At 38.2% G+C, this 144,179-nt stretch overlaps 3 protein-coding genes across 3 annotated transcripts in view; 2 read left to right on the top strand and 1 right to left on the bottom strand.

Moving 5' to 3' along the window:
* Window positions 1-36,203, top strand: part of IFIH1 (interferon induced with helicase C domain 1) — a gene marked incomplete at its 5' end in the record, with an annotated part of 45,207 nt that extends 9,004 nt beyond the window's left edge. Inside the window, 14 exons of the mRNA XM_080927931.1 lie at window positions 359-505; window positions 12,220-12,324; window positions 18,094-18,317; window positions 22,596-22,806; window positions 24,057-24,274; window positions 25,365-25,481; window positions 27,494-27,617; window positions 28,068-28,343; window positions 28,823-29,082; window positions 30,959-31,108; window positions 32,694-32,883; window positions 34,388-34,571; window positions 35,087-35,177; window positions 35,267-36,203. Of these exons, the coding sequence (XP_080784057.1) occupies window positions 359-505; window positions 12,220-12,324; window positions 18,094-18,317; window positions 22,596-22,806; window positions 24,057-24,274; window positions 25,365-25,481; window positions 27,494-27,617; window positions 28,068-28,343; window positions 28,823-29,082; window positions 30,959-31,108; window positions 32,694-32,883; window positions 34,388-34,571; window positions 35,087-35,177; window positions 35,267-35,446 (2,477 nt within the window). The 3' untranslated portion in view covers window positions 35,447-36,203. The remainder of the gene's footprint in view (window positions 1-358; window positions 506-12,219; window positions 12,325-18,093; window positions 18,318-22,595; window positions 22,807-24,056; window positions 24,275-25,364; window positions 25,482-27,493; window positions 27,618-28,067; window positions 28,344-28,822; window positions 29,083-30,958; window positions 31,109-32,693; window positions 32,884-34,387; window positions 34,572-35,086; window positions 35,178-35,266) is intronic.
* Window positions 36,204-54,607: 18,404 nt separating this feature from the next.
* On the bottom strand, window positions 54,608-55,996 carry LOC308429386 (alpha-enolase-like). Its single transcript, XM_080928185.1, is given in 2 exon segments — window positions 54,608-54,965; window positions 54,967-55,996. Coding segments are annotated over 2 exon segments (1,251 nt in total). The 5' UTR covers window positions 55,959-55,996; the 3' UTR covers window positions 54,608-54,706.
* Window positions 55,997-62,981: 6,985 nt separating this feature from the next.
* Window positions 62,982-129,094, top strand: FAP (fibroblast activation protein alpha). The gene is made up of 26 exons (XM_080928183.1): window positions 62,982-63,103; window positions 63,426-63,510; window positions 76,287-76,385; window positions 77,229-77,323; window positions 78,153-78,227; window positions 79,578-79,630; window positions 83,275-83,347; window positions 84,066-84,186; window positions 85,262-85,416; window positions 87,552-87,655; window positions 89,702-89,837; window positions 94,155-94,199; window positions 97,216-97,320; window positions 97,419-97,489; window positions 99,667-99,720; window positions 101,397-101,521; window positions 105,251-105,298; window positions 110,484-110,582; window positions 111,024-111,093; window positions 111,855-112,049; window positions 117,196-117,250; window positions 124,813-124,912; window positions 126,109-126,173; window positions 126,674-126,746; window positions 127,031-127,104; window positions 128,482-129,094. The coding sequence occupies exons 1-26, from the start codon at window positions 63,098-63,100 to the stop codon at window positions 128,584-128,586; spliced, it is 2,286 nt and encodes a 761-aa protein (XP_080784309.1). The 5' UTR covers window positions 62,982-63,097; the 3' UTR covers window positions 128,587-129,094.
* Window positions 129,095-144,179: the final 15,085 nt, after the last annotated feature.

Genomic DNA, 144,179 nt, shown 5'->3' with positions numbered 1-144,179 from the left:
TCAGCCTTAAATAGAGCTCAGAGTCATGGAATCAGTGACTGACTTCCCAAAGGCGATGGTCAGAGAGGAAAGTCATCTCGCTTCCCCGTGGTTCGATGGGTGTGTGACTTGTTTGTCTTTCTCTGTAAAATGTGGTATGTGTTACACAAACACTCAACTGTAGTCACATTAAAAGTAAAAATACTCCTCTTTGTGTTACACCAAAATAACGAAGTCTTTGGAAATGTCAATGTTAAAAAGCATATACAGTGTATGAGAAACAGACCCGACTATATTTTCAGAGCTGCAGTGGCACTTGTACACATCGTGGGGAAATTTGTGTTACCCTGTTATTTCCATCAATTCTTGTGATTCACAGACTTGGATAATTCCTCTCACGAAGATGGGCCTGCAGCTAAGGAGCCCCTTCTGTTCGCTGTGGATGAGTCAAGTCTGGAGACAGAGGCCTGGGGCACAGAGGACCCTTCACCAGAGGTTTCTATTGCAGACTCTTCTGGGACCACAGGTACCTGTCACATGAAGATGCCTTGTGTATCATAATTGTGTTCTCCAGAGAGATTCATTCTGCATTCTTATGACACCAGACCCTATGAAACACACGGTGGATTGGGACACTGGTGTTACTGAGGGTGGTTATAATACTTGAGAGCAGAGTACATTAAAACTGCTACTCTTAGGTTTAAATATTGTAAGCAACATGCTAGGATGAATAGGAACCTATTTGCCTGTAATTTCACTTTCTAAAGATGTGTGGTCATTCTAATGTGATCATGGACCTGGGTGTGTGCTTATCTCTCATGATTGGCAAATTATTTTTCAATATGACAATGATGAAAAACTACAGACAATTAATGCCTGTAGAGAGAGAGGGAGAATTAATCACTCCTTGTGGGTGAGCCTCCAACTGGTTATTCAATACCAAGGGATCAGCCCTAAAAACAAAAGTACAAACATCACCAAGCAGAGTCTTGGGCTGTATTTATATAGTTGTGTGTGTGTGTGTGTGTGTGTGTGTGTGTGTGTGTGTGTGTGTGAAACAACAATTAAAGAGGCCCTAAACTGCAGAGGGTGTGTTTGGGGGGGGGGGCACAGTTGGAGAGAAGAGGAGAGAGGACATAATATAACTATATTTTAACTTTATTTTTTTTTAAAAAAGAGCATCATATAATCCAGGCAGAAGAACAATAAGCAATGAGCATTGAGTATTTACTCTCCTTACAACCTTGACAAATTGTGTATTTACAAAATTTGACTTTTAAAAATAGCTACGTCTAAAAATATTCCAGTTTGCCTTTGCGCTGTAGTTGAAAGTTGCCTAAGCCAGCCCTCCCATCCCTAAAGCATGGGGCTGCTACTTCAGAGGCTTCGGAATGCACAGGAACACTGTGAAGCCACCCGTGTTTCCGAAATCTCCTTTCCTGGTGACAGCTGCCTCCTGATCTCCTTCTGCATACCTGTGTGTGGAACTGTAATTTCTCCTGTGCTCATTTTAGGTGTTGCTCGAGGTTCTTACTGACGGAATAATAGTGTCATCATTTGGATGCAATTAAACAAGTGTTGACACTGAGTGTGTTCCCAAATGGCTGCGTCAGGAACAATGCCTTTAGAGCCCTCTGCACTTTTGTCACGTTAAACTCATTAGGAACCTACATAATTTGAGTTTCTGGGTCAAACGATTTATACAGTTTTAACACATTTGATACTTAGCGTCAACTCTCACTGTAGGAATTCATTCTGATTTGCATGCTCTTCTGAACTAAGAGTAACCTCTTCTCCCAACCTCTGTCTTAGGAATGCATGGCCTCATTTCCAGTCTCTGCCAGTTAAGTTACAATAAAAATAGATATTTTGGTAATTTGAATACAGATTAGAATTTTTCTGATTTGTACTATTTTTTTTTTTTCAAATTTCTCCTCTATGGGCTTTTTTAAAAAACTACCCGTCACCTTTCATATGAACACATTTGCATTTTTCTCCTGGCTTACCCGAAATATTTAAATATATACTTGCCTACAGTGCTTCTGGGGTGTTTGTGATCAATGAGCCACCAGGTGCAGGGTTGAGGGGTCTTGTTGAAATACAGAGCTGGACTCCAGACTCCGCTTCTGTCACAGGGTCACGGCACCTGCTGCCCATGTCTCCATCCACACATGCAACAGCGAGGGTTTAACCTGTAGACGAGTAAAGCATTTAAGCTTCAATGCTACAGGCTTTGTCTTCTCTGGTGAGTGCCTGAACCATGCAGACCATGATTCTATAGCAAAGCCGCCTCCAGATGAGGGGACTCGTGATCTACCAAACCATCTTTGTGTGCTGCCTGGCGTCGTTGGGGGTCACCGGACATCTTATAAACCCGCGCCAGTAAGAGCTGATGTCTGAGCTGAGGCTGGGAGATGGGCCTGCATCTCACACAGCATCCGGCATCCCATTAGCTTGCAGTTGTCTGGCCTGAGTTTGAACATGGGTGAAACTGAAGGCCAGATTTTAAAATTTCTTTCTTCTTTAATATAAGGATTTATTTTCTTAAGTTTAGCATGGACCCTGTAAGGATAATACGGCTCACCATAATGGCCGTAGTGGATAGAAATGGCAGGGGCTGGGTTTTTTGTTAGTTTCCTTTTGCTTTTACCTTTTGGTAGCATTACCTTCTGCCATATGTTTATGCTAATCTCTCTGCCTCCCTCCAGTTCCTTCACTCCTTTTGCTTAAAAAAACAAATGAAACAAAACCAACAAGCCTCAGAATCTTCCTCCATGTGCCAGAGCTCCTGTTTAATCCTGGACACACAATGAAGAACACAGCAGAACAGGCCACAACCCCTGTGGAGCTCCCCACTCTGAGGTTCACTGAGGGCTAAGCTCAGTGCAGAATATTCAAATACCTGTTAGTGAGAGAGCTTGCGTAGAAGCTAGACAGGCTTATAGAACCCCACCAAGCTCCCAGGAGTCCTCTGACCTGCAGAGTCTTCCGGTGCCTGCATCTGTGAATAGGTTAGCCCTACGCTGAGCCTTTATGAACCAGTGGTGGAGGGTTGCTTGCTTATGAGGACATGATGCCTTTGCCCCAGAGCGTTGCTTAGGCACAGCTACTCATCAATGGCTCAAGTTATTACTGGTTTCTGCTCGTTTCGATCTTACGATCATATGTTTATCTGGTCTTATGAACCAAGCATTGCCAAAGAACAAGCCAACAAACAAAACATCTTGTTGTTAGCCTGTTAGCTCTGAGAAGTCACTTGATGTTTGTTTTTTCATTTTGTGCTGATAACTGGATTTATGTCCTCTCTCATGCTGGGCAGGGGCTCCACCACTAACCTCTATATCCCACCCATGGAGATACTTGGCTCACAATACTAACTGCTAAATTTAACAGAGGTGTTTTGCCTAGCTAGTCATTCTTAGAATTAACAAGGAAAATATTTCTGAAGCCATGCCATAGGTTGATACATATTTGCATTATAGTAGGCAGAGCTTATCGATGAGGATAGTGTGTGTTTATTTTTGGGTCTAACAAGATGGGTTGATACCCCTAGTAGTTGCTAAAAGCAACAACAAACAACAACAACAACAAACCTTGTTTCTTAAGGTCGTGCCTTTTGTAAACTCAATTTTTTTTTTTTAATGTGCAGCAATAAAAAGTAAGGGAAGTTTGTAATTTTAGGTCAGGATATTTCTTATCATTCTGAACCAGTTTGTGTGTCTTTAGTTCATAGTAACTTGTTTAAGCCTATTAACCCGTAAGTAGCCTTTCCATGAAGATCCTCTGGGAGGCACTTTTACAACCTTCTACCTCTTTCACACCTCACCAACCAGCACAGTGGCTCACACTAAACCGATTTTAATGACATTTACTTTTTCTCCTAAGGGTGACAGACTAGAATTCTCCTGTGGAAGGTTCTAGATAATCGCTTCACCGTCTCATCCCATGTGGGGATTAGCATTTCTTCTTTTCTGCTTATTCACTATTCAGAATTGACTGCATGTCAGCACTGACTGGAATTGCACATACGTGCACACACACACACCTCACATGAAATAAGGTAGGAGACATATTGAGGGAAATATGGGGAGTTTAGGGGAAGCAGGAGGAGGAAACTAGGGAGGCAATGATGATGATATTTTATTGAAGACATGTATGAAATTCTCACAAATAAAAATGTCTAAGGGAGATGCTGTCTCCCCTCTTAAAGCACAGTTATTAATTAAAATAATTAGTTAATATTATTTAAAATTAATTGAAATAAACCAAGATTTTCTTCAAAGCATTGTCTTTCCCAAGTTAACCCAGTAACTTCTAATCAGCAACTGCACATTTTAGAACTCTCAGTACGATCTTACGATGAATATGGCTTTTCTGCCGTCTGAAGTCACTGGCAATTTTAGAACAAGAAAATGCCACAGAATTTTGATGTTTTTTTAGACCAGATTTACAGGAAAGACTTAAGGGACTTAACCCATTCTGTGGATTATTTTAATTCTATATATTTACAGAAAAATTAAAGAGTCATTTCTAAATATCTGTTATTGCTTTGTTAAAACAAATGAAAGTTTTATCATCATATTTTAGGAAATAAAGTACTACTGTGAAATAAAAGTATATTAAATGAGATTTCAAACAAGGGAAATGCTACTGAGCTTGAAAGAAACACTTTTATGTAGCACTGCTTAACAACAAATCCCGAAGCTTCTCTTATGTCTCCATTACAGCACCTTGTCTGGACTCTAGAAATGAGAGTAGCTCAGAATGATCAGCAGAGGGCGCTTTGACATTTAGAAAGAGAAAGGATCTCTCTGTTCCAGCGTGGAAAATGATAATGTAACTAGCATGGCATGTGTGAATACACAGTGCGCATGACCCAGAACGCATGTGTATATTTTGATTTATATATTCGTTCACGTGAAGATTTTAAAATTCCACCCCAGCTAATGAGCTCACCAACCTGCTTGTTTTCAGACTGTAATACCTTCTCCTTCATTCCCCCATATGTTCAGCTCCTTAGGTTTATCCGGTGACATTATGCTTTGGAATATATTGTGGATATATTTTGCATAGATCATGTTCTGTAGGAGGGGTTTAAAAATTGACCTTTATAAAACAGCCTCTTTCTCCCTGGTCCAATCTGTCACAGTACTTTTTGTTGTTTTGTTTTGTTTTTTATTTTTTGTTTTTTGGGTTTTTTTTTTTTTTTCCTTTTCATAGACCAAAGTCCAATCTTAGGCTTGGTCTATACTTGTTTCCCTGAAAGTATCACAAAATTTATCCTTGCACTTAGGGATCAGAATAGTGTTCCGTATCACTATCCTATAGAAAATTCTAGTGAATTTTTAGAAACCTAGAAATAAATGCCACACCATTTGAAGCTAAGGAAGATCACTGCTGTAACAGTGTATTACTGTTGCAGAATTGGCTCAAATTAAGTGAGCTATCCTTTATATGTTCTTACCATGCACTGCTGAGGATTTGCAGGACTATTGGGACCATTTAAGGGTAGATAGTAATTTGAAGAGGGAGGAAGGGAAAGAAAGGAGTGTGCCTATGTTGTGATAGATGCTTATAAAGGATTTTATGTTTCTTCTTTTCAAACTGAGCATGTTATGTGACTCACAACTGCACAGCTGTCCTAAAAGGGCTGTCAGCAGTCAGCGGTCATCCCGAGCTCAGGTGTAATGCCGTGTGTATTTATGTTTTATCAGTGTGAAAACTGAGTCATGCATTTCTACAACAAAATTAATATAGACAGGGTTTATTTTACGACTCCGAACACTGCTTCTTAGCACAGTCATAGTAAAGTGATGGTTTTACGTTTTAATTTGGTTGTCAGTACTTACCTTCTTTATCCTGAGCTGTGAAGAAGGAAGGAAAGCCAGACAAGGAACGAGAGAGAAGTGGGTTGGGCAGGTCATTCCAAACCGGTGTGTTCATATCTTAAAATGATATGATTTGGATAAGAACACATATATCACATGCTCTCAAAGAGAAACAGCAACCAACTCATGGAAAGTCAACAGAGAGGAAAGAGAAGCCTCAAATCTAGGTGTCAAAGAAAGGGTTTGGAAGCAGACATGAGAGGGAAGAAAGGTTATCCCCAAAGAACCTTAAGCTAGCAGGGAAGGACAGACATTCGCTGAGCCATAGAGAGCTGCCTGCTGGTGGGTTTGTGAACAGATGTGGCTGATAACAGTTTAGGCTAAGTGAACGTCTCCACAAAAGAAAGTTATAAGAAAGCTGGAAGTGTGTCACTGATGTAAGAGGGTGACAGGGGACACAAATTAGTTAAGACTCCTGAGACCAAAGAGAACTAATGTGTCTAAAAGATTTCTCCTGTTGTCCAAAGAGAACAAAAAACAAAACAAACAACCTTTGAAAACAATAATTAATAATTTACTGTCTGGATATTTATAAAATACCATTACAACGCATGTAAAAAATTACTCAGGAGCATCACACTGACAGATCAACATTGCTCACGATGAGAAGATTTCTACCTTGGGTGTTGACAATCATTTTAATCCCCTGCAAGAACCTGTGTTGAGCATTACCTGTGCACCCTTAATGAAATCTGTGTACTTTCCTCCTGTCTGGATAGGATGCTTAGATCCTTCAGCCTTTCCAACAGGCATCTGTGAATGTAAAGAGTTTCCAGTTCATCCCCTTCTATCTTACAGTTCATGGTCCCTGTTGATGTCAAGACTTCTAGTGTGGTGATCAAGGTCTAGAATTGTGAAGGACCACACTCTAGAACACTCTGCCTTCATCAAGAAGTTAAGGAACAAGCTCTTCTTTCTGTGTTTGGGCCCCAGAGCAAAGGAAATCAGGCTGTCATACTTCATCTCTTTCTCTCTCTCTCTCTCTCTCTCTCTCTCTCTCTCTCTCTCTATCTCTCTCTCTCTCTCTCTCTCTCTCTCTCTCTCTCTCTCTCCCTCCCTCCCTCCCTCCCTCCCTCCCTCCCTCCCTCTCTCTCTCTCTCTCTCTCTCTCTCTTTCTCACACACACACACACACACACACACACACACACACACACACACACACACACACAGAGGCATGTACAAACAGGAGTAGAGGAGCTCCACGAACGGCCATGTGGGCCTGTGGCTCTAAGAGATTTTCTTTTTCTCTTTGGGGAACTAATTTCCTAGAAGCTTGGATCCAGGATAGAATATGCAAGGTGGGTGGAGGTGGCTTCTCTCCATCCCGCAGGAACACATGTTCCCTGGCACACAGAGCGAACTATGACAGACCAAAATGTGAGCGTGTGTGTGTGTAGATCCATATACATAGAGCTGAAAATAAAAAAAAGTCATCTATTTCCTCTCAAAGAAAAGATTGTTACTTCTAAAGAAAAGGAAATATGTATTATTAGCTGTATGAAAGTAAGCACATTCCAGGGGTCCACGCAGCCTTGTGTCTGTGCCAACAGGAGGACCTGCTTGAACAAGAGGATTATGAAACTGGAGGAAAGGCAGGTATGATGTTCAAATACAACGCAAGGTCACAGTACGAGAAAAGTAAGACTACACTAGGAGATGAAATTCGGTGAGGTGTAGACCCTGTCCCCACCAGCTCCAAGGAGAAGAGAACAGGGAGTATTCTTCGCCAAGATACGTGGAAGTCCTTTTCCCTGCCTGTTTCCTGTTGCATTTGAGCCAGCTTTTCATCACCGAGAAGCTGTGTCGTATTTCTGCAAAAATGAAAAGATAGAGTTTCAGAGAGAAACGTTTCTAGGCTAGGAGAAAGTCTAACTGAGGGAAAAGAAGTTGTGTTTTACCTAAGGAGGCCCAGTTCCTTGAAGAAAACACATTATTTGTTCGTTGCATGCTATACTAGAATACGCCAGCAGAGGGCAGACGTTGCATTAAAATGAAACTAAACTCACCAACCCCCCCCCCCCATTTTTCCCCTTTCAATATTTTATTGTGAATTTTTTTGGTTTCTAAACGATTTAAAAAATGTTTTAAGCGTATTTAAGGTCTATAACACGTTAAAAATACGAAATTTCTTAGAACCCAGTAATATTTTATACTATTACCAAAATATTCAAAACATGTTTCCAAAATCAAGAGATATTTTGTCCCCCCCATATGATTTTACAGCCTCTCTTAGAGATTACTCTCATTGTAAGCAAAGCTGTTGTTTTTATCTTACTTGTGAAGTTATTATTCTTTATTTTTTCTTATTTTGAAAATCCATTCTATCTCTTAATTGAACAAGTATGCTTATCCTCTGGTTCCAGTTAATTCGATATAGAAAACTATATTAATAGACACAAGTGGCATTTTTCAAATTTATTTCATAGTTAGCTTTGATGATTCTCTTAGAATAAAGTGACATATGTAAAACCCATTTAACATGACGATTCCAGTATTTCATACAGCTCTGCAAGAGTTTGAATTTATTCTCCTTTAAAACTCTTGTCCTTGGTTTGACAGGATCATTATTACAATAACATTTAAAACTATGAAGGCGACTCTCTGTATTTGTGAATAAAAAGCAAGCCACCTGTGGGCAGCAGCTGAGTTCAGGTCTGGGAAGCTTCGGTGGTCTCCAAAGCATCTGCTCTCTTCCCTGCAAAGCCCTGTGGCCAGACTCTGTCCTGTGGACCTTCTTTAAGAGGACCCAAGGATTGCAGTGGCTATTAGAACCTTCCAGATTGACCTGCCTTGAAAAGTTCAAAGACAAAACCAAGAGAATCCTAAGTAAATCAGTTGCTGCAATTCAGTTTTGGGACATAAACTTACAATGTTGTTGTTGTATAGGAGAAATAACACATCAACAATTGCTTGATATTGTGTGTGCAAATGTGTGTGCATGTGCATTTTTTAAAATTGAATTCAAGCAGAAAACCTGCAGGGAAGGAAGTTTCAGTGTTGTTGGAGATACACTGTTTTCCTTATTGTTGAATTTGTTTTCTTTAATATGTCTGTTTCTAAGAAAGAACAAATAAAAATTCACAAAAAAAAAAAAAAAAAAAAAAACAAAAAGCAAAAAAACCTTGCTGCTTGGGAAGCTGTTGTCTTTTGTGAGGAGAAGCTGAGGTTTGTGTATACTTTAAAGAAAGCAATGGAGTTCACAGTCCTTCTGTTTCCTGTTAAAGTAATTTCTTCACAGAGTTGCTGCAACTGAGTTTGTGCTTTGAAGACAGAAGCATCTCTTTGTGATATGTGTGCGAATGTGAGCAAGGAGGAAAAAGTGGAAAGTCGAGGTCCATCCACACGTCAGAATGAATTAGCAAAGTGCAAACATCTCTCTGACTTGCTTCTTGGAAAGATAGGATGGTTTGGTTTTTATGGAAAATTTTGTCATTACAATGAAATTGATTTCTTAAAGCGAGCTTCATTTCCTTTAGCACCAAGGATGCAGAAGTATCGGGAGCCTCTGTACACAGATGATGAGCAGTACTCGCTGTGAGAAGCACTGAGATGCTGGCTGGCACAAATGAACCCTTTAACCTCTCTGAATGTTGCTTTCTCACCTGTAAAGTTGAGTTGTTAATGGGGGTACCTACTGCAGAAGATACTATCATAATTTGCATTATATCTGTGAAAGCTCTGAGCCCAGCGTTTTGACACCGTGCAAGATTTGATGGTGAAATCTGCATAACCAAGTAATGAACTTAATCCACCACACGCTGTATTTAGTAGCAAATACTAATTAATATCATCAATCACTAATTAAGAGTTATCAATAAATTATCTGTGCACTCTGTATAAAGCCTCCACTGCAAATTTAAATGTGCTAGAAGGAAGCTGGGAGGAATCTTGACTTCACATATGCCAAGAATGAGTTTAAAGATTATAATTTAATTGCTAATGATTGGGAAATATAGAAAAAGGTCAAACTGGATTTCCCTACCAATTACACTCACTGGGAAAATTTATCAGGAACAATATAATTTTTAGATTGTATTTATTTCAATTTTCCTGCCATTTTAATATACTCTACCTCTCAATTCCTTGTTTAAAATAACAAATGGAAAATATGTTGAAAATTACTTTTTTGCCACAGAAATCTTGGCCTGTATGTCTAGACGTGGAATTATCTTTGCAATGACATTTTCCCATCTCATTTTACACCTTGCCTTTCCCTTACAAATCATAGACTCTTTTCATCAGTACATCTGCCCAAAATGCTCTTCGACTTGACAGTTCTATCCCACACTCGCCTCTGAGCTTCTAACAAGACATACCTCTGGGAATTGCAAAGTGCCATATTTAAAACTCTCTCTGTGAGATATACAGGTTTTCCTGTGTAATCATGAGGGATTCCTCAAATCTGAGTTCTGGAGCTAATCTATGACAACTGATAAATACAGTATTTTCACATTAGTGTATTTGTGTTGTGCTAATATACTTAAACAGTATGTGTGTCCATTGAGAGTCTTTGCACAACGTCCTTCTCAGCTTCTAATTTTTGACGATGATGTCTCACGTTTCTGAGTAGCATGGGCTGAAATGCCATGGTATCTTTCCACCTAAATGGACTAAATCAAATTGGAGGGAGAAGCCTAATATGCCAAGAACATACTCCACAGGGACAAAGGTACACTACAAAAGGCAAGGAATTCCTAATAGACACAGAGCATGAATGACGCTCAAATATTGTATTCTAAGTTAAAAGAAGGTTGTATGCTGCATGACTCCACATACATGACATTCTGGAATCTGTGGAGCCAGAAACCAGACCAGTGATAGGCAAAGGACAGCAGGAAAGGATCAAGCGCAAAGCTCGAGGGGACTTGTAGGATGATAGAAATATCTTCAATGCGGAGCAAGAAAATATTTGGCAAAGCTCATTAAGGCTACACTCTAAACGAGTGGCCTTCATAAGGAAGCTATCTTAATCTGACTCAGAATGACGTAACTACGTAAAATAAAGAACATGCTGGTAACTTTGAACTCTGCACCTTCCCCCTCTCAAAGTGTGACGACAATATGCAGGATTTGTTCTCATCTGTTTCTGTTTCAGTGCTAAGAAATGTGGCACGGATAGGTTTTGGCCTATCTGTCTAGAAGGGGGATTGTAAGGTTAGTAATTTTAAATAACTAACAGGTATCCCGATGTAGCTCACTAGTGTTTGGAGATGACATGGCAATTGCCTAACAAGTTATAAATATAAACATTACAAGGGAAAATTAAGTACAAGAACATTATGAGATGGGATATGACATCCTTTTTATAGGATTAAATATACCTAGGATGTATAGGTAGGATGTATAGGTGGGATGCATAGGTAGGATAATAACATTTGATTTTCAGTTCATTCAGCTCCTCTGCCTGCAGGATAGATGCCGAGCCTATCACAGCACGGCAGTTATCAGTTTTAAAAAGGTAACTGATACCCCACCCGTCTTACATAAGAGAAGCCTGGGATCACAGCAACCGGAACAGCAAGTTTCCCAAGTCTGTCTGATTCCAAGTCCGCTTCAAGAACTCCTGTGCCCCGAGCTGTTTCAGTTGAATGTCAGGTTTGATCCTTGACAATGGGACAACATTCATTTTTGGAGATTAGCTAGAGAAGAAAGAAGGGTATCAGAAAGGAATGACCCTACCTGGGGAAGCAGCAATGGGATTCAGGGAAGGGCATACACTGCCATTCATATTTTTGGTTGATGGCAGCTTCCTATAATTATAGTAAAGAGAAACATTTCCAGACTCACAGACTGTAGCAAATGTAATGCCAAACGTCAGTCATATTCTCTTAGAGAAGATCCCTTCTGAGCTTTTAAAATTCATGTTTATTTGTCTCTGAAATGATAATCCCATAACTGGTCAGCAGGTCTGGATACTCTATTACATTTTACGCCTTCATCATTCCACCATCGTTTTCCGTGAAACAACCCAACGGCTTTTATACTAATTTTTGTTTAAAAGTTTCTTTTGAGCTTAGGCATTTTTTTTCAAAAGGCAGAATTTATGTGTACAGGTAAGATCCGTAATTCAAATCACACATGTGCAGGAATTCACATTTACTTTGCTGGTGGGTGTTAAGGACTGTGGGTAGGTAACGTGGATTTGAGTCATTCTGGGCAGCTGCTCATCCGTAGTGGAATGTTTACAGGGGAGCCTGTGAGACACACTTTACCTTTAATCCAGGCTTGCTTGGGTGCGCCTTCCCCACTTACACTGAACTGTCTGTACTGTGTGCTGTAGAGGTGTGCAGCTAAAATACGTTTATTCTCAGAAATATTTTTTAAATATTTTAAAATGTTTTCCTTTGCAGAATCAGACACAAGTTTGGCAGAAGGAAGTGTCAGCTGCTTCGATGAAAGTCTTGGACATAACAGCAACATGGGCAGGAATTCAGGCACCATGGGAAGTGATTCAGGTACTGCCTGACTGTTGTGTAAACCTGGGAAGAAGTGTGAAATAAGACACCATAGAGTGGAATGCACGGGGGCTGTGCGTAGCCTCCCTAATGGATTTATGCAATTAAAGCAATTTTTTTTCACCCAACAGCAAGTCATTTTGGAACTTTGCCACTTACTTTCTTTAACAGTGTAACTTGCTCAAGTCTTATAAGAAAACTATAATCTTGATGTAGTGTGTATCTTTTTGGTCAGGCACAAGCCACATCGCATAGCCTTATGTCTCCTGTTCTATTTGTGAGATCTGCTCGAGTTAACCTAACTGCGCTTAAATTCTTTGGGCCGTTGGGCATTTTTATCTTCTACAGGATTATTTTCATTGTCAAATGCACTAAGACAGAAAATTAATACTGCCGATCAGATCAGCGTGACTACAGACAATATATAGGGCCCCTCTTAAGATGAGAGTCTACCTAGAAATTACACATAAAGCTAAGTGACATCCCATTTGGATGCAAGGTCAGTAAATGAAAAACCCAAGTAGGTGTCTCCCGGCCTGCTCTCAATATTGGCGGTCTCTCACACCTGAAGGAAGTGAGAGCCCCTTCTTCCAGTCTCCTCCGCTTTTATCAATACTCCCTCTTATTAGACTTCATTGCTGGTCAGGTTGATCGATGCGAATTATCTCATTCTGTCTTTTGAGTGTGTGGTTCCTGAGAGCTGGAAGGATAGCATCCTTTCACTGTGGATGATGGGCTATTGATGTCCTGCTGTTCACCTTTCCATCCTGGCCTAAAGGACTGAAGAAAATGCTCTGCAAGGAATTAACAAACGGAACGAGTTGGCAGGGAGCCAGCTAGGGGCCAGAGGGAAACTGACAAATTAAGAAACAAGTTACCTTATTCTTCTTTGTGATTGGGTTGCTGCTACTTAGAAAGTGCCGCATGGCTCATTACGTTCTGCCTTGTCAGAATTACAGAACTATATATCAATAACAGGGGGGAACGATTTTGCATAGACATGGTCATTTGCCTATATGTGTGTGTGTGTGTGTGTGTGTGTGTGTGTGTGCATGTGTGTGTGCATGCACATGCACATGTGTGTATATATATATATATATATATATATATATATGTATATATATATATATATATATATATATATATATATATATATATATATATATATATTTCCCTCTGAGCTGCACTTCAGCATCCTTTACAAGTTAGTGTGAGTAAAGCCAGTTCACCAAATGTTTGCCATGACTTTGTCATTAAAAAAAAAAAATGAGGTGGGGCAGAAATTAGCTTATTTTCTGTTCAGTATGGTCAGGGTTAAGTTCTCCACAGGGATTGAATTTGATATTCTGTCTTTGTTTTGAAATAGTTAAATTTAATACCACTTCAGCTGTATGCCACTGAAGCTAAAACTCTAAATTTACTCCAGCTGATAGTTACAATCCATATGGGTTGTTTTGAGCTGCTTTGCCTCATCCTAATTTGTATTTGTCTAAGTGAGGGCTTTTCAACAATATTCATTCACTCAATAAATATCTAAAACACATCCTCTGTTTGCAGGGCATTTTGCCTACTTAGAGCTGTTAGCAAATGTATTTGCTGATTTCTAGTCTTCACTGTGGCATGAAAGACGTGATAAATCTGAACGCAACCTACTTTTGAAAAGCAAATACATTTTCAAAGGCAAATAACATTTTAAAAAGCAAATGTGTTTTCCAAGGGCGCCCTTCGAGATTTAGATGGATCAGTGCTTGGGAGCAAATAATGACTTTGCATAGTGGGCAGTAAGATTGGGAGGTGATGACATTTGTGAAATATTTGACCCTTACGTGCATACTGAATCCATGGAGAAGTCATTTAAGAAGAGCTTTTGGTAAGTTGCCCAAAGGTTAAATGTGCATTGGCTCACTGAATAAAGCTGAAGAGCTGAAATGGTTTTTTACTTTTTAGGCTGATGTCACAAGGGACCTTCATCTCCATATCAATAATCCCCTTCAAAGGTGACATAGCAGTCACATTATGATCTTTGTAGGCACATCAACTACAGCAGAATGTGATTGCTCGCACTTTCCGAGCTTCACTAGTCTAATTAGGTCACAGGATTTCTCCTTCCCCTAGTTTCAGAAAGATACATTGCTTCTCAAAGCAGTGACACTTTTTGTCAATCCATATTGACCTGATATAGAGAATGTGCCTCCTGCTATTTTGAGAAGATGTCTATTAATATGTGTCCAATAGGAATGTTTTCCCCTGTGGTTACACACTATAGGTAAAAGAATGCTTTGTCGATTTCAAACACATGCAGTGGCAGACCTTTCCTCTCCAAGAATAACTCAGCTGTCAAAAATCCATGTGAGAATGAAATTTGCCACATGGTGTAATTCCAATAGAATATTATTATTTAAACTCTATTTCATTCCATTTTTTGACCATTTACATGTTGTAATATAATTTAAAGATCTTCAACTGACTTTCATTTTAAAGGGAATGTGCAATGTGTTTCAGAGCCTGTCGCTATTTTAAATACTATTTTCATTATTGGTTTTAATTGAATATAATCTGGGTTATATTGGTGATATAGTTGGGTCATGTTGATTCCATGATTGGGTTATATTGATTATGTCAGAGCGAGGAAAGAGTAAATAAATACACCAAAATGAAACATTTAGGTTTTGCTTGATACTGGCTCATGGTTCATTGATTCCAGCCCAGTTCTCTCCTTCTGGTGATAGAGAAAATGAAAGTCTTTTTTTTTTTCATTGCTTATATGGATGATTTTTCCCCCATCTTTGTGTCAAAAGATGTGATAAGGCAAGAATCGGGCAGAATATTTAGCACTAACCCAGCATTTTTCTTTGGATGCTTTTCTCACATTGAATCCAACTTTATATTTCTTTTCCAAATCCACTCTAATTTTCTGTTTTAAATCTCTTGACTGTCCACTGGACCTCCTAGTCTTGATTCAGAAAAATATAGGATCATTTACTTACTTAGACTGATATATCAGGTAAATCACATATTACCTCAGTTCCGTATACTGAGGTCCTTTGGAAAACAAATTCACAAGCTGGACAAATGGTTCAGCTGTTAGAGGCCAGACTCCCAACCAAAAATATAAGAGAAGCAAATTTACTTTGGCAGGATAGCCTATAATAGACGGTGTTGGAATGAATTATTGGTACATACATGACCAGTAGCAGTGAACCTCAGAACTTTCGTTCTGGGGTCAAATCTTAAAAGCAATAGACATTTGACTCTTCTGATCTTTTTTTAGATCTAATAATATAATAAGAACCCACTATATTTTATTTGTCTTTTTTTTTTCCTCACCACTTAGCCACATACTTGACAAGAAGCAACTAAGGGGAAAAAAGAATTACTCTGTCCTGTGGTTTAGCAGGTAACAATCCACTGTGGTAGAGCCAGCGTGGGGGAGGGGGTGGGCTGTCACTCCTGGCTGTGGGAGCTGGAAGAGTGAATCCTCTAGCTTATTTCTCTGGCAGCCCAAGAGGAAGCACATTGTTCCGGTTGGAACGTTCAAAGAGTCCCCTCAGGTCAGCCCAGTCACCCAGTCCCTTCAGGGTGTCTTCCCAGAGCAGAGTTGTCTGGAACGACACAGGGACTGTGGTCACTTCACTTTCAGACTCTGACATGTGCACTGAGAGCTCATTCATTTTACTTGGGTTCTGGGTTTCTGGGAAAGAGTCATAGGAAATCCTTTTGCTACCAAATGCTGTAAAAGAAAACAATGGTCCAAGTGGGGAAATTATTACCAAGAAGTATATGCAATTACTATGAGGAATACAACATTTTATTGTTTTTAAATCTATACCAAAATTTTGATAGAAGTGAAATTAATGAAGAATTTATTGAAATGAACTTCCATGTCTGGATTTAGATGTTGCTTAAGATATATCTCTCATTATAAGCTTGTTGTCTGGAAAAAGCTGGGAAATTCATACTTTTAGCAGAGAAGAAATATTAAAAATGTGATTACCTACAAAAGCCACTTGGTGGGAATGAAATGTTATCATTAAGTAAACCTGAACCTTACGGAAACATAATGGGAAGTGAACCTAAAATGCTGATGATCTGTGTGATTTTTTTCTCATTAAAAAAAAAAAAAACCAAACAAACATGAAATGACTCGGGAGACGAACCAACCATAGCTTAAACAGATTGCATCTGTCCGTCTCCATGCGTAAAAGGCAGATGTCCTATGTACCCTGGTGATGGTTCTCATTAAGTGGTATTTGGTGTGAATTTTCCTACCTGTTCAGATAGTTCCATCTCAGCAAGTTAAAACCCACTTAAACAGAGGCAGCGGTGCAGGGAAATGGAGCTGTCAGCAAGTTTTTTAAAAAGGTAATGGGCTGGTGTTGGTTTAGTCTTATTGTGACCGTTGATAAGAGGACGAGCGCTCGCTTCCTGCGTGCTGACGAACTGATAAGCTCTGTGATTTCATCTGCTCCGAGGCTGGAAAGCACAGGTGGACATGTAAGTTCAGATAACACTTGTTTTCCTACATTCCATGTTGTGAGCCGAGCATTTTAGAGTCTTTCCTCTTGGCTAAGACGATTGGAAAACATGGTCCCTTCTGAACAAATTGTACCTTCACCAAGACACACCGCAATAAAATTATTCTAGCATTTATAAAATCACCATGTTAGCATTTACTTTGTCAGCCTTTTCTATTTAAAAAAAAAGTGTGTGTTATGGAAATACTTGTAATATATTTTGCTTTTGTTATCGGGAGAACACATGCATGAAGACTTGCGTATTAGGAAATAATAAAAGAAACTAAAACTACGTGGCAAAATTGATGACAGCTTAGCTTAAAACTATGCAACTATGTTTTATCATTTGATAGAAACATTACTAATTAAAGAAAGTGCTTTCCTACTGTTCTCTAAATGTGCATCATAGCCTAGTAGTCTCAAATGCAAATGAACTTTCCACTCTGTCTTTTTAATCCTCTGATTCTGTGTCTCTGTTCTCTCCTCCCCCCCAGAGCACGCCCCCTGCACCCACGCACGCACGATCGCTCGCACGCACGCACACTTGCACGCACAGAGGCAGCTCTTCATGGTCACAAGTGCCACGTGCACAGATTCTGTCAACCCTGTATCCCAACTGTATTTTAAAATTTATACTGAGCACACAAATATTTTGTCATGACTCCTTAAACAATAAAAACATCTCTTTTTATAAAGCATTTACACTGTATCAGATTTATAAGTAGAAAAAATTTGTATTAAGATATACATGCGCTCGGCTTGCAACTGATGTTCCAGTTTACATGCAGCCCCCGAGCTCCTCAAGCCCCACAGAAGAAGAAGAAACCGGATGTGATAGCAATGAGGACTAACCAGTCTTCCTTTCCTGCCGGCCTTGCTTTAACGGGAGGAGGGCTAAGAGAAACCCAGACAAGAGACTAAGCTAAGACCTGAGAAACTCTGCGTTAGCAATAGGAACCTACAAGCCACATAACATCCTTTCTGCTCTCTCTTTGAGAACTCCTCCCCATGTAGTTTCCTCCCAAGGACTCTGTACTGTTAATTCACCCCATCATAGGGAACCTGGATCAGTCCGGAAAGACAGAAAGACAGAGCTGGCAGTCCCTGGTACAACAAACAGAAAGGGAGGTGATTTGGAACACATAGGATAGGACCTTAAACCGCCAAACCCTGTTTGCAGTTTCAAGGGCTTCCAAGCCTTCCTGTCTTCGTTGTTCTTTCCCTTATGACACTTTTCCGTTTTTGCTTCCCGCAGATGAAAGTATCGTCGGGACAAAAAGAGCATCCCCGGAGCGAGAATTGCAGCTCAGGCCTTACCAAAGGGAAGTGGCCCAGCCAGCCCTGGACGGGAAAAATATTATCATCTGTCTCCCCACGGGGAGTGGGAAAACCAGAGTGGCTGTTTACATCACCAAAGATCACTTAGACAAGAAGAAGCAGGCATCTGAATCAGGGAAGGTTATCGTCCTTGTCAATAAGGTATATGCTCCTGGGCTCCCCTATGTGTCAACATGCTTCTGTGTCATTATTCTGAGGCTTTTAGATGATAACATCGGTAGCAACAAGTCACACACAGATTCATTTAATTAGGTGTAATGTCAGTAAAAAAATATTTCCACTTTTATCTTAAAGTTATATATTTAAAACATAAGAGATTAACTTTAAAATTGATTTTTTTCATGAAACTAAAGGATTAAGCCAGATATTTCTAACTTACATATAAAAATTAAATTAGCCAACACACACACACTTAAATCCAATGGATTTGAGCATGTGTGACCTGAAAATGAAAATTAGCTACCTTCTTTTAAAGTGTCTTTAGCTACTAATCCTTAATGAAACATACTATATACTCTTTATCCAGAACATACAGAGAAAAGTGTGACTGAAAGAAGAAAAATTAAGTGAATATTTTTACCCAATTGTACATAAATATGTACAATTAAATGATATTGAACTTTTCTTGGAAAATTTATATCCTGTCAAGGTCTGCCAAATCATCTTCATATTAACATTGTAATTAAAATTCATTTATTTCAATTTTATTTAGATGGATGAGACTTTATATACTGATAGACTGGGAAAATAAGTTTAAATTATATTTCTGACTTCCTATTAGTACTTTGACCACAGACAAATAGGAAAATTTTCTAACATTTTAGTTGTCTAATCTCTCTCTCTCTCTCTCTCTCTCTCTCTCTCTCTCTCTCTCTCTCTCTCTCTGTGTGTGTGTGTGTGTGTGTGAGCATGTATGTGTATGCTCAAAAAATTTAAAGTTTAATAATGGCTCATTACATTTTCATTTCTTCTTTTAACACTTGCAATTAAATGAAATCAAATATTCTACATATAGGACTGGATTGGATCCTTAATCCATAGGGAATAAATAATGTTATTAATGAATCCAAAGGCACTTAAACTGATGCCGTTGTTCCCCTAGGACAGTTCTGCCATTTTCTGAATCTTGTCCTCACCATCTTTCCTCTCAAAGATTCCCTTCCCTATTTATCTGTGTCTGCCATGTTTACTACCTCATCCAAACTACATAGCTTCAAAGCAAAATAATTATCTTTCATTAATTTCTTTCTCTATGTCCCCGATCTGGTCAGAAGACCATAGAACTTAAGAGCTGAGAAGACCTTTGTGATGTAGCTCTCTTCCTTTGCAGAAAGACATATCACCTCCATTGACTAATGCTTGCTACCAAGGATATCTCTCATCTTTCAAAACAACCACAGCCATTCTTTCCACATTTGCCACTCAAAGAAATCTATGCATGTGTTCACTCAAACTCGCCTGTTCCATGAATGAAACCCACAGTCATTCTTTCCTTTGTCATCCTGGAGCACAAACATAAGTCACTGCTCTGCAACAGCCCTTTACAAAGAAAGGGCAACGTCCCATGGATACTGAGTGACCCCGTGGTTTCTTTCCTTATGATTCCCAGGCCGCACAGGATCTGACATCCTCATAGTCTCCTAGACAGCTGCTGAGCGTTGGACAGAATGCTGTAGATGGTCTTAGGAATGTGGAGTGGAAGAGAGATGAAGTCTAGCTCAGTCCAGGACTGCGTACATTTGTACATCAGAATCTATACGGAGCTAACACCTTCTTAGTTTACTTTTGTACAACCAATTTTCAGTGTATGCACTCAATATTTTAATTATTTATGCTTCTGATCGTTTTAGACCTATTTTTATTATTTTATGTGTATGAGTGTTTTGCCTACATGTGTGTGTGTGCACCACATGTGTGACTGATGCCCATGGAAGCCATCAGAGAGTGTTGGATCTTCTGAAACGGGATTTACAGATAGTTGTGAGTTACCACGTGGTTGCTGCGAATTGAATCTGGGTCCTCTGCAAAAATAGCAAATATTCTGAACTACTCACTGGGCAACCTTTGCTGCCCTAGATCTAATTTTGTAATGGCTTACTGTACCTTTCTTTATATGAAGATTTTTTTTTTGGCTTGGTGACTTATTCTAATTAGAAATCTTTCAACCCATAGTGGTTCTTATTCATGCACATTTTTGGGCACATGAATGTTTATAATGTTTATAATGTTTATAATTTTCATTATCTGTATCTACCGTGTTGTATTCTTTTAATAATCAAAGCAGAATTTATTGGTTCTATGTGGCCTGTGGGGTACTGTACCCAATTTAGCATAGTCTGTGAGCTAGGTACTTTGAAATCCAAGTACTTATTGGCTGTTTTTAAAACCCAGGAGGCGAAACAAAGATATTCCAGTGTCTGTGGCTATGTGTGAATATTTAGTAGAGTAATAGAAAATTTCCCATTAGCTATCAAAGCTTTTGAGTTCCAAACATAAAATCTGAATTTTCAAATGGCATTTTTCCACTGAACAAGCCCTGAAAGCATCACTCAGTCCTTTTCCCCTTCCTGTTTTCTTTTATATTAGAAGAAAGACTTTCCACTAGCTCTCCATTTACATCATAACTGTTTACAGCATTTCCTTAAATACATTTAAAGAACATCTAGTTTTAATTATTGACATTTTTTTTTGTTAGGAATTCTCTGATTTAGGAGTGCAGCATATTCGTGTCTAGCCCACTTGCAATGTATTTTAGCTTTCAGTCTAGAATACAGAAATCTTGGTCTCTAATACCACTTACTTTCGTCTCCATCCTTTCCAAAGTTATAGCCTTCAAGTGCAGAGAGAAATGCAAACACCACCTGTGCTCCCAGACTTTCCATTTCCTATCTAGGGCTTCAACATCACGAGAAAGAAGTCCCAGGTTCCTTCAGATGCTGTAATGCAGCCCCATATGATTCAGCAGAAGTGGGGAGCAGTTGGGCTTGATTAGTCTTGGCAAGCACTCTGTCACATCTCAGGAAAAGGCTCCAAGAGGACCACACACCTCCCAATTAGCCATGTCAGAATTGCATCTGGCTTTCTCTGTGTCCTTCATTGGGAAGTCAGTGCCACCCAGAGTGAGTTTCAAGACTGTCCAACAGTGACCGAGTTATCAGTAATCACATTATGCAGGAAAGAGTCTGCATGTGCGGAAACTTGGCGTTCACGTTCTTCTTGTTAACTTTCTATTGATATACTACATGCTCTTGGAATTCCATTTTTACATCCTCCTAGAATGAAATTCTCAGGGTAGCTTGACTCAGGTGTTATAGTAATTTCAGGCTGGCAATATAGGCCAAGTGTTAGAACAATTGCTTAGCATACATGAAGCCAGGAGTTCTATCCTCAGCACTACAACCAAATCTTGCTTCGTGGAGCATGCTTGTAATTCCAGCACTAAAAGGTAGAGACAAACGGATCAGGAGTTCAAGAACATCCAAAGATACATAGGAAGTTCAAGGCCAGCCTGGACTAAGGGATAACACCCTTTCTCAAGCAAAACAAAATTTAGGAATAAGATAAGCCTACCCTGTCTCCTCAATCCAGGAGGTATTCTGGGTGACTAGCAATTATAGGTGTCACTAAGGTGTCAGCAGCTACTTTCAACAGATAGTGAGTTCGACACACAAAGTTGGTTAGAAAGGAAGTGAATTTCCACCTCTCCTACCCTTGCTTGCCATTTTGCTTTAACTCAAACACCAACGCCATTGTAGTTCATTCTCTCCTACCCCATACATTCTCATAATAAATGTGGTGGTGCTACTGTCCGGGTTCTCTGCTCTTTCCAGTTTCATAATCAGACAGCCTCTAGCAGGATCCCAGGCACTAAGAATAAAGTATCTTTAAATTCAACTCAGGAGTATCCTGAGAACTGTTATATAAAATTTAATATCCTATTTGATGTTCACAGCTGGCTCTACAAATTAAGAATCAACTTAGTATCAATCACACGTTCAGCTTAACTGTTGACTGACCCACAGCTTACCGGAGTCCCTCCGAGCCTTCCTTTGGGATGTTGGGTCTTCCTCTGTGCTGCCTCTCTCTGGGACAGTAGTCACATTGTATGTGATGGGTGGTTCTCTCAGTCATAGAATATGTAGTCGGCAATACTGAGTTACTCTTAAGTAAGCAGCCCTATCTTAAATTCCTTTATGTTCTAGATAAAATGTCTACATCTATACAAATACCATGGAAATTTACTGTCAGATGAGTAGAAGGAACAATAAATAGATGGTGATACCAAATTAACTGATCGAATGTAAACATTTCTCTTAATAGTGCGCATGCAGTCTTTTGACTGATACTCCTCTGTGCTTTTTGCTTTCCTTCTCTGTTTTTAGGAAGTTTTATAAATTCTGTATGTTCTCATTTTTTAAGGTAATGTTAGCAGAACAACTTTTCCGCAAAGAGTTCAACCCATTTTTGAAGAAATGGTATCGCATTATTGGATTAAGCGGTGATACCCAGCTGAAAATATCCTTTCCAGAAGTTGTCAAATCTTACGATGTTATTATCAGCACAGCTCAAATTCTTGAAAACTCCCTCCTAAATCTGGAGAGTGGAGAAGATGATGGTGTGCAGCTGTCAGGTTGGTTGGAGGAATTATTTTAGGAAAAGAAAAAGACTGAGAGAAATATTAAAGATAGTAACAGAGGATGCTTGTTAAATCATTTCTTTATGATGAAAAGTGACTTTAGTCTAAGTTACTTCTTACTTCACAAGGCTTTACTCTAGTACTCAGAGATATGGTTAACGTGATGGCTTTTGCAAAGGTATATCATTCCTAAATCAAGTACTGTGTTCTTCCATTACTTCTGATACACACACACACACACACACACACACACACACACACACACACACAAATGCACACATGCATGCACCCCCACACACACACTTTCAATTTATCTCTTGACTGACCCATACCTTATCAAAGTTCCTATAAGCTCTTCCTTTGAGAGGCCAATTTTTCTTCCATTGTGCAGTTACTCTGTGTATTTCTGGGACAATTACATTGTATAGTATACACACACATACACATATACATACATGTACATACATACACACACTCACATACAAATCTGATGGCAGGTTCTGTTAGAACTACTGTTTTTAACTATAGAGTAAAACTACAGTCCTGCCTACATTATTTGGAATGATTAAACACTTGGGAGAAAAACAGAGAAAAGTAAAAATAATCACAAGAATTAAATGCAAAGTTTAAAAAGCACAAAGTTATAACTCTCTAGACAATAGTTTTTTTTTCTAGGTGCTACAAAAAGAGACTTTATCAACCTAAAATTAAAAGTTTATTATAGAACCAAAGTGGGGCCTTGGGAAGATTTGGTGGTGGTGGTGGTGGTGGTGGTGGTGGTAATGATGATGGTGGTGATGGTGGTGGTGTTGGTGGTGGTGGTGGTGATGGTGGTGGTGTTGGTGGTGGTGGTGATGATGGTGGTGGAGGTGGTGGTGGTGGTGGTGGTAGTGAAGGTGGTGGTGGTAGTGGTGAAGGTGGTGGTGGTGGTGGTGGTGGTGGTGGTGGTGGTGCCTGTGGGTTTGCTTGGAAGAACGATGTGAATTTCACTAACACTTTCTGCATCCCATCTTGAGACAGGGAAAATAGCAGGGGCAGAGCCATAGTAAACACACATGAACTGTGTAGTCCTAAATTTGCTACTAGCCATGGTTAAAAATCACACCTACAGATTGACATAGGGCTGTGTCAATCTTCTGCCCAAGGAAAGCGACTTGGTGGCAGCTCATTCCTTTAGCTTCAAAGTTCCTGTGCTACTGTAACAGGCCAGTCTGGGTAAGCAGGCCTTCCATCTTTCTGTTTAGACTTTTCCCTCATTATCATTGATGAATGCCATCACACCAACAAGGAGGCGGTCTATAACAACATCATGAGACGATATTTGAGGCAGAAGCTGAAAAACAATGAACTCAAGAAACAAAACAAACCAACAATTCACCTGCCGCAGATACTAGGACTGACAGCTTCACCTGGTGTCGGAGCAGCCAAAAAGCAATCCGAGGCTGAAAAGCATATTTTAAATGTAAGTTGCTGAGATTATGTATAACCAAAAAAGATACTATGTCAAATGTAGAATGCCTATGGTTCATGGGATTTTAAATAGTATTGAGCTATTTGCTTTGCCTTTAGAGAATAACCCCAGTCTTCTACACCAAGGTGAGGATGATAGTTTTCATTCCCAATGTCGTCTTACTCCATGACTCTCAAAGGGGCATGCTTTCTGTGTCTCTTCCCATTATGTGCCAGTCTAGAACACAGGCTATTCAAGTTAAAATAGAAAAGAGGCAAATGCCATGGCTTCAGCCTTTAATCCTGGCACCAAGGAAGCAGAGCTAAGCAGATTACTATGAGTTTATGAGTTTACATAGTATGTTCTAGACCAACTAGTGGCTCAGCGGGAGATCATTTCAAAATAAGGGGTTGGGGGAGTGGAAATAGAGATGGGGGGAATCTTTGTAATAAAGGCATACTCACCAGCTTCCCCAGATGAGGTGCCATTTAAAGCCCTGCTTTGATCTCAAGTAGTAAGTAGGTCAGAGTAATTAAGCCTCTCACTGTAGGTTGAGTTCAATAGAAATTATTACGAGAAACAAGAGTCTGAAAAGGATTATCTCCAAGGTTCAACTCATCACTGGGATAAAGGCCTAACTTCTGCCTGTGATCTAGGCACAAAGACTAAGGCAGCCCATCCCTTTGTGCTGTCTTCTTTGTATATAGACAGTAATAGGGATATGGTCCATGAGCATTAACATGATCATGAAGATGGCTGCCTGATATAATCACACAGTAGTTACTCCATAATTAATTCCTGTTAATTTGCACAGTTTTTCCAGTTTTCTGTGTTTTATATTACAGCTACAAAATGCATATCAAAGGACTTTTTTTTAAGAGTTAAACTTCAGATATACCTTTGGAAGACATCAGAACAAATACTAGTTAATTGCATCCGTAGTAAGCAATGGTAAAATACTGCATTTAAATAAATGATACCACACATTACCTGAGTGAAATGCCACGGTACTTGTTCCTGCTAAAATGTGTATTATAATTTTCTTACACAAAAGTATGCATTCGGCTTTAAGAAAGAAATACTCAAAGCATGTCCTTTCCAGATATGTGCCAATCTCGACGCCTTCACCATTAAAACAGTGACAGAGAATCTTGCTCAACTCAAACAACAAATAAAGGAGCCATGTAAGAAGTTTGTGATTGCCGATGACACCAGAGAGGTAGGAAAAGCTTCTTCTATGTCTCTGTCTGACAACACCGTACTCAATGGCATATTGTACCTTCGCCATCTGAATATTTCCATCAGACATCAAACAAACCATGATTTTATACCTTTCAAATTTGATAGGAGGCAGCAAAGACTGCTGCTAATTGTTACCTCCATCCTCTTCCTTCTGGCTTATATGAGACACAGCTCTGTGTGTGCCGACTTCTGAACCTTGGAGGAGTGGAAGTGGTCCAGCGAGTCTTGGACAGGGAAACTAGAGGATTGGGGAGTTGGTACCCTTGTATGCGTCTCGGCATTTACAGGATTGGCTTTTCACCATTCGGGGGAACCATTTTGTTGCAGTTGGCAGTGACAATAGAAATCCTCATTCTCATTTTGCTTTTGGAACACGGACTATAAAAATTGAAGAATTAAACGTACTGGTGCTTTTCTTGTGAACGTTTCCACTGATTTTAAAAATAATCAACGTACAGTCAGTTTGGATGTTATGTTTAGTAGACTTCTGTAGAATTGAAAAAACTTGATAGGTTTTAGAAATATAAAATAAGTTTAATTCCACTGAAAATCTGCCATCTGCCTCATAAGGCTACAGGATTAATTGTTAAGAAACGTGTAGAGTAGGTAATACTCAGAATGCTGTGGGCACTGTACCAGTGCCAGTGGACAACCTTCACAATGCCCCCATCTTCATTCTAAAATTGAGTGGTCGACTCACTTTTACAATTTTCTCACTTGGATATACCTGAGGAGCTCAAAATTGTGCTTCTATTCTTGATAATCCAAAAAACAAACAAACCCAAAACAAACAAAAATTTCTCCTGATATGCCTTTGAAAATAATTTGCCGTTCTTTTTTGTCTAAACTTTTACAATTACTCTTCATTAAAGTATGATGCAGGAGAAAAGCACAAAATATACTTGTGGATTTTCATAAGATGACCAAACTTATGCAAAAAAAAAAAAATTAAATAAAGAGTCAGCATATTGCAAGACCTTCCGTCCTCTGTCAGTACCCACGCCACGGGAAACTTAGTTTTGACTCATTTTGAACTTCATCCAAGTTCAGTCACATACATTCTTTCATATCTGGATTTTTTTCCAAAGTACACCAATTGCATTTTATTTTGGAGGTCATAGTAGCGAAGCCTGTTTTGAGTAGTTTTGACTAAGCGCTTCATGCTCCCGGCAGGCTGCAGGGTAAACACATGCCCAGGAGCTATCTAGAATCTGCAGATTAAAGACACGTACAGCAGCTCATTTTTAAACTGCTTTATTGGCTCTGTGGTCGGTTCTTCTAGACCTTCTGTGACTAGCGTGCCCTTACCTTTACTCCTCAATCAACATCTCTAAATCTGCCCTCATTTTAGTTGCCTGGTTACCTAATGTGGAGCCTGTTGGTCTTGCTGCCCAAGACGCTTTTGGTCTGCCCTTCCGTGGGCCTCTTTCCATTTCTGCCTACATTTTGGAAGGTCTCCCCTGCAACTCTCTGTTCTGTGTCTCTCTCTTCCAAGTCTCTAGATTCTTCTTCCTGCCCTCTCCTCTAGCCTCCGGGAACCCGGAAGTCCCGCCTCTTTCATTGCATGCAGCCATTGGCCAGTGGCATCTTCATTGGCCAATGGCCCAATTGGGGGTAAGGACCTTCAGCGGCAGTAAACATAGATTATAACAACTCATTTACATAGGAATGCTACCTAAGTAAAATTAAAAACTTCCTAAATAATTGTGACGTTAACTCAGTGAGTAATTTTAATTCCCTTTAACTTTCAAGCTTTGTAACACTCAGTGATTTAAGTTTTGGTAGCAGTTTAGAGTCAAGTATGTCCTGAAGTAAAGGTAAAACTATAAAAACCACATGCAGTGAACCAGGAAGTGATCAGAGATTAATCTGTTTCATTGTCTAGTTAATGATTCTGAACCAATCACACTATATTATGCAAATAATTTTAACAAAGATAGCGAATGCCATTTTAATCAACGTTAATAATATTTATGTCATTGTTTTTAGAATCCATTTAAAGAGAAACTTCTAGAAATTATGGCAAGCATTCAAACTTACTGCCAAAAGAGCCCACTGTCAGATTTCGGAACCCAGCATTACGAGCAGTGGGCCATTCAAATGGAAAAAAAAGGTAATTTGGGTTTTTGACATAACAGCTTTTCCTTGTTTACATCAAAATTTTAGACAATCCTCTCAGACTCGGGAGCAGCCTGAGAGAAAATGGAACATGAAGCAGAATTTCTGTTTTGGGTACAGGGCAAGCTCACACATGTTCTAACCCCTCATCTAAGGAAAGAGGCGTCAATTCATACAGTTTTCACTTTGGTTTATTATATATAAAGCATTAATGCAGCTATCAACAGCTCTGTCTTCAAAGGCCATTTTACTGAGATGTTTCCGCTAAGGTCCACGTCCCTGTTCACACTGAAAGCCGCCCTCTTTATAACTCAGGGCACATACCCTGCTCATCCCAGCACCACCGTGAACTTAGTTCTGAGCCACAACCTCTTTAGGCTCACAATACAGTTGCAGGATAGTTTTTCTGCCCTTGGCCTCACTCACAGAGTTTATTCTTCCAAAGCTGCTAAAGACGGAAATCGCAAAGATCGTGTCTGCGCAGAACATTTGAGGAAGTACAACGAAGCCCTGCAAATCAACGACACAATCCGCATGATTGACGCCTACAGCCACCTGGAAACGTTCTACACTGATGAGAAAGAAAAGAAGTTCGCAGCCCTCAATGACAGCGATGACAGTGACGACGAGGCCAGCAGTCACGATGACCGACTTAAGGCCAGTGTAAAAAGACCTTTGAAACTGGATGAAACGGATGAATTTCTCATGAATTTGTTCTTTGGTAAGATTCAATATAGCACAAACCATGTGTTCCTGCACCGTCCTCTCAGACAGGAACTCACGGCTTTCTTTCAGTTTTCCAGAAGGCTCTCAAAATTCATCTTGAAAGAAAAAAATCCCATGAAGACTGGTTTATAATTTGATATGACAGGTTAACTTTTAGCTGCGTGACTGTAATTAGTTCTTTGATCACCCAGTTTTACTGCCAAGAATATTGCAATTAATTAATTAAATAGTCTAAGCACTAAATATATTACAATATTACCTGAGTCATGTCTTAGTGTATCATGTGAAATTTGTCAGTGTAATTTTTTTAATTTACTGATGCAAACTAATTTTATTTTTAATGTTTTTAAGTTACGTGTTTTTCTTTAATAAATCGACAGAAATTTGGTCTGTGTACAGCACATGACAAGGTGGCTGAGTGTGTTTAGCAGGGTAGCTAAACCAAGCTAATAACGTGAATAATTATTTTTAAAGATAACAAGAAAATGTTGAAAAAACTAGCCGAAAACCCAAAATACGAGAATGAGAAACTCGTTAAATTAAGAAACACGATCCTGGAACAATTCACAAGGTCTGAGGAGTCCTCCCGAGGAATTATTTTCACAAAGACGCGGCAAAGCACCTACGCACTTTCCCAGTGGATTATGGAAAATGAAAAGTTTGCGGAGGTTGGAGTCAAAGCCCATCACCTGATTGGAGCGGGACACAGCAGTGAAGTCAAGCCCATGACTCAGGTGCAGCCTCCTTTTGTAATCCATTGTTTAAACTTCAAGTAGTCTTCTCAATGCTTGTAATGGCTCTAAATTCTTCCACTGTCTAGCAGATAACGTTAGAAGAAGTTCTTGGCTTTGGTGTATAGTGGCCAATATTTACCATTATACCACAAGGCTGATAGTGGTCCATGATTGCTTATGGAAAGGGTTAGATTGGAGTCCCCTTTCCTTTTTATAAATGTATAGGAGCTTCTCGAGTTTGGCACCTCTTATAAAAATAAGTACCTTTTACCTTAACAACATCATAAAGAAATGTTTACAATATATGGTCCCGAAGAAATTCAGAACTGCTCAGGATGTGTAGATTATAACAAAAACTGTTCAACACATATTTATAAATTGAAGTCCTGACTCTGTTAGGGAGGAGGGTTTGAGAAGGTTTCTGCTGTTTTATTCCTTTTTAAAATTATATTATTTATTGTGTGTACAGTAAAAAAAAAATTCTGAGTGGGAAAAAAGACACTTGTAAGCCATATGAGCATTTTAATGTTCTTCTGGAAGCTAAGTTCCCCTTGGATCTTAATAGTGGAAAGGATGTTTCAGTTCTGTGACACTGCTCACACAAGGGAACCAACCAAAACCATTTACTGTTTGTGTAAGGAGAATTTTGAACTTGCCTACTCTGACATTCAATCTGTGCGCACTCCCTTGAGATAGCTCCTTATCGGGTTTACAGCCAGGGCTAGAATATCCAGCAATGTACTGTCACCTCATTGACATAGCAGACTCCTCGGTCCCGATAGGAGTTAGGCAGAACATTGCTCTGAAGGCCGAACACTGAAGCCTGCACTTTCTTATTCAAGTACTGTTTGAAATCAAGTCACGATTATATGTTAAAATCCGAGGCATCATTTTTAACATTGGATGTGAAGGAATAGGGCACAAGCTTGCCAGAGAGTTGTGAGGGATCTTGCTACAGTCTTCTCTTCATAGTGGTAAGCCAAATGAAGACTTGTGTTATCTTTTAGAAGAAAGGAAAGGGAATGGGAGAACATACACTTGCTCTGGATGATGACTTTGATGTAACATAGAAGGACAAAAGTGTGCACTGCATGTTACATCTTACATAGCAGCTTCAATGAGATTAAAGTGGAAATAAAGTCCCAAGGATAAAGTCATACTTCGATATATTTATATTGACTTTCAAAATTGACATTAAAAAATTCTTCCCATGATCAAGCTGGAGTCACATATTCATCCACTTTTAATTTATACTGTCTTAAGTTAAAGTTACACCTTCCTCAAAGTAAAATTAAAGAATAGCTCTGCTTTCTCCTCCTCCAGCTTCCTTTCCTGGACTTTCTGACTTCCTCCTGTGCCCTTTCTGAAATATTCCATAGGCTTCTTTTCTGGATGATTTCAGGTGACCGGCTTAAGACCAGCTGTAGTATGCACGAGGAATTTTCAGTGTCTCAAAAGTGAAAGAAATGTTGAGTGAGTTTTATTCCTTAAATATCTCACTCTGACGTTAATATATTAAAAGGTAAACCCCCATTTTAGCCTTGCCAAAGCCTTTTCTCAGCCAGCAACACCTCTCCCTTTCTTCCTTTCAAATCGTCCATCAATTTATTTCCTTGGCATAAAGAGTGTCCTTCCCACCTCCAGACTGCAGGATGGAAATATTTTTGTTATTGTGTGGTAATTCCAGATTGGAAATCAAATGTTGTCTCACTATCGTGTCTTTGTTCGTTGCCAAAAAACAGATGGCAGCAAATCCGTGCATGATCTAATCCTCCGGTTTACACTGACCAGTTGCAATTTATTATTTCTTCTACTAATTAGAAGATCTGAATGTGTTTAGCGTCACAAAATTTAATTTATTAAAATGTGTCCACAGACTGAACAAAAAGAAGTTATTAGTAAATTTCGCACTGGGGAAATAAATCTGCTTATTGCTACGACAGTGGCAGAGGAAGGTCTGGATATCAAAGAATGCAACATCATTATCCGCTACGGCCTTGTCACGAACGAGATTGCCATGGTCCAGGTATGTACATGGTCCAGACCTTGTATAACATGTTCCTTCTCATCCCTGTGCTCCTATATGGATTTTTTTTCTTTTTACTAAAACAACACAAAACCTCTTTAGTTGTGTTTTTTTACTAAAAGCAAACAAACAAACAAACAAAACAGTGTTAAAAGATCTGAACAATGGCTGTTTCTTGAACTCCTATAGCAACCTTCTGTAATTTAACTATCAATTCTATTTTGATTGCTATTTCTATCTCCTGGGCATCTCCTGGATGGTCCCTGATTGCCTGTCCTAACTGCCTTCTTTGCATGACTTCAGCAGAGTGTCTCCCAGACCCATCTGGGGTGGGCTAAGTGTTCTCCTGGATTCCAGTTAGGGGAGGGATCGTGAGGCAGAGCTGTCCAAAACATATGTTCATATTTTTAAGACCATGCATGATATTGGCCTCATTACAAGGGTTAGAAGAGGCCTCCTCAGTCTGAAGATGTCAGTGAGCTCCCAGAGGGATAAGGAATCTGAAATACACTGACCACAAATCCCGCTCAGACCTTAGGGAGCCCTGAAGTTCACTTTCTTCCTACAATCAACTTTTCTATATTTTTAATACTTCATAAAATATGGAGTGGGGTCACTTACAAGTACGAAAGAGAGAGGGAGAGGGAGAGGGAGAGGGAGAGAAGTATTCCGTTTAAACCTCTCTTACTCAACTATATTAACAAATTCATGAAAATATATGTCATTATTTTTAACATGTGAAAGATTTTTTTGTTGGTTTGCTACTTTTCATCCTTGGGTAGATGGCAATTTCTAGAAGCTCCTTGAGCAGCTATCTTGCTAGAGAGCAAGATTATTTCAGGGAGTGATCTGTACCGCAGAGGCTTATGACTACAGCATGTGTGTAGTTTGCCTCCAGAATAGGACTATAGTTGATACTTAAGCTCTAGAGCTAGGAAACCAAAACTTAAATGATTAAAAATGTTTTATACCACTTCCAGTGATTGATCCAGTCTAGTTTGTCCCACCCTGTCAGTGCGAGGTGTTCAGATGGGAAGTGGACATTAGCATATATTGTAATTTACATGGATGAAATTTTTAAAGAACAATAAACAAAATTGATGAGCCTAACGTTCACCTTAAGAGGCCTATAGAAATTTGACTCCTTGCTGTCTGTATTTTCTCAGAGAAGTGTGCTCAAAATCCAAAATAGGCTCCCAGGAAGAGTTCTGTTGCTCTCAGAATTCCTGGCGCCAAGGTCAGAAATGAGCCTGTCCTTATTCATCCTTCCAAATAGATGGCTTTGCCATCCAAACCACTCACTTCTCAGGTTTCTGTGGTTTAAGACAGTTGCTCAGGGTGCATTGGCGCTAAATGGGTAGGTGTGTCATTCTGGCCTCTGAGACTTGCCAAAATCGTTCTAAAACATTTGCACTGAAGAACATTTAAGTTTAAAATTTTATCTGCGAGCCATGGGTAATAGCTACCTTGACTAAGAATAGAGGATCATTTTAAGGGCAGGGATACTGAACAAAGACTGTCTTCCCCTGTCCAAACCAGGACAGCTCATAGGAAGACACAACACTTTCTCTCCTTACATTCGCAGGCCCGGGGTCGAGCCAGAGCTGATGAGAGCACCTATGTGCTGGTTACCAGCAGTGGCTCAGGAGTTACTGAACGGGAGATTGTTAACGATTTCCGAGAGAAGATGATGTATAAGGCTATTAACCGCGTTCAAAACATGAAACAGGAGGAGTATGCACATAAGGTATTGTTCTTGGCCACCACCGAGTTTCGTTTTCTTCTGAAAATGGCTACATTTGATTGCCACAGATGCCTTTGTGGCTACATCTTCAGACAGAAATTGTGCTGATTTACCAGCTTCTGTTGGAAGGTTTGTTCTTAGTCCAGATTCAATCACTAAACCCCAAAATCTGGGGCAGAGGATGTGTGTCAGGAAATGCTGAGGGAGTTTGGATTATTGCAGGGAAACTAAACATCAACTTTGGTAATACAAATTTCAGAGGCCCTTTTCCGGAGAGACTTGTGCAGCTTTCGTTCAGACCTACCTGGTAGTTTCCATTGGATCCACTCCATGTGTTCAAGCACAGGATCTTTATTATAGAAATATTTACAAAGCATCTATTGTCTGCCAGACAATATTTTAAAAGCAGAAAACACAGAGAAACACACCATAATACCCTTGTTAGGAGAAGTGGAGCTTCTAGTGTTTGCTTGCTGAGGATGGGGAGGGATGTATATTAACACAAACTTAACAGCGTTGTGTAAAGCACACACAAGGAAGCACAGGAATTAGAGGAGGACAGTGGAGCCAGGCTTGGTGGCTCATGTCTGTAATCCGTGCATTCAAAAAGCTGAGGCAAGAGCTTTATCCAATGAGCTTGAGGCTATTTTGGACTACATAGTGTGTTTAGTTAGTGCCAGCCTGGAGTGGGCTCTGGAGTGAATCCTATTTCAAAACTCCACAAAACAAAACAGAAACTTAAGTGTAGTAAAGTATAACTTAAAATACAACTATGCAGCTACTTTTGAGAAGCTCCACCTAGAGATTGACATCGAGGCTAATTCTGAATGATTATAATTACAACATATGTAATATCTCATATAGCTCTTTCTCAATTTACCAACAGAGCTATTTGAATTGGGAGAAGGAAATACAGTGGGGGGGGGGAATATATTTATACAATATTTCAGGAAACTTTCATACCACTGAAGTAAAGACTGTAACTCTTATAATAGCAAACAATCCATTTAGAAGAAAATTCACACCCTTGCATATGGGTGTGAATGTTAGTTTCTTAACATTAGAATTGGCTCTACCCTAAATAGAGTTTTAGGGAAGGGATGCTTTCAAATTGTTGTGCAAAGTATATAACCAACTCCAAGGTTTCCTGGCCAGGTTTTCATACAAACATATATTTTAAACCCCCTTAAATATAAAGCAAACCAAACATTTCCTACCAAATAATCCTACACAGATTTATTTCCTCATACTTATGACTAAAGGCATAATGAAAAGTCAGTGAGATTCTCGTAAAAGCTGGTGTGTTACTACTAAATTGTCTAGTTCAGCTATAGGATGTTCTATAGCTCGCAGGTCAGATTCTTTCGATATTTAGATTCAAACAGTGTACTAGTTAGTCTCTCAGTGTTTTAATGAAATACCCGATGTGGGCTGACTAATAATGTAAAGAGGTTCATTAGTTTTGTAATTTTCAGCTCATTTACTTCCATAAAACTATGAAAAACATTGAACCCTCTATTCTTTTCTCCACACAGGATTGCAGATGCAAAGTATCTTGGAAAAGAAAATGAAAGTCAGAAGAAGTATCGCAAAGCAACACGACAAGGACCCATGGTTAATAACACTTCTCTGCAAAAACTGTAGTGTGCTGGTCTGCTCAGGAGAAAACATCCACGTAATTGAAAAGATGCATCATGTCAATATGACACCGGAATTCAAGTGAGTACTGAATGATCTGTATTTAAATGTTTTTAGGAGAGGTGAGGACAATGGCATTGTACACATTGTGTCTGCAGAGAGAAACTGAGATTTTTTTTTCTTTCATCAAAGCTTCCCCTTTTGTAGTCTCTCAAATATAATCTGATTTCTTGTGCCTGATTTGAAACTTACTTATCTCTATTGAGATGGAGTAACAGTAAGACACAAAGCAGTTTTGCTATAAAGTATTTAATTTGTGGATGTACGTATTTGTTCTCATTGTTTGAATGACTGAAAAGTTAAAACCACAGCAGACATCAAAGGACACCCAAAGACAATGGGTCACTTGTGAAGTGTGTATGTAGGATGGGACACCCACTTGATTTTTCACAAAAATTCTGGGGAGCAGGAAATGAGAAAGAACAAGATATCAGCTAATCCAACCATGTGGGTCAACAAATCCGACATGAACCTATGGCTGCATAATGTCATTTGGTCATACGTCACTAGCAATACTTCTTCCTCAATAATTTTAGGAGACTATACATTGTAAGAGAAAACAAAGCACTGCAAAAGAAATTTGCTGATTATCAGACAAATGGAGAGATTATCTGCAAATGTGGCCAAGTGAGTAAACTCTAGTGGATTCAGTTTTCTTTTACCCAAAAGGAATGTTCCAATGAACATAAATTTCTTCTTTCTCTTTTGTTTTCTAGGCTTGGGGAACAATGATGGTGCATAAAGGTTTAGATATGCCTTGTCTTAAAATAAGAAATTTTGTAGTCAGTTTCAAAAATAACTCATCAAAGAAACAGTACAAGAAGTGGGTGGAATTGCCTATCAGATTTCCCGACCTTGACTGCTCAGAGTACTGCTTGTACAGTGATGAAGACTAGCTCTTGATTCAGGATTATTATAAAATGTTGCCAACTCAACATCGAATATGATTTTGATTGATGTTTTTGTTACACTGCTGAACTAACTCTAGAATATGTAAATGATGGTTTTGTTTTGCTTTTAGTGATGTAAAGGAACACCACATAATGTATATATTTCATTGTTGGTAAATGTAATTGTTAATCAAAACTTTCAATTTGATGAGTTCTAAAATCACCTGGGCTCAGGGAATAACCATAAGAGATTGTCTTAAATTAATTTAGGAAGACCTGTGCACTGTGGGTAGTCTCATTCTTCAGGCTTGGGTCCTGGATTGTATAAAATTGAGAAAACTAGCTGAGCCCACATTTGCTCTCATAACTCTGCTCTTGACTGTGCAATACAATGTGACAACTTACTCCAAGCTCCTGTCACTGTGACTTCAGTACAGTAATCCATTATAACCTCAAACTGCTAGCTACAATGAATGGTCAGGGTGCTTTAACACAGCAACAGAAAAGTAACTAAAACAGCAGGAATAGGAAACTACCAACAGCACTCAGCACTTCGGAGTGTTATGCAAAGCACTGGAATATAAATGAGAACCCAAGTTACTGATATCAGTCCTGTCCTTTTTTTTCCAGATTTACTTATTTTATGTGTATTTTTGCTTGGCCCACATGTATGTATGTGTGCCATAAGCACTCCTGGTGCCTCTGGAGGTCAGAGGAAGGCACCAGATCCCCTGAGGTTGGAATTATGGATGATTGTGAGCCACTACATGGGTGCTGGAAATCAAACAAGTACTTTTGACCACTGAACCACCCCCTAGCCTTTCTGTCACTAATTTTCACAAATTAGCCCCTCAGCTTCCCCTTCTTCTCTAGCCTTCCCATGGCGAAATGTTGATGACACTATCCGCTATGCTTTTGTTGAAACATTTTGTGGTTTTTAATACACCTACTCATCACAGCAGCTGTTTTGTATACTAAACATCTAGATGTAGTTTTCTCACAAAGCTGAAATCAAAGTTTCAGCCATACCGTTCTGATCCAGAGGCCTTAAAGGAGGGATTCAAGCTCAATGACAATCCATTTCCTTGCAGCTGTCTGGCTAGAATCTCTGTTTTTTTTTTTTTTTTTTTTTTTTTTTTTTTTTTTTTTTTTTGCTACATTTCCACCAGGAATCGCTCTCACATCCTAGGAATGCTTTATTCTGTGTCCTCCTCAGGAAGCCCCCACAACACATCCCATGTGTTTCTTCAGGGCCAGCAATAGAAACTACCAAAGCTACTAAGGTTTCTCGAGTGACTTAACTATAGTAAAAGGGACACAATGCATCATGCTTTGGATAAGGCATTTTATTGATAGGCAAACTTGATACTTAATCTCTGGAATAATAATGTCTGGACATATCTATCCCATGTGGACAGTAGGCCATGCCCACACTCAAAGCAAGGAGATATTCAGGATATCATGCATGAACTGACACGATGTGAGAAGGAATATTGGAGGTCACTTTATAATGACTTGTCATCTGTTTGTTTTTGCTGTTATAATGAACATCTATTGATTATCACTTTGACAAACAGGAACCTTGATAAAGGAAGTAAAGTTACTGAAATGCAGCACCAAGCAGGTTTGGGCTTCTTCTGTCTTCTCTTCTGCAAACACAGTACCATCCCGGAGTACGACCTAATCACCTCTTATGAAGAATGGAATGAAGAAATAATTTTGTATTTTTGCTCTGTGTATTTAATTCCATATTAAGATATCTTAAATCTTCTATTGATGAGAACTGAGCCAAAATGAAGACATCAGCCAGAACTCTTAGGAATATAAACAGGCAAAAGAAGAGTTGATTTCTATAAAATACCTTAAGAATTCCATCTAACTCCATTTAAAGTATTGCTTCATTCTAAAGAATTTTGGAAACTACTCAGGAAACCAAATATCTAAGATAATCAAAAAGACCATTGTAGCAAACATATCCTGTTTTTGAGGTATAAGCAAATGTAATGGTGTTTTTGTTTTGTTTTGTCAATATTTTTTCTTTATTTCAATAAGCGTTATTTCTACTTTAAAATTAAAGATGTTTATTTCAGATACTAATTTAATATGTGATAATATATGAAAACTTAAACTTCAGTAGAAAAATTTCTTTTTAAAAACAAATGCCATTGTTGCATCTTGATAAATTACTGAACACTGTAATATCCTTAATATCTTAACACTGATTAACAGAATATACCCATGACACAAAGTCATGAGTCTGGGATTAAGAGTGCCCATATCTTAGTTCTTTGTTGTTTGATTGGCTTTCACCAACTTCATATCACACAGCTGTGTTCTTCTGACTCATCTTTAGTTAGATAAGGTTTTTCTCGATGCCCTAACATTTGCATGGTTTGTGTTTTTGCTTCATGCCTGTACCTTTTCTCTAACCATAGCCCATGAACAAAAGCCATTAATACATGTCACAAATTTGTGTTCAAAGTGGAATGTTCTAGAAGAGAAGTGGGTATTTTTTTCTCTGCAATTCAGTATCAGCTAGAGCAGAAAGTACTGCCTTGGAAAAAGACAGTGCAGATGTTTACAATTCAGCTGAAAAAGCCAAGGAAAAGTCAGACTCCCTCTTGCCATTGTAGCTTTTAAGATGTGTGAGTCTCAAACACACACTTAGGAGAAGATAGAGCAAAAAGTAGATTCCTACGTTGTCCAACTTAAATCACTTCCTGGATACCAGTGACATCCTGTATCTTACCTAAAACTCCTGCTTTATTGCTATAGTATTTGCTGTTACTCTGATCTTTACTCAAATACAAAGCCATTCTTTGGCCCTTCTTCAGCAGATATTGTTTATGACTCATTAAAAACAAAATCCAGATGTCACTTCCCAGAATTCCGCTGCATTTACATTTCCAGAAGAGAAATGGAGAAAGCTCGTAAGGAAAGGATTACTCATTCTCCCTCAGCATAAAATACTCATGAAATCTCTAAACAAGAATGTGAGTCAGAGCAAGAAGCACAAAACAAGACACAGATTTGATGCTGTTCTAAGAATTGTAAGATTTATGATGTCAATTTGAAACTTTAGAAGTTTGTGGATTTTTTTTTTGCCTTATGTAGTCTTGCTAGAATGTCTTTGGTTTTGTGCATAGAGTGTGTAATAAGATAAACTCGGATGTGGATCATTACTAGTTTGGGAACTTTGAGACAAAACCACTTAAATTCTTTGAGCCCAAAGGACATAATGACTGTATTGGAGAGGTGTTATATAACATAGGCACTGACCTGAGCAATGCTAGCAGTTCACATGCACAAGAAATAAACACAGTGCACAGTGGAAAGAGTCTCAGGACAAGTCAAAGAATGTGGAAAACGCATAGTTATAGATCTGCATTTAGTCTTTAAATACATGCAGAATTGAAGTCTCTCAAATCAACACTTATCATAAAGGGCCATCCCAAGAAGAAGTAATAAGAAGCATGCTTGTTAACATGCCTTTCAGGGTGGCTAAGAAGAGGACTTAGCCTCTGTGGCCAAACCACAAATATCAATGTACACATAAGTATCATTGTATTTGTTCAATGGATTTCATACTTAACCAGATATATCAAAGAATGATTTTAATTATGATCTGTCTTCACCTCAATAACTGATAGTAGTTCTGTACCACTGATTGAGTCAGGGACTACATAAGAAAGAGAATCTGCATTATCAGTAGTAACTTTTGTATAGGACAAATTACAGTTGTTTTCTGTTTGTTTCTAAGTCTTTAAACTTTTTCTCAGATCCAAAGAGACAAAATGTGAACTATGAATCCTTCTCCTAGTCAGGTGAGTCTGACTGATCCTTCCCACTACTTGAATCCACTGCAGCTTCCAGAACTAGTTTCAGACTCTGAACTGGGACCAAGAATCCAGTACAAAATGGTCAGTCTTGAAGATACACCCATACGAGCAACATTATGCAGACTGAACAGATTGTGTTTATATATTTCAGAACACACAAACACACACACACAAACACAAACACACATGCAATTCTTGTGTCCAGCGAACTGAACAAATATACTTAATGAATCAGATAAAAGTAAGGATTTCTACCTAGAGTATTGCATTTTTTAACACCAAGAATAAAGAATAAGTAAGGACATTTTCTTAATGGTTTTCAGTATTTACGAATCAATGCAGACAAGATTAATCATGCAGTAAGAACGCTAAAAGAGAGATGGAGGAAAGAGAAACACTTTAGGTTGTGGGGTATGGAAGAGATTCCCCAAATGTACTCAAAGTTGTTAGCATGTTTAAGGGTCGAAATGTCAGGAATCAATGTCATTAACTAGCTGTAGGAATCAGTTAACCGTAGGAAGCAACAAAAAGCTAATTGGATATTAATTGTCTTTATGCCTTGGAAAAGCAAAAGGCTATTCTCAACACAATCGAGATAGAAGCATTGGAAGGTTAAATGATGCTTAAAGACATGATAGATAGTAGATTTGTCAGAGTCTATAATAGGTGAATAAAAATGTTTGATGGAGGAATATTTCTAGACTTTACTTACCTATACACTAAGCCATCTATTAATGAGATTCAACTCTTCTATAAGTAGTTAAGGGAGGAAAAAAAGACTAATGATGATGTGGACTTCTGATAGAACAGAGGTCATGATTCTCTGAAAGGAACCAAAAGGGGAAGAAAACCCTCTGGGCCTCTGTTTTGGCCACACCCCTCATTTTTAAAGAATGCCTCAAGAGTAATCTCCTTTGAAGAGCTTTATATCAAAGAGGAAGAGAAAGATGGAAAGTTTTAGTAATGGGTCTCAAACGTAAGTCATTTTCAGACTGAGAAATGAGTCAGGAAGCGGCAAAATATTTAAAGCACAGAAGGAAAGAAGTGTCTTGGGAGATGGAAGAGGATGAATGCACAAGTGAAGAGGGAAAGGAAGGCTAGAAAATGAAGGCAATTTCCAGTGCTTTTAGGAAGCAAAAATGCAAATGTGGAAATGAATGAAAGATAAACCTTAAGATAGAAATGCAGCAGAAGTTAGGATTAATTCTGCTGTCATCCATTACCAGACTCTACAAATACTGGAAGATGGCTGGTTTCCATCTACACCTAGAGCTGACCAGGTGCTAGTACCGAGACCCTCCTGGGAGGGAGCTGGACTCACACAAGTGCTCACACATCTGAGAGCACAGGTGAGACCACAACCTCTGCTCAAATTCCTGGCCTAAGAGTAACCCACGCAGAGCCCTCAGGACACAGAAACCAAGGAGCAATCTGGAAAGAGTTCCTTCCATTTTCTGTCTATGTCCTGTGCTGACCCTGTCCACAGCTATCTCTACCCAGACCCTGGTGAGAGAAAACTGGTCCCTCAGTAGTACTTACACACAGGCTTACAGGAGGGTCAAGCCACTGTCAGAATCAGCAAGAACAGCTAACACCAGAAATAAGCAGATGGCAAGAGGCAAGTACGTGAACCTAAGCAACAGAAACCAAGGCAACATAGCATCATCAGAACGCAGTTCCCCCACCACAGCAAGTCCTGGATACCCCAACACACCAGAAAATCAAGATTCCAATTTAAAATCACAACTCACAATGATAGAGAACTATAAGAAGGACATAAATAAATCCTATAAAGAAATACAGGAGAACACAGATAAACAGGTAGAAGACCTTAAAAAGGAAACACATAAAAAACCATAAAACCATGAGCAAACAGGTGAAGGAATTGAACAAAACCATCCGGGACTTAAAATCGAAATAGAAACAATAAAGAAATCACAAAGGGAGACAAACCTGGAGATAGAAAACCTAGGAAAGAGATTAGGAGTCATAGATATAAGCATCACCAACAGAATACAAGAGATAAAACAGAGAATCTAAGGGGCAGAAGATACCATAAAAAACATTGACACAACTGTCAAAGAAAATGCAAAAAGCTCCAGCCCAAAACATCCAGGAAATCAAGGACACACTGAGAAGATCAAACCTGAGAATAATAGGTACAGAAGAGAGTGAAGATTCCCAATTTTCTGGGTCAGTAAATATCTTTAATAAAATTATTGAAGAAAACTTCCCTAACCTAAAGAAAGAGATGCCCATGAACTTAAAAGAAGCTTACTGAACTCCAAATAGAGTGGGCCAGAAAAGAAACTCTTCCCATCACATAATAGTCAATTCACCAAATGCATAAAACAAAGAATATTAAAAGCAGTAAGGGGAAAAGATCAAGTAACATATAAAGGCAGACTGATGAGAAGTACACCAGACTTTTCAACAGAGACCATGAAAGCTAGAAGATCCTGGGCAGATGTCATACAGACTCTAAGGAACACAAATGCCATCTCAAGCAACATTCTAAATTACCATAGATTGAGAAACCAAGATATTCCATGACAAAAAAATTCGCATAATATATTTTGACAAATCCAGCCCTTTAAAGAATAATAGATAGAAAACTCCAACACTAGGGAAGCTACACCCTAGGAACAGCAAGGAAGTAATCTTTGCAACAAACCCAAAAGAAGATAGCCACACAAACATAATTCTACCACTATAACAAAAATAACAAGAAACAACAAACACTATTCCTTAATATCTCTTCATATCAATGGACTCAGATCAACAATAAAAAGACTTGGACAATCAAACTGGATATGTAAACAGGATCTAGCTTTTTGCTGCATACAGGAAACTTTCTCAGAGACAAAGACAGACACTACCTCAGAGTAAAAGGCTGGGAAAAACTTTTCCAAGCAAGGGTCCCAAGGAACATCTGGAGTAGCCATTCTAATAACAAATAAAATTGATTTTCAACCAAAAGTTATAAAAAATGATAAGGAAGGACACTTCATATTCATCCAAGGGCATACACATTAGTAAAAGGCACTTTACTAAAGCTCAAAGCACATATTGCACCACACACAATAATAGAGGGAGACTTCAACACCCCCCCCCATTAGTGGACAGATCATGGAAAAAGAAACTAAACAGAGACAAAGTAAAACTAACAGAAGTTATGAACCAAATGGATTTAACAGACATCAATAGAATATTTTATCATAAAACAAACGAATATACCCTTTTCTCAGCACCTCAGTGTAAATTCTCCAAAACCGAGTATCTAATTGATCACAAAACAGGCCTCAACAAATACAAGAAGATTGAAATAATTCCATGTATCCTGTCAGATCACCATGGACTAAGGCTGGTCTTCAGTAACATCAAAAACAACAAACAGCCCACAGACACATGGAAGCTGAACAATACTCTACTCATTGATAACTTAGTCACAGAAGAAGTTATAGACTTCTTAGAATTTAATGAAAATGAAGGCACAACATATTCAAACTTATGGGATACAATAAAAGCAGTGCTAAGAGGAAGACTTATAGCTCTGAGTGCCCCCCAAAAGAAACTTGAGACAGCATACACTAACAGTTTGACAGTACACTTGAAAACTCCACACCAAATATAGATAAGAGGAGTAGTTGGCAGGAAATAATCAAGCTCAGAGCTGAAATCAACCAAGTAAATCAGACAAACAAACAACAAAACTATATAAAGAATGAACAAAACCAGGAGCTGGTTCTCTGAAAAATTCAAGATAGATACATCCTTAGCCAAAATAACTAGAGGGTACAGATACAGTATTTAAATTAACAAAACCAGAAATAAAAGGTAGATATAACCACAGCAACTGAAGAAATTCAAAAAATCATCAGATCCTTCAACAAAACTGAAAAATCTAAATGAAATGGACCATTTTCTATACAGATACTAGGTACTGAATTTAAATCAGAATCATATAAACCATATAAACAGCCAGCCCTATTACCCCTAAAGAAATAGAAGAAGTCATCCAAAGCCTCCCAACCACCCAAAATAAAAAAAAAACAACAACAAAAAAAACCAAAATAAAGCAAAACAAAAATCGAAACAAAAAACAGGATATGATTGGTTTAGTGTAGAATTCTATAGGACCTTTAAAAAAGACCTAATGTCAATACTCTCCAAACTATTCCACAAAATAGAAAAAGGAAACACTAGCCAATCCCTTCTCTGAGCCACAATTATGCTTATACCTATACCACAGAAAGACCCAACCAAAAAAAAAAAAAAAAAAAAAAAGAAAAAGAAAAAAAGAAAAAAAAAGTAAGAAACTTCAGACTAACAGAATATTAAGAGAATTTTGCCAGTCCTACATCTGATTGAGGGATAATATCCAATATATACAAAGAACTTAACAAAGTTAGACTCCAGAGAATCAAAAAAAAAAAACCCTATTAAAAATGGGGGACAAAGATAAACAAAAAATCTTCAACTGAGGAATATCGAATGACTGAGAAGCACCTAAAGAAATTTTCAACATCCTTAGTCATCAGGGAAATGCAAATCAAAGCAACCCTGAGATTCCACCTCACTCCATTCAGAATGGCTAAAATCAAAAACCCAGGTAACAGCAGATGCTGGCAAGGATTTGGAGAAAGAGAAACATTCCTCCATTGTTGGTAGGATTGCAAGATGGTACAGCCAGTCTGGAAACCAGTCTGGCTGTTCCTCAGAAAATGGGATGTAGTACTAGCTGAAGACCCAGTTATACCACTCCTGGGCATATACCCAAAAGATGCTCTAACATACAACAAGGACACATGCTCCACCATGTTTATACAACCCTTATTTATAATAGCCAGATTCTGGAAAGAACATAGATGTCCTTCAGCAGAGGAATGGATACAGAAAATGTGGTACATTTACACAATAGAGTAGTACTCAGCTCTTGAAACAATGACTTCATAAAATTCTTAGGCAAATGTATGGATCTAGAAAATATCATCCTGAGTGATGTAACCCAATCACAAAAAGCACCCATGATATGCATTCACTAATAAGTAGATATTAGCCCAAACACTAGGAATAAAGATAAAGTCCACAGAACACATGAAGCTCAAGAAGGATGACCAAAGTGTGGATGCTTCATTCCTTCTTAGAAGGGGGAACAAAAATATTCTCAGGAGGAAATATGGAGACAAAGTTTGGAGCAGAGTCTGAATGAAAGGCCATCCAGAGACTGAATGCCCCACCTGGGGATTCAGCCCATATACAGCCACCAAATCCAGACATAATCGCTGATGCCAAGAAGTACAAGCTGACAGGAGCCTTATATAGCTGTCTCCTGAGAGGCTCTGCCAGAGAATAACAAATACAGAGGCAGATGCTCGCAACCAACCATAGAACTGAGAAAGGAGTTCTTAATGGAGGAGTTAGAGAAACAATTGAAAAAGTTGAAGGGGTTTACAACCTTATAAAAACAACAATACCAACCAACCAGAGATCCCAGAGATTAAACCACTTTACAAAGAGTACACATGGATGGACCCATGGCTCCACCTTCACATGTAGCAAAGGATGGCCTTGTTGGACATGAATGGGAGGAGAAGCCCTTGGTCCTGGCCAGGCTTGATGCCCCAGTGTAGGAGAATGTCAATGCAGGGAGAAGGTAGGGGGTGAGTGAGTCTGTGAACACCCTAATAGAAGCAGTGTAAGGGAGGGTGCCATATGGAGAGAAATATGGAAAATGGATTAGCATTAGAAATGTAAATCAAATATATCCAATAAAATTAGTAAAAAACAAAACAAAACGAAAATCTAAGAAGACTGGAAGGTGGAAGTGGAGGCCTAAGGAAATCAGTAACGATTTTAAATTCTCTTTGATGAATTCATTAATGGCTCCTCAGAAACTCAGACTACCAAGGAGAACTCTAAAGAGAAACAACTCTTCAGTGAACACATATGGGGCACTAGGCTGATTTATATAATATTTGTGCACTCAGAATGTTTTCAGAAGCTGGACATGGTAGCTTGTCCCTGCAGTCACAGGCAGGAAGATCATATTGAACATCAGCCAAGGATGTCTATCAAAGAAAAATAAAAATGGAAACGAAAATCAAAACCATTAAGAACAAACAAAATCTCCACCCCCACCCCACCCCCACAGCAGGGCAGGGGATTTATTACTGATCAGTTTGATCCTATCTGATTCATATGATGCTGAGTCTCTCCCAGCATGTGATTACATTTATAAGAACTCATTAGCAACAACCAAGTTAATTAAAAACTAACTAAAATATTTACTTTTTTACACACAAAAAGAAGATTCCTTTGAATCTCTTTTCCCAAAAAGAGCCATTTACTGTTTCCCGAGTCCCACTTCTAAGTCATAAAAGCCACTTATAGTTTGATCATCTATAAAGCTCGAGATAATGAGTGGAGAGAGGCAAAGGATTGCATGTGGAATCTCTGTGAAGAAGCCTGGCAGAAGGGGTCAGGGAAATAAAAAATATTACCAGGCCATTTGATGAAGATAATTTCAAAGACTTTTAAGAAAAAATAGAGGAAATAAGATAGCATGACAGATGGTTGTGAGCCACCATGTGGTGGCTGAGATTTGAACTCAGGACCTCTGGAAGAGCAGTCAGTGCTCTAACCACTGAGCCATAGATGATAGATATGAGGGCAGATAGAGTTAGTTACATGAAAAGATGGATAGCTGATATAGACATATTGGAAGCAACATACAGATAAGAATGTGGATCATTAGAGATGTTATCTTTGGTGTTAAATATCAATAGCAGTTTATCACTACTCAGTTGTCTAGGTTTAGCTGAAAAAATGACTTTTTTTCTATCTTCAAAAATGACAATCACATCTGCAAATATTTGCTAGACTACTGCTAGACACAAAACTATGTCCTCCACTTCCTGTGCCCTCTCATAAGAAATATGTTTTAAATGTTTGGAGAGATATCAGTGGTATTGAAAAAGGGTAGCTTCTACTACAATTTTTTTTTCTTTTATGCAATATTGGGGTTTGAACCTAGGCAATATGATATATGCAACCTATGATCTATATCCCCCAAAGTCCTGTATTTTTATTTTGATATAGAATTTCATTAAGTTTCTCAGGCTCTCCTTAAATTCACCCTGTAGCATAGACTGTCTTAATTTCTCATTGCTAAGCCTACTAAGTCTCTACAGTTCAAGCCAGAGCTACCATGCTTAGCTCTACTACACTTGAAATTTATTACTAATGTCTATATCAAATTGGTATATGAACATGACACTTCTGTGCTCTGATGCCTGGCTGTTATCATTATTGTCCAGTGTAACTCTCTGTCTCTTCCAAGTTAAATTTCATACAGTAGTTTCTTCTAAATATACAACATAGCACAGTGAATTTTTCACTGCTCTATGAAGCCAACTTTGGTAAAACCCATGCTAATTTCCCCGCCTTCACACTAGCTTTCCTCAAACATCATGTTCTTAACCTCTACATGCTGGAGAGCATTCTTTACATATTACCTTAAACCTGCTTACTAGTTATTTTATATATTTTCCTTTCTTTTTTAAAAAAATATTTATTTATATGAATACACTGTAGGTGTCCTCAGACACACCAGAAGAGGGCATCTGATCCCATTACAGATGGTTGTGAGCCACAATATGGTTGCCGGGATTTGAACTCAGGACCTCTGGAAGAGCAGTCAGTGCTCTTAACCGCTGAGCCATCTCACCAGCACCCATATTTTGCTTTCTGTTATCAATACATCTGTTCTTTTCACCCATTCATCAGTTCACTATGTATCAATCTATCACATATATCCAGTCTCCACTGCATTTACTAGCCATATAATTCAGATGTTATGCAAAAAAACAATATATTTTGAAAGAAGGGAATCTTCAGAAAGGAACTAAATGGGGGTGACATTTTCATGGTGCTCTGCGAAGCCAGATGACTACCTTAAAAGGCAGCATAGGGGTATCCCAGGTAAAATAAACAACATGTGCTGAGTCCCAAGTGAAGGAGAAAATGTTTTCTAGTCAAAGAACTAGGTGAACAGAGCAGAGTGGTTAATCAGGACATCTAATAAAAATGGCTGCAGCTATGGAGCTGGAGTGGAGAGAAAGCCACAGGAGACCCTGGTGACTACTGTCTAGAGTTGCATTTAAGTTAAAAGTAATCAGACGCCACTGGGGATTTTCATCAGGGGAGTGGAAGGAATTGATTTTCTCTGTAGCTACTCTGATGAAGTAGTGAGCGGGGTCAATGCAGACACAGACAGAGAACAGTTGGACGATATCAGGCTAGTTTACCAGTGTGGATCAGCGTAAAGGAAATGAAAGGTATTTTGATGGGAGATGTGTTGATACCAAAGTACAATCAAGGAAAAGAAAAATCAAGGATTCAGAAAGGAGAGACCCTCCAATGCATTGCTGTGGTGACCAGGAATAGACTTTCAGGGAGGAACCCAAAGTCCTGTTCTTGTGGAGAGGGCCAGGATCCCCAGCAAAGGAAATTCCATACGCACAGTAGGTCTTTGACTTCATGGGTCTCAACTCCCTTCAGGACAGCAACATCCAGTGTTTGACTCTGGGATCGAACTGCCTCTGCTTTTAATTAGGACACTTTCAATTATTCTTCACGTTTTCTGATACAATTACTTACTTTTCCCCTCTCAAGTCTGTAAAACGTGAAGAGAAGTAATAGTGTTTATGGTTCAAGCGTAATCGGATAACAGACGGCACACCCAGGGCAGCCCTGGCGCAAAGCAAACACCCAGTAAATGTTTATTGCTAGCTGCTGAGGAGTAAATTAATGAAAGGATCAAATGAGAAAGTGTGTGTGGCCCAGAAAATGAAGCACTTACAACACGAAGAAAGCATCCCAGAGCAAAGGCCAAGTCTCTGTTTTAAAGAACTCTTTCATGGGTGTACTTTCCTATTAAAATGAACCTTGTGCAGAATGATTTTTTTTAATGATAGCTAAAATGTCTTGCATAAAATAGGACCATTTAGAAGTAGCTAGAAAGAGGGGGTTGTTGACAAAAAATTGTGGGGAAGGTGTTTTAGAAACAAGACAAGGACGATGCAGCCCAAGTAGAAGAGCCGATTTGTGGAAATCCCACCGTTGTCTCAAATACCACTCAATCTGCTTCTGAACACTTGAGCTGGTTGCATTTGACTTTGGTTGTCAGGGCTGTCAAGGCAGGACAATATGGGAATGATGCAGATGTCACGCACATAAAAAAGAGATACAGGGAATTCTGAATAACAAATGCTAAACACACTGTACAGTGAGTGGCTCAGAGGAAGTAGTTAATAAATTTGAATTTTCTTTTCTGGCTTGAGGTAGGAGCCAGTGTCTCTGACCTTGAGAAGTTGGCAAGTTGATTAAGAGTTCACTAATGAGAAGTGTGAAAATATCAGAGAGAAAGTGGGCATGTAAGAGAGCGTGGCACTGAGTACAGGTGTCAGAGTTCAGAAAAGCCAGCAATCCACTGAAAAGTCCCCTTGATTATTTGAGAAATGCTTCTGGATTAGAAGGAGTAAGCAATTTAAGTAATATCATATATATTAAGTGTTCCATTTACATTGATTTAGTACAGTTTCAAGAGTAGATTATCGTAGGAAGTGTGTTCTAAATGGGAAAGACAGAAGAAGAAAGACTAACATATTTTACACGTCTATTGGAATGCCATGCTGGAGTGCCATACTGTGTCTGGGCTTGCCATACTGTCTGGACAATATGATGTCATTCTAGTTTCTTAAGCAAGGAAATGACATGTTTTAGGAAAAGAAAATGACATGTTTCTTGTTATTCTAGCTTCTGGAGCAGGAAAATGACATGTTTTGGAAAAGATGACCTACAAGGGGTTTACGGGCTACATCATAGATTGAAGCAAGGGGCTGGGGGGGGAGGGTAGACTTGGAAAGAAAAAGATTAAGAAAGGAGTTGGAAGCAATCATCCTGGCTGAGGTAACAGAAATCTGGACTTGGTCATTGGCAGTGGGAATGGAAGGAAAGAGTGGTTCTGGATGCTTCTGTAATAAAATCGCTAGCTAAGAAAAATACTGCTGGCACGAAGTCGATGGCAATATATAAAATAAATACAAAAGTGCAGCACAGTTGGCGACAGAAACAAATACAAGTAATTTATTTGCATTACCTTATTTTTGCCCTCAGTGTGACTCATAGCTCTGTTTGGCTGTCATCTGCTGCCACGAGCCCTTGTGCTGCTGGCATATGAAATCACGACTTCATTGCTCCCGAGATCTTGTTCAATGAGCTTTAGCTGTTTCCTATTCAAGGCACACTGATGCCTGGCTTATGGTTCATATGATTCTCTTGCCTTGAGAAAAGGGCTCAATGTGAGTCAGAATCTTTTTTAGTTGTTAATGAGGTCAACCCGTTAGAACTCTGCTTCCCTGAAGGAATGGCCAGTGGTTGGTGGCAACTCCCTGTATTCATCTACAATTTAACAACAAAGAAAATGAGCTACAGCATCCTGCCATTGAGCATAAAGCAGAAAAGTGGCCAACTGTAAGAAAGACAATCATCAGCAGTAAATATTCACAGCAGTGCCTTGATCTTAGACTATCTAATGTGTCATGTTTTTTTATGATAGCAGAAACTGACTGATGTCTCTCAACAACCAAGTAAAAAGTTCAAGGCTAATATTTCAATACTCCAGAGAGTATGTTGCTGGGTATCTTTAAAATATATATATTTTAAAAATACCTTAAACTGTTAACTATAATGATAGTGTTAAAACTTTCAGATTATTTTGGGTAAGGATATAGCTCGGTGGTAGGATACTTGCTCAGCATTCATGAGATCCTGGCTTTGATCCCTTACACTGAGAAAGAGAGGAGATGGGAAGAAAGAGGAAGGAGAAAGAAGAGGAGCCAGAGAATAAAGAAGAAAGAAGGAGGAGGAGGAGGAGGAGGAGGAGGAGGAGGAGGAGGAGGAGGTGGAGGAGGAGGAGGAGGAGAGGAAGAAGAAGAAGAAGAAGAAGAAGAAGAAGAAGAAGAAGAAGAAGAAGAAGAAGAAGAAGAAGAAGAAGGAGAAGGAGAAGGAGAAGGAGAAGGAGAAGGAGAAGGAGAAGGAGAAGGAGAAGGAGAAGGAGAAGGAGAAGGAGAAGGAGAAGAAGAAGAAGAAGAAGAAGAAGAAGGTAGAGAAAACCTCTAGACCAAGTTGATAATTATCTAATAGCCACATTTTAAAGTGAAATAGACAAAATTTAGAATCTTGTTTATTTAACTCTCTAGATATACTTTCAAGATGAAAATGATTAAGATAATGTGTCTTATTTTATGTTTTCAAGCTTTCAAAAGCCAATGCATATGTTATGCAGGCTCTTCTGCAAGTGATCAGCAAGCCTGTGTGGCCAGTGGCCATGGCAATGGATGCTGCAGTTTTAGACACTTTTCAAAAGAAAAATATAGACAGAGTTTGGCTTAAATGTGAAGTTTTCAATTCACTCATTGAAGGTTATTTAACCCCAAATTCTTTCATTTTTCTTTTCCTTTTAGCTTTCTTATATTCTAGTTGCATACATACAATCAATCAAAAACTAAATAATAGTTTTTAATAGATGGTGTGACTCTCCTGTAGTTTAAGCATGTCTTACCTGCAAATTCATGTTGTGTTCTAAAACCTAGTGTACAGAGATGGGACCATACAAAGCCATAAAAGCTCTGTCTGCACAGATGGGATTCAGCACTCTGTTAACAGCTTGGGAGACTCTAAGTAGAACTTTCTGCCCTTCTACCTTCTGCCATCAGATGCTACAGAAACAAGGAGCCACCGCATACCAAGTAAGTTGATCTTGGACTTAGGAGGCCCTAGAACTCTGAGAAATAAACTTGTATTGCTCCAAAAATTTTCAGTCTTGTGTATTTGTTAGAACAGTTTCCCCAGCCACAGAGAAAACTATTCAAGGCCATATTCCAGTACCTGAGCCTGACCATTCACATCTGTCCTCCTATAGCTACTGTCCTAGGTTATGTCACGTGCCTCAACTAGCATCGTGCCCCTTTGCAGATGGCTTGAAGCCAAGCAGGAGAAAACCGATGTGGATAAACAAGTCTATTTCACTCACTCCATTTTTGACAACTGTGCAGGGACATCCCAGCTCCTGAGATCCTGGCTGGGCTGGATGAGGCCTGGTTTAAGATGTAGCATTTTTGTTTTGAGCCACTATGTCTCTATTACTTTTCTGCAGAGAACTGAGAATTATGCCCCACTCCAGTTCAATAACCAAACAAACCCTATTTGCATCACTCCATCTTAGGGTCTGTGCACAATGCACAGTATTTACAAAAGAATATTGTCTCTGTAGTGTGGAGTTATGGGAGGAAAGAGTCAGACTTCCTCTGATTTATGTATCTTTTAAATAAACTTCTCCACGTGCTGGTAAGTCCACAGCTCCTCCTGACCCTTTCTCTTTATCTCCCTGTACTTTTTTTTATCACCATTCTTTTTCTATACCTTAACCTACTTAAAGACCAAAAATAACAATGGAAGAGATAATACGTTCAAAAACAGTCAGTTCCATACTTGGGTTGAAGTGTGAGATAATTATCACCAGGCTAATTGATCATTAACAGAATTGTGTGATTGTTACTCTTCACTTGACTTGACAGGTTTGGTGTCACCTAACAAGATGTGCGTGCCTCAGGTTGTGTTTCTGAGAGCATATCCTGAGAGCTTTAACTAAAGAGGGGAGCAAATGTAGGCAGAACATCCCATGGGCTCAGGTATAGACTTCTTTCAAGACTAAAAAAAACCAAGAAAGCCACATGACGGCTAGCAGTCCTCTCTACCTGCTTCTGAAAGGTGACACAGGGCGCTCACCACTTCCCACTCTGACCACCATTCCTTCTGTCTATGGAGAACAATATTCTCTCATGCGCTGTTAGACAAAATCAACCATGTATCCACTAAGTTCTCTTCTTGACAGGAATTTGGTCACAAGAAGAAAAGTCACTAATACACTATATGGAAGGCAGGACATCCACTAAGAACAATATGCCCTGCTTCTATTTCTTTGGCTTTCTGGGGCCTATTTGCTGGGTAGGCATGCAGGACAGTTGCTTGGTTTGCACCAGATTTACTTGTTAACATTAGTGCTGCCTCCTCTAACACAGTTCCTCACCTACCCACCCTCCCAGGGACTCTACCTTCACATACACTCTTTTTTTTTTTTTATTACAACATCAGTGATGGTGGCTCTTTGCTCTCCCTTCCCTGAATACTCTATGCACTACTGGACTCCTGAAGGCCTTAGACTGGCAGACATGCCTTTCACAGGTCTGAGCCGGGGCAGAGGGTGGAGATATAAGGATCCTTTTTATCTTGAAGCTTGGTTTTATCTGTTACATACTAGTGTCTGTCCCAGCATAGTACAGAAAAACTAGTCCCAGAGCAGTGCCACCAACAGAACACAGCCTTTCCTTTCTTCGTCTTCCTGGTTCTCTGTCCTTCCTCATAACTGAGACTGGACTGAGAGCTTTTACCAGGTTGGAAGAGGAGAAATACGGAAAGGAAACTCTAGCTATGAGGATTTGAATAGAAGGGGGAAAATCCAACTTTTCCACATCTGTTGGGTCCCAATGGCCCCAGAGGCTCTACAGAACTCTGTGCCCTTTTCGGCCAACCCATCTGCTTAATCAAGGTAAATCCCTCACTAAAATTTGTCCAACAGTTTTGTACGATGTTGACCAGTACACTGATTTTCCAATTTCTACCACTTCTGAAGTTCTATTAAAAATAGCTGCTTTTTATGATTAAATGATATTCTAGGAAGATTAAAGTTTCCTAGCTGCTACAACCACAGTATTGCTGGTTAGGGTGTGCACGTTTTGAAATTTCACTGATTAAACTGTCATAGGAAGGTGACAGGGAGTTTAGTTAAATCTCGGTTTACTAATCCATAAAAGAGATACTTCCAATAAATAGCTGGTAAACTCTCCTCGGTTCTCAGGGAGAAAAAAAGAGCTGCAGTAAAGTCTCCTCTTACTAATGCCCCACTCATAATATAAACCCCACAGCTCATGTAGAAAGACACCCTGGTGCAGTAGCACAGGATTACATGTCCACTGAATGAAAACAATGACTGATATCTGGTTGCATCTCAAAAACAAACCTGACCATTTACTGACTACGTCTGAAAGCATCCCCTTTAGTGTTTTCAACGCCAGATCCACTCAGAGCACAGGCGTCTCTCAGCCTCTCTACCCTCCCTCATTTATCTGGCCATAAGCACTTATTAAACACATATTTTAAGGCAACCATTGTCCCTAAGCCCTGGGTATGTGGTTAACATAAATAGCTGCCTAATAGAGGTGTGTGGGGGACAGAGACAAGAAGTAAGAAAGCCAGTAAGTGAGAACAGTGTCACAGGATGTTGGAATGCAGTGAGCTCCGTAGAAGCTAGAAAGAATAAGAAGAAGTAGAAGGTTAAAAAAAAAGTCAGTTTTATTTTTACATCCTTACTTGGTCATTTATTTATTTATTTATCTATCTATCTATCTATCTATCTATCTATCTATCTATCTATCTATCTATTTATTTATTTCAGTACTGAGGATTGAACCTAAGGCCTCGGGAACATGAACAAAGCACACTACTGCCAAGCTGTAGCAGTATTTGTATCTACCCTGAGTCAGAATGATCAACTACATCACATTGCATTTTATTTATTTTTAGTTGTTTATTCAATTATTTTCATCACCATCGTTATCATTATTATTTGTGTGTGTTTTGAGGGGAAGTATTTGTCTAGTGTTTTAAATATGATTGTGTTATGTAGGTCACTCTGACCTGGGGTATCTTAGGTAGCCCAAGCTAGTCTAAACCTAGCAATCTTCCTGCTTTGTCCTTTTTCCCAGTGCTAAAAACAAGTTTTTCCAACCAGTAAGATGGGTTGATTTAAAATGGGTAATAAGGCAACATTAGAAATTGAACATTTGAGGAATTATGTTTATTTATGGTGTCCTTCGTCATACATTTTACATCCCCATCTCTTTTGCTCTTTCCTGAAGCCCACTGGACATTGAAACTGATTTGCTTGTAATTTAAGGTCAGAATAGGACAACTGATTTTTCTCTTTTGACCTTTAGTCCTTTTTTTTTTTCACGCTTCTGCAGCTTTTATTTTTGCATGTAAACCACTGGGGGAGTCTTGATGGTGGGCACCCTATTACATTGGAGTCCTGAGGGCTCCAGACACTAGCTGGGAAGTCGGGTGGCAGAAACAAGATTCAATGATCACATGATTACAAAGCTGGGCTCCAACAGGGCTCCAGGTGGTCAGGTGTGGACATCTAAAGGAGCAGTGACATGGGAGGGGCAAGCACTGGGCTGGCCTTGAGCTGCCTGGATGACTTCAGGGACAGAGCTGGTGGCTGGAGGGATCTCCAGTCTGTACTTTACTTGGCCAGCGGGTTCCTGAAGGATCTGCCAGCAAACTTAGCTTTGCTGCCCAGCTCTTCCTCGATTCTAAGGATATGATTGTACTTGGCCAGGTGCTCAGATCGGCAAGGGGCACCAGTCTTGATCTGTCCAGTACAGAGCCCCACCACCAGGTCAGCAATGAAAGTGTCCTCAGTCTCCCCAGATCGATGGGACACCATGACACCCCAGTCATTGGACTGGGCCAGCTTACACGCCTGCAGAGACTCGGTCACCCGCCGCCTTGGCAATCCACTTAGTGCTGGCCACTGTGAGGTCATCCCCCACCACCTGGATGCCTGCACTGGCAGTGAACTTCTGCCAAGCGTCCCAGTCATCCTGGTCAAAGGGGTCTTCAATGGACACCACTGGGTAGTTCTTGATGAAGGACTTATACAGGTCAGCCAGCTGGTCAGGTGTGATGTACCGGCTGGGGTCATCCGGAGACTTGAAGTCCAGGTCGCACTTGCCAGCCCTGTAGAACTCAGAAGCAGCCACCTCCATGCCAATGACCTGGGCAGTGTAGCCGGCCTTTGAAATTGCAGTCTTGAGCAGCTCCAGTGCTTCTTTGTTCTCCAGGATGTTAGGTGCGAATCCACCCTCATCACCCACATTGGTGGCGTCTTTCCCGTACTTCTCCTTAACGACATTCTTCAGGTTGTGGTAAACCTCTGCTCCAATGCGCATGGCTTCCCGGAAACTGGATGCTCCCACAGGCAGGATCATAAACTCTTGCATGGCCAGCTTGTTGCCAGTGTGAGAACCCCCGTTGATCACATTGAAAGCTGGGACAGGCAGGATAACTTCAGGGTTGCCAGCCAAGTCAGCAATGTGACGATAAAGGGGGGCCCCCTTTTCCACAGCACCAGCCTTGCAGATAGCCAGGGACACTCCCAGGATGGCATTTGCACCAAATTTGGATTTATTCTCGGTGCCGTCCATCTCGATCATCAGCTTGTCAATCTTCTCTTGCTCCACAACATTCACTTTCTTGCTAACCAGAGCAGGTACAATAGTGTTATTGATGTGCTCAACAGCCTTTGAGACACCCTTCTCCATGAAGCGGGTCTTATCATTGTCTCGGAGTTCCGGGGCTTCATAGATGCCAGTGGACGCACCGCTGGGCACTGCAGCTCGGAAGAGACCTTTGGCTGTGTAGAGATCCACCTCAACAGTGGGATTTCCACAGGAATCAAAGATCTCTCGGGCAAAGATCTTGAGAATAGACATGGTGAATTTCTGGCAGTCGGATCACTGCGAAGGAAGGAAAGAGGCAACCTTTAGTCCTTAAACTTAGAGAGTTTTCATTTTATGTCATTTATCTTTTCCATCCTGCTATCTGTTGTGGAAAATCTACTGCTGAAGAGTGTTTGCCCTTGAGCTTGTGAGACAGGGGTTCTCAACATCTGCTCCCTTGGGGCTTCCTTGGGAGTCATATATTAGATATCCTGCATATCCAGTATTTATATTACAATTCATGAGATTAGCAACTTTACACTTATGAAGCAGAAATGATTGGTTATGCTTGGGGGGGTCACCACAACATGAAGGACTGTGTTAAAGGGTCATAGTGTTAAGAAGGTTGAGGACCACTGCAATGGAAAGTCTTAACTGGCCAGCAACTACACTGGGTATTCACCAGCCTAGCAAGGAGACTTTCTAAGGCTGAACGTCTAAGCACAATCATTTATATATATCCATACTTATTTAACAACAACAGCCAGAAGCAAAACTTCAAAAGCCAAAATACAAGGTTAGTATATTTACAGACATTTCATGAACTGTGAACTTTGGTGGCTTATGTCTTTGTTTTATTTTTTTGGCAGTTGGTGCTATCTATGGGCTCAGTTTTACAGCCTGAATGGCACTTTCCTCTTGGAGTCAGCTGTGCTGAGGTCTGCCAGCATACTAAGGCCTGGGCCTCTGTTACATGACCCATCTTTGCTTTATATTGATAGCAACAGATATAGATAACAGATGAATAGATAAGATGTTTGATAGATATATAGATAATAAATAGGTAAATAAAATGTAATTAACCATTACATACATAATAGGTATAGAAGGGAAAGTTAGATGATAAATCATTAATAGATAGATGGATAAATGATCCATGACTGATGGGTATATGATTAGACTGTATTTAGATAGATCAATAGATAGATAGATAGATAGATAGATAGATAGATAGATAGATGATAGATTTGTTCTTCCTTTGTTTTATTTTCTTTCTTTGCTCTTAATTATTTTTTGTTTGTTTTTGTAGACTCTTAAGAGCTCAGATGATTCTCACACACCTTGGCTAGGACTGGTTTTTCTATTGTTGTTCTTACTATGGCTTCAGCTGCTACGTCTTCTGGAGAAACAGCAGTAATGTTCCACCAGCCATTCAGAGATCTCCTAGAACAATTCCATTGACACCCAAAATTATACATCATGAAGATTTTTATATTCTTCTTTTAAATATATTTTATATATGATGGTAATGTTAGGATTAATAGAACTGAGGTGATTCAACAAGGTTTCATAAATAATAGTTTAAATAAATGTCATTTTCTAGGATTATCTAATGGCTCTTTTTTTGTTGTTGTTTTTCTTTCCTTTGGATTTTTTCTCCTACTTACTCAACTTTCTGCATTCATTTTTTCATGCTTTAGAGTTATAATTTGTTTTGTTTTTAATAACCTTATATACTTTTTAAAAATCTTTGAACTCATGGTTTAGAGTAGATATCAAAATAAGGACAAATACCCTTGTACAAGGTTGTCAACTCTAAGGGTATAGATGAACTCATTAAAAAGCTTGACTTTGGCGTGCTGGTGTCTTGAATTTCCCCTGGTATCCCATTGATATCATTTAAAGGTAAATCTACTTCTATCAGTGCCTATTGCAGATTCCTTTGCAAACAAAGGCAAAATTCCCATATATTGTGACCAACTCATCTCAGCTCCATTTCTCTCTCCCACCCTCTGTTGTAAATGTCAGGTAAGTTCTGGTTTCCCCCATGTCTTCCAAGCAAAGCAGTTCCCTTTTACTCATATCTCTGATAGATGTTTGTCCTTTTCACAACTGTTCCATGATTCCTTCTCCACTTTCTTCACTGCTACCTGACTGAGCCCTTTTCCTCTGTATTATATACTAGTGGAAAAAATATCAATGTACATGCTTAGTTGGTCAATTTGGACTCCCATTTCTTCCACACTTTTATAAAGGATTTGCAATGTTACTCAAGACAGCTCCCCTCTGCCTCCAGTTGTTGGCAATATCTTGTCTCTCACCCACTCATATCTTCTGAGTCTACCCTTGTCAGCAAGGACTTGCTTCTTAGCTGAAACCTACTGCTGTTCAGTGACTGCTCTGTCCTTCCCATTTCTTCACCTCAGGATGTGGACATTTTTGATAAAAAGGTCCTGTGTACTAGCTTATGCAAGCCTCCCCTGTTTCATCATTATACAAGTCAGTCATGCTCCTCAAATACTCTCCAGCCAAAATTTTAGCATGGGTCACATTGCATCATAGAGCACTTGGGTTTGTGTTCTAGTCACACCACTCAACGGCTGTGTGACTTTGTAAAGCTGCTTATGTAGAGTTTCCCGTGCATCTCTACTCTTGCCTGAAAATAAGGGAGATGGTAGTTGTAAAGTGCATATAAACATGGCAGACTCAAGACAGTTTTCAATGAACACTGACTATGAATCATGGTGTTCTCTAACTTTACAAACTAGTGAAATGGTTTAATTTATGAGCCTATAAAGTATAAATTCATATTAATGAGACACTTAAAAGGAGACGTACTTCAAATGTCATTGAAAACAGTCATGGTGAATTCCTGAAGTTCTGGCTCCTTCAGAAAGCAGAGTTCAAAGGAACAGGTGTTTAAGGCTAGCCTGGGCTATTCTGTGAGTTCCAAACCAATAAAACAAAACAAACAAACAAACAAAAAACCCCACAAAACAAAATACAGCATAAACTCAATTGAAGCATAATCTTCTGAGTCTTTGTGTCCATAGTGTAGAAGGGAATAGATTGTTTATTTTCTTTCTAATTCTAATTTGATAGATAGCTTTCTCTGCTTCCACATCTCATTCTAATTGTGATAGGATAATGAACCACTGGCATTTAATTATGACATTTATGAAGGTGGTAGGTACCAATTATAATCTGAGAGACATGTTTCTTCATATTCTTGCTTACATCAAAATCATAATTTTAGAAATTAGATTAGATTTTGAAAGTAGTTTAAGTGATGTTCTCTCTCATCGACACCATCTCGCACCACCCCTCCAGATCTATAACTATGTGACAGCTATTATATGCTCTCAAGATGTCAGGACACATTCTTGCTTGGATCTGAGAAATCTCTTTGATGATAATCTGACAAATTCCTTACACTACTCACATATTTGAAGAGAAATCACATAGCCCCCAGAAAATATGTATCCCTCTGATTACAAGGCTCCATTTCTAACAAAATTCTGTCCAACTTAATACTGTGGCCATGGCCTTTGTAGAATGAGATTGTGTTCTTTTGAGAAATGCACAATGATGACCATGGATGTGATGGTTAGATATGATTAAGTTTTAATAATACTATGACACTCCTAAGGAGTGTCCCAGTAGAAATGCAGCAGAGTATTGATTAATGTAATTAATCATTAATACTTTTAGAAGGAACTTAAGTCATTGCCAGAAAAAAAATCAATGTAAAGTTTTCCAGCTATGCACTGTTTGAATCCTAGGCAACTTAACTAATTTTTGTCTGGATTTTGTCTTCTAATTAGTAAATGACACAGATATTTTTTAATTAGTTTGGACACAGATAAAATGAAATTATATGTTAAAGTAGTGCGCTTAGAGTAGGGAAAATTGTCATTATAACTGAAGATCTGGACATCAAATTTTTAGGAGCTGTAAGGCTTGTTCCTTCTCTATTGAGGATCAAACCAAGAGACTTTGATATTCTGGCTAAGCAACAGCTATCTAGCTTTTAGGCATTTTAGAAACAAATTCCTAATTAAAAGAGTATACAGTCCAGGTTTCTAGTATAGCCTCCACCTGTAGTCTTTTGCTTCTTATAACTGATTCACTAAAAAGACATCACTGTTTTATTTAATAAATTAAACTTTCATTTCTACCCCTAGGTTAAAAAAAGTATCATCTTTAGTTATGTTCTCAGAATGATTCTTTTTCTCTGCACTCTCAAGAATCTCAACTCAATATGTTTTCCGGGAAAACATGTCGATCTCTGTTCATCATCCTTCATCATTTCCATCAACAGACATTAGTGGCTTCAAGGAGGAAAGTATTTTGAATCAGTTTCAGTCTGTGATCTGCTGACTCCATTGTTTCTCAGTCTGTGGTGGGCAAAGCACTTTATCAAAAGGGTTGTACTGCAAATTTGCTCACCTTATGGTGCCCGGGAAGCAAAAGAGACAGTAATAGGCCAGGGTTTTCATATATCTCCTCCAAGGATACATTCCCAGTGACCTAGCTTCTTCAGTTCATCTTAAATTTCAAGTGTGTCCCACACCTCCCCTCAGTTTCAGTGGCTAGGGACTAACCTTTCAATATGAATCTCTAGAGGCCATTCCAGCTCCAAACTACATCAGAGTTGTTTTTGAAACTGTCTGTTAGTAATACTTCTAGCAAGGTGTATTCATAGCCTTGAGAAGCAGTATTGTCCATTTACCCAACATGCTTATCAGAATGTCACCTGTTCCAAACTTAGCCTTACGTGTCCCCCACTGGGAAGGAGGTGGATCATAGCCTGTATTATATTACATAGCCTTTAACTTTTAATGGATCAATGTCATTCTGTCTGTTTCTCTATAATTCCAATATACCCAGATTCGTGTTATGAGGAAAGTTCTCATGCTGACAAATGGTATGATTTCATTTTAGGTTAATACAAATGCAGTACATGCCTCACCTGTTCCCTCTCATGGCTTCATACAGAAATTCCCAGCTAGCCAGTGTGTTCTTTCCGAACACATTTCCAGCCTGAAATACTCACCAGGAGCTCCAAGAAAAGAAAAAGAGATGGATCCACCTTCCGAGACTGTAGGAAGTATTTTTTATCTTGTTAACAGTATTTTTATTTTGACCCCAAAAGAGTGGATAAAAAGGTAAAGCCATTGAATTAGTTAAATGTCCACTTAACTAATTTTGAACACCTTTGCATGGATATAAAGAAGCCCATCTGTAACTCTGTTACAAAAAATATATTCCTAACTTATGAAATTATATGCAAAAGAGCACCTTTATTTCTGTACCCAGTGACGTCCTCCTTAAAAAAGTTCAAATAGCTAAACATGTTCCAGATATTATAGATTTAATAATCTTCCTAAAGAAAATGCAAACAAAATAAAATGTTTATTCATCCTTATAATCTCCCCATATACTAACACTTTCAACTTAATGTTGCTTTTTAAGATGCCCTGATGTCACCATGAAGCCTGTTGGACGAGCCTGTGAGAATTCCTCCATGCATCTCTCAAGTCCTAAGTGGTACCCATCCCGGTCACGTGACAGTGACTAATTGCTAAAGCTAACAGTATGTGTTTTAATTATACCTTAATCATTTATTGCAGTTAGTTTCTGTCCTGAAAAGGAGGTCCCGGGAATCACTCACTACAAAGTACTTGTTGATTTTGGGAGTTTGGTGAGCTGGGACAGAACTGAGAAAGTACTATGTGGATTTTCCAAAGAAAGCAACAAATTTGAGAAGATTCTCTTAAGGGCAGTTCACATCGGACCAGGCTGATGGCCTTCTCTCAGATTGAGGACTTGCAGTCAAGGCACATGAAGATGTCAGTAAGTGCACAGCCCACCTGTGGTGACTGCAGGTGACTGCTTCAATGTGTAAAGCAAGAGCTCATTGAGGGCAAGGGGAGCGGGACTCATCCCAGAGCTGCAGAGGGCTGTGGGTACTTTTCTCTGCCAGTGCATACTAATGACTCACTTTGCTCACTGGAACTTTCCTAAGGCTGAGATTTAGGGACAGCTGTCTGGAGAACGGCTGGGAGGAAGTTCAGAAGCCGCTGCACTGGTTTTTGGTGGGGAGAGTTTCCTGTGGCAGCCAGACCAGTCAACTCAAGCCAACAGCAACAGAGAATAGTGATGTTTCCTCATTATTTTTCATAAACAATTTATGAAAGATCAGCATGAAGCTTAGCATAGTCAAGCAAAAGATATTACAAACTTCTGAAGAAAGCCAGCCACGGAAAAACTGGAGACACCCTATTCTAGCAACTGTATCCATGTGGAAACCAAGAATCTGCCCTAGTGAATTGCTCTGGACTAGGAGAAGGTCTTAAAAAAATCGGTGTGTGTGTTTGTGTGTGTGTGTATGTGTTGTGAATTCAATCAGTCATTTTGATCTGCCAAGATGACCGTTCACTTTGGAAAATGTGGACTTAGCCAAAATGAAGTACACATGACTTCTTTTCACTTGCCTTTTAAAATTTATTTTAAGGTCTTTATAATTACTAAATGTTCTCCTTTCTCAAAAGATATTCTGGGAGCAAAGCAAAAATACCACTCTTGGAGAGCCATTTCCATTCTTCCAAAGGTCTGCTGGTAAATTATTCCCACTGATCTTTCCATCTTTCTAGCCTGTGCAAACACACCTAACCCATACTACATTTCAACAGATGGCGCTTCATTTCTTTAAAGGAAAGCAGCCGTGGGTTTAGACAGTTGAATTTTTAAACTTCTGTATTTACTGAAAGTGCATATGGTGCTATATGGACAAAGAAATTGTACTGAAAGAAAAACATTTCTGCCTGCAGCACCTCATAGGCTCTCAGGAGAAAAGTGTGTGCAGCCACACCGTATACCTCTCACAAAGCCGGATTTGGCTCCACCGTCCTTCCCTTCCCAAAAATTCGATACGTATAAGGCACCATCAAAAAGTTTTTTCATTTGAAATTCCTCCTTTCAGCTGCAAATTAGAGGAGTGTAGAAAAGATGGTTAGCAACGTGACTTGAGTGATTTTTGAGAAGAAAATGAAACATAAACCCTGAACAAGGACAACAACAAAAAGAGAGTGAAATGAAACAACTCCTGTATGACAACTTGAGCAGATGTTGGTGTAGAATTTACGCGGATGGGAGCCTCCCTCCAGTCACTCACAGTTCATTTAAAGGCCAAGAACGCCCCCAAAATCTGTTTCTAATTTACAGAAATCTTTCGAAATTTGGCACGGTAGTCCAAAGTCCGTGAAAGGGTGGTGGGGTGGGGAGCAACTCATGTCCTGACTTCAGCTTCCAACTGGAAAACAGACTTACTTCTTTTCAACGCTTTTCACAGATACGGTGACCCACGCTGTGCAGTGAGAATCAGCTAACTTTCAGAAACATCTGGAAAAATGAAGGTTAGTGAGTGCTGTCTTGGGGACGACCACAGAGTAGAGGCTGCTTGAGCTGAGTTTGGTCAGTTTTCTATTCTTTAGAGAAGGTGGGGATTTGTGTGTTGAGTATAGTTTCCTGGTGTGTGTTAGGATTAGAAAATGGCTCTAAATATACTGTAGAAACATTTGTCTTAGCAGAACTGGAAAGTGTCCAGCAATTACTGCCAGATCAGTGGAAGACAATCAAAAGCTTTATGGGGAAGGAGAAGTAAGATCTAGGGTTAGACAAACTTTCTATTTCTTAGTAGAAACTTAGCCCAAACCTCGTTTTCTTTATCCTGTGTAGACATGGCTGAAAACTGTCTTTGGAGTGACTGCCTTGGCTGCACTTGCTCTGGTGGTGATAGGCATTGTCTTACGTCCCTCAAGAGGTAAGAGAATTTCTGATTCACTCAGTCTGCACTCGGTCTGCCTAGCATAGCCTGGAAAATGTACCAAAGTGTGAACTCAAATGGGTGAACATTTCCTAAGTGCCTATTTTCCAGACTAAGCCTGTTATTTCTCAGAAGACGTGTAAGTTCACAGTTATGTTTTGTGCAAGACCAGAAATACTGGAGATTTAAGGGTAGGAAGAGATTTACAGTGTTATTTCAGCAAGAGAAAAACCTGAGAGCTATTCTGTACCCCTCCCACCACCCCCAAAATACATGCAGAAGACAAGCTTTGATGGGCCTTGGATGGTAGTTTTAACTAGCATTGTTTTCTATTACTAGATTTGCCTGGTAGCAAGTAAAAATAATGAGTAAGAATAGAAAAGTTTAAAAAAGAACCTATGGAAGCTTTGAAATCACTAAATAGTGCTTCCAAAAGCTTTAAGGAAGATGTTCAGAATAGAAATATCAGGAATAGCCATATAGGAAAAGTAAAAGTCTTGCTCTATACACAGTAGCAATTAACTATTAAATTAGGAGGCTTGTTACAGTCAAGCAGGCATTATCAGGATAAGTTGGGGGGTTGTCTTATTTTTTATTTATTTTATTTGTATCTTATTAGTTTATTTTGTACAGAAAAGCTTAAGTTGGCGACAATGTCACTTGACTGAAACCTGGAAGATGTTATACACTGATTTTGAAACTAGTATTAATTTTAATATTATAAGTGGTTATAACCTAAGGCTTTGTTAGTCTGAAAATGCTTATGACAGCAACATGAGCTTCTAAAGCAAAGATATAACAGAACAGTGACAGAGCCTGAACCATAGGCTCTGGGAAGAACAAATGTTCAAAATTAATAAGAACTAGAAAACATCTGTGGTCAAAAGCGAACCAACACCAAACAACACCAGCCCGAGCCAGAGAACACACCAGTCCTGAATTCTCTGTTGCTTTTTAAAATTGAGACATATACAACATACCAAAAGTTGGAGAGTTCATAATGTCCATGGTCCTTTCACAGTTGAAAACTACAGAATAGCCCGAGGAAGGCAATGTCCTTGGGTCTGCACTTCGAATATTTATCTTGTATCCTCATGTCCTAAAACACAAGATGTACCTGGGCTATCAAGATGCATACTCCTATTTTCATTTCTTTTTCAAAATGATTAAGTTAGACTGTCACCTAAATGTCTTAAGGGACACAACCTCTTCAACCCAGATCTGCTGAGTACCTGGCGAGGTCTCTGACCCCTTTAATGCATTCTAGTAAAAATTCTGGCTTTTTCAGACACTCACCAGAGCTTGAAATTGATGTTTTGTTCCCTCAGAAGTTAACAGATTTTGGAATAAAAGTACATGCATTTTGCTGAGACGACCTTTTCTGTCCACAAGTGTTGCCCTTTGGACTTTGAAGCATATTTCCAATGAGAAGCATATTTATCCATTGCAAATAGCATATAAGGATAGATATTTGGGTCTATACTTACATTTATAGCTATAGACATTTGTGTAATTACATATAATCCCAATCTTTATCTTCTTTCCAAGTTTTTTATGAATAGCATACTCAAAAATATGTTATAAACTATATATAACATAAAAGTCCTGTGTTTTTTTATAACATAGATTTCTATTTTCAATGGAAAAGATAATTCTCTAAGTAATTTCCTGTTATTGTGAGATAATCAAATTAACCTCAAGATTAAATTTTTGTGTTCATTTACTTCTACTGAAGGAGTAAACAATGCTCAGGACTACTTTTTGGTCTGTAAAGACACTGTCTTTTCATTCTTACGGACACCTGCACACAGCACCGGAACAGTATCTAAGTGAGACCAGTGATTCCTCACTTTTCCAGTAGGTCTGGGGTCTGGTATGGCGACCTCCCCTTATGACCTCTGTTCTTTCTTCTCATGCACACGCCTTCACCATGTCCAAGCTAGGGATCAGGCCCACTCACTCACATTTCTCCCGTGGAGAAAATCTGACATGGGAAGTCAAGGAAAAGTAGGAAGGAACCAGAAAGGAGACATGAGCTGGGTAGACTCCTAAGCTACTTCATCAAAAATGCTACCACCTTACATTTGTTTCCTGTACCCTTGGCTTCCTGGTCCAGGAGCTAATGTAACAGAAGTCAAGAAATACTCATCCATTCCGAAATTTTAGTATCAGATCTCCCAAAATACCTCCTATCAGTTGCTGTTGCTGAAGTGAGAAAGCCCAGTAGTCTCAATTTCCCTTAGATAGGCAAACAAGAAATGATTTGTCACTCTGCACCCCAAAACACATGGCCACTGCCATTCTTACAGAGGAAGGTTTCCGTCACTCTCCACAGTGAAAAGAATAGAGTTGGGGTATAGGACCCTTTTTTCTAGCATGGAAGTCTACAAAGAATCAACCTTCACCTTAAAGAGGTTTGGGTGGGGGAGAGCAGACCTTATGATTAAGCAGAGATGTAGTAGTGGATGAGAATTCCCTGCTTATCTCACTTACATATTAAAAACAAATGTGTTTCAGCTCTTTCTAAACTATTTTATTTTAATTTTATCCAAACTGAAGACATCCAGAACTTGAAACCCAGCAGTTCCATGTGGCCCTTGGCTTCTGCCCCTCCACCTGACTCCCTTCCTTTTTCTGCCTCCATTTATTCTCTCTGTTAAGAATTTTCTTCCTTGGTATCACCCTTATAAAAATGGAACCAGGTAAAAAGTCAGCACAGTATCCTTCAGTTTCTCTTTATCTATCTTGATGCCAGTTTCTCAGATTTTCTTCCTTCAAGAGATTTACAAAGTTGATAAAAAACTAAAACCAGAACTAGAAAGTTCCAAAGGCCTTAGAATTAAAAAAATTTTTTTCTATAGCCTTCTTTGAGCTGTGATTTCCATTTTATGAATATCACCCTTTCCTTCTCTGTGTTTTTTTTTTTTCTTAATGGTACATTACTCTATGCAGTGATACACAAGCACTCAATACACGCTAGCTACAGTTTTGTACGTTTGTTTCTTTATTTTACATGTGTGTCTGTTTGTATGTATGTGGGCATGTTTGTACAGACGTCAAAGAGTAACTTATGCAGCTTGATTCTCTCTTTCTACCCCAGGGGTGCCTAAGACCAGACTCCAGTTGTCAGTCTTGCTGGCTGTCATCTTTACTCGCTGAGCCATCTCATTTTCCCAACTATGATTATTTTTTATTTCAAAATTTACTACACATGGTAGATACTCAAAAGAAATTGTGTCTACAACTCTCTCTCTATTTTCTTTCCCATCCTAATATGGGCATCTGTATGTGATAAAAGATTATTCAGAGACTTTTCTGTTTGATATATTAATTTTTTAAACATTTTCTCCTTAATTCTGGTTGTAGTGACTATTATTCCTGAGTGTAATCCGGCTACTGTAAGCATACTGCTTGGACCTAAAGCAATCAGTATTTGAGAGACGTGTGTGTGTGTGTGTGTGTGTGTGTGTGTGTGTGTATTAAAATGAAAAAGGGAGTTGTGAAGCTGAATGAGAGAAAGCAAAAGGACTCAGACCATGAGGAGTATTAGAGTCGTGGACTGTTACTCACATGACTTCTGAGGAAATGCATATCCTGTTGCTGGACCCTTGAACCACTCTCCTTTCTGCCTTTGCAATCCTTTCCTCTGTTGGCCATTGCTGTCAATTTGGCTTAATATGTTTTATGGAAATTTGCATTGAATATCATTTTTAAAGTTAGACTTCCCATAAAAAATTCAACGACACAGGCTGCTTTACAAATGCTTAAGTATTTGTCACAGTGGCTCCTTGGTTCCTAGTACTAAAAGTAGTCTGTTCTGGCCGACAGAACTTGAACAGAACTTTATTTTCTCACAGTTCTGAGGTTTGGAAGTCTAAGACCAAAGTGCCAACTTGTTTCTTTCTGCAGACTTCCTTTGGCTTGCAGGCCACTGTATCCTTGTTGGACCTTTCCTTTATGTGGGTTTGTCTCTGGTGTTGCTTCCTCTTCTTATAATAGCACCAATCTCCTGGATGAGAGCTCTGCCATTGTGTCATTGTGACATCACATAGCTGTAACCACATCCTTAAAGGACCTAAAAGCAGCAACACTGGGGTTGCCCTTCATCTTGGAGCCTTTCAAATATTGTATTGCATATGTATATGTTTTATTTATTTATTATTTATTTGTTCATTTTTTGGTGTGCATGTGTGTGTGTGTGAGAGAGAGAGAGAGACAGAGACAGAGACAGAGAGAGATACAGAGAGAGACAGAGAGAGACAGAGAGAGAGACAGAGAGAGAAAGGGGGGGGCTCTGTGTGGAGCTCAGAGTACAACTTCTAGGTCTTCCTTCCTTCTTCCCGTGTTGGTCCCAGGATAGAACTCAGGTTATCAGACTTGGAGGCAAGCACCTTTCTTGCTGAGTCATCTCACTAGCGTTCACATTGGCACTTTTTAGGGGCCATAATTCCATTCATAACAGCATAAGAAAAATTGATTAATAGCAGCTTCTTTGAGATGATGTCTGAACCGACAATTTAAGAACAAAAGGATAAAAGCTCATGGTAAGCCCTCATTACAGGGGAAATAAATTACAAAGTCCTTGACACAGGAATGTTTTTAGAAAGCTCATGAAACCAGAAAGAACTATGAATAGAGAACTATTTCAGTGAATTAGCAAAAAACATATAACTACACATAGAAAAAGATATTATATAAAAATGTATCACTATTAACATGTGACTCATTAGTAATAGCTACTCATGGGATCTATAATGTACTGCAGGTTTTGAATTCCTAAATATTTTAAATAGAAAAAGGATTAATATTTTATAAAAAAGAAAAATTTCAATGCTGTATTTAGAATTATTATTATTATCATCACTATAACTGTTATTACCCAGCAATTATTTTTGTAAAAATCAGCCTGATGTAATGCATCCATTTTGAAAAATGTGAATGTTTTCATGATTTGATTAGTATTAATATTTATAGCTGTGAAACAAACTCTTAAAGTTTATTTATTTGCTCTTACTTTGAAGGAGAAATGGGGAATTCTGAAAGGTTAAGGAAAAGAACTAGAAAGATCATGGACATGAAAGAATTTCTGAGAGGGATGTCTGTAAATCAAAGTTGTAGATCATATTTCTCTAATTGTTACTCTAAAACATAAAATGAATCAATTCTCTTTGAACATTGCCAAGTTCTCAATGATTTTATAAAGCTAGTCAAAAGCTTTAGATAATTATGAAATCCCAAGAAGTTTATCTGCTTCAGATTTCCCAAAAAAATTCTGGCACACCTTCTACAGGGACATCTAACCACAGGCATACCTCTAGAAGAACACTAATCAGGCTCCAAAGTTGAAGTTGAGGATATAAAAAATCAAGCCAGATTTTCTTTTTAAAGCCACACAAGGTCCAACTGGTCTACCACTTTTAAGTATAGTAGAAATCAACACTTAAGGTGTTGGTACAACTTAAGTACACTGGAAATCAACACAGTAGGTACAAAGTGAAATCGTATCTTTATATATCAACCAATCAAATACAAAATCTCCCCTTTTCTTAACACTCATAATACTCAAAGAGAAGAACATATTGCCTACATTTATATCCTTTTTAATCAAGTGAAATGATGTGACTCACTAGTACAACTCATATTCTTTATTGGCCTTTATTTCTATTAACAATTAGAATAACATTAAGATCTATAGCTATGCAATGAAGACATCATGTTACTAGCACAAAAAAAGGATATATGAATGTACAGCATAACATAGGACAGAAGCAAAGCTTTAGATGGAAGAAGGCTCCATGGGTAAGGCTCTTACCCCGAAGCCTGGCAATCCACATTTGATGTCCTGATGAAGACTTACATAAGAAACAGAGTGCAGTGGTTTGTACCTGTGTGCCCAGAACTCCTTCAAGGAGGGAGAGAATCATGTGAGAACTCACTGACCATGTATCTTGTTGCTGACAAACAGACAAGAGAAGATAGACTTCCAGAGATTACTCTTAAAAGTTTTCTGACTTTTACAAATGAATCATAAAAACCCCTGTTCTCTCTCTCTCTCTCTCTCTCTCTCTCTCTCTCTCTCTCTCTCTCTCTCTCTCTCTCTCTCACACACACACACACACACACACACACGCACACAGAAATAATGGTTAATTCATTTTCTAGGTAGCTTAACAAATCAGGTGTGACAAATATTAACAAAAACTTCAGTTGGAACAATTGAATGTTCATGTGAAAAATAATGGATTCTGCCCTTCACATCCTAAAAAAAAAAAAAAAAAAAAAAAAAAAAAAAAAAAAAAAAAAAAAAAAAAAAAACCTCGGGGAAAATCTAAGGTCCTTGGGCTGAGTAATAATTTCTAAACTATCAATACAACCTACTAAAGGCAAAACAGGTAGGTTGAAACTTTTCAAAAGCTAAACACAATTTAAGTTGCCAAGAATAGCATCACAATGGTGAAAAAGGCTGTTCACAAAATGGGAAGAGAAGTTTATGAAGAGTGTATTCAACAAACCAGTTGTGTTCAGGGTCTATAAAGACTTTTAGCAACCCATAAATAGGAGGGAAATAAGTGACTGAAAGTGTGTCTGAGTGTGTTCAGAGAAAATTAGCAAGTACCTAATAAGCATATAGATTGTGTGCAACATAATCTATCATTAGAAAACTGAGAATCAAAACCACAAAGAAATACCAACAAGGAAATAGCAGAAATGTAAGTCATCCATGGAGAAGCATTGTGCAGAAGAAAAACAGGAAAGCAGAGGAGAGGGAACCATAGCAATTGGACTTTTCAGTCCTGAGTGCTAAACAAAGACTAAGGAAAAAGTGGTCAGGGTCCCTCCCAACCATTCCAATAGAAGATTTGTAGAGGGCACACAGTACTACATATGGTGTAGAATCTGGTTAAGAAGCATGCAGATGATTTCATTTTATTTATTCTTTCTTTCCTTTTACTTTTTTTATATTTCCTCTTCTCCTTCTCGCCCCCTCTCTCTTCATTTATCTCTGTGTGCAAACGAGTGACCACTCTACTATCAAGATATACCTCTAGCTCAATGTTAAGTGAAGATGTTGAGCTTCACAGACAGGACTGGAGTGTATAGAAGTGGGGTTTGAGTTTGCTGGTGGTCCTAGGGGTGGGTCCCCCCAAATATGTATTATCCTCAAAGAATGAAATAATTTCTGAATGTAGCTATTCACAATAAAGGAGCTATTCACAATCTCAGCAGAAGTTAGAAGTGCCACTGCAGGAGACTGACACTTAAAATAGACAAGGATGTTTTCCTGTTTATGAATCCCCCACAAGCCTCTTGTATTCCTGCTTAGACTATGCTGATCATGTCTAATAATCTTTACGGATGTTTACAATGGGAAAGCCCGATGCTCCCTTTGAATGCCTTGTTATTCAGTATAGGTGCTACCTTCTGCGATGAAGAGCTACTCCATCGTTCACCAGTCAGTAAGTGCTCTAAACTAGAAAGCTCTTTGCTCACTAACAGCTCAGATTCCTTCCTTTTCTTTTCAGCTGTGCGTTTGGAGCATAACTATTCTATGTCTTGTGTGTTATTTGGTTCTTGTTCTAATTTTTACATTTGTAATTGTTTTACTGCAAGTGTGCTTTCATGTGAAACTATAATGGTAAAGTACTCAGCCTCTATAATCAGATGAATTTAAGGTCCACATTTGCAATGCTTTAAACATGTTGGTTGGCCTCTCTAGTTTTTAATTCCTAACTTGCCAATAGTGTTCACAACAGTATACATCTCAGAGGGGCGCTATGAAGACTTAATATGCACATGTGTGAGAAGGCTTGCAACTTGTAAAACTTAGTAAGCTGTAACATATCCTGTTCCTGACAGAAAACTGCTTCAGAGTCTTTTTCGAAGTTGTCGGTCTTGAGTCATATTTGATTTTAAATAACTTTAAGTACGATTTTCACTCAGCTATTTCCTGAACGTATTCATTTGGGCCTGCTCCAGAAATATGCATGACCTATGTGATGCTTAAAATAGAGCCTCCATTAAAACAGACTCTTCCCAAAGCTGGAAATAGGATGGGAACAGTGTTCTGGGGTCACTCAGCCTCCATCCAGTGGCCTGGTGGCATCTACTCGTTCATGAAACTGAGAACAAAAAGATCTGCCCGTCATTGTGTGCCTACTTAATATGGCCCACTCCTCCACACGTTTCCTAACAAATGTGAGCATAAAGCTCGGCTGTTTCTACTCTGATAAACACTCTCAATCTTTTAGGATTAGTCAATTAAACGGCAGACACAGGCTCATAAAGACACAAAGTTTTTAGAAAGAAACAGGGCGACAGCGGCTCATTACTTGCTTCTGAATCATTTCACGACTCGTAATTTCTCAGATCCATAATTGAGCTAACTTTCAGCTCCGCTTAATATGTTGAAAACTCAAATAATTGAAGTGTGGCTAATTAGGGCATTTAAGTGCTGTCTGAGTAACCATGCTAAAGATGGGCCAAACTGAACTTAACGACACAGCCGAGGATGAAGTGTTAAGTGGGCAAGTATCAGTTGTGTAGAGCAGACAGACAGACTTTGGCAGTTGCCATGTATTTCCTCTAAGCCAACAGAGTTTGAAACCACAATGCAAAGCCTCTATTCTAAAAACCATCCAATCATTGTATTCCAGCACCAGTCATTGTTGGGAAGATGATTACAAAATCCGTTTATTCATCTAACCATTTGAATAATGAAATATTTTAATACAGCAGTGATCAAAACTTTTGTTTAGTATGTTTATTTTCATATGTATTTTATACTGTTTTACACATGAGAGCACATCTATAAAGTGCTTTATGCCTGAAGGAAATCCCGCTGTAGGCAATGCACAGAATCATTGCACAGGAACATAAATGTTGAAAGAGATCATTCACATTTCCTCAGAACTATGATCACAATTTATTCTAGTAGAAGCTATTCTCCAACAACCTGTAGATTTCTATAGAGCCTTACCAGCTCCCAGGAATTTATGGTTAGGAGGCAGAGCTAATGAGTTACAGAGAGATACATTGAATAAAGCAGATTTAGTAAAGCAGGTCAGAATTATCCAAAAGCATGGAAAACATTAACAACTACCAGACATCAGACAAAATCAATCAGTTAGTCTTGAACTGCTCCTTAACTAACATGTCACACTTAGGATTGTAAAGAAAACTAGTACCAATTTTCCAAAGGATTGCTAAAACCCAGACATTTTCTCTTTAGTATCATTATTGGTCACCTGGTGTTTATTGGATTTCTCGGGAATATGCTCAGGGTTTGCTGTTCTCTTTTGAAATCTCAAAATTACACAATACAGAAAAGTTGTGCTCAATAGAATTTTTAATATGATTTTCTAGTTAGTCACTTATGTATACGGACACATAGTAGTTGTAAATGCCAACAATCTATTTAGAGAACTTGGCAAATGTTGTATTATGGCTCAGAATACCAGGAAAGTGTTTAAATAGCATTAATCACATTCCTAATTGCCATGAGAACAGCACTTAGCACCAACAAGCATGATGTACAACATATATGTGTGCAGATACAGGATAAGGCTCATGGCACAGCCTGGGGTCGTAACATCATTTATAACATCATGGTATCTTTGTAGGCCAAGAGTATGTGAAGTGTACTTTGACTCTGTGCACAATAACCTCAGCTTGAATTCATGCACAGAGCTATGTTTTAGTTCATGATTAACAATTACACAAACATTTGGTAAACATTGATCTAAATAAATTTTGGAAGGCCTGGCTAGAGGGTTCAGAGGGTAAGATATTTACTTTATAAAATTGAGGATCAAAGTCTGGATTCCTAAAACCCACATGAAGGTGGCAAACATTTGCAATCTCAGTGTTGTAGAGTAGAGGCAGATAGAGGGGACTTGACAGGCAGAGCAGCAAGCTCAGGTTCTCCGAGAAACCCTTTCTCAGTAAATAAAACAGAAGATAAAGGAAAACATCAGCTTCAATTTCTGGCATCCACATGTGCACACACATGCATGCTCACATACAGGCACACACACAAAGTGCACATAGAGAGTGACATGCACGTGAAAGGGGGTAGATGATTTAAATACTACTGCTGGGCTGAGAAGACAGCCATGCTGCCTCTGTGCAATCATGGAGACCTGAGCTCAAATCCTCAAATTTCATATGAAAAACAAAATAATAAAAGGCCAGATGTGGCTTGTGTGCCTGCAGCACTGGTTTTGCTGAGGGTAAGATGGGAGTTGTGTTGTAGATGGTGTGACAGAATGGTTACTGGACCTTTCTGGTGGACAGCTTAGCTTTAGTATTAGAGAGAGGCAGAGAGACAGACAGAAAGACACACACACACACACACACGAGAAAGAGAGAGAGAGAGAGAGAGAGAGAGAGAGAGAGGAGAGGCAAACAGACAAACAGAGACAAACAGAGAGAGAAATAGAAAGACCAAAACAGAATTGGAAGCAAGGTGAGGCTATGTTATGCTTAATGCTTTGCTAATAAAGGACATGAGGGTTCACATCCTAAATATTTTGTAAATCTCCCCAACAGTGCCAGATGCTGAGGACCAAGCATTCAAATACTTGAGCCTTGTAGGGAACATTTTTTTTTAACTACAAAAGCAATCAAACCCATGGTCACATTAAATCTGTGGCTCACCTGCACACCTGTGAACACTTGTGGGAATACAGGAAGACATTAAAATAGCCTAGACTGTTACTGTTCACTTAACAACTTAGTTGTGGTCGCAGGGCGTGCATGAACTAGACCGAGTCTCACATTTCCCAGTGCAATCTAGTGCAGCTCCATGGAATCATCAGAGTCTTCTATTTTTATGTGAGTAAGCTAGGGCTTAGGAGATTCACCCAAGTAATATAGACAACTAGTGAAAGAATACATACCCATTCACTCACTCTTATATGCCTCTATTCTTCCTTCCTTTCTTATGTCTACTTATTCAATGAGTGCCTATTAAATGTCTGTATTTGCTAGACACCAAAGATATGATGAGAAATGAAATAAGGTGGGGTCTTCAGGTTTGTGCCAATGGTTTGGGTTGCATAGGAATTACAGAGTCATTAATAAAAGTCATCCAAATGCACCGATAAATAATTTCAAAGACAACTTTTCTAAAATAAACTAGTATATGCTTTGCAATTGTGACAACACAACCTGATTTGAACGAGAGGGTCAGGGAGGGATTCTCAGAGGTAAAAGAATGAAATTAAACATTGAAGCCTAAATGGAAATCTTAAGGCAAGAACGGATAGTAGAAAGAGGCACAGAAGGCCTCCAAAGAGACAGGGGTGTTGTGTGGTTTTTTAAAGGAGAAAGGTTCCCCATAGTCCCCTGCATTTGGATGTATATTCCCCAGTAGGTGGTGCTGTTGAGGCAGTTTAGATGGTGTAGCCTTGCTGGAGGAAACATGTCATGGGGGATGGGCTTTGACATTAAAGCCTCATGTGACTTTCAGTTTTCTCTCTCTTCATTTAAAGGTGTGAGGTCTCAACTACCTGGTCCTGTTGCTATCCTGTAACTTGTTGACATTCCTTACCGCTAAAAATGTGCTCTTAACCCCTTTGGAATCATAAAACCTGTCTTCCCTAAATTGCCTTGGTCAGAGTAGTCAATCTCAGCAACGGAAAAGTAATGATCACAGGTGTTTATCGGCTAGAAAGAAAGCACAGCTTGTTCTGGGTCAAGAAAATAATGAGGGAAGAGCAGGAAAGACTGGTGTGAGAGGTTGTCCTAGACCTGCCAGAACCTGTAGTCCATGTTTAGAATTTTATCTTTATAATGAGAGTCATGGCAAGCTATGCAAGACAGCAGAAGGATAATATTATGGTTCTCATCTTTAACAGTTTTATTTTCACCTGGGTGAATGCCAGACTCATAAATGCTATTTTGAGGCATTGGGCTTTCCAGTAACTTTGAAGCTCTAAGTGGTGGCCTGGAGAGGGAGGAGGTGGGAGGCAGAGAGGACAGGAGCAGGTCCATGAAGGGACATGGGGAGGGCATTGTCTTGTTGCCCATCTGGCTTAACTTGGCTGTCTTATGGCTCTCTAATGAGCTTCTCAGGACAAAATAAAGCCATGCTAAAAAGATATAACTGCCTAGAAGGGTTCGCATGTAAAAGACTTCCACATGTGGTTTGTGAGCTCTATAAGGTTAACCTCACCACGAATATACATAAAATTTTATGATACTTAATGTGGTTCGCCTTGTCCATCTGGTTCCTTATTGTGAAAGTGTGTATCAGGACTAAGAAAGTTGTCTGAATTAGCGACAGCCCGTCTTAAAATTTCAGAGGGTAAGAATTCCGGCTGATCTCACTCAAACTAGTGGGCTTCTTAAAATGTATTCTTAAGAAATGAATAGAACACCAAGGCAAACTTTGCAAGTGAGGAAATGTGGTCCAGTACAGAGAAGGACTCGGGAAGCTCGGCACTGCATCTGAGCCTGGCTGTTAGAATCACTTCTGTAAGGTCCCAAGTTGCTGGGACTTTACCTCCTGTCCTAGAGTTGGTGGATTTATTTTACAGCTGGAAGAAAGTGTCCCGGCCATTCTACAATCTTCACCTTCCTTTACGCTATCCCCTCCCCACCAAGTTGCCCATGACTGTCAGCAAAACCAGTGTCTATTCAGGAATTAAACAGGCACTTTGCAATGGCAAAGAGTCTACCATTACCTGAGGATGAGCAGATAAAGAACAAATTTAGAATTTAATTGGGCAATTACCCTTGTTGCTAATTATATGTTTCTTCTTCCCTCTCAGTTTACAGCCATGAAGGAAAGACAAGGAGATCTCTTATCCTGAAGGATATTTTAAATGGAACATTCTCATATAAAACATATTTTCCAAACTGGATTTCAGGTAAATGGATCATTTCTTCTGGGAGTTTGTAAAATATGTATTCTTTTCTTGTCAGTGCTAAGGGTGCTGTTCACTAATTGAAACGAGCAAAGAGATACATTATAAAAGATATTCATGGTTGCTGGTTATGCCAACATTTATTCTGGGCTTGCACAATTGGTATGAAGCTACCGTGAGTCTTAGCAGGAAAGCAGACGTGAGGAGTGGTGTGTAGGAATGTTGTCGGTGAGTGACATTGCTCTTGGGAGTGACAAACAGGTCCTCATTTAGGGGAATCCAAGAGAATTTTACCCAATAGGAAGACCCATCATCATTTTTAACAATCCAAATACAAGACAGTTAAAATACCTTTAAGGGTTATGGAACTGATACTTACAGTTCTTGTAATTGGAGCGTGGTCAAAGAAATGGTAAGGTTAAGGCAATGGCATTATACTTGTGTATATAAAGTGTCATTTACCAAGAGAGAGCACTGCCATTTTTTATTTTAAAAAAGAAAATTTATGTGAAGTATTTGTTGTGCCAAATCAAAACAAAGGCCAGATACATTTATTTTCATTATTGTAAAAAGAAACTCACCCTTTTAAACTAAGTTTGTTCCCTTTGTAGCTCAGACAAAATAAAATTTTATTTATGATCACCCTGAATCAGGTAGAACAGGGCTGCTCTAGCAAATGTGCTATCTTTATGAAATTCAGAAGGAGCACATTCTCTTCCCTCCTATCATCTCTGTGCTGGACAGGGAGGAAGAGAAGGTACACCTGTGGAGCAGAGGGGTTCTTCTGAGGTAAATATCTTCTTTAAGAGCAATCACTTTATGTTTTGCTTTCTTTTGTATTTAAAGAACAAGAATATCTTCACCAGTCTGAGGATGATAACATAGTACTTTATAATATTGAAACAAGAGAATCGTATATCATTTTGAGTAATAGCACCATGGTATGTATCAGCATCGTCTGACTCCCTCAAAAACCTTTGCAAGTACCCCACTGACCCAAGACCACATTTATTTCTTAACGGTGATCTGGATACAACCCATCTTCCTACCTCCATTGCCAGTGCCTTCTTCTAGACACACCAAGCCACTGCCCTCTTCTTTTCTTCTATTCCATAATATCTCACCCCCCATGTGTAAATATATCGCATAAGATATAAATTAGGAACTGAGAGTCAAGGGAACTGTGATTCAACCCCTGTCATTAGAGTGAAACTCTGAGTAAACTTGTTATGCCTTGGTTTCTCCTACTACAAAATGACACCAATAATACATTTTAGGTTAGCAAAATAATTAAACCAACTAAGATTGTAAAGGTGATTCCTTAACATAGAATAAATGCCCAATAAAGAGTAGCTGTTTGATCCATGCTGCTCTCTCTTCCTGGGTTTGCAAGCCTCTTACATCTCTACCCTTAAAGGCCTACTAATCTTCCAAACTGAGCTTAAAGGACAGCCCTGTAGTCTCTGTAACCAACCATGCCCTCTTTCAATGCCATCACCCTCAATTTGTGCTTTTATAACTTGTTAATTTTCTCTGTCACTCATATGCAAGATTTAATATTATATGCTTTGGAAATTGTTTTTTTTTTTTTTTACTATATCCTCCATATTGTCTAGTAATTTCCCTCCTATACACTAGGCATGGCATCTACGTTTTAAAATTACACTGAAAATGTATGTGAGCCTATCAATGATGCAATATCACTTTAGAATGAAAAAGTTATGATGGGTATTTTTTTTCTATGTTCTAATCAACTTCTTCATATTTCAGAAAAGTGTGAATGCTACAGATTATGGCTTGTCACCTGATCGGCAATTTGTATATCTAGAAAGTGATTATTCAAAGGTATCAACTATTAATTTTGATAAATGCATTTATAATTATTTCTCCCATTAATATACAGATTAGTATATTAAAATTTAAATTTGTGTAAGAAATTTTAAATGAAGGTAGAAGAGGCTCCTACCAGTAGAAGTCTATATCTATCTCTAAATTTGCAAAAAAATCAATAAATGCATAAAACATAGCTGAAACCCACACAATAATTTAACATACTATTTTTTCAGTCTGAATATCTGCTAATTCTCAAATAGCAGAAAATACTTTTTTTCTAAGGTAAGGAAATTTTATTTTGGAATACTGATATGCATCAAAAACAGAAGAATTTTGCTGGTAATTTGAGAACTCTTGACACCATAACACATTGGTTAATTCTTGATCAGTTTAGCCCACCCAAACTATACTGCTATTTTAAACAGAAGAATCAATGTATAGCATATTAAGTCATATAATCAAACAGGTGCATACAGTCAATATACCAGAGAGCTCAGACTGTATATTTGAAAGTCCAGTACTTCAGTGTGACTGATATTTATGAATAAATGGTAGATAACTGACAATTATTTTATGTCTCCCTCTCTGTGTGTCAAAAGCACAATGTGACCTACTTACTTCCAAATTAAAATTTTAGTAGCTCTTTTGAAATTATGAAACTTTGGACTATACTTTTCAGGTCTTCCCTGAGACGAAGTTTCCTAGTAAGCTTTCCTTCTTATTGGAAATGGTAGAGTCATTCTGACCTCTACCAGGATGCTCAGGCAGGAACTTATTCTCCAGTAGTTCAGGTCCTTGGGACTTAAATCCTTAGATATATGCATTTTCACATAGTGGACCATATCAAGGGATCGAAAACCCATTAAGAAAAAGAATCCAAAGCAATGCTTGCGTTATTCAGTGAACCCAGCACATACTCAGAGAGATAAAAGGTGGCTTTGTTCAGGAGGATTATTAAGATTAATGTTCATATTTATTCTCCAAGTTCTACTATATATGTATATCCAAAGAAAGGAAGACATTTTGTAACAGGTTATAGTGTGAAATTTACATTGACCAATTTAAAAGAGTAGTATCCATTCTGAAGACGAAGTGTGTCAAAGATGAGCTTTTTATACTACTACATATACAAAGTCAAAAATGACTTTGGGTATGTCTTTTAAGGAAATGAAATTTAGATAACACGAAGGTGCCCTTGGGACCTGGGCAAACAACGCAAAACTGTACAGTAGGCATGCATGAAGCCCTGATTTGCACTGAAACATGTCTGCCCTAGAGCCCAGTGAGGATCTATCACTGCACATTATTTTCTGAATGAGCTTTTAAAGCTTTGTCCTCTGTTTTTGCCCCTCTTCCTAACAGCTCTGGCGATATTCATACACAGCAACATACCACATCTACGACCTTCAGAATGGGTAAAATACCATCATTATGTTAATGTAGCTTACTTCTAAGACTTCTGGCTCTGATTTGGGTTTAAGACTACATGATCTTGTTACTGATAGTATGTATTTTGAAATATGTGTTAATCCACAGAACAGGATAACCTTCTTATGACTTATTCACCTCTTTATTTAACAAGTATTATGTATTTTATATACAAAAGATCTTTAAACTTTCTAATTTCAAATAGAAAAATATAGATGTGCTATTTGTGGAAATAAACACATGTAGCAATTTTTAAATGCATGGGAATGTGACTATTTTAAGGAGGGAACCCACTGCATTACAAATATGCAGGAAAGGAGGTAAGTGGACAGCCATTATCAGGAAAGGTGTGCCACTCAATGATTTAAAACTGATGGTTTTTTAAAATGACAAAGTGTTTTCTATAATTCTTAAAGTGTTAAATAACTCTTAATTAAAGAAGGAACGGTTGACATTTATATATTATTTTTATGTAAATTTCAATTCCATGAAATAGTTAACAGTTAAAAGGGAAAAAAGATGGGTGTATAGCTTCCAGCTAGAGAATATGGTGTTAAAGACAATATGCAAATATTTCACTTCAACTGATGGTGGGGGGGGGGAACTACCTCCAGGGGAGGATGGATAACATTGAAAAGGAGTAGAGAACTGAAAACAGAGGGCAACCATGACTAGGCAACCATTAAAAGAAGTTTTTATGACAAAAGGAATCCCCAGAAGGATTTTACAGGAAATGGCATGATCAGATTTGTACTTTAGAGAACTTACTCTGGCTAATTGAGGAGATGGATTAGTGCAGTTACTCATCTTAATCTGATACCCTCTTTGCTGTTATATAAAAAGTAAGAATAATTACATGGCTTGCAGAGGTATTTAAAAGCCTCTTCTGGTCTACTGCCACCTTTGTCATGCAAAGGACAAGACATTGTTTTTTGGTCATCTACTTATTTTAAATATTCAGGGAGGAAATAAGACCTGCTTTCTAAAAACGTAGTCTCAGTTGATCTAATGTATCTGGAGTCTCTTTTCTGTTTCAATACCACCATTAAGCAAGAAGTATTCACAGAGAGCTCTATAGTCTGAAAAGCACATATAGAAAAATGCAAATGAGCTGTAGGAACCAAGCCTACTCCTAAGAACCCCCTTCAGTCTGCCAAGATGGGAATTGGAGCCTTGCAGAACAGTTTGGTTCCGGCTTTCATTGTGTCCTCTTTTTGTACCATTTAAAAATTCTCGGTGTTGAAGTTCACCAAATTGAAAAGTACCCAAATAAAAATATTCCCAGTACAAATAACGCTTATTAGTTTCTTAACAAAGGCTTAGACATGATTTCTGTCTTGCAACTGTGTTACCCATTTAGCATTTCTGTAGTAAAGCTAAGTCAAACCGCTGCATTGTTGTTGTTGTTTATTTGTAAATCTATGTGTGTGTGTGTGTGTGTGTGTGTGTGTGTGTGTCTCCTGCTTTTTTTTCACAACTACTTAATTTCCAGATATTTTCGTCCAGGTAAAACAATATCATTTTAATTGGAGATTAAAAATTGTTTGAAAGTCAAGTTTTGATTAAATACCACTACTCCTACTTGTCTAACTCTGAAGATTATTAAAAATCTCTAACCAAAAAGCTATTTGCAACTGATACCCACCACACAGGAGAAATCAATTTTCTCTGGTAGAGTATCCTTGGGGTTTATCAGCCACACCGAAGGCCAGGCCTTATATCCAAGAATAGTTGAATAACATAAAACGAATTCCATAGTTTTTGATGTTATTGTACAATTTTTGTCTTATTTGTTAATTTTTATTTTTGTTGTTGTGCTTTTTTCAGAGAGAGAGAGAGAGAGAGAGAGAGAGAGAGAGAGAGAGAGAGAGAGAGATACATCAAGTATCAAATTGGGTGCATAGGGAGGTAGAAAGTATCTAGGGGAAAGTATGTTCAAAACACATTGTATGAAAAAATTAGTAAAAATAATGGAAAGTCTAACACAAAGTAATGAAGATAGTTCTGGTTTAGGCAAGGTGGGAATTTGTAGATGACAATTTTTTTTTTTTTATAATACATCCCCTATGTCCTTCTTTTATGGCATTAGTGACTACTCATAAAACCCAAAAATGGCAGCTCAGATGGTCTACCATAAAGTCGTAAAGAGATGTGCAGTTGGATTTGTAGACTGCCATGGTTTAACCTCATTGCATAGTTTAATTGTCGCCCATGAAGTAGTCCATGAAGAAATCGTAGGCAGCGTTACAATGTCAACCAAAAGTAACACTAGAACATTAACTTGATACAGAACTCTAAACTAGGTAAAGAATGTCTTCTGCCTCCTTACCTTTCCTAGACCTTACATATCCGTTGTACCCTTGCCTTCCTCTGCCTGGTGCTCACGTGTTGCCATAGGACTGCCAGGATTCCCATTGTAATGCAGCTCCATAATCTCCTTCCTCTGAATGCATCGCCCTTCTTGTCTTTTTTTTTTTGCCTCATTGCTAGGTATTGCTCTGGGTGACATAATAAATTCAATAGCTGTAAAGTGTATTATTCCAGGTCTTCCCAGGTGTCCAGGTATGAGGGAACAAGCAAAGCAGAACCAACAAACAAGGGCCTCAAGGTGCAGAAGCTGTTAGCACAAATGAATGGGGTCTTTTAAAAATATCTTCCAGTTGGTCTTAGGAGTCGCTATTGCTTTGCGGTCTCACAAAAACAGTCTTGATAAGAGTACTAAGATGATTTTTAAGCGGTGGACCTTTCAGCCTGGCAACTTATGGTTCTTTGGTACATAAACATTTGATATGTTCTCCTTGAAAAGCTGGGAGAAATCCACAATGCAATTCCACCGGCTAAAGCTCGCAGTGGGGCGCTAAACATCAAAGTGAGATTTTTGGCCAATAGGATATCTGAAATTTCCCCATGGGTGGAGAACTTTGCAAGCTTAAGGCACACTGCCCAGTATACGGTCTGTTTTTCAGTTTAGCTTGAGATCAGATGTTCCTTTCCTTTTCTGATTTCAAGTCAGATCCCTGGGGAGATTGTCAAATGGCATCTTATTTTCAAAAATTTGAAATTCATATGCATTCACAGAGATGGGGGGTTGTGAATGAGAATGTGGAAGAGCACATATTAAACTGGAGCACAATTATAGAAACTCAGAGCTGGAAGGCACGTCAGCGACCATCTTAGTCTGGTGTGTGCAAATTTTACAATCTCAGGGGTTAAATGATTTGAGCTTTATTTGGGGTCTGCCCAAAAACTAGCACCGCAATTTTAGTAGTTCTCATCTCTCTGTGTCTCATGGTTGTCTCCGATAAGACAGTGGGGCTCTATTAGATAACTTCCAGATGACCCAGTCTGGAGATGTGTTACCCATTTGTTTCACTGTGAAGGTCTGAAAACAGGGAAGTAAGGTGACTTAAACCAACACTGAGCGGATGGCAGCTGTTCACTGTGTATGGCTTCGGTGCCTTATTCCCGTGTATTCCTCTTTTGATCTTGTAGAACTGAGGATGTTTCATATAGATGTCCTTAATTTTAATGGCTTGTTTACTTATTCTGTTTATGAAGTTATTTTTTTTTTATATTGAACACCAAGAGTTGTTGGCTTTACATATTTACATTTTTCTTTCTTTCTTTCTAGGGAATTTGTAAGGGAATACGAGCTCCCTCCTCAAATTCAGTATATATGCTGGTCTCCTGTTGGGAGTAAATTAGTAAGTATTTAAATTATAGAAGTGTTTAACTATTTAAATAAAAGAGGAGTCATTTGATTTTGGCCTTTGTTAAATTTCCCAGCCTAAAAGGAGAGAGAGAGAGAGAGAGAGAGAGAGAGAGAGAGAGAGAGAGAGAGAGAGAGAGACAGAGACATATCATGACTATTTCAGTGGCTAAAAACGGGAAGAGTTTGGATAAATTGAAACCCGTTTGAGAATTCCGCAACATCTCAAGCTCATGGATAGACTTCTTTAAATATCGCAGTCAAAAACTTTATCCTTATACTCAGCCAGAATGCGTTGTGCCAGAAAACTCAGGAAAAATATGGTTTTCACAAGTTTCCCAGACTAGCTTCAGACAACATGAAATTTTGTCTAAGCTCTTATTTAAGGACTCTAAATAAAGATTAGATCTGGCTAGCTATTAATATTCAGGGGTTTATTTGACTACCTGTCAATATGCACAATTACTGATTGCATCATAAAATAGCTATATTGCAGTAGAAATTAATTCTTATTTGATGCAGATTTTTAATATCACAAATAATGTTAATGTGGGTTGATTATATTTTTAACCTATCAAATTATTTTAGTTGTGAATCCTTTAACATCTGAATTACCAGCCCTTTAAAAGACAGTTGGCAAATAATTAAATATACTATTTTACTGTATTTATTAGGGAAATTTACCTTGTTGAGTAATTTTCTACCATTTCTAGGCATATGTCTATCAAAACAATATTTATTTGAAACAAAGACCAGGAGATCCACCTTTTCAAATAACTTACACTGGAAGAGAAAATAAAATATTTAATGGAATTCCAGACTGGGTTTATGAAGGTAAGGTATATTTTTTTTCGACTGCTGATATATTAGACTTATAACTGAAAATGGTTTTACATACTCAGTAAAAATGAGTTGAATGGAATTTTTTTAATGAGCTGGTTGTCCCTCTGAAAATAGGTTATATTATTCAGTTATGAACAGGAAGAGGCTAATCTTAAAGAATATAACCTTGTCAGAGACCAGCAAAATCTATATTCACGAATGGTACTATAACGTGAAGATTTCTATTCCAAGAGGTATATGGTCCTTAGCTGCTGAGTTAATGCATTATCCAGTGTCTGTTTTGCTTAAGAAAGACATCTTCCCTCCCCTGCCAAAGCTGAACAACTTCATTGTTATGCAAGAAAATGTTCTTGGATTTTTATATCCACACCCTCTTGAATTTTTTTTTCTTATTCTAGATCATGAAGGACACAGGACTTAATTAGACTTTAAGACGTTATCTAGTCTCTCTTCCTTGAGTCCATTTCTTTAAAAAGATATATGTATGTATGTATTTTTACACACACACACACAACTTGAACACACACATGCACACACCCATGCACATGCACACATGTGAGCACACACACACACACACACACACACACACACACATACACACACACACAAATTAACCCAGGTTCAAACATGTCTTAAGAATGAAATTCAAACTCTGTTCTTAATATTACTTGCCAGAAAAATCACAGCCTTCTTTGTCAACTTCAGGTATTGTCTACTTACTAGTCTGCTTTGTCTGCCTATGTCTGTAGGATAGTCTGTTTGGGCTACTTTAGATTGCTCTAAGAAGATAATTAATTATTACTGATGTGTTTATTATTTATTTTAAATGTTATATTTCTGGTTAACATCAATTGCTAACAAGACTAATTGACATTTGATATAGAATGAAATTTAAATTGTTCCCCTTAATTCACAGTATTTTTTTAATAATCAAAGTATGACATATGTTACAAACACACATTAAAAACATTATTTAAGTTAATAAATATTTGTTTAGAAGTATTAACAATGATTTTTAAGAATAAGCTATAATTATAAATAATATACGAATTCTTATTTTTTTCAGAGGAAATGCTTGCTACAAAATATGCTCTTTGGTGGTCTCCAGATGGAAAATTTTTGGCATATGTAGAATTTAATGATTCAGACATACCGATTATTGCCTATTCTTATTATGGCAATGGACAGTACCCTAGAACTATAAATATTCCATATCCGAAGGTATGTGAGACGCTTTTAATAGAGGCCTTCATCCCCTTGATGTCAAAATGAGCAATCATTACCATGAATAGAGGTGGGATCAACACTTTTGGAAAGCTTCGTGTCCTTGTGTGTCATAAAGCAAACACTGTACTGTGCTCTATTGTTTATGTGGACATCTGTTGCTTTGGACATCTGGCTATGCTGAAAGAAGTCGTCTTTGCAAAATCTATTGCAGAATCTTTGAAAAAAACATATGGTCTAGATCATGGAGGAAAAACAAGCTTAACTTAGTTTTAATTTTATATATATATATATATATATATATATATATATATATATATATATATATATTCTATGTTCCAAATTCAGGGTAAAAGTTCTGTTTCACAATTCTCTCTTGAATTCTCCTGTAAATGAAACACAAAAAGGGAAAATTCAAATACTGAATTTGATGTCTGTGTCAGGTAATGTCAGGCACATGTTAAGATCTCTTGTGGACAGGTAAGTGAAGTTTTTGAGCCTCTATTTCTTCTTTAAAGCAATGAATGAAAGTAAACATCGTGCATATTTTTTATTCCATTCCAAGGCTAGCAGAGAAAGGCCTGAGTGTGCAGCAGAAAATCCAGGTGATGGGAAAAGCATTTTGACCTATCTTAAATCTACACAGATACATGAAAGATAAAAGTCCAGAAAGGAATTTACCTCTTGTAAAATAACTGGGCATTTGTTTTTAAAGAATGTTTAGAAATATGCATAGCTTTCAGTGCTTTTATTTCCCAAACCCTACTCATGAATGACTCCAGCAGGTAGGTCCCTATATAAGATAGGATGGTTGTGGCATTTGCAAAATTGGCTTTTGAAACAAGCCAAAGAAACCCCAAAGGGAGAAGTAGAAATATAATGTTTATGTTAAAAGTCACTTAAGAAAAGGAAAGGGAGAGGAAATAAATGTTGAGATAGAAGTCCCCCTCAAGGACAGTGTAGAAAAATGGAAAGTTGGAGATGCTTGGAAGTGAAAAGCCTGGTATTTGGATTCCAAAATTAAAAGAACTGAATGTTCTGAAGACTCAATGTGAGAAGGAAGAGAAGAAGACGCTCAGAACTGAGGAGTGACTCCCACTTGTCTATAAGTGTGCGCCTCAGTCTTCACTATTCTTTAGACTGGGGACTCTCAAACCTCTAGCACTGGATAGAGAGATGTGAAAATTCCACAGAACTGAAAAAGTCTCACGAAAGACTTTACATCAGTAATTCTCAACCTATGAGTTTCCGCCCCTTTGCGGGAGTGCTCGAAAGATCCTTTCACAGGGGGATGCCTAAGACGTTTGGAAAACACAGATATTTTCATTACAATCGCCACAAAATTACAGTTATGAAGTAGCAACAAAAATAATGTAATGGTTTGGCGTCACCACAACATGAGGCCCTGTAATAAAGGGTCATGGACTGCTTCCACAGCATGAAAACGACAGCCACTGAACACTGTGCCCTCGAATGTTGTGCATCCACATTTTAACTGCAGGATTCCTTCTGAAGTAAAATAATATCCATTCAGAGACTGTGTCTAGGCATGAGGCATGCTTTCATGTAAAGTTTAGGTATTCAGTAGCTGAAGAAAAGCAAACCAAGAAAACACTGTGAAAGCCCATGCACACCTTATTTGGTAGTGAGACCCTTATCCTTTGGGAAGGAAGCAATGGTAGCAGACTTCGAGGTAGCGGGGGAGATAAGCCATCTGGCCATTCCATTTGTCCACTTCATTTAATTGTACTTTTTCATTCTCTTTCAAACAGATCTCCCTACCCTTCAGAGCCCACGGGCATGTTGGCTATTCTCAGTTTTCCAATAATGAAACACCTGTCTGGAGAATCAGGATAGAGTATGGGTTGTAGACACGGACATCCATATCTCTGATCATTTCTGCTATAAATCAAGTCTCTCACTAAACATCTGAGATAGTCTGACTCTGGTTGATACCACATTGTCAGTTCCCTTGAGAGTAAAACAGGAATGAAGTTCCTGGCCACTATGCAGAACCGTTACTTACTTAGCATTGTTCATTTATCAAAATATGCCTTGTGTCATAAAGTGTCTTTAAAACATTGCTGGTCAGTAAAATTGTATCGACTTGTGAATTTTCATTTTCTTGGCAGGCTGGGGCTAAGAATCCTGTGGTTCGTGTCTTTATTGTTGATACTGACTATCCTCACCATGTGGGTCCAGTAGAAGTGCCAGTCCCAGAGATGATAGCTTCCAGGTCAGTGGTCTCAGATCCCTCTTTTATTTCTAACCAAATCTTAACATGTGGAACTTTCTATCTCATAGCTTAGACTTTATTTCTGGAGAGTTGAAGATACACATGCCAGAAAGCATAAAATAAACATGCAGGATGCATGCAAATTAAAAGTCACAAACAAGTTTCTTGAAACTAGTTTTCAAAAGACTCCGTTTCTCCTTTAAAGACTCATTTACAGATGACCATAGTGGTGAAGTTAAAGCTTTCTGGGGTTTTCCTTGGAGGTGGAAACGTAAACTTGAAGTCAAAGTGAGGATTGGCAAGTCTTCAGCACAAGTCCTGTAGAATCCTGTCTAGTTTCTCTCCAGCCAGGATTTATGGATCTATGTGTGTCCTGGGGCGTTATAAACCAGACAAGGCAATTCTTCTCAAACATTAGCATTGAAATTTTCTGTTGGGATTATCCAAACTGAGAATTGTATGTCAAGAAACTACTTACCGATAGACAGGGAAAGGAAGTATTTGGGATAGAGAGATGCCCCACTCTTTAGAGCTGTAGTGATCTTTCAGAAGACTAAAGCTTATTTCCCAGTATTCACAGAAGGAGCTGTCCGAGGCCTGAGGTCATCCACTTGCCTCTGCTGGCAGTGGGCTCCTGTCTAAAGCTTATCTCCCAGTATTCACAGAAGGAGCTGTCCGAGGCCTGAGGTCATCCGCTTGCCTCTGCTGGCAGTGGGCTCCTGTCTAAAGCTTATCTCCCAGTATTCACAGAAGGAGCTGTCCGAGGCCTGAGGTCATCCACTTGCCTCTGCTGGCAGTGGGCTCCTGTGTACAAACATATAACTACTGTACAAGCTCAAACCAGTGCATATACACAAAATCAAAAATAAGTCCTTTTTTCTTTTTTCTGGTTTTTGTTTTGTTTTGGTTTTGGTTTGAGACAGGGTTTCTCTGTCTTACAGAGCCTTGGCTGTCCTGGAACTTGCTCTGTACAACAAGCTGGTCTCCAACTTGAAGCAATTGCTGCTTTTCTCTCTTCAGTGCTGGGATTAGTGTTCTCACTTCCCTAGTATAACTCAGATATGCCCTTGGTTATAGCAACCTTTCAGACCTAAGTCCTCTGTGTCCTTCCGTTTGAACTGGTGAGAATAAAGTACTCCAAGAGCCTCACCTGCTCATCCCAGAGGGCTTGACTCTTCTCCTCCAGTTATACCAAGGAGAATTAGACAGAGTCAAGTGATTTCCCACAACCTGGTTAATGGAACCTGGAGTGTGTATTTTTTAATATTATTTTCTTGAGGTGCCAAGTAATAGAAATGGCACTTGAGTCAAGATGCATGTTTATTACTCTCAGCTCCTCTGTACACATTCAAATCCGTGTGTTATCATTTCAAATTGGTGCAGAAACAAAGGTCTACATGGCTAAATAATCTCACCGAGGATGGAAACTGTGATGGGAAATTATTAGATCAGGATTTGAGCCCCAGGTTTCTTCTAGCTCTCTGGGAAATTAAAATGTTCTGCAATTTGGACTATGAATATTTTCATTCACAGACAAGCATAACCATGCTAGTCACTGACACTTAAATACGTTATAAAGACCATAAAATATTTTTAGATCATCTGATTATTAATATAATTTCAACACTTGACCATAAAACTTGGCTTCCACATGAACCCACCTGGAAACAAAGGTGAACATTTCACTGTGTTTGGCTCCTCTATTCCAGGTAGAAAGTTAAAAAAAATGAGATTATGGGAACATCATAGAAACTGTAATACATTCATCCATCTTAAATGTATATGTAGCTTTTCCCTTTCATCTTCATCTTGTTTTACCAGAATTAAAAAAGCTCATGCATGAATAATTTTCTTACATGAATAACCTCTCACGTATTTTAGCCAGCAGATCAATTCAAACACTATTCTCGGAGACAGGTTGTCTTTCTTATCTACTAAATATACATTCTGCCATAACAACTGTCTTTTAGAAACTGTAAATGAAGATATTATTTAAGTGTGGTAATGAGCTGGTGGCTGAGACTGTCTGTTTTGGTTTTTTGACAGCGACTATTATTTCACCTGGCTTACATGGGTGACCAACGAACGGATATGCTTGCAGTGGCTGAAAAGAGTGCAGAATGTGTCAGTCTTGTCTATATGTGATTTCAGGGAAGACTGGTATGGATGGGAATGTCCAAAGGTAAAGTGTATTAAACCTACTGGCACGTGTTTCTGTTACCCTCTCATTCGTGGGTAACAGTTTGATTTGTTAAAGCAGGATTTGGTGCATTGAACCAAACGGAATTGCCAAGTAAAACAATATGCTGCATGTTCATAGCAATTCCACCCTTTTAATTAAATATAGCACAGCAGTTGTTTTCTTGAATGACTTTTACTCTGAACATAGAAAGACATGGAATGAGCCAGTGCAACATTAGGATGGTGATCCAGCCATTGGAGATCATCAGGGTAATAGTCAACAGAAGTGAGAGATTGAAGGCAAAACATTGAACAACTTGGTTTATTACAGAAGTAGATGTTTCATGCAAGATTGGAGGAGAAATGAAACTTAGACAAAATTGTCAAAATTGAAAATAAACTTATGAAAGTAAGTGAAGTCCTGCTTATGGGTGTGGGTGCTTGAGACTGGGGCATGAGCCTTTGGTCTGTCTGCACTTTGTTCTGCTGTCCAGGTTTCCTTGGAGACTACTCCCTGCTGTGCTAATCTGAAGACTGAGAACTTAAAAATACCAGGCAAGCTTGTCATGGAGCTACCGTTGTTTTTACTGTTCAAATTCCAACATAATCTGCTGAAATGAATGAGTCAGGAGTTACTGCACCAGTCTGAATCATTGAAACAGGACTGTCTTTAAGTACTCATTTTAGATACTCATTTTTTAAAATTAAAAATGGCTTCTATAAATAGGAAATATTGCTGAGTACATTTTGAGAGAGTTCTAATTATGAAAAAAATATTTTATTAAAACAAAGGTAGAGTTAATTTATTTTATGAAACTCAGGTTCAGATCAATCAAAGTGAGCTAATTAAATTCCATCTAAGATTTAGAAGATTTTATTTTATAAGAAGAATGTTTTATTCTGCTTGGAAATTTATCAGGGCCATATTAGGCTGCATTTCCTAGGTTAAAAATGATTTTAGGTCATTACTCTATTAGAAAAAGTCTTAACTAAACTTAAGACAATTTGCAGGACACCACGTTTATTTTACTTAGGAGTTTATAACAAAGTTTATAACAAAGCAAAAAAGATAAGTTTTAAGGAGTATAATTGGAAAAACTTGATCTCAATTAAACTAGTTAATTAGAACTCACTAATCTGACTGATTGCTTCTCATGGGATATATCTAAACACCCTGGAATCTAAGCATTATGAATTTAGCTTTAACATTATTGACTTGAAAACCATGAACACTGACAAAGAATCTGAAATTCTAATTCGTCAAAATCTAAGACAATGCCACCTAAATGGACAGAAATAGAAAATGTCTTCACAATGAGGAATACAGGTTCTTGGAAAATGACCTTCATAGCTGGAAAAGTAACTGCATTTAGAATATTTTGGCTGAATTAACCTACAATTTTCCAACAGCTATACTTATGACTAATGTGTTTGTGTTATGAAAACCAGTAATGTTTGAGGTGATCGATCAAAGCTTTATTCATGTTGCCAGAAAGGAAAGAGGTAAAGAAGCTTACGAAGTTATTTATCCTATGAAAATATTGGTTGGATGTATTAAGAAATTTATGGCTTTATGTTCAGTGATGGTGTATACCTTTAATCCAAACACTCAGGAAGTTTAAGCAAGCAGATGTCTGTGAGTTTGAGATTAGCTGGTCTACAGAGTGAATTCCAGGACAACCAGGGCCACACAAGAAAATGCTGTATCAACAAACAAACAGACAAACAAAGGAAAAGAAATTTATAGCATAGTGAACAACCATCTGATATGTTATTCTTGCCTCTCTAAAAAGAGACCAAACCAATTTTTATTTTCATAACTTGAGATTGTCAAAAGGGTTTTACTCCCTGCCCCCCCATCTTACAATCTTCTCTCTGTGAGGTGTTAGCCTATCACTATAGGAGATAATCCATACTCTTCTTAAGATTGTGTTTGAAGTGTACGCATTTCTCAAGGCCTTCATTTTTTGTTGACAATATGTGTGTGTATGTGTGTGTGTGTGTGTGTGTGTGTGTGTGTCTGACTGTGAGGATGTTGGTGCATATGTGTGTTCATACAGGAGTATAGAAACCAAGAGACAACCTCAAGTGCCATCCTTGGGAATGTTCCTCATCTTCTTTGGACAGAGTCTGTCATTGCCCTGGAACTTGTTATTTAGACTAGACTGGCATACAAGTGACATATAACACACCCCAGGGACCAGTGCTGTGATTACAAGTGCATAACAACATTTTTGCCTCTCCTTTTAAGGTGAACTTTGGTGCTGGAATTGAGGTTATCATGCTTGAGTACAAGCACTTTCCCAATATGAAAGTGAACTATTGCTGTAGCCCGTGATCTTTTCTAGATGAGCCTGACTTATCTAGAATTTTTTTCTTCTTGAATTATATCATTATAACAATTCTCCTTTCTCTTTCTTCCAAACACTTCCATATATCCCTTCCCACTTTCCTTTTTATTTATGGCCTCTTCTTAATTGTTACTATATACACATATGTGCATATATATATATATATATATATTCCTTAATATATATATATATTCCTTAATATATATATATATATATATTCCTTAATATATATATATATTCCTTAATATATATATATATATATATATATATATTCCTTAATATATATATATATATATATATATATATATATACATATATATATATATATATTCCTTAATATAAACTGGTTAGCCTGCATAATGTTACTTGTTTGTATGGTTTTATGGCTACTTATCACCGAACTAGCAATGAGTGTACTTCTTTCTAAAAGTGACCACCATTCCAGTTTCCAGCATTCCTGAGTTACCTCAAGTTCTATAAAGAAGGTTGATGCCTCATGGGGCTTTTTCCTGTGTACTTTGGCTTGTCCATTGGGGTTATCCTAGATGAGCTTGTTTGAGCAGTCATGCTGACCACCTACATAGAAACCGTATTCTCTAGTTAATGCATTTCCATGACAACAGTACTGTTTTAGAAGGAAATTCCAATGATTAATTGGCTTAATATAGTCTAAATTCATGGTTCATTTATATAACCAATGGCAAATCCAAGAAAATGATGTATAATGTGGAATGGGTCTTCTGCTCCATAATGCAGTTCAGAAACCCAGCTGATGACATTTCTGTTATCTTAACATGTGGTTCTAAGTCATTAACATTCAACTGGAGAAAGAAGAAAAGAATGGGGGAGCTCTGGGTGAGATGTTTCTATGGGAAGAGCTACAAATGCTTGCTTCTCTTTCTGTTCATCCTCTTTCTAGACCGTACCACATGACTATATCCCACTGTAAGGGAAGCTGGGAAACATGGGTCAGCCACAGAAAGACATTCCTCTACCAAATTAAAGCTGAGGTTTCTTTCACAACTGTCCACTTAACTCCTTCCTGGTGATCTTTATACATAGCAGAGGTTTCCAGAACTATTTGTCAAGAATTCTCAAAATTATTTTTGATCTGAATGTTCAATATCTCCTTACTCTATTTCTACCACTGTATCCTCGGTCTAAGTCTTTATCAGTTTTTCCTAAAACCCAGAATTCTAAGCGGCACTTTTGGCCTCCTTCCACCTTAGCCAAAACCAAATACACATTGTCTCTCGTGCTTGTAATTAAGTTTTTTATATTTGGTAAGTGAAGTCCTTCGTCAAATTTACTCACAGACCAAAATGCCTGGATGGCATCAAGGTTTCTCCATTTCCTGTTGATGACTTCCTGCTTCCAAATTCCCTGTGGCGCTTTCCTGTTTTCCTTCCTGTCTGCTGTGCTTGCTTTGGTGTAACTAGTAAGTCAGGTCAGAATGTTCTTTCTTGGTCGAGACAAAAAGTATTATTTACATTTCATGATTTCTAAATTTTTATGTAAGAAGTGATACTCCTACATCTTGCTAAAACCTAAAAACACAAATGTTTAGGTGTCTAGCTACACCATAAGAAAAAAACAACAACAACAACAACAAAAAAAAAAACAAAAACAAAAACCACAATCTCAACTTCACTATGAAATCCCTTCTTTGCCTCCCATCTCATGATGCATTTGTCTGAATTTTCACACATTTGTTTTAATTTTGAGACCAGCTACATGGAAGAGCTAAGGAGGAAAACATTCTGAAATTGGGATTATCACCAATTCCTCGATATAGACTCAGCAGGTTGTACCAAAAAAAAAAAAAAAAAAAAAAAAAAAAAAAAAAAAAAAAAAAAAAATCAAGTCTCCTGAACTGGAGGCTGAGTTGTAGGATGTAATCAATGTCCAGATTATACATTTGAAAAGCTGTTCTTTTGTGATTTAATAGGATCTTTCTTTCTTTGTAGAACCAGGAGCACATAGAAGAAAGCAGAACAGGATGGGCTGGTGGAGTATGATTTTTCTATCTTTGCCTTTATTTTACTGGTACCCAGCATATTTGGTGAACTGAGTTTTACAGTGTGTGCATTTCTATTTGCATGACGTGCAGAGGTATCAAAAGGGAAAATGTGTTTTATTATGATTTGTGATTAATTGTGTCTGGAATCTTTAGATGGAGTTAAGCAGTGATACATGAGACTTGTTTCCTTTAAAAATAACCATTGCTAAGGAAACCAATTATATTTTGTCTCCTATATTGATTATCACAAAAGAAGTTGGGGAATAAGTGAATGTTGTCTGAAAAATGCCACATGTCACAAAAGTACATAGGCAAGCGTTTGTTTGGAGTGGCTTCTGGGCTGAGACTTTAGACACAATGTATAAAAAGGGACATACAGGTATAGCAATGAAAGTAGATCGAGAAAACATAGATATATGTATATGATTAATAAACATCTTCAGGTAATTGTGTGGGTGCACACATTTGCAGGCACAGTCATGAGTGTAGTTCTTGGGATCAAGAAGGGTCACACATGCTGGGCAAGTGTGCTTAAGCTACCTTCCATACCTTTCCTACATTTCTTACATTCCTACCATAAACCACATTCCAAGTCCTTGTTCAATTGATAGTTTCTGGGTCTTTAGACAAACTTAAAAAGCTGGTCATAATAGTATATATTAAATGGTGATTTTTTAAAGTATTTTAAAAGAATTTATCTAAGATATCTTAACTGCAAAAGACACAAGAAATTAACTGGAAATACTTTTCTGTAAATAATATAGAAGACAAAAGAACCTAAATTTTATTTATTTATTTATTTTACATTTAGAAATAAGTCCTGAAACCATAATGCTCAGAACCAGCTATTTAAGCTACTTACCATACCTCTTTGGCCTGTTGCTAAAACCTTGTGATTAAAAACAGATCATCAGTTTTATGGTTTGGTGTCTGAAAAGCCTGTACTTTTCTCTCATGGTTAGCTCAGGTTAAGCATCATCATTGGCCATTTACTGAGGATGGTAAAGATATAAAACTGTGAGAAGTAACCTTACTTCCTAGGTAAGATATTTTAAATGGCTTTGCACTTCATTCAGAGATAAGCAATTTATCAGAAAGATCAAAGTGTAATAAAGAAACCAGGGCAGAGCCCGTTACAACTGAGGTCACTGCAGTTGATTGTCTTATTTAGTGTCCAGGTGTGAGTTTCTGCAAGCAGCACTCACCTCAGAATGGGTTATGGCCCTAGCTCTGACAGTGGGAGAGCGGAAATATTTCACACCCTCTTTACCTGACCTAAGTTACCTGCTCATCGGAAGCAACTGTCCTCCACGTGCGCAGAGAAAGGGAGGAGATAACAGCCTTTGCCCGGTAGAAAGACTCTTCCTGTTTGCCTGGCCCTAATATCTTAAAACAGAATAGTCTGCCCTGTTAAATTTTTATTGCCAGTACAAATAAAATTGCAAGCTTTAGTGAGAATACAATCCTTTTAGAAGTCTTTTAATTAACTCACGAGGTATGTAAGGAATAACTTTTAATATTGTTGTTGTTGTTGTTGTTAAAGGTAGGTTTATTGGGAAGCTGATCTCTGGTGGATGAGTTTACTAGCTCCAAGGACCAAGGCCAGGGAAGACACCATGGGGAAAGGAGGGGTAGGGTGGAAGAAAGAAAGAGAGAAATGGGTCTGCACACAGAGAGTGAATTTATAAATGTCACTAAGTATAAATGTCCGGTGTGTCTTTTTAATACGTTTGAAATAGAGTGGAAAACTGAGACAGGTGAGGCTGCTTATGTCTATCAGCATGGCTTGTCATAGAGCTAATTCAGGTGAACTTGCATCCAGAGACTAAGTATTTGGTGGGTGCACTGCACTAGTGTGGGCCTTTGACAAAGCGGCTTCTTCATTTCAGAAAGTTTCCCTCTCAAGCAAGGAATAGCAGCATTACTACAAGCACCTTTCTTTACTCCCTCATACGACATAGTGTGAGGTCCAACTGGTTCTGCATGTTTTAGTCACTCAAATGCAACCCAAGACACAGACCATTTTAATGGAATACAGTGCAAAATGATTCTTCGCTTCTCTTTTTCACTCTCTGTGTGCAGACCCATGAGATTTTTCTCAGGAAGGTGTCATCATTTCACCAGAGGACAGGCTTTCTCTTGTCTGTACTAGTTAGGATACTAACTAGTTGCCGCTGGTTCCATACCAGGACACTTGAGTGACTGGTAGTTCAAGGCAATTAGATGGTTGCCAGCAGCATGTTGCTGAATTCCTCAAACTCCGGTGACAAGGCCATTCTGCTTCTTGAGCTCAGAACTAAGTCCGCCCTCCTCCCCACCCATGCTTCACTGCTCTCCTCAAGAGTGCTGTTCAAATCCGGGGCTTCTAGACCACCATAAATGAGCCATTCAAATGTCTTCAATAAGCTGTTGACATTAGGAGCTTAGCATCAGACAACTCAAAAATCAAAAGTACTTCTGGGGCCGGAGAGATGGCTCAGCTCTTTAGAGGACTGAGTTTAATTCCCAGCACACACACATGGTGACTCACAACAGTCTACAACTCAAGTTCCAGGGCACCTGATCATCTCACACAGACGTACATACAGACAAAAGACCAATGCACGTAAAAACAATAATTTATTTTAAAAAAAAGAATTATACTTTGATCAAATGCCCCCATTTTAAAGTTTGGTTTGATTAAATGTCAACATTTGTTTGTATTCCTGAATTTCAATTCCAAACCACATCACCTTAGGACAGACACTTATTGAATTAGATGTCGTAAAGCTTGGGGTTCCAGGGGTGATAAAATAGGGTGAAGCAAAGAAGCACCAGTCAGCACCTGTGAGTTTCTGTTAGAGTCACTGGAAAAGCTATCCTTTGAAAACCTGGAATTTCAGGTGTGGGTGAGGTGACAGGGGAGGTGACACACCAGGAAGGACTCTTAGCCACACATGGCTTACAAAAGCATCTGTGGCTTTTGTCCAGTTTGTCTCTTAGATATCACCTCTGTTCGTTTCTTTCAGTTCTTTGTTTCGACACCAGCTTTTAGCCAGGATGCCATTTCATACTACAAAATATTTAGTGACAAGGATGGTTACAAACATATTCACTACATCAACGACACTGTGGTACGTTCCTTCCAAGATTTCTCTCCCCAAAGATCATTCACTTGAGGTTGTTCAAGTGACGCTCAGCTTCACACAACATAATGTTTGTCTTTTTATAGGAAAATGCTATTCAAATTACAAGTGGCAAGTGGGAGGCCATATATATATTCCGAGTGACACAGGATTCACTGTAAGTACCGCACGCAGCACGATGTAGCATTTAGGTTTTAATTGGCACCAACCAATGATGTACAAATAGTGAACTGTACTGTCTACTCAGCTAACGCAAAGAACATTCTGTTGCTTTTTGGTTACTTTCAAGCAGCTATGATCTCATGAAGAGTGCATGTTCTTTAGTCAATCAACAGCAAGGTTTTCTTTTTTGGAAAGAATTTTTTTATTAGGGACTTTTATAAAAAGCCTATAAATTCTCAGATAGTAATTGATTCTAGAGGTTAATTTTACTCTTCGACACTTAGAGTAACAAACATGCATCAAAGAAACATGGAAGGGAGCCCGATGAAGATTCTTTTGCGGTGATTTGGTGTTGTCTGTAAAAGCCATCAGGTACTGAGGGATTATTGCCTACCAGATAAGCCAGGAATGATTGCTCTGAGTTTTTAGATGAGAAAACAGATATTCAGAGCATGTTATTGACCTGGCTGAAGGCCATTGAATGGAATATGAGACTGTAGACCTAAAGCTTATGAGTCAAAACTATTGCTGTTAATCTCAGAAACTCTTTAAGTTCTTTCCTACACACTGTCTCATAAGGCTGTCTTGAAATAGTCATTTATGGTGCATTTAACTGATCAGAAGTCCCTGCTTTTTCTTTTGTCTGTCAATTCTAATGCTGTGTAAATTGGTCATAGTTCCTCGATCTGAATGCTGTTAGATGGAATTTGGGAGCAAAGGAGCAGAATTAGTTTACTTTTATTTCTACAGACAGTGTTAGAAACCTATTGCTAATCTTTGGAATTATTTGAATGGGAGCCAAAGGACTTTGGTCCTTACACAGAGCAGCCATAAAAGTGACTAGAGTCAGAATGAGATGAAACTGAATGGAAGATAGATTTCAAGTATAATAGGTTTAATGGGAGGTGTCCCTGAAGGCTTTGAGATCCTGCTATGGTAGTGATGATGGCTAAGGGTGACTGAGATTTGACCTTAGTAAACTCGATGACAGTAAGCTATAGACTAGAAAGAAAAGTCTATGCCTCCTTTCTTGTGTTTCCTCAGGAAGAGTTGGGAATGGGAAGAGTTCCATTTCTATTTTTTTAAGCAGATGAAAGGAAAGGGTAGATATTTAGGATACATGGGCTAGAATAGTCATTATCATCTGTGATGTAGAAGAGAGAAGTGGGAAAGTGGACCAGGCTGCAGTGTTAGAGGGGGAGGCAGTACTGGGAGTGTTGACAACCTGGGAATGCTACAAGGGGCCATTGGGGGAAGAGATTGAACAGTTAATTCACACACTGTTTGAAAGGATGTGGGAAAGGCAAGAGACAGTGAAGACTGTAGTCCTGTGACATTAGTACAGACATAAATAAAACAGAGAGATGTGGGTTTTGAATACGAATTTCATACTGGAAATGCATTGAATTGTGTTGTCTTCTTTTCTTAAGGAACTTGTTTATGGCACTGAGGACACCTGGATGGCTAAGCCCTCCTGAGAATTAAAACAAACCTTGTTTACTCTAAACTTTTCACACTCTATTATGCTCTTCTTGAAGGAGAGAGAGAGGAGGAAAAAAAAAAAGACAGCTACTTTGAGATATTCAGATAAATTCACAGAGGAATGGAAGTTATGTCACCAAACTGGATTTTCCACTTCATAGTGTATTAAGACAGAAAGGAGCCTGCACCTGGCAGTTCTGTAGCAAGTTTGCTCTCCTGTGGTTTGTTCTGCAGCTCAGTGAATTAATGTGGCCTGTGATATACTCAGCTTGTCTAGCTCAGATGAGTTTCCTGGCATGCCAAGTTTATCTACTACTGGGTGTGTAGAATAAAATCAAAATGTGTTCTTAGTCATAGACAAATAGCATAGTTCTGAGAAACCAGTGAACATCCATAATGGAAAAGGAAAAGAGTAATATTAGTTTAAGTAGGTCAGTTTTCATGGTTCTTCATGAATCACAAAAAGATATGTTGATCATAAAAACAGTTCTGAGCTCAGTTTTACCTTTCTCTGATGATCTGTAAGTTACGGTAAATGCCCCAACACAATTATGCACAGCAGTAATTCTTCTACATAAGTATCAATAGTTTCATTAGACACACATTTTTGTCCATTTTACTTATTAGTATTATTGATGATACTTTTGTAATTCAATAATCAATACTTAATATTTTGTAAATTCATTTCAGGTTTTATTCTAGCAATGAATTTGAAGGTTACCCTGGAAGAAGAAACATCTACAGGTAATTTAGACCAATTCAAAATAGTATTGGTAGATAGACACAGAGATAAATGACTAAATTGAATCACAAACCTGGGTAGATGTAGAATGCATTTTAGAAAGGTGAAATGTCATAAAATCCACTTGTAAGTGAGGGTAAATAACTCAGAAAATGATATATACAATATCAGCATAAAATCATATGCACCCAAAGTGTGAGCCAACTTATTTTGAAAAGAGTGATGGAGGAAATTCCTTATGGTGATATAAATAAGAATTTTACATAATTATAGATGCTTGAAAAGTTTGGAGTTTTTATTTATCAATGCACACTTATTGAGCACTGGCTACGTGCCATGCTGTTTTTACTCTCGAAGTGTGAGCTTCACTAGGGCTCACTTTGCTATAGTCACTTGCATCTCTCTATTAGTTATTGATGTTCAATCCAGCTGTCCTATTGATGGGTGAAATAATAACCAAAAGACTCCTCTCTGCACACAGAAGTGTAAACAACCATTAACATTGTTGGTGCTTGACTGTAAACCAAATAACATCTTAACTGATCTGTACTGTACTTGCATTCGATGTTAACATGCTACATATAATATTTTTGGGGTTGAGATTTGAACATGGATATGCTGTTCTCTGAGCTGTTACTGTTAACTCTGTGTTTTACATTTCCAAAATCACACAAAAATTCACACACTTAATCTGTAAGAAGAAAGAAAAAAAAAACTCTTATAGTCCCCTGTTCACACTTGGGTACACACTTACCTGTCTGTTGGTGGAAATCCTCCTTCTCTGGAGACAACAAATGTCCAGAGCCCCTGTGTCATGCTCAAGGCTATCTTAGGAAACTCTTAAGAGAAAGTCTTTGGAGTTGGAAACACTCACCCTGGCAGCCAGAATGGGCTCTGACACAGTTTGACCCTTGGCAGAGTACCACCCAGTATTTCCAAAAGAGGAACCAGAAGCAGTGTGGTATGAGATCCAGGAGCCCATTTTTTTTAATTAATCACTCTATTCAGGGCCACACAGAGGGCTCTGCTCATGTGAGTGTAGGAGCAGGGAGGGAGAAAATTGCAGCTTGCCCTGTGGGAGATGGAGGAGGTAGCATCTCTAGTTGAAACTCCCAAAACCCCATGTGTCCTGTAGAAAGGACAAAAAACTGAAGAAGGCAAACAGAATGCATCTTCTCATTGCCAATTTGCTCGTTACTAAAGTCCTTTCCCAGATATAGAGAAGAAGAGGGATCCTTTCTTGGTAATGCTGCCAGAGTCTTGTATGTTTTGACTTGGAGTAGGGGAGGAGAAAAAGGGAGCAGGGAGAAGGAAGGGACGGAGACAGAGACAGAGACAGACAGACACACAAAGAGATTTCTAACTACTTCAGAAGCACTTAATGGATATGAAAAAAAAAATGACTACCCACTCCCATTACAAGTGTTCTATACTCCCACTTCAGGAAAACCACAGAGGGCTTCTCCCTCAAAGCTTGTGCCTATTCAGGCAAAAATGGATCAAACATCAAGCTACATCAAAACACTGTGATTCCCCTCTACTTTAAATGATATTGGCAACAGAAAAAATAGAGTGGGTTTGATGTCAATATGTAAATTAGTCACTTTACATGGAGTAGTACATTTTGATAAATACAATCTCAAAATTTCAGCTTAGCTTTATTTTCATTTCCTTCTAGAATTAGCATTGGAAACTCTCCTCCAAGCAAGAAGTGTGTTACTTGCCATCTAAGGAAAGAAAGGTGCCAATATTACACAGCAAGTTTCAGCTACAAAGCCAAGTACTATGCACTCATCTGCAATGGTAGGTGACTGTCCTGATGTAAGCGTGACCATCCCCATTGCCTCTGTCATCAGCCTTGTCACTCCATTGGATTACTTACAATCTTTCCTTATTTGGAAAACTTGTTACACACAAGAATCTTATTGAATGCCCAAAACTTGTGGAATGAAAAGAATAGGAAGGTATTAGTCCCTCTTTTGCATCTGAGGAAACTGAGTGATTGGCTAAGGTGTCTGCCTCTATTAGGCAACAGCCAGAGCCTAGCAAGAGCTGGCTGCCACTAATCCTCATCACAATGATGTCTCCTGAAGACACCACCTACCAGATAGGCACAGAAGGAGCGATATGAAGACTGAAAGCTTTGTCTTCACTTGTGGGGAAAGCGTCAAGAGCAAGAGCCAGAGACCTGAAGTCTATGCAATGAAGACAGATTATTCTTCTAGTTTCAATGAAGACAGAAAACAAATCTTTGCCACTGAATCCTTCCTTAAAAATTGGAAGATATTTTTAGTAATTCATTTAAATATTAACAAAGGAACCATGGTGGCACAACCCGGAAAGACTATCTGATTGTTTATACCATGGTTTCATTCACAAATCATTTGCTATGTAGGTGAGTTAATTTCATGCACATGTTATCTTGCATAAGTAACAAGAAATAGAGGTTAAAACAAGACGGCAAACCAATGGAATCAGTGACAAATAGAGGTTTGTCTCCAGTTCTGTAATTGTTACCTTCTCACCCTAGCTAACCCCAGTTTAGGGGAATGGATAGCATACTTGGTAGGAAATTTAACAAAGTGCATGCCACCCTCCTTTTTAATGACATCAATAGCTCTGGCTCAGGTAGGTGACTTAGCCAACAATGGAGCCCTTCATCATTTGAGATCTCTACTCAGACACAGAGGCCTCTGTAAGATAAACAAGAATTTAGGCCATCGTGATATATTACTTCCCTTAATCCAACAGCCTGGCTCTAGAACTGGAGCCACAACTCATTTGACTGTGTAGACATGAATAAGCATTTTAACCCGAATGCTCCCTTCAAGATGCCATAAGATGTCAGTTTGAAATAACACTTTCATAAAATGTTTGGTCAGTGGAATCTTTGAAATGTCAAGAGATTGTTGTTCATGGCCATATGGGCTGATTGTGGTTATGGCATTTAAAGGTAAACATGAAATGTCCCTCTCAAGTTATATGCAACATTTTCCAACCCATACTCTTTATTTATGTAACATGTATCAAAAGCTTACATGTCAGGCACACAGCATTCTTGAACTAAGGATGTAGAGAGTCTGTTTATCTTTTTCTCTCTCCTGGAAGGCTGGGTGAGGCTGATCTCTTTAGTCATTCTATTTGTGACTCTAAGAAGAGTGTCTAATAAAATACACAGAGGAATCATGAAGCATCCAAAGAATTACTGTCATCTAAAAACTCTACCAAGATAGTTGTTTGCTGCTATTCCATTGGCTGATAAAGACACCAAGGTGGCATTAATATGCATGCATTTATAGTGCTACATACTCTATATTTGAGTAGCATGATAGCTCTCTAGAAAAGCATGCTAACACTTTTGTATATTGCCTCCCTCTAGTATCTACTTGAGGCTAAATGTTCACTGAAGTATTTAGATAAGGAACCAAAGACTAAGCCCTCATCAAAAGTTGGTGGGAGAGTCCTTTCTAGAACTTGAATCCCCTGACTTTTCTACCACTCACCCTTCCTCGGCAGTATGGTAATTTCCCATTTAGCAAAAAATATACTGTGTGGGAAGCATCACATCGTCTGGTGTTTTTGAAGCTCCAGTAAAATGAGTCACTCCGCCATCATAGGAAAAACCTTGAAATCTTTCCCTTTAGGGGTAAGAGTAACGCCTCGTTATGTAACTCCCAAACTCTCCAAAGGACTGTTGAGCCCTAGAAGACAAGACAAATGCAGGTAAAATGATACCAGTAACGTGGCTAGAACAAAAATAATACAAAATGAGAATTTCAGGTACTGATGTTGCGTCTCTAGGGCTGTGTCCTCATCCTGCTGTGTCATGGGCAGCCTGTCATTACTTTGTCTCTTAGCTTAAGATAAAAAGAGTTGCGGGTTTCCACTACTAGAAACATATGCCCATGAAAACCCATATGATGGATGTTAATAAATTAAAGGCTAGAGATTTAAATAGCCTTGTCTCCTTAGATTCTGGCCCCAAATGTAAAATGCATGTGTGTCCCTTTTGAAAACTTTGAGAAAGCATTGACTCCCAGGAAAAGCTTTTCAGTTATATTCTTTAATACTCTCAAGTGTCACAGACAGGCTGCTGTTTTTTGAGAAAGCCAAATAAAAATCTCTTTCTTTTACCTTCAAGTCATACTAAGAAGTATGGCAGGAAATAAAAATGTTAGCTTTATTATTTATAAAGGCTGTCGGGAAATGTGGTGAAGGGAAGGTGAGTGCCTTCCAACATTGCAGCCCACAAGTAATTTTATAAACATGGGTACCCTTGAACTTGCAGATTTTGCCCATGGGGCTTGGCACTTAAAGCTCTAAAGAATAAATCAGAAGCATGTTTTCCACAGGGAAAAGGCTGCCAGGAGCAAGCCAGAAGGTCCCATTCATAAGCAGCTTGCCTTAGAACGCTGAGATGTCCTTCTTCTGCTTTATTTAGGTTCAATGACACTATTGGGGTTCCCTTAAGGTAGAAGAAAATATTAGGAATGGCAAAAGTATCTATTCCAACCTCTACATGTGTTGCTTTTTAATGCACTGAGTCTCTTGCTCAATGCATTCTTTAAAACACTCTGGGTATTAATTTCTTCTGTATTTTAGATGAGTAATAGTGTTTGTTTATTTATGTACACCTCATTAAAACAGCCAGTTTCTGAATGGTTTGATACATTGTAGGCAATGCTGTGCTGGGTAGATAGCCGCCATCTTGAGGACTGATTATTTTTCATCACTCATTACAAAAGAAGGTGGTAACTGACAGCTTACATCCCAAGTCCTCAAGTCTGGAGATTTTGATCTAGTAATAGAGAGAAATGGCTGTGCTCTCTGCTGGGGGAATAAAATCCTGTTTGTTGCCCCATTGAGAGAACTCTTCAGACTCCCTAGCTTCTGAAGGCTTGGCTGGAATCTCTGTGACAAACCCCACTCTCCCTCATGACCCCATCCTTCCTTATTTAATCCCCCAAATAACATCTCAATACCACCTTTCTCCTGCCATAACCTACTAACCCCAAAAACATGACCTAAAAAAGCATATTAGAATATGAAGCACTATATAAAAATTTTAGTTGTGCATGTCATGGTCACAAAGATAAAAGATTTTACCCACCCAAAACAAACTGAACACTCAGCAAATGAGACAAAATCTAGGTACCAGTGAATACTTAAATATACAGCTAAAACTTGTCCAGTGTAGTGTGGCAGCTTCCCAGAAGGCCACTTGCAGCTTCTGAGGCAGTTCTGTGTAACTACTTAGGTTTTAACCATTAAGGACCCAGGAAAAGCTACAGCATAGGTAAGGTTTCTCATTCCTCTGTTCTTTGATTGGGCTTTGACCTGATGCATGTTGTTTAAATGTAACTTGAAATGTCTGCTTCTATATGCCATATATATATATAATTACATAAAGACGCTGAAGAGTTAAAAGATGTATTTATCTTGGTACTAGTCATAAATACTGCAGGCAGTCCTGGCAGACAGGGAATGTTATTCCTAACAGTAAACACATACTTGTCTCTGTTCTGCTCACAGGCCCTGGCATCCCCATTTCCACCCTCCACGATGGCCGCACAGACCAAGGTACTCTCTTACATCTAAAGACATCCTGAGTTCTCTATTATGAGCCTCTTCGGAGGGCAGGATAGCTGGGCAACCTAGACAAGGTGAACTGCAATGCCACACTAGTTTCAAGAAGTCCTATTATTCCTCAGACTGAAATATTGTTTGCTTTGAACCTGATCACATGAAGTCAAGTACTTTTTGGTAGTGGAGCTGTGACCCTGGCTTTCTAAACCACTGTAGATTAGAGTCAGAAGGAAAGCGTATTTGTACATCTTCTTGATTTTCCAGGAGGAGGTTTGTTCATTGTTTTTTGGGGTTTTGTTTTGTTTTGTTCTTTGTTTTGTTTTGATTTTTGGTTTTTTTTTTTTTTTTTTTTTTTTTTTATCACACCACACTGGCAAAAAGATCTAGACACTGCTTCTTCAATTCTGTTCAGAGCAGAGGGTGATTATCACTCCAGCTCTTTTGTTTGCTTTGCTTTGTGTTAGCAGCTATATCACATTGTTGCTATGTGTGAAAGCCCTGGAATTTGGGGATACATTCCACTTTTGACAGCTTGCCTCTACCTTGAATTTGCAACAGTACTTAAAATGGTTCACAGTTCAAAGACAGCCATTTTTGCTCTCAACGAAGTTATCTGGGTATTTAATTGCCTCGTGTTCTTCCTGCTGGTTTCATGTTAGCCTCTGATTGGCCATTAAACAACGCAGACCGATTGGAGTTGCTGGAGGACAGGAGTGATGTGGGGCAAGGGGATGCTCCTGCCTTCAGCACCAAGGCCTGCAGCAGTCCCTGGACAGTTGGCTGACAAGTCAGGACACTACTTGGGAATTAGTGTCGTGTCAGTTTAATGGATCAAGAATAGGTGAAAATAAAGTCATAAGAAAAAAAAAAAGGCCAGGTGCTCTATCAAGGACAGAGCTTCTGAAGTCGGGACCGTGGATTTAGTGTTTTTCTGAAGTTATTTTAACCTTGATTCTAATATTGAGATGCTTTGATGAAAAATAGGTTAAACTTGTAAATAAGGCATATTCAACATTGAAAGAACATTTCAAAGCAATACTACTTTCAAGTTCTGAATTTCTGTTTTACTAGAAATCGCCACGGATATTTAAAGTTCGTCTTATCACCACTCTGAAATATAACTCAACTTCCTTCCCCCATAACATGAATTTCTATATCTTAGAATTTTTTCTTTATGTTCTTGTTATATTCCAGGCAGATACTCATCTTTTTAGTGCTTTTGAAGTTTTATTACTGCTCTCCGTGAACATCATATATATTTTTATATTTTCTAATTCAAGAAATGACTCAAATTTCTTCAGAGAACAGATCCACCAATGTGCCTAATGAAACAGTATTCACTTACACTGTATTTGTTATTTTTCTCATTCTTCCAGTCAAACCTCCAAGAAGAATGCAGCTTGAGGGTATCCGGGTTGCTGTGGTTGGAAGGCATGGTGGCAGGGGTTTGAGGTAGCTTGTCACATTATGCCTGTAGTCAGGGAACAGAAATGGTTCAAGAATGGGGCAAAGTAGGTCAGTCTCTTAACAATTCACTTCTAGAAAGCCTCTACCTCCTAGAGGTTCTAGAACTTTCCAAAGCAGTACCAGCAACCGGCAAGCAGGTATCTAAACACAGAGCCTCGTGGGAAATATGGGAAATATTCGTATTCAAACCATACCATATGCTTATCACAAATATAGATTCTTAGATCCTCCAGCTAGGTAGATTTTAAACTGTGCTTGGTAATCTATACTCTTGATAAAGCTGTAACTGCCATTTTATATCAAATTCTATGCATTACCTTTTTAAAAAGATGTTTTTTAGACCCCTTATCCTTCTCACTTGGGCATTTACTAAATTAAGCCATCCACTGTAGTACTACCTCTCTAAAATGATGGAGACCAGATTGGACATTTATTCCTACCCTCAGAGAGATTAGAGATTAGTGGGTGATGCAAATGTATGAGCAGGCAACAATGAGAAATTGAAATAATTGAAATGCGGTGCTAAGAGGAAGGAAATACAGGATATACAGGAAACATAACGGCATACAGGGAAAACCCCTATCTGGGTTATTTTAGGTAAGAGATGTATCCTAGTATCCTATTCATCAAACCTGAGATTTTTGAATACAAAAGCAATTGATACTGTTTGGATGACTGTTGACTGAAATGGTTGCTTTTACTCACAAAGTACTCACTGTAGAGAACAGAACTTTGAGGAGATGGTGAAATTTGTTTCACACACTGATAGGATCTTTGGATGGAACTGGTTGCCCTACGATGACCTAATTTGAGGGTCTGAAGGCTAAAATAGCAATTGTACTGAAGATTACCATCAAGAAGCTGTTAGCTTATGGACAACGGGGTATCAGTAGCCTTGGACGAGGATGAGATGGTAAATTAGTGAACAGTGAGCACCTTTTGGAGGTTCTAGAAGACAGGGGCGCAAGTGACAAGATTAAAGCAAGGTAGGGCCTACCTAGGAAATTAGTGGGAGTTGTTTGTTTGTTTTGACAAAGCCACAAGTTCTTCTAGTGCATGTGTCTGTGAAGAGAGAAGAGACGTTGGCTGCTGGCGGGGGGAATGGGTACTGTTCTGTAGGATAATAAATATTTATTGAATGTTGACTGAAGACATTATGAGTCTAAACAAGATTGAAGAATGATAGGTGTAGAACATGGCACACATCTGCAATACCAAAGCTGAGAAGTGGAGAAAGGGCATCAGGAGCTGGAGATAAGTCTGGCTACATGTATGTCCTGTACTGTACAAGCCCCACAAGATAGGATAATAAAGTCCCCGAAAGGTGGGAGGAGATAGCGTTCAGAAATGCATAAAGAGAATTAATCTCCTGTGATGAGAAATGAGGAGCCAGTGGTAGTTTCCTGAAAGTTTGAAAGCCCTAAAAGAAAGCACTGTGTTTCGCTTCCATTCAAAGAAGAAAATCATTTCAAGTCAGCAGATTATACTTGAACCAAATACTATGGAGACCCAGAAGAGTTGGCATTTAATGTCGAGGACCCATTTGAAGCTTAGTTGCTTTGGGCATTGCAGGTTCTCATTAAACTAAATAACCGAATGACCTCACTTATCAGTTTCTCCACAGAATCTTTACAAAATTTAATTAATATGAAATACATCACTTTAATATGACTTAAACAAAAATTGAATATAAGACCTCTATCACTTTCAAAGTTCAATTGAGTTTTGTCATAATAAAGTATGTATGAACATATGGAAAATGGATTCCATATCTTGTACTAGACCCTCCTTAGGGGAGCAGTGAGCATAGAAGACTGAGCAGAGGAAAGACAGTATATGGTGGATTGTATCACTCCTTACAACATGACGGTTCACAATGCACTGCTCCATAGAAACGTCTAGTGTCCACCTCTCAGTCTTACCGTAGCCCTAGGAAGTCCTATGTGTGCTTTAAAAAGTAGGACAACATTTCCCTCGCTATTCAGAAGAATATGACTCTAACTACAGAGGCATTGATTAGGTTTTCAAGCAAACCTGGTACTTCATTAAGTCCTAAAGAGAATGCCAATAAAGTTAAAAAACCATTCAATATGATAACACCTATTTTCAGCCTCTGTGATCAGATAAAAACAACAGCACTCATGAGTCCATTAGCCGCTCTACATTCTGGCCTCCTGCAGGATTCATTTCGGGGAGAACTCCACATACAGACTCCACATGAAGGGAGGCAGTAGCTAGATTCACTTAAATGTGTGCATTTAATTTTTGTGAGTTCTAATGTGTAGTATGTCACAAGTATTTCTTTTCTGATGGGTTATCCCCCAAAGCTAACATGAAATTTATGATGTCTTTTGTATAAATCGTATCCAAAACATTTCTACGTGTGCTAAGATTAAATATAACACATTTTGGAGCAAAATGCCATGAACATGTGAAATCAGAGAGCTCCATGGGAAGTGGCTTGGCAAACAAAGCAGTTTTAAGTCTCCAGTTCACTGTCTTCAGTGACCGCTTTTCAAAAAGAAATGTAAACAAAATCTTCAGGATTTATTTTGTAGCAATTACCATATCTCACAAGTCATCTACTTCTCTCTTTCACAGAAAAAAAAATCTAACTGTACATATTGTATGAAAGACTAATTTTTTTTCATGAAGATGCTAGTATCAAATTAAAACTTATTTTAAAGAGCTTTCTTAATATAAACCCATTTACATGTATTGCCAATCTATAACACTCAGAGGATCAACTGATTTATTCAGTTTGAAACATTAAAGTGTGAAATATAGCTGAGTTCAGTATGAACAGTAGCTTTTGTTTTATTCCTAGGGAGGGAGCTCTTAGGCTTTCAGATGGGCTAATCTTGAATTCACAATGTAAACCAAGCTGGCCTTGAACTCATTGAGATCCTTCCTTCTCAGTCTCCAGGGCCTGAAATTCTAGGCAGGAGCCACCAGTCCTTACTATAAACAGCAGTTTTTAGAGTGTACTTCAGTCACAAGACACAGTACTGTGTGCTGCTCTCCAAGATATACAACAACTTTGGGGAGAAAGATTTTGAAAGAATCATGGACACAGCGATCTGTTTTCAAAACAAGATAAATTTCTACATTTATCAGATATAACAGGGAAAGGTCAAGATATAAATATAAAGATCTCAGAAGCAGGCTTTAACTCCCCGTGCTGAATACATTATGTTGGCAGTTAGGTCAGCCTTCACTGAGCTGGATCAATCATCCAGAGACTGTATTTTTCCCTTTTGCTCAACGTTTCAAGAAATGTCACTCATTCAGCCTCATGGCTTCAAAATGAAGAACTGCAGTAGGATAGAGAACTAGATGATCAAATGACCACTGTTGCTTTGGTGCATTTGCTAAAAATGCTGAACGTGTTAGCGGTATGAGAGCACTGGTCAAATGTGATGTGGACGTGACGTGAATATGACGTGCTTACATGTCACGTCGGTATCTCCACTGTTGGCTACATCAAAACTGCCACTGTGAAGGACCTTAGTAGACCCTTACTCAATCCCATCAATGTTACCCACACGTCAGTATCTCCACTGACGGCTACATCAAAACTGCCACTGTGAAGGACCTTAGTAGACCCTTACTCAATCCCATCAATGTCACCCACACAAGCCAAAGAAATTTCACGAAAGAAATTATTGATGTAAGTAGTATGAACTGAAGATAAATATTATATTTTTTTAAGAAATACAAGTATTAGAAGAAAACAAAGAACTGGAAAATGCTCTGAAAAATATCCAGCTGCCTGCAGTGGAAATTAAGAAGCTCGAAGACGGGGAAATGAGTAAGATATTCTAAAAACCTCTCACTTATAGATGTGAAGGTGAAAACTTTGCCTGCTTTAAAAAAATTACTGAGTAAATGTTATAGTCTAAGCCATATAAGCTCTCCTTTAAAAATACTTAACAATATTTAGTTTTGTTAAGCATTTTAATATAATTATAAATACAGGTGATCATCTACTTTTCCATAGCTCCCTCTCTACACTGACATTTTTAAAAAGGAGATGATCTAATTTTAATTTTAGAATAGGTGCTTGTAGAGCAAGCAGGTATTTTGAGGACTTATATTCATTTGCAAATTAGACCTGAAATAGGTAATTGAGTCAGTGGAAATATGTTTTTAATCCTTAGTGATTTACTGGGTTACTTTTATGGTGTATATTGTAAAAGAAAATAACATATATGTGATGGAATAATTATTTTCCCTTTTTCTGTTTTCAAAGCTTTATGGTACAAGATGGTTCTTCCTCCTCAGTTTGACAGATCAAAGAAGTACCCTTTGCTAATTCAAGTGTATGTAATATTTTGTGTAGTGTAAAAGCTATTTACTGAAAATATGTTGGATGAAACACACATTTATGAAATAGAATGAACCATTCTCCTTGGTAACAGTTCCTATTGGTGCTGTTTTTATATATTCCTCCAACTAATCAGAGTAAATAAAATATGGTTATTTAAAATAGATCGAGGAAGTTTTGAGATTTGAGATGGACTTGCCTGCATTTGCTGTGTTGAATTTCCTTGGGATGGCAAATTGCCGAATGTGTCAGAATACCTTTGAGATAAAGAGATTGCAGCCAAAAAAAAAAAATAGTGTAAATGATCTTAACATCTTATGTAATTGAGTTAGAAATGAAATAAAAGAATGGAATACATTTAGTGGAATCACACCCAAAATCAGTGCTGACCTACACACAATTTGCTTAAAACACCATGCATTTTTTTAGTATATCTTATGTCTGCTTTTAGCAAGTGGCAGGTGGCAGAAATGACGAAAAACCCACACATATTCCTTGAAATGCCAACCCTAGATGTATCCGTTTTGGGGAATAGGAGAGGCTGTGTCCCAAAACAACTTCCTTGTAGCAAACCTCTGGGAAAAGCCTGCTCTCCTTTTGATTTAGAGCCAGCAATAATGCTACTGATATCGAAATTTTTATCACATAATGGGACTGGGAACTGCTGAAATTCATGCTAAACTGTTGTGAGAAAATGTATTTTAATTTTTTTTAAAAATTCAGAAAATTTATTTATTTTTTTAAATTTTCCTTTAGGTATGGTGGTCCCTGCAGCCAGAGTGTAGATTCTGTATTTGCTGTTGATTGGATAACTTATCTTGCAAGTAACGAAGGGATAGTCATTGCCTTGGTAGATGGTCGGGGCACTGCTTTCCAGGGTGACAAGCTCCTGCATGCTGTGTATCGAAATCTGGGTGTATATGAAGTTGAGGACCAGCTCACAGCTGTCAGGTGAGCACCGTTTCCATAAGCTGTCCACACACAGGTCATTGTGTCACCAAGCTAGACCCTACAGAAACCCAGAACATGGTGGGTGTGGCCTGCCACAGAGCCATACTTTCTGTCATGCTGACCTTTTCCAATGACTTCATTCCTTTTTGGTCTGACTTACTGACTTGGTACAAAGTTATTATTACTTTTAAAGGGATTTTTTTGGTCAAATATTGGGAAAGTTGTTCATGGAAAGGAGCCAATAAAGGTGAAAAAATGCTTAGTAGAGCCAAGACATTACATCCAAACTTTTATTGATTACTGTGGTCCTCAGTTGAAAAACAAAACAAAAAAAATCACATAACTTAACTGACAGCCTTCAGTAAATCAAATATCTAAATGTGTCCAATTGTCAGTCCTCCCTCTTTAGAATCAATTGAGATTGTCGTTGACACTTCATGTTCTAGGAGCTGGAAGTTCACTTGTAATTCATCTTGCTGTTATTTCTCACTATGCCTTCATGAGAGTAGACACCGGTTTTCACTTGTCAGAAAACTTCAGTTTTCATAGAATAGATGTAACATTCTGAAAACATTTAGAAGGAAGGCAGATCTAATTTATTCTTCCCCAGCTATATTTCTAACCACAGTTAATGGAGCCATCGTCTTCTTAGAATCTAAAACAATGTTGTCCATAAAACTCTACTGCACTGAACACGGTATACAGGATTGCCTTGGACCTCTATTCCTATGGACTGAGGAGGTGAAACCGGTGAGTGAGAGTTTACCAGTATGAAAGTTTAGCTGATTGGTTGCACTGTAGGTATAGATGATTTTGCACACACAACAGCCAAAGACTGAACAATGATTCACAATCAATTTAAAAAAAAACTCAGTAGACTACCTCTTATACCTTTAGTGTTACTGATATTAGCAAAGTTGATCAATGTATACAGAAGAGATTTAATTTAACAGCTGGGGAACAGGTTCAGGCAGCACTTTATTTATTTATTGTATTTCTGACTCCAGTCAAAGTAGAAAAATTTAGATTCCTATGTAACTTATTTTAAGACTAGAAAGGCAGTCATGACTCATTTCTTCCGATGTCTCTTCCATTTAGTGAATAGTCATTTATGCACAGACAAAATGTGTTCAATTAGATTAGTCAATTTTAATAAAAGATAGTAAATTTGATGATTACATTGTTAAAACATTATCAAAATTTATAATTAAACCCTCACTTCTTGGAGGCTACATGATCTTCACTGATCCAGACATGATATTTTTACTATTAATTTATTTGGAAGAATCTTGTCCAATGAGGAAATGGGTTCAGAGGAATTCCACTGGGGCAACAGAGGAATTTTTTATTCTGCTTTGCTTTGTTGGTTTTTTGTTTTTTTGTTTTTATTTTTCAGTGTTAGAAGGCAACTCCAGGACCTAGTAAGTGTTAAGCAATCACTTACCTACTGAGCTAAATTCTCAGCTTAGTTTGTCCAAACTTTGATGTGCCCTGTCATGAGTATGAACACATTTGTTGGCCTTCAAGCTTTTATTCTTTGGGTGTTTGGCTAGAGGAACATCTTGGGTCTTTTCTGTTAATACTCAAACTATGCAAAACACCAAGGAAATATAAACCAAAGATTTTTCAAAAACTTAAAGCTAAAGAATTATAAATCGTGTCTTTATTTAAGTGCTTTCTAAAGTGGATAGAACTATAGAGTGGTTTGATTTGGCTTTGACTTAAAACAATCATATATATACAGCCTTTGGATTTCCTATCACAAATATAGTGCTCAACAAGAAATGAATCTTAATTTGCTCTTTTGAATGAAGTAAAAGTATAGAACTAAAGCCCAGATAAGGACCTTAACAGAAATTGTTATTTCTGGCCTTAAATCCTATCTTCTATTAATTTTTCAATAATACTAACTTGTCTTTGGTACTTGATTGCAAATTTAACAGAGGTAGTACCTGGTGGCCATTACTGTCCCTCAAACTATTTTTCTAGAATGGTATCTTGAGAAAGCTTTCCTGGTATAGGGCAAGCATACTGCCATCCATGTGCTCAGACACTTGACAATGCATGCCACGTGCCACCATATCACATTCTATACAAAGCAGTAAACCTTGCAGCCCTTGCTTTCTGTGCATTTACAATCTAAGGGGATTACTGTTAAATGTATTACTGTTAAATGGGATTTTTAGCAAGCCCTTCATCTAGCATAGATCATAGAGTAGCTACATGGCCCATTCAGGCGACACATGCAATAGTGCTGAGTCCCTGGGCTGGCCCTAGCTTTGTTTGAAATCTCTGATACATGAACATGTAAAAGAAACCTAAGATTTTAGTTCTTCGTGAAAGGAAAGGCTAACATCAGAAGAATAAGATGATCCTGAGAGTGATTCAACTCCTTATCTCCCAAAGCTGCCTTTTAGGAATCAGACAGTGACCACCTAACCTGAAGAAATGGGTTTGTAAGCCCTTGACTGTCACTCTCGAATCAACCCAGAAACAAAATTGTTTTCACTGACTCTCTTATGAAATTTTATACAGGTGAATTTTCTACATGTCAACAGAAAACCGTGTATGTGCACTTGAAACAGCAGTAAATACTAGTCAAGCCAAGCTAAGGGAAGCAAAGAAAGTGGAAAACGGAGGCAAATATCACCTCATAGCCTACCCGTGCATGAGAATGCCTGAGAGAAACACATGGTAGCGAGTTCACAAGCGCTGGGGGAAAGGGAATATGGTTTCTTCAGGCTTCTTGGAAAATGCCGAATTTCAGACAATCACAAATTTTCAGAGATGATAGGGTCAACGCCACTCACTTGGACTATATTCAGCATTGTATATAGTCCAAAAGTCTTAATTTTATGTGATTTAATAGTTGATGATGAAAATTTTTGAGAGAAAAAAAATATCACTCTTATAGCATCAAAAGAAAATTTCTTATACAGCATAATTGGTTAGTAGGATTCATAGTGCTCTTAGCCCAGAGTCATTTTTTTTTAAAGTGGGGAAAATATATAAAGTTCAGTTTAACCTCTAGTATTACAAAAAACACCTTATTCGTGAGTTACTTCATGGTGTTGATTAAACCATCTTATCAGTAGTTTCTGATAACTCACCATCCAGGAAGCTTTTCAGATTTCGAGGATGAAGTTTAGAGAGCCCTGTTGATCTCAAAAGGTTTGTATTATCTAGCTAACCTTTAACCTAGTCCTGCCACACTAAGTGTTAATGTTTCATCTTCATGTTAACAACTAAAAACTATCATTTCCTGCTAATGTGATCCTTCCAGAACAAACCTAGCCAGAGAGCGGATAAGAATTTCCTGTTCCTACGAATCACCTGTTATTTGCTTTATGGCTCAGATGCAAGGCAGCAGGATTGTTAGCGTCTGGGAAATCATAAAATTATAACCATGTTTATGGCTCAGAACTGTCTTCCAACACCAGTAGCAAAGACTATCTTTTAACAAGAAAGCGAACCTTTCTCATCTCCCATTTTGATTTGGAAGCGTGTGGGAGAATGGCCGAAGGGCCACGCTTTCTGCACATTTTGCTCGCTTTCCCTGGATCAGCTTCCACACAGGTAGCAATTTTCCATTCGCTACTCCGTTTCTTCCCTGTTCACTCAGTGTCCTTCAGAATTCGTGTCGGGTAAGCTGTGACTAACGGGGCCTCTTCCCATCTGTTTGTCCCGGGCATTTGCCCAACTCCTCAGTGCGTCAGAAACGTGCATGCTGAGTCGATGCAATGAGCGAAATGGTTGCTATAAAATCCCTTTAAGTGACTCTACAGAGCTGGCAAAAGGGCTCAGAGGGAGGGCACTAGCACAGTAAACCTAAGGACCTGGGTTCAGTTCCCAGAACAATAGAAGAAAAGAAGAAATTCCATTGTTCCACTAACAAAAAAGACACGTGTGTTCTCCTTCCGAAGAAATGAGAGAAATGTATACACAGAAAGCAGAGGCCACACCAGTGTGTTCTGGAGGCCCTTCCGTTTGCCTACTGTGGAGTTAGTTCTCCAGGGCCGGCTCACTCCTTCACACCTTCTTTCTTCCCTTGCTTCTGATCTCTATAAAGTTTTCTTGGAGCTCTAAACGCACTCTCCCAATGAGTTCCATTTTCTCTAGAATACGAGAGAAATGAGGTAAAAAAATGCACGGCAAACACTGCTTTGGAGGCTTCCCGGGAGATTTAAAGGTTGTTTTTCTTATAGTCTGTTATTCCTAAGGGGGGGAAATTTATTTTGAAAACGTTTTGGAAATGTGATGGAACCGAGCAAATCATTTCAACATTTTAAAAGGATACGTGTAGATGTAGTTAGTGGTTCATACCATAAGCAATTGGGATGGGGGGGGGCTACTGTATATGAACGGCAAGAATAGAGATTTTCCATTGAACAGTTCTTAAAATCAAAATGATGGTTATCTTTTTTTAATTTAACAACTTTATTTTAAAAAACAAAGATAAATGTACAGATTTTAAGCATTTTTGTATAAAAGTATATGAATACATTTTTGTCAATACTTGGTTTTTTTTTTAAGGTTTGATAGTATGTATTAAAATCTTATTAGTTACAATGTGAATAAAGTACATGTAAAACAGGATGTAACCTGGAAATAGTCAAAGGAGGGCATCCTCATAAAAGCAGGGAGATGGGCGATGGGATAGGGGGTTTATGGAGGGGAAACCAGGAAAGAGGATAATATTTAAAATGCAAATAAAATATATTCAAAAATTAAAAAATGATGATTATCAACAACTATGCAAATAAGGTGATACAAATTTAATAAAAATTGAATTGGTAATGAAACAGAAATTCCTTCCAAGACCCAAGGATTCGGAAATCAGGTACTAGTAGGGATGCCATTGTATTCCAAGGAGGCAATCTGGGGACAGGCTTTGATAACTCCCAAGAGTCAAACACTGGGCCTAAGGACACTGAGATCACTAAGGATGAAGAATGGTCCTTTCATCCTCTGAAGAAAACATGACAATATTATTTTAGTTATTTGTCAATGCAGCCTTATTATGCACATGTTTAAACAAAGAGATGAAGCGTTTCTATTAAATCCTCGGATTAAATATGCTTGTGTAAAGAAGTAAATGTCATGTGTACACAATTAAAATTCTAAAAATTTGTTTCTTTCACTTTAGAAAATTCATAGAAATGGGTTTCATTGATGAAGAAAGAATAGCCATATGGGGCTGGGTGAGTTGTTTCATACGTTCTCTGCCTGTTACTTAGTCCCGTAATACTCGTTTTCCAAAGTGTTTGCTGAGAAGGGTTTTCATGAAATGTCAGTGTTGCGACATAATCTAATCTGTCAATAGAAACAGTCAGTTTGAATAATATCAGCTTTGAAGTGGTGGTTTTAAGTGTTTGTTCCTTTTTTTCTGATTTAATTTCTTCTTTGTATAGCAAATGAATCCATAATTGACACATTTTTAACTTAATTTTTAATTCTAAATTATAGCATATTGAAATGAACTCTGCCCTTCGAAAGTTTGGTTGCCTCTCTGATTTTGGATTTAATATTCATTTTATCTTTTGTATTTTGTTTTCATAAAAATCTGAGCTAAGGGTTGACTTTTGGTATACAAATTGCTTAGTGTCTATCTAGACCAGTGTAATCCTAACAGAGCTGTTAGGCATTTTCATCTTTGGGAAAATTCAAAGTATCCCTGTAGGCCCAATGTGAACTGGTGCTAATTGGAAAGGAAGCAGTATTTGGCTCCCTAGTTCGGGTCATGGATTTGATGCTCCCTCATGTGTGAGGACTGATGCATTTATTAACAATAAACACAAAACTGAGCGGCAGAGGTTGTTGATTATGGGCAATGAAGTCATTGTAACTTTACAGAGATATTGGGAAGAGTTTAAGTTTGCCCATTATGAATTATGATAATCACCCTTTAAAAGAAGTCTTCCTGCTTCACTTTTTGGTCTAAATTTGTACATTTGCAAGTCAATATTCAGGCGGTTGTGCCTGGGTTGTTTTTCTTGGCTGTTTTCTGTGACAGAGGCCTGCATAAGACAGAGGGAATGAAACCCAGCATGGAAGGGAATCTGCAGAATCCAGCTCAGCTCTGAGCTCAGTGACCAGATGAAGGGCTCTTAGGAGTTTGGAGAAAGTTGTTATTTCAAGCCATTTGCTGCTTCTCAAAAACCATCAAATGTGAAATATCTAAGCAGGGTTGGATTCAAATGGGTAGAAGCAAGTGAAATATTTTTATAGGGCAATAATTCAGATAAGACCATTTAGACTATCCATGTTTGTGAAATTTCTAAAGTAGATCATTGACAGAGTTTCCTTTTAAGCAACTCACGCATAATCATTAACATTTTGCTTAGAGCAATGCTGTATTTCTTCTGTAGGCTCCGAGTAACCATAAACTAGAACTTTCCATTTCACTTACTGAACATGTTAACATGTTAACAGGTTAGGCATTAGTCTGGTTGAGGGTCTTCTGTGAGCTGACTTGAAAATCCCCTCATCATCCAGCAGTGCATTTATAGCAACCCAGGATCTTTCCATAAGAGATGCTTACCATAGCTGATTTTGTCAATGCCATCAGAAGAAATAGTGTTTTATTTTCTTTGCACTGTTGACTCTCTCATGGCCATGATCATGAAGCAGACTTGTAAGAGCACGTTTTAAGGAAGAAAGCAATGGGTGGCTTTGCAATGCATGCCACGTCTGAGTAGACCCCAAGTGGCTGGAGAAACAAGGTGTAAAAGCCATACTGCTATGCCCCCTGTATATTGGTTCTTCCAGTTTGGGACACTCCATTCTTATTAACCCATACATCTAGTCTCTGACATCCATTTCTTCATCATTGTAAAATATCATTATATCTCAACTAGGCCCTGTGTTAAGCAATTTATTTTATCTTATTTTTTTATGACACAGACTCATGCATCTTAGATTACCTTTTACTTACCAATATATCTGAAAATGACCTGGAACTTCTGGTCTTCCTGAATCTTCCTTCAAAGTGTTGGGATGACAAACATACACCAGTTTCCCAAATTTTGCATGATAGTTGAGTTCTACCTTGGTCTTCATTCATGCAAGGCAAGCGCTGTGTGTACAGAATCACATCCTCAGCACTCACTCTAGGTTCTTTATTAATAAAAGGGTGAACCAGTCTTAGATTTGACTTTTATATAGGAGAATAGTGTAGAAAAACAATGGTTTATTAAAAGTTATACTTGTGCACAACAGCAGGAAGAAATGTAGTTACTTGTGGCTGTGAGAGCTAGTAGAGACATCAGATATGAGTCAACATCTTTGATGGGCAATAATAGCTTAGTAAAGGGACATTCCAGAGTGTGCAGCCCACATTTATTCTAGTCTTGATAATGCAAAGGAGCATGTGTGAGTTGGTCAAAAGTATGACAAACTTTGAAAGGCTAAAGACTCTCGAGGAAAAAGTTTGGAGATATCTGGAGAAGTAAGATAGCAAGGTAATATTCGATAACAAGAAGTGGCTAGGCATGTGTAGCATTTTGTATTCTGTGCCTCTGTGATCGTCAGTCTGTGGGTCCTTTAAATGTGAGTGTGCCTCTGAGTGTGGCCTTCACCCATCAATACTCTGTAGGTCACTGGATCAAACTCTGGGGTTTCGAGCATGCTGTGGTTCCAGAATCGGGCCACCTGCAGGTCCTTTTCCTCTGAGTCTTATGTTTCAATTGTTTATCTGTCATCTTTCCTTCAAGACACAACTTCCATGGGCATCATTCATTCTTAGTTTACTCCAAACTAGCCTTATCATGGCCTTTACAATTCTTAATCATCTCTTAAGGCTGCGTTATCCACTGAGTCATCCAAATTAGAAAGCTTAAAGGAGTTGCTTCTTACCTCCGGCCTCTTTCTGAGTCGAGAATTCTGCTGATCAGTGATCTCTTTTTCCACTTCAAACTGTTAAATAGTTATTACTATCTTTGATGACATTATTTAATGTTGGTCTCTTCATGAGTCACTAAACCAGAACTTCTCAAATGTTAGAAGTATGTCTATCACCCCAAAAGCTTATTAAAATACAGCTTCCAGATCCTTACTACTACAGAGCCTGCTAAGGCTCAGAACTGGCATTTCTGATAAGATTCTAGATATTGCTGATGCTTTTGGTCTATGATCTTAGGTGGGTAGTTTCAAATTAAGTTTTTAAAAATTCTTTGATGTATATATATATTTTTTTCCAACACACACACACACATACTCAACATATTTTTTCAACAAAACATTCCATAATTAAATACAAAGATATAGTAAGACTAGGCACGAGCCTTTCTATCAAGGCTGGAAAAGGCAATCAAGAAGAAGTAAGAGAGTCCCAAGACTAAGCAAGAGTCAGAGACACCCCAACTCCCACTGTTAGGAGACCCACAAAAACACCAAGCTAACAAGCATGACATATGTGCAAAGGACCTAGCATAGATGCATGCACGCTTCATGACTGCCATGAAGCACTATTTTTAATGTGTTATTTTTTTACTTCCATATTCTTCAGGGTTCCATGGTGATCACATAATAAATAGCAAATATATCTCCTTGTGTCCAAGGCCCTCAGCAACCTTGTTTCTGCTGCCTTTTCAATCTTGTTTCTCCCAGATCTGATGAGTAGCCAAACTACAGTTGTTCTCTGCTGTTCCTATGATGACATAAACTTCCTAGCAACACTTCCATGGACTTCCTTTTTGCTCACTCTAACCCTTAAAATGAAAAACCACTTGTTCCTAAAGATCCATCCTAATGCAACAATCTTAGAGTGGCTTTAACTCTGTACTCTTCTTAAAGGAACAGGTATTTGTTTGCTTCTTAAAGGAACAGGCATTTTTTTGCTTCTTAAAGGAACAGGCATTTGCTTGTTTCTTCTACCAGTATTGAGGTTCTTCAAGAGAATGAGTATTATCTTTTTTCTTCTTTTGACAGCATTTTCCCTATAAGATGTTTAGCAAAATATGTAGTCATGTCAAGCATCTCTGATATTGTTTAAACTGAGTTTAATCAAGTACCTTTTTGTTCTCTCAAAATTTGTCTCACCTGTATCAAGAGAATTTCTTTTTTCAGGAAAATAGTCTAGGATCTAACAGTTTGGGAAATGGATGTTTATTTACAATTGCTCATTTTGGCCCCACAGAAGACTAAGAAAGAAACTTTAATCTTTTTTTGTTTAGTACAAAAGGTATTTTTATCCACAATTATTTATTCCTTCTTTTCCTACAACTACACATTAACAGTAGTTTTCATGGCTACATCTATGGGAAGAGCTGTTGACATTAATAATGCCACTGTCCTGGTGTCTTAGAAAGATAATGTCATAGGATATAAAGTAGTCTGAGAATAGAAAGCAAGGCTAAAATATTAAGATTAGGGACAAATTGCAAAGGTCTGTACTGCAGTTAGCTAGAGAAGCAGACATTTGGAAGAGCCTTTAGTCTTATAGTTCCCTTAAAGACTAGTAAGTCAGAACCTATTGGAAACTGGAAATATGAAGGGGGAAGAAGTTAAGAATTGATCATAACAGATTCTCAGCTCATCTGAGAATGCCAAATATTTCACATCAGAAAAAGTTATCTTTTTTTTGTGTAATATTAAGCATTTCTGTAGCCTGTTAAATAGGTCATTTTGGGATAACCCAAAAATACTGTCTACAATTGGTTTGTCAATAAGTTTCAAATTCAACATTTTCTTTCCAGATATAGATTTTTTTAAAGGAAGGGGCATTACTGGCACTACTTTTCATTATGTGGGTCAGATAACCAAAGATTTACAGCCCTCATTTTAATCAGTTGCAAAATATCTGTTATGTCTCCTTGATAGCTCTTAAGAAATGCCTGTTCATTATAACACTTCCTAATGGGAATGGTTTTGCCTTTGGGCCAGTTGCCAATACACAGAGACTTTTTTTAGGTTTTAACTCTAGAGAAAGGCTATTGGTATGTGGGACAGAAGGCCAGGAAGAGGTTTAAATGCTCAACACTGCTCAAGAAACCCTATAACATGTGCTGAAATCTTGAATGCAATGAAAAATTAAAGCAATTATTCTTACTGTTCAGGAACAGGGAGAGGTTTGCGTAAACTATTAGAAAAAGAAACTGCATTTGCAGGCTTTGCTTTGTTAGTGAAGACCTAGCCAGGTGGTGTTGAATAAGCATCAGTTCATTATTTAATCTTAGTTCCTTTCTCTTGCAGTGACTAATTATAAGCGATTTGAATTGCTATGTGAGAACGATGTAAATGTAGGAAGAATACACTTCTAATGAGGGACCATGCTAAACTAAATTATATCTGCCAAAAGAAGTTGCCCTGGTGTGGAAAGACAGGAAATGTCATGGGTTGCTAAGGCAGGCCTTCTGGGTTTGATCCCTACCTCCGGTTTTTATTGATTCTACAGCTACTGTGTGGGCTTCAGCTTCTCCTTTATAAAAATGCATCCACAACTTCTTTCCCTGGTCACTGTGGGAATTACAGGAGATAACAGTGGAATTATGTATTCAGTAAATATGTATTTTTATCCCTCCTGCATATCAGGCCATATTTTCAGTGTTGGGAATAGATCCATATGCAAAACAAACAAAACTCTCTACTCTCGAAAGTTGGAGAATCGTGGGAGAGAAAGATAAATAAGTACAATACAAAATGTTGAGAGATGGCAAGGGATATCCAAAAATGCAAAATAAAACAAGAAAGAAAGAAACGAAGCGGGAGCTAGGTGAAAGTGGATGGTGTGAAACTAGAAGGCTAGAGAGGCTGTCTGGTCTGGAAGTCAGTTAAGACTTGACGAAGAGACAGGAGCCCTAAGGCTAGCTGCTTTTGAAGAGGAGTTATCCAGGTGGAAAGTCACTGCATTTGCAAATGTCCTAAGGCCAGACCATGTTTCCACAGTTCAGAGAACAAGTGGGAGATAAAAGAGACCAAAGAGCACTGCATAGCAGGGGTAGGGGTGAAGGGCTGGATAGACAAGACACATGGTGTGGAACAACGTTCCTCAGCCATGAAAGTGTTGGCTAGTTATTGTTCCTGTGGGAAGGTGAAATGGCCCAATGTGCCTGAGTGTTTAAATAAGAGCATCCATGCCCTGTTTGGAAATTCTGTGCCCTTCTGGGAATGATTCTAAAGGCATCTTTCAACACAACGTAAGACACCTAAGTGCAGAGGACACCATTCTAGAATTCTCTTGGCCAATCTGCTCTGTGGACACTTTTCTTACAGCAACCTCCCACTCTGCCGAGGATCCCCACTCACGAGAGAGCAGAAAACGTCAGTGCGGGTTCTTTTCTACCCCTCTTCATTTCTACAATAGGAATAGATTTTCCACGATGCCTGGGGATTTAAAGTCGAACCTCAGGCTGTGCTGTGAGTGAAGAATGATTTTGCTATTACTAATTCCTAGACAGTATTTGAATTCTAACTGAAAACAGAAATATATCTATCTATCTATACCTATACCTATACCTATACCTATACCTATACCTATATCTATACCTATACTTAATCTATATCTAAACACAGTGCTTTAACCTAATCCCTGAGTTGGTATATATTAATGTGTAAGGTTTTGAACACAGATGTTCGAGAAGATTTTAATATGTACTAGGAATTACAATGTCATATTGTGTATGTTCTGCTCTGAAACATGAAAAACCAAGGGCACACCAAATGTTGTTTTTTTAGTAAATACTCCTTTTCCCATAACATCATGAACAACAAAGGTCTGAGGTTTATTCTGCTCTCATTTGAAATGAAATTAAAGAGGAAGGGAAACCTTGCCGTCCAGGAGCAGCTCTTGCTGTCCTACTAATTAAAGCAAATTATTTTCATAAGTGAATTTGAAACCAACCATATAGACAATTTCACTTACCCAAGTGATTTTTGAATCCAAATGTTCCTTCTGCTTTTAAAATCTATTTTCCCCTATTAAAACCTAGTTTAGTTCTTCTTCAAATGTAAGAAAAAGAGGCCACAGTATAATTGGAGCAGCCTATTTTATTCTGTGGTTTGCAGCCAAGGGCCCTCAATAAAATTCCCCAGAGATGGAAAAATAAAACCATAAACTACTCAGAGGATTCTTCCCTTAAGCACTAAGTGCAACAAAATTCTTAGCTAGGCTTCCTCCTCCTTGTATTTCCCTTTAACAATGGACCTATTTGAACCTCTCCGCTCCTCCTTCCAGTCTTTCTCTTCCTTGCTCTGCCCCCTTAAAGACAACTTTCCTACTTATGGGCTGCTGTGATAAGTGTCCCCCAACTGCCTATAGCCCACACAGCACACAACTCCAGCCATGCCATATTCATAAAAGAGGTAAAACTGTAGCTACAAAGTCTCCCTCGAAGGACTTTTGTGAATGGCAGAAAGCATCTTACATTTATGTTTTAGAAGCAACTCCTCCTTTCTGTGTATCTCTTTCAAGTACAGTTTTGTTTGGTTAGTTGGTTTTGTTTTGTTTTGTTTTGAACAAAGACCTAGTTAGATAGATTTAAAAGGAAAAAAAAAGAGTTTTGACTTTTTATAGAAACTTTGTAATTACATTTATCTCTCAAACATTACCTACTCTGTTTTCAGGGACTTTGCATTAATTGTTTTCTGATTTACCAGAGATAAAGTAACTATTGTAGTTTGCTACCGGTGTACCTGGTGGACATTTAACCTACTCTACAAGTGACCACAGCTCCCCCCAAGTATTATTGTGTGTAGACTGACTTTAAAAATACAGAAATGCTTCTGTGCACGTATCTGAGGCTGACCAATAACACTGTCTCTTCAGTCCTACGGAGGTTATGTTTCGTCCCTGGTCCTTGCATCTGGATCTGGTCTTTTCAAATGTGGCATAGCAGTGGCTCCAGTCTCCAGCTGGGAATATTACGGTATGGAAATATTTCATAAATGATGCCATGAAAACATTTAACACATAATACTCTATATTTGAGGTTGCTAAGAAAACAAACTGTGCAGCGAAGTTCACCCCAGTATTACTGGGGAAAATAGAATCTATAACTGATGTCGTTCATGTAACTCATTATTTACATGCTTTATCTTTCCGTGCTTAAAAAGAAAAAGGACTCTTTACAGATCCTATATATTTATTATTTCCCACAAACTTTGATCTCTTATTAAAAAAATATTAATGTCAGAGCCAACTCTGCTTTTGAAGGCATATAACTCCAACAATGGTTACCTTTAAGCATATATCTTGCAAAGTCAAGTCAGGGGCCAACGAATTCATTCTTATACTACACTGTGGAAATCACCTTTAGTCACAAATCAGAGAGAATATGCATATATATGCATATATATATATGTATGTGTACATGCAATCATCTTATATATAAATTGGGAGATATCCATTTCTGAGTGCCTGTTTTCATGATTAACCCCAATATAGAATGCCTATTTGAAACTAACACTAATAATTGTATATACATACATACATACATACATACATACACACACACACACACACACACACACACACACACACACACAAACACACACACACACACACACACACACACACACACACACATATATATAGCTATTTTCTCTTTTCCACTCTGGAGTCACAATGAGGCATCCATGCCTTACAGAGAATCTTTATTCAGAAAGCTACGTGACTGTGTGTTTGAGTATGTGTCTATGATGTTGAGGCAAGTGAATCTGGGAGACATGTCTTTCTACGATATGAAAGAAGACACTGGTGAAGAGACCAGAGGAGGTGGATTTCGCAGGGTTTTTTTTTTTTTTTTTTTTTAAATATAACGAGGCCGTTGCCATCTCCACATTCCCCCAAGGAGAGCGACTGAAAGAGCTTAGAGGCAGCTCGTGAAAGGCTTAGACTCACTCATGCTTCCATCGAGTTTCTGCACTGTTTCTGGAACCTCACCGAGGTGAGCTGCAGAAATGACACCTTCATTGAGACCAACCATGACATCAGGTAGAGGAGGAATGTACCTCAGAGTCTCCACACAGAAGAACAGGGGCACATTTACTAATGTAGGAGTTACATAAGATGGCGAGCCGACATTATAAAGTGGAAATAGCATATTTCTGTGCATTTTTGCAGCATCCATCTACTCGGAGAAATTCATGGGCCTCCCAACAAAGGACGATAATCTTGAACACTATAAAGTAAGCATTTCCCATTGTTTCTAGGTCACTCTTTTATTTCAAACGTGTTAAGTAATTTTAAAACAGTGATTCAGAGTTTGCAAATTCAGTTCTGGATCCCCAGGCAAAAATTATGATCTTTTGTTAACTGCAAAGCATCACTAGAAAGAAATTTTACTCTTTTGGGGATTCTATTCTTTCTCCAATCTCCGCTCCCTAACCTCCCTTTTCTCATCTCCCCTCCCCACCCCCAACGCCTACACAGCTTGAGCGGGTATCATTTATGCCCAAGGTCTCACTCGTATGTAACATATGACACATAAACTTTCAGTTTTTCAAACTAAGAATCAGATGGAAGTAATGCAAATGATGATGAAAATGTGTTGCTCTGACTCTTAAATATTTATCAACCAAAGCAATACATAATTTCAGTATTGGTGCGAAGACCATTGCACAATGATTTAGCTAGTTTTCTATTAGAACTTGCAGCAACTAAAATGTTAATTTTTCTCCTTTTCCAGAATTCAACTGTGATGGCAAGGGCAGAATATTTCAGAAATGTAGACTATCTTCTCATCCACGGAACAGCAGATGGTGAGGTTTAAGCAAGACTCTTACACATAAAAATACTGAGCCAGCATCACTTTGTTTAAGAAACATTAAGCATCCTCCTATGCCTGAGCTCAGGGTCAGTACCTAAGAGTCAGGGACATTTCCATATTTGAGCGTGATCACTCGCTGCTGACAATGTCAAATGCATGACTAGATAATCGCTGGTGTTCATTTCCAGGCAGTACATTGTCACTCGAGGATTTCTGGTATGTGGCAGCACTTTAACTCTCTTTCTCTTTCTCTCTCTTGCTCTCTCTTTGTTGCAGATAATGTGCACTTTCAGAACTCAGCACAGATTGCTAAAGCTTTGGTTAATGCACAAGTGGATTTCCAGGCGATGGTACATGATCCTGTTTTACTCCAGTTTATAGCCTTTGCCTACCAAGCTAAAGGAAAGGGTTCTTGTGTATGTGTGTGCATGTGTATGTGTGTGTATACCTACAGACATAGCTAGAGAATAGAAAGAACAGAGCATTAGTAAATAAATCTTGGACCTTTTCAGAAGCACCTCAAGGGCCGAAGGTAAGTCACACCACATATGGCCTTCATATAGAATAAGATAATTTACAAGATTAATCATCCCAGATATCTAATGGATCTGCAGTCCTGGGTGCATACATTTAGGCATATGTTCAGAGTTCCTACAGAACTTGGGAGTCTCAGAGCAGCTAACAGTTTCTGTCTATCCAGAAAGAAACAATTGTTGAGTGTCCCTAGAATCTCAGTGACCCGCTACGTGCCTGCAGGCCCGTTCGTGCAGAGTGAGAGAACTGAGAATTGGTTCCTCTGTGTGTGCTCAGTGTGCAGCACATGTGTTCCACGTAGCAAGAAGAATGTGAAATAAGATGAGAGGGGCAGGAAGACCAACAATGGGGGCAGTCATTGGTAGCCACCTTCTCCCCGAAGCAGCAAATACATTTTCTTCTCTCCATTGATTGCATAGAACAGAACTCCAGGAAGGGAGTCTCTCATCTTTAAGAAGTTTGGATTTTTAAAATGCAATTTACACGAAGTGAGATGAGACCTTTTTATTTATTGTTTGTGCCCTTGGTTTATTCTGACTTCCTAAAAGGAATTCAGCTCAGTGAATTTATAGCATTACATCATGACCCTTGTCAAACTTAGGCAATGAAGACAGTAATCTTACTGGAATCTCACCAACAATTAAATTTAAAGTTATGTTATCCCCCCTCTTTTTTCACTTACAATAATGTTTTAAAGTCCTATAAAACATAGTTATGGTTATATGTGATATATTATATGATAGGTTTTTCTGAAACAGAAAATTAGAGTTGCAGGCCGAAAACCTCATGGGATTTCTGAGCTACCTGGTCCTAGGGAAAATTGAATAAAATGTTTTTACTTTTCAAATGAAAAACCCAAGTGCCCGAGAACTGAAGTAACAGACCTAATGCACCAGTTCTGGGACCTAAGGCTCCTGATTCTAATCCCTAGGTTCCTGACCATTAGAACAGCTCATCCTTTAGAATCTAAAACCTACAGTTAAGGAATACAAAGCATTATGGGATGGTTAGAAGAACTCTACTTTTTCCACTCCAAATGTTCACATGCAAACACTTTTATTCAAGGGTTCTTAAAGCAATCTTCCCAAAACATTAGGAAACTTACTTTGATTTTAGAGCACAAGAGAGCCAACTCTGGGTGGGTTTTTCATCTCTAGGAATATAACATGTTTTTTTTTCCCTTTGTGTTTCAGTGGTATTCTGACCAGAACCATGGCATATCATCTGGGGGCTCCCAGAACCACTTATATACCCACATGACCCACTTCCTCAAGCAATGCTTTTCTTTATCAGACTGAACCAATGCAAGTATTAGTGTGTAGGACAGTCTAAAGGCTTCATATGGATGACTTGGACCATGAATATTGTAAAGGCCACAAAAAATTTAGGAGGACTCAGAAGTTTAGGCTTAGTATTGTTAACATTTTCCTATGCTCTGTGGAAGAAGAGAAAAGGGAATCCATGTGTTTTGCTTTGGACGTAATGTTTTATCACCTGTTCGTTGGGAGGGACATAAAGTCAGATGCTCAAGGGGTTATAGTATGTTATATGTATGCACTAATTTCAGTCTCCATGTCATACTGTGAAAAATGCTCCAAATAAAAAGACATGCATAATCTATGGTCATAGAGGGGTAGAAGTTGGATACAGTTTTGGGTTTCTGTAATGAGAACCCCAAGTACTGGGGCTAATAGCAGAGCATACAGAAAGTCACAGTTGGGATCATGCAATGAATCAAGTCTGAGATGTCTGCAATTTCTGCTGTACTTTCAAAAAATGTTTATGTAACTTTAATCCCAAAGATCTCTTCAGCACTTCCAAATGTGTTGGATGAGGATAAAGCCAGACTTTTGAATTCGAGTTCCTTTTAAGAAATATATTAAATCTGGAAGTGATTACTTTGAATCTCTGTAGAATTACTAATAAACTCTGCATCGGACTCCTAAATTATTAAATTAAACAAAAAATAAAATGAACAACAATCAAAGCAATGGTGGAAATTTTGTATCTGTGATGTCTCCCTGGAGTTTTAGAATCTAAAGTTCATTTTAAAGAATAAAAAGCTATAATGTCCACCATTGATTAGAAACATTGTGCAGTTTGCCAACTTTGTCATTTCCACAGAAGATTTTAAGGCCACACCAGAACACCAGAAGATACACAGGAACGACTTTGGAATGATCCAACATAATATCTAGAAGGTATATTTCCCAGCAGTGAATTTTCCTGTGTTCTCTCTCTTCTCTCCAAACCCAATTCTTTCTTTCTGATTATAAGGTACCGTGTCTAAAAGACTCCTCTTGTTTCTACATCTGGAAGAACCAATAGAAGAAAAGAATAGATTGTTGTCTGGTCCATAGATCCCAGCATTTTTTAGATTTTTTTTTCAGATACTTCTCAACCACAAATCCTTTCTACTACCCTGTTTTGAAGCATGCTTCTCACTCCGGCCACATAGTCTCTACTCCGACAGTGACAGAGCTGCTGAGAAATAAGGAATCTGGAAGCCATCTCTCAGTTCACTAAGTGGCGATGTCATGAGCCACAGAGAATGCTGCTCCCTTAATTTCAGTTAGGTATTTCCTACTAGTACTCTATCTAAGAATTACAAACAATATGACTACCTTGTTACATCAACAAACTTCACACTTCTGTGGGTTTGGCCAAGCCATTTCTATATTAATAGACACAAAGTGACCTTGAGCCTCAGACCTTTGCTTTTGTCCTCACGGGACTGCCAAAAGAAAAATCTATTCAGGCTGTTTTCCTACTTTGAAATCCCCAGGGGTTCTCCCAATGTACAAATGAATCTTTAAACTCAACGGCCTGACACATGGAGCCTTGGACAATCTTTGTAATAAATCTTTTTTCTAAGTCTTTCTTTAGTCACCAGCGTCCATAAGATCTGAATTTCTTCCAATATAGCATATTCCTCCACATCTCTACACACCGTGGAAGTCTACTGTAGTCATTAACCATTTGCTCTTATCTTAATTTAAATCAATAAATATTAAATGTAATTAAAATATACCACTTTAACCATACTAGTACAGTGGAGTAGTAGTCCACATAGGCTAGTTGCATCACCACAGAAAGCAGTAGTGAACAACCATATCCTAGAGTGATCTCCATGGCCCGAGTCCTACAGCATACTAACGGAGAAAGCTCATCAACAGTTTATGTGCACACCTCTCTACTTAAGGGAGATTGAGGTTTTCTACATTGCCTTTAATGGAGCCAGGCTGGAGCCCCTGGATAGAAACATCTAAGTCCTCCTCTTTAGGGCTTTACTATGTATGTTCATTCATTAACAGGTTCATTCAACAAACATTTGTTGAATCTGGCTGTATACCAGACATTGCGATACATGAAGAAGGGAAAGGCAGTGATTTGACTAGAAATTTAGACATTCTTTAGTGTTTACATTTTGTTCTGCTTTACAAGATTCTTCTTTGGGCTTGGTAGAAGAGAATGGCAGTAGAGGACTAAAAGGAGCGGGGGCTGTTTTAGGTTAAAAACACCAATTTAAATGGATGCCTCTAGAACATTGTATCTCTTTTCTTTAAAAACTAGCATATTAATATTTCTACTTTTCTACATTTTACTGGGTGTTTTGGAGAGGGAAGTCCTAAGGGTACAAGCTGCATATACAAAGTATGCAACTATCACAACCAAGAGATTTTCCCTGTGGTACTAGCCACAGAACTACTTAGATAACTTTCAAAGTTTTAAATGATAATCTAATATTTCTTAGGGAGAGTGAGGAATCAGAAGCAAGCACATGAGAAATTTGGTCAAACTTAACAGAAATAAGGAACTTCTACTGACATTTTAATTTTATTTTTATATATCTACCTCAGATTACAAAGTGTGTTATTTATTTCCTTCAGGGAACATTTACTGACTCCCTGTGTTGGCATGGTGTGTGTCCTTCAGGGGTTATAAGGATGAGTGTAAGTGACAATTTCTCCATTTGTAGGCTGTTTCAGGAAAGGCGACTTAACGAATTTGATTTTCCCAACATTTAAGCATTTTTTCAGAAGCTGACAGATCTTTATGCAAATGTTGTTGCCAAGCTGTTTGTAATGGTGAAATTATACTTTGACAGTAACTCTTTAAAATATATTAAACCCAGCTAAGGTTTTTTTGGAAATGTTGCCAATTAAGTGACTTTAATGAGCTTCTTGATGGTAACGTAATTAAAATTCAGATGTTCTAATTGTTAAAAAAAATTAGTTCTGGGAAAGTAAAATAAGCAAATGTAAAATGAATTAGGACTAATTTAAACGGTGATTATCTGGTCTTCTTAGAAGAGTCTACCAAAACAATGCTTCCGATTATGCTGTTTGTTAGAGAGAAAGGAGGCACCTAACAGAGATTTCAAATTGAATCAATAAAGCAGATATTCTGAGTTGATCCAATAAGGCAGGCTGAAAGAGTGTGAGTGTAGTAAATCCTTCCCAGTCTGAGAAAGCTCTTTTGCTACACTTCCTCAGCATAATGGGCAGGTACCTTCACAATTTGAGTGCAATAGTTTTTAATTCAGGGGGAAATTGGGAACTGGACCTCACCAGGGAGAAAATGATTTGGCTTGCAGAAAAAGCCCCTGGTGACCATCTGCTCAAGTCACTGGCATGCAATTCCAGCATGCTGGTTGCAAACACTTTTTTTGACACACAGGTAATGTCTTTGGTAAGGTGAAGCCATATGATTTTATTTCATTCGCCTCTAATTAATACTGAGTTATTAAGTACTTTCTTTAAGAACCCGCTATTACACCCTATGTTTTAACAAATATTTGCTGCAATCGCATGGCTCCTTTGCTCCGCGGTTATGGAAAGTCTGTGTTCTGTGAATGGGAGAGACACATTCAGGCCAAGGTCTCAGCAATGGCCGGACAGACCAGCTTCCTTCTTGGATAATTACTGTTCATTGACCCGTTAAGACAGAATCATCTGTGCCAGTCATTAATTGCTGGAAACAGGAATGTCTCTCACTGCACTAAAAAGTAAACTTTGGAAATGTATGTCTTAATGAAACACATAATAGAGCTTAAAGCTGATCAGTATGTTTTCTTTAAAAAAAAAAATCCACTCAAACAGGATTTAGATTGATATTGAACAAACAATCTTTTCAAGTAGCTTCTGAATGTGTTATAAATATCATATATCATACTCACAATAAGTAACTTTTCCAACATAAATTGATAAGAAGCGAGTATTAAAACAGTGTATGAAAAACTATTAAAGAACTAAGGCATTTTAAAAAAGAAATTATGATGGAATACTGATTTATCATTACACAGAAAACATTACTGCTCTCTTATTTGCTTTAGAAAATTAAAGCAATGTTCTGCATTAACTCATTAATTTTCATACCTCCTCTGTTTTCTTTGAAATAGACAAAATTTCCTATAAAATATGTGTTTCCTGGTCCACAAAGCTGATTGTAAGCTTAAAATATTTACTATTTGTAGAACTAATGGTGTCTACCTCATAAGAAGAAGTGTTTTGTAGATGTTTATTTAATACATAAAAACACCTTTCATTGTTTAAAAAATGAACTGTTAAGAAATTAATTGAGTCTGATGTCAAGAATATTTTTGTCACCTCAGTGAATGTAATATGGGTTAGAATCCTTACTCATTTGTACAGACCTCTCCAACTACTTCTAGGACAATGGTCTTTTAGGAATGACTAGTATCAAGGCTATAAGTCTCCAAGAAGGCTCAACTGCCTTGGTACTTATCCTGAATGACTGACTGATTTACTCTTACACCTTCACAACTATCTGTCTGAAAAGTCTCGTGTTTGGTTCCTCCTTTGAGGTCTGATGTTTGATAATCACCTTTGAGGAACACAAACTCAGAGCAATATGCAGGTGAAGACCTTATATGCGCTTCTGCTATGACCTATGACACACTATCGAGGCCCACTTTGATCTCCGTTGTGGTTTTATTCCTCAACCATATTCATTTTTTCTGCTTTAGAACCCAGGACATGTCTTATTCACTTACCCTTTGGTTGTTTCCTTATCTAGGTCTCGGCTAAGATATCGCTACCTTTGAGAGAACGTCTCTGTCCACAGAATTTAATGTTGCTTTTGCCAGTCAGAGCCTATCAGCCACATGACACACTTTTGCTTTCTTTGCTATTGCACATAGAGATATCAGAAATTATCTTGTGTGTATGTGTGTGTGTTGTGTTATTTTTTTTCCTTTCCAATAACTCAATCTTCATCTGTTAATCTCTCTACCTTCAGTATCAAGACTGTACCTAACATGAAGGAGGAAAAGCTCAATGAATTCTTGCTGAATGATTATCCACATCTGTGGCTAAGGGTACCCATGAAATTAGAATGTCTTTTGTAGGACCTTCCCAGAGGACAAAGTTTAAGCTTCCTGGGACCTAGCATGTTGCAGAACTTTGCTGGAACCCTCAAAGAAGAGTAAATAAGAAAATTTCTGAGACATATGTGGCCCAGAGCAGAACAGGGTTAAGGAGGGGGTGATTCTTATTCAGAGATAAAAAAGGACATCAGCCTTCTAAACAAAAATAATTTGGATTAGAAAATGGAAGCAGCCTACTACATTGTCCCAACTTAGATACTGTTGCTTCTTGATGAATCACCAAAGGGACAGCACATACTGAGGATACTCGGCACAAAGTGTTCAGACTCTAAGACATCAGATAACTATCTGAAGTCCTACTGGGGAACCTGACAGCTATAATTTAAAAATACTACTCTTCTCCAGTTTCTCCTCGGGATGTAGAAATCTTTACCTTTTAACTAAGTTCATAGTTCAAGTACTAAAGTCTCAGTTTACATTACAAAACATTTTGCCCATGCCTTCCTGTCTTGGCCCTTTGGTAGAGTTCAAGTTCAATTCCTAAAAATTTTATTGGTTCTCTCTTTTAAATTCTGATGATAGTGTGACGTCATGGGAAGCAACTCAGTGGAATGTGTCTTCAGAGCTGTACATTGTGGATTATATTTTTTGCCATTGGTGATTCAACAGGAGTTAACTGGACTTTCTGAGATCCCACTGAAGCACATAAGGATAACCTGTCCTGCACATTGTCAGAGTCCAAATAACTGTGCTCCAGGTCCTTTGTTTCAGGTAGATCTCTCTTCCTGCGGCTCAGCTATTCCCTCTCTCTCTATACCATAAGGGCAGATTCATGACTTTCAAATTGACTGCGATGTTAATGGGTCTCACTAATGCCTTATTTTTGGGATGTACTGGGAAATGCTTCATATGCCCATCAAAGATCCCCAAAGAATATTAATGTGGAAATAGTTCCCCCAACTTAGGCAACATTGAGAGAAAAATATTTTCAATGGGTTGTGCTCACACACCATCACCACCATCACTGTCGCTGTCGTCATCATCATCATCATTGTCATTATCATCAGCAGCGTCAGCATCACATCCATACCTTCCTTGGTGAAACGTATTTAAATGCTAGTTGAGATTTTATTGGATCAACTCTTAGACAACTTGGCATAAATTTTCCTGTTGAAGTAATCTTTGAAGGCATGTAGGTAATCAGAATGAGTGAAGTTACCCAGTGACCAAGGATGGTCAGTCACAGTGAGGGCCCTGCAAAGTAAGGGTGGGAGGCGGTGAGCTAGTGGGAGCATCTAATGGCAGGAGAACCGCTGTCTCTCACAGATGCTGCACAAAAATAAGGGTCTTGTTTTCTCGGACCTTCCCAGTTTCAAAGAGAAACCAGAAGGGTGAGTTTTAAACAACACACAGGTATCTGTTTCTATGTTAATGATAGCTTGCTTTATTTCTACTGTTAACTATAGCTGAAGCTCTATGCCCATCAGTCTGATATATGACTGTAGATCTGAAGTCAATATATATGTATTTGTGATTTTAAAAATGTAAAATTATATATATAATATAATTATATATGCATATATATATATATTTGAACCCAATAATTAAATTATACGTAATGGACTCATCATCTATGGAGCCATACACTCCTAACTCGTCATATATTGTCATGTGAATGTCTGTGTCTCTTGTTAGACATTGTAGAAATGCTTGGCTCTACAGATTACTTGTTACTGTCATTAGTCACATACATGAAGGAGCTTGAGAAGGAAAGGGGCAGAAGTCACACCGGTGCAGTGATTATGCATGGAGTTACCCACAAACATATAAAATTAAGAGAATATAGTGTTTAAACAAGTCCAGAGTTTGTGGTAAGCTCTTTTTTATCAGCCATTATTAGAATTTAAGTACTGTCAATGGAGTTTCTATTAAGTGGTTGCTCAGTTAACATAGACAGGTTGATCTTAAAATGAAATTTTACTCAGCTCTGTAATGTAATGACCACTGCAGGGTCTATAGCTTGTTTCTGGGTACAGCAAAAATGTGTGTGTAAACAGGCAAAGCTTTCCCCTATGTAAATCCCACTCATGCCTAGATATAAAATGATACCAACTTTCCAATCTTCCTGCCACCTCTTCTCCATCCTATAGTTTCTTTCCTGATGTCTTCTAAAAAAAAATGTCACTTCTGTACCACAAACATACCCAGGCCTGTTCTCCTGCCAACTTCTACTCTGCAGCCATGGAAACAGGTGCAGGAAGGGCTGGGAAACACTTTCATGATATCAGTTAAGAATGGACCCCAAATTGCATTGGGGTATATCATGCCAACCACACTCTGGACAAAGAACAGGCTCCGGGCAGAAAGAAGACTGAATGTATAAAGTTCTTCAGATTACATGTTTAGAAAGACAAAGATAAAACTTCACAAGAGTTCCAGAAAATGTCTTCAGGGTCAGGTCTGACTCCTTTGCTACTTAGCAGTTTTTAATTTTTATTTTAACAAAAGCCATGTGTAGCTACAGATTGCCAAAGTACCTCCAACATTTATTATTTGCTTTTACAAGTTATACTATCAAGAACCTTAATTCATTATTTACATTATCTTTTTAACTAAAAAATTCAAGTCCTAAGAGAAACACAGTGTGAATTTCTATAAGATCCTTGATGTATTTAGATACCTTTGTGTGTGGATTACTTTTAAAACAATTGTGAATTTATCAAATTTTATGATGTATAACAAATATTCTAAATAAAAACAATTTTCACATCAGTTTTGTATCATAGTCTCCAAAAACATATAAAGTCATGGAAATCATAAAAGTATGGTGATTAAGTATAACATCAGTCTGACTATTCCTCAGAAAATTGGAGCATACTGCTATATGAGGACCCAGCTATACCACTCTTGGGCATATACCCAAAGATATTCCAACATCTAACAAGGGCACATGCTCTACTATGTTCATAGCAGCCTTATTTATAATAGCCAGAAGCTATAAAGAATCCAGATGTCCTTCAACAGAGGAATGCATACGGAAAATATGGTACATTTACACAATGGAGAACTACTCAACTATTAAAAACATTAACTTTATGAAAATCCTTGGCAAATGGTTGAAATTAGAAAATACCATTATGAGTGAGGTAATCCGGTCACAAAAAAACACACATAGTATACACTTATTTATAAGTGGATAGTAGCACTAAAGCTCTGATTACCTAAGACACAAATCACAGACCACATGAAGCTCAAGGAGGAAGATCAAAGCATGGATGCTCCAGTCCTTCTTAGAAGGGGAACAAAATACTCAAGGGAGGAAATATGGAGACAAAGTGTAGAGCATAGACTGAAGGAAAGGCCATCCAGAGATTGCCCCAACTGGCAATCTTTCCTTTATATAGACACCAAACCCAGACATTGTTGCATATGCCAAGAAGTGCTTGCTGACAGGAGCCTGATATAACTGTCTCCTGAGAGGCTCTGCCAGAATCTGACAAATACAGAGGTGGATGTTCTCAACCAACATTTAGCTTCCCAGCGGAGGAGTAAGAAAAAAGTCTGAAAGAGCTGAAGGAGTTTGCAACCCCATAGGCAGAACAACATTAATCAACCAGACCCCCACCCCAGAACTCCCAGAGACTAAAACACCTACCAAAGAGTACATATGTTGCAGAGGATGGCCTTATTAGACATCAAGGAGAAGAGAGGTCCTTAGGCCTGTGAAGGCTCAATAAGCCAATGTAGGGGAATGCCAGGCTGAGGAGATGGGAGGGATTGGGTGGGTGGGGAAACACGCTCGTTGAGGCATGGGAAGGAGGGATTGGATAGGGGGATTCCAGAGGGGAAACCAGGAAGGGAGATAACATTTAAAATGTAAGTAAAGAAAATATCCAATTTTTAAAAAGTGTATAATTTTTATCATTATAATATTACCTATTATAGGAAATATCTGAATATTTATTATATACATGGAAATGTGTTTATGTAATTTTATAGATATAGTCATGCATTTTATAGCTATAGCTATATATGCACATACATAAAGATTCTTAAATTTCAATAACAAAAAATGAACATAATTTTTAAACTGGTGAAGGTCTTGAACGAACATTTCTCCTCAATAAAGTTATCTGTTAGAAAAATACAAATCAAAAATCCAATTAAGTACCCTCTGGTTATGGGTACTGCAGCATTTCCATAAGAACCAATAAATATAAGCAGCTCAAATATCTATCAAATCAATGGTGAAAGGCTGAGCAGACTGATAGAAATGTATATGCATATATATATGCATATATATATCACATATATTAATATGTGTGCATGCTTATATGTTTTATAGAGAGAATACTATTTAAGTATAAAACTTTCGCATATCACAATCTGAGTAGTTATACATATTAAATGAAAGAAGCCAAATAAAAGGTTATTTTATATTTCACTTACATAGAATGTCCAGAATATGTAAATCCAAAAGGGCAGGTTTCAGTTTGGTGGTTTTCAAAGAGTTGGGAGGGAAAGAAATGCAAAGCTGTTTACTGGATTGAGTCTTTACTTTGGAATGATGCTAGTTGGCAGGCAACAGAAGTGTTAGAGTAGTAAATGCTACTTTTCTGGTCATTTTAAAGGGGTAGTGTTGTTATGCAAATTTCACCTAAATAATTTTTAATAAGCCCTGTTTTGTCAGTATGAATAATCCACAAAAACTTCCACATCATCTCTATAAACAGTACTGCAGAAGAAAGGGCATTATGGACGTGTCCTGAGTAGTAGGCACTCTAATGGTTTGGAGATACCTTGCTAGGAAAAAAAAGTCCACCATCACCAAAAGTCCACTTTCCTCTACAATAAGTGAAAAGGTTATGAGTTAAGTTTTACTTACTCTAACGACACCTCTATCTAAAGCAAAGAAGAAACTTGAAAGATTAACACCAATTTCTTTTCATCCCAGGTCCATGTTTTAAACCCTATGTGCAGTCAGATTATTGAAGCCTTGGAGCTTTTAGAAACTTACTTTTCAAATCCCCGTGTGACGGTTTTCCAGCTTTCTAATTTCTCTTCCAGAGAGTAATCCTCATCCTAACCTTGACTGTCCCTATCTTCAGTCTAGACTCTGAAAACTGGGTTTCCAATCCTATATGCTTCTAATGCCTTCTGTGGGATATTTATCTGCTAAAGACAAAAAATACATACATAAAAATAAAATAAAATCAATCAAGTGATATACTAGACCTTGAGACTCAGGCATCTAAACATGAAACCCTCCTTGTCCCTTGGGAAAGGAATTGGAAGTTTCTCAGAAATATGAACATCGTATAATCAAATAACCTAAAAATTATGCTCCTAGTTATTTTCACAAAATAATTAAAGATATATCCACACCAGATCTTGTCCACCAACATGGCATTATTCACAGTAGTTTAAAAGTGGAAACAAACCAAATATGCCAACTGAATGAGAAACAAATAACCAAAACACCGGAGTGTGTACATACTGGTTTCAGCCATATAAAAACAAATTAGTGCTACCTGCTGCAATATGGGTGAACTTTAAAGGTCTTATGATAAGAAAACATCATAGGCTATGTGAGAGGGGTTCTATAGTGTGAAATGTGAAGCATAATTTAACATACAAACATAGACTGGCAGTTGTCGAGGGCTAGGAAAGAGGAAGAGAGAGACTGCTGGATGAGTTCAGGTTTACTTCTTGGAGATATGGAAATTTTCTTAAGGCAGCAATGAGTCTGAAGTAGTTTCTGAGTCTACTCAGAAACACTTAATCACACTTCCCAGTTGCAATTGTTTAACGTTTTGCGATCTTGTACTTGGCTATCTGACATCTGGGGGTGAATTTAGATATAGATTGGATCCTAAGGGCCTTAAGGGTTGCACAGAATAAATGAGAGCTATGTCTATTCCCAGGGACTCGTTTCCCATTCACGAACTAATGAAATCCCGGCCTTAATCAACAGACATGCTTTCCATCCCATTCAAACTATTGCCCTTAAAATACTTGGCCCACACCTGAGTGTCAAGTGAGAAGCAAAAATAAATTCAACAAATCTACTGTCTTGGTGTTGTGGGCTAGCCACTGAAATGGCTATTATAATTTGCACTAAGATATTCACTCAAGTATACTCTTGAATTTATCATTTTTCTTGAATCATTTCCATCAATGTCAACTGGCCTATATGATACATTTCTGAGGACCATAAAATGTTAGATGCAAATTGAGGTCAAACCATACATTCAGATACTCAGTGAAGCATGGCTTTTTGTCATGTCATGCTTTATGCCTAGAAGCTATGACGATGGGATCCAGAAAGAATTACAGCCGTCATAGTCATTGATTTCTTGTTGCCTGGCTTATGGTAAAGAATGTAGATGACTACAGACCAGATAGACAAAAGAAGACAAGAGTTTCTCTTCAATGTCAGGAAAAGCCAACAGTCCATATTCTACTGTGACCTAGCAACAGGAAAATAGTTTGTTCAAAATGGAAAGTGATTCTTACTGAAATGGCCTGAGAGGTAAGTCAAGTTGTTCCCCATAACACAGCAGCAAAGAAGGGACCTTCCAGCCAAAGCTGGCTACAAAAATGGCCTTGACCACAGAATAAATGACTTCATAGTTCATTACAAAGTGAAAACATACAAAATCATTCTCTGGGTTTGAAGAGAAAAAAAGCACTAAATGATAAATTGAACTAAAATAAACAGGGTTCTATTTAAAGCCAGGCAATAGCCTGCATGGCTTTACACCACATCTTCCATCATTTTATTCCTCCAGTGGCACCAGAAAGCTGGGCCTATCTTCACAATCCATCTGATTACATGTGACTTGGCGACGCTGAGCAAGTCCCAGGCGGGGCCAAAGCTGATTACAAAGCGCAATGAATAGACAACAGTGTTGATGACTTCATTTTACATTTCTGTATTTTTAGTATTCAGATCTCAAATGTTACATTTTCTAATGGCTGAAGTTACTTCCTTTCTGAGAAGACTTTGAAAACGACAATGTTTTAATTGGTTCACATTAAAGCCTCTTAGAAGCTTGAAGAAAAAAAAAATCTTTCCAGATGAGCAAGAGGTTGGATAAATGTAATGGCATATGGTTTGGTTTTTTATAGCTACAATATGCAAAAAATAGTAGCATAGCACATGTATTCAATGATATATATGTATTTATACACATAAATATATATTCTGCTTATACATTATGAGAGATAAGATTCTTTTGTACAAATGTGATTTTGTTTTCTTTCTCGTTTTTGTTCGCTTTAAGAATAAAAATAACAACTGAAACTTAGAACAATTTTAAACATCTCATTATACAAGGGATCTTACAAAAGATAAAATCAACGACTGTTAAGCCATGATGCCACACGGTCCCCTGCTTAGACTCTTAAGTAAAGTTGTCTACAGGGTCTCTGAGCCTCAGGGCAAAAAAACTGTCCATCCGTCTTATTAGGGAGCCTCCCTCCTCCACATGCATCCTCAAATCCTTCCAGATGGATGGTCATGAACTGATTCTTAAATATCTTTTATGAAGGGCATTTCTCACATCCTCTGGCTTACTTAGAAACCCCAGAAGCTCTTCCTTTGCAATCTCTGCATCCCTCAGCCCATCAAGTCACCCATGAAGACATAAAAAGTATCTGATCCTTACATTCTACAAACTGATTTAAAATGTTTCAACCTTTTCTTTAATCTGCAAAGTAAAAAAAAAAAAAAAAAAAACACCAAATGACATAAACATTTTCCCCAAACATCACACACTAAGTTTCTTTTTCTTTTTTCAGTCCTTTGAAGGTTTACACCCATGTTAACAAAACCTACTATGGAGAAGGGTATTCTAACCCACAGAGGGTTCCTTGCTACCGAATACCTCTGAACTTCACATAGTTTACCTCCTTTCTACTCAGAAACTGAGAAGGCACACTCATGATTTCCAAAATAATTGGTGAATTGTTACTAATATGTCAGTCCTAACAGGTGTCTATCATAATTTTTTTTCATTGTTTGGTATGAAAAATGTCATACATATACTATGCCATGTAAGCAGATCTACATAATACACCAGTGATCTGGACACTATCAATATTGCCTATGATGATATCTATGCCTCCACTTAACCCTCACACACATTTATATTATATATAAATGTATATGCATATGTTTGTGGGTATGTAAGTATTCACAGTTTACATAGCTGATATCATTTATTTTGGCTTGGCTCTTTTGACAATTATTGCAATAAAGGTTTGTTTTTCATTTTTCGTTTTTTTTTTTTTTTTTTTTTTTTTTTTTGCTGTTGTTGTTGTTGTTTTTGTTTTTCTTACCAGAAAGTTCTACCCAAGGCAATTTCTTCTGGCCTCAACCAAAAAAAGAGACACAGTTTGGGCCATGTTAAAGTTTCAGTTTCATCTGTCTTTGAACTTGAATATCTGTATCCACACAAGATGGCACTTATTTTGTGTGCCCAGCATCTTTTAGGACACACATATTTCTGTATAACTCATCTGTATCATATATATATATGCATTATATATTTTTATATAAATACATAAATAATTTGTATGTTATGATTTGTCAGTTGTTTCTCTTGCCAATGGTATTTCAACCGTAACTAAGATAAATAAAACTTCTTTAACCATTACTACAAGCCTTTCTTTTTGTAAGATGGCTGTACTATTTAACCTTTAAGTTGAATTTTGTTGTTGTTTTGTATAACAGTATGAACTAAACAGAAAATAAAACCAGATGAGTGTTGAGGATAATTCTTTGTACCTTACCATTGACTATTACAGGGCTCCATGCTGTGTCCTAGAGTTAGCTTTTGTCAGTGGCTTGTGTATTCTTCCAATTTTAATGCAATTGTGAGTAAACATGTATTTATTCTCCTTCTAACACAAAAAAAGTAGTCTGATATATGATTTTTCAGTGCCTTTGTTTTTTTCAATTAACAACCTATATTGAAGTATTTCTATATTGATAAATAAGGACTGTCTGCATTGTGTGTAAACAGTGCTGTACGGATGGCTCCCTCAGATTATTGCTAATTGTTGTGATTATGCAAATCACTGCCACAAGCTTTTATACGCCATTACAAATATATAGAGAATTAGTCATACAATTAAATTCAAAATGGTACATTAATTTTTCTGGGACAGAGCCTTGATAATTTTGTAAACATTAAAAGTGTACTCCAAGAGGAATCATTGACGTATTGTATTCTTTGAACAATACATTATAGTCCTCTCTCCTGAACACTTGCTGTCAAACTAGAGTATAACCATGTCCAGACATCTCAGTCTCAATGTCCTCTAGAACTGTCAGAAATCAATGACAACCTCACACTCTACATGACATCTGGCCAGAGTGAAGTCCTCCTCAGGACCAGCTATGTAATCTGTGCAAATAAAACTGTGAAGCCCTTGGGAGTGGGTTCGGGGTTAAGGGATAACACCTCAAATGTAAATACAGAGTATCTAAAAAAAATGTGAAGCCTTAAAAAGAAAACAACAACAACAACTAAAATATGACATGTGACACCTTATTTGTAAGAATTTCAAGACCGTAAGACAGAGGGATTGAAGCAAACACTGGGCTAAGTTTGGGAGCCTCTGTAGATGCCTAGGGTGATAATACATGCAAGGTGTCCTTTACCACAAGCCTTAGAAAGAACAATAAAACTTTGCTGTTTGTGTATCTTCTTTTACCTGAAACACTAGAGTAGAAATATTTTACTATATTATATAATACAATCATTACTGTATTACAGGTCAGTAAAGCCAACCTTTCAGGAAGGTAAATCATATCTACCATTAAATAATACAAGTGACCACCAAGGCCCTCCCTGCTGCTTCCAATAGAACAATTCTAGGTAACTTCCCTGCCAAACACACAACTCTTCTGCCTCAAGCCGAACTTTTAAAATATTTATCTTATGCATACATGCCTACTGTCCCTGCCTCAAATATGGATAATCGAGCAACTGCATTGATAGGAATTGAAGGCCAAGTAGAGGCTGTTGCTAAAGTTACCATAGAATCTGTACACTCAAGACTGAATGTAAAGCTTATCTTAACACCTACATCATGTCATAACACAATGTCTAGTAAGCTTATTTCCTCCTCCTCATAGTATGCAGAGGAAGAGAACGGTACTACACAGAATGCTTCTCTTCGTGGTACCCTTGCCGCTAAGAGCCAGAATTAGTAGGGTGGGGTTAGAGTTATAGAATAGTTTCCTGATGGGAGGGTGGTTTCTTCTAATATAGCAGAAGGCAAGTAAGGAAAAGAGATACTGAGAGAAAGTTTTACCAAGACTCTGCTGCTATATTTACACTTTTAGATATCTTAAACATGATCTGCAGAACCCTCTGCATGAGGATGCTTCACAAACTGGTAGTATCAGAAAAGGAAGAAGGGAGAGGGAGAAAAAATGGGAGATGAGAAAAGGAGAAGGAACATGAACAGCAGGGAAAAAAGGAAGGGAACATGGCAAGCCATTTAGTAAAGGCGTGGCCGTTACACAGC

This window comes from Micromys minutus (genome assembly GCF_963924665.1).
Source record: "Micromys minutus genome assembly, chromosome: 13".
Taxonomy (NCBI): domain Eukaryota; kingdom Metazoa; phylum Chordata; class Mammalia; order Rodentia; family Muridae; genus Micromys; species Micromys minutus.
Note: the sequence above shows the minus strand (reverse complement) of the source record. Positions and strands in the feature narration are given on the sequence as shown.

Bases quoted from the DNA above. Each gene is read 5' to 3' on its own strand.
- FAP (XM_080928183.1), top strand. The intron at 78,228-79,577 runs GTATCAACTATT...TCTTCCTAACAG, and splicing joins TAGAAAGTGATTATTCAAAG to CTCTGGCGATATTCATACAC. The intron at 111,094-111,854 runs GTATGTAATATT...ATTTTCCTTTAG, and splicing joins TACCCTTTGCTAATTCAAGT to GTATGGTGGTCCCTGCAGCC.